The sequence below is a fragment of the Camarhynchus parvulus genome, chromosome 1 (assembly GCF_901933205.1).
Source record: "Camarhynchus parvulus chromosome 1, STF_HiC, whole genome shotgun sequence".
In the NCBI taxonomy this organism is placed as follows: domain Eukaryota; kingdom Metazoa; phylum Chordata; class Aves; order Passeriformes; family Thraupidae; genus Camarhynchus; species Camarhynchus parvulus.
This window is the reverse complement of record NC_044571.1, coordinates 104525597-104669775: the sequence shown is the minus strand read 5'-3', so window position 1 is coordinate 104669775 and position 144179 is coordinate 104525597. Positions and strand designations below refer to the sequence as shown.

The 144179-nt window shown below is 39.5% G+C and overlaps 1 protein-coding gene across 2 annotated transcripts; it reads left to right on the top strand.

Moving 5' to 3' along the window:
* The first annotated feature begins 44222 nt into the window (after positions 1-44222).
* On the top strand, positions 44223-132545 carry USP25 (ubiquitin specific peptidase 25). 2 transcript variants are annotated; one of them, XM_030958838.1, is made up of 26 exons: positions 44223-44336; positions 65571-65648; positions 66741-66885; positions 75823-75946; positions 81954-82116; positions 93733-93819; positions 98374-98511; positions 99371-99447; positions 100212-100285; positions 101756-101904; positions 104154-104281; positions 105037-105132; positions 105434-105595; positions 107994-108202; positions 108415-108485; positions 111912-112140; positions 113399-113596; positions 115065-115204; positions 117836-117949; positions 119715-119810; positions 123076-123254; positions 124020-124098; positions 125888-125967; positions 130498-130621; positions 131306-131501; positions 131949-132545. In XM_030958838.1, the coding sequence occupies exons 1-26, from the start codon at positions 44292-44294 to the stop codon at positions 132119-132121; spliced, it is 3354 nt and encodes a 1117-aa protein (XP_030814698.1). In that variant the 5' UTR covers positions 44223-44291; the 3' UTR covers positions 132122-132545. The 2 variants fall into 2 exon arrangements, with proteins under 2 accessions (XP_030814698.1, XP_030814611.1); XM_030958751.1 differs by lacking the exons at positions 117836-117949; positions 119715-119810.
* Positions 132546-144179: the final 11634 nt, after the last annotated feature.

Sequence of the window (144179 nt, the reverse complement as noted above, 5' to 3'; positions counted from 1 at the left end):
TCATGATGGAGTGGCAGAAAAAAATGACAGAACTAGTTTGGAGAGGCTGGATTTTCATTTACTAAGGCTCTGATTTTTTCAAATGAGAAAAATTCCAAAAAAAAGAAGCCATAATACTGTCAGTTGGATAGAAGATAGCACTGCAAACATAAATTGATAGACTGCCTATCCAAGTGAAGCATACAATTAGTTCTGAATACCTTTCTTTCAAAATTGTACTGATAATTGGCAATCTTATTCACCTGAGTTTGCATTTGGCTAAGTGACAGAGAATTCTATTAAGTGATGCATTTTTTTAAAGTTCATTTTCAAATAGCAGGATTTACTATTTGTGAGAGGCCAGTTTTCTTTCTATTAAAAATAGAGAAAATTATCAAAACTATTCTTAAGGCATGATTCTCATTCCTAGTACACAGAGTTTATCACAAGATTTAGGATTTTAGGACATGTTTAGGAGTCGCAACTCGAGCCATCTGAACAGCAATGTTTCCCTGTATTTTCTTAACCACCTTTTTTGTCTTAGTTCCTGCTTATTTCTTTTCCTACTCCCTGTATGCTGGCACCACTCTGCATCTGGTCATGTTGGGAAGCAGCCTTAAGAACTGACAGGGCTTAAAAACCCAACCTAAACTGAACAAACAATAAAACCCAAACAGTAAAAGAGGGGGGAAAAAAAAGCTTATTTCAAAACTTATTTTCCAGGATCTATTGTGGGGCAATGGATAGAGCCATTCTGGCAGAGCAGAGGAAGGTTACACATGGGGCAGGACTTCTTTGATCTGCTCCAATCATCACCTCTGCCTGGAAAGAAGGTGTCTGGACTGTCTTCAGGCCTCATGAGTGACTTAAGTAAGGAGATAATTTCAGCCTCTCTAGTTTTGCATGACAGGTATTCACCCTCTTTGCACTTCAGTAACTGGGCCGTTTTCTCCTTGCCCTTGCTATCCCATCACAGTTTGCCACGAGTAGATTCAGAATTTGATGGTCAAGTTATTCTTTGTAATGTACTTTATTGCCACTGATGAAAACCACAAAAAGTAGAATAGATCAGCACTGTGTACTAGATGCTACCTGCAGTGAAGGAGAGAATAAACCTCCAGTACAGGATAGAACTGGCTATTATCTCTCCAAGCTGTTCTCAATGTCTTCTGTTAGTCTGCAAAAGAACAGGATAATGGAAAGCTGTGGATTTAGCAAAATAACATTTCTGAGGAACAGTTTTTCAGATCAGAAGCCTGGCTTCTGTTTCCCCTCTTAGAACACACGGCCATATGATGACCTAGGCCAGGTACTTCTTGGGCAGATGTGTGTGGGGGGGGGAAGTTTTAGAGCCTATTTTAATCCTTCCCCTTGGTGACACCTCATTGTTTTAGACTTGTAGTGATAAATGTGATAATGAGTAATGACATCTACTCATGGAATGTGTGAAAGCAAGTCTGAAATGTCAGGATTTAGCGTGAGGAAAATGTGTCTCCAGCAAGGTCAGCTGCATTGACTTACTTCAGCCCATCCCTCATTAAAACACAGCCTGGATTTCTCGTAAGTCTGGGCAGAGCACATTCTCCGTCTCTCTGTCTCCTTCCCCCTGTGCCTGCAGTTTTTTTAGATGGTGCTCAAAGGCCAAATTATGGGAATTTTCAAACTCATTGTCCCCCATTAAAATGCTAATTCTGCCTGTGATTCCTATTGTTTAATCCCTTGAGTGCTCTCGGCCACACAAGACAGAGTGCACATTCTGTGAAAGAGCGCTCACCCCCCGTGTTTCCCGTCCCACTGCCAACAGCCAGCCAGGACAAATGGTGTGGCTTGGCGAGGGGACAAGAGGCTTCAGCGAGGTGCAGCAAACGAGCTGAGCCCACTTGTCACACTGACTGTGCTCCTGGCACACTGTGGATGCATCTCCTCTCCTCCACACTCATCACCAGAGTGCCCGAGTGCTTTCTGATACCGCAGCAGCCACAGCACCCAACTTCTGGCACATCCTTCTCCTCTCCCCCTGCCCCAAAGAAGAGAACCTGTGCAGAGAAAAACCTTTGGTAAAGGGGAGTTTCTTCCCTTCAAGAAAGGGAAGGAGCATGGCTTTTAAAGTCTTTATTAGTGTATATGTTGTTGTAAATTTATATGGAGCAGGGGCAGTGGTCAAAACATGTACTTGGAGCAGAAGGTTATGAAAGGATATGATGGGTCAGTCTCTGGGGTATTTGACTGTACAGGGTTGGTGGACTCTTGTCGCACTCCGTTTCTTCTCACCATACCTCCGGAAGAGCCTTGATCTGAACATCCTTGGGTCTTTTATGAAAGCAAGATAGGGAAGGAAGCTTTTAAAGTCTTTATTAGTGTATATGTTGTTGTAAATTATAGGAGCAGTCCTGGTATGTTGGAGTAAGACCAAGATTTTGAATCTGACACCCAAAATAATACCAGTGGTCAACTCCAACAGCAGCAAGCTGACCCTGTGTGGGTAACTACTGTTGGATGGCATAATTGTGCTTCTCCATTGGTTTTGGTTTAAATTTTGTACACCTTAAGGCAGGTGAGACTAGACACTGACCTTTGCTTCCAAAGGAAAATGAGGATGTGACATTTTCACCTAGAAAACAGAATCTTTCCACTTACCATGATCAGCAAAGGACCTCATTTTCCACCTATGCATGTGCCTGGCAGAAATAAAGATGCCTTTTTTTGCAAGAAGAGGAAAGGAATCACAGATAATGAACTAAAATCTCCATGACTGAACTATTTTCTGCAAGACTGTGTATTCTCATTTTCATTCTGATACCTATCACTGTAGAAGACATCTTCGTTCTACTGTATAATATTTTGCCATTTTGGTTACAACCATGATCTAAGGATACGAGTGAGGAAAGGGAGAGGATGCAACATTTATTAAGTCAGATAATATTCTGGGAATTGTGCTTTTGGATTTGGCCTTAAGAGATGACAAGTCCAAAAGCATCTTCATTTTATTCAACTTTATCAGTTTGTCTAGGAAAATATATACTTTATTCCAAAATACTGCCATTAAACTTTCCTTATATTTTTTGTGACTATACCTAGCTTTTAGGTCCCTGTTAAGCCACTGATAGTTCTTCCTGCTCTTCTGACTTCAGTAATTTCTTTATGCTTCCTGAACCATTTGGTTTTTATTCCATAATAAAATTATCATCCATGTTTGGCAGATACTGCCTGAGAAGACTGCAAAACTGCATACATGCTCACTAGCTAGTTTAAAACTGTATTCTGACAACACTGAATGGCTTATTGTGTCTTTTTTGTTTGCTTTATTTTAATTTGTTCTGATCATTGCTACCTTAAATTAACTGTCAAGAATTTTGGCTATATCCAGCTAAAATTATATTTGATCATATGCAAGTAGGCAGGTAACAGAGTTTAGTTCTCAGGTGTGAACCTAACTCAAGAAGCCTTGCAACTGGACTGTGCTGCTTTCTGGAAATGTGCATTTTTTTTTATTCTGTGACTTCCTGGAATTTATACATAGGAGAATCCCTTTCCATGTCATCCAGCATCAAGTAATTAACACTAAGGTGATCTGCCTTGGCTTTTAACAATTAAACATACCCTCTTCATAAGTTCATCAAGAAGAAAAGCAAGTTACTTAATTAGTAAATTGTACAGTCTGGGTAATAGTTTGCTTTCTCTAAGCTTAGGTCTGCCTTTTGAAGATCTCTTTGCTTTTTATCAGTATTTTTCAAAAGCAATTACAAGAAAAAAAGCCATACAATCATTTTTAGCAGTAAATAATTTACATATTTTTATGCTACTGAAAGAACAAACATCTGTAAAATTGTTGTGTAAAAATATAAAATATCACCCTTGAAAGACCAAAAAATATACAGAACATTAAACCATAATTTTGTTGTTGCTATTTCATATGTTTTATTGCAATAATTATCATTCCTTTCTCAGTAATTGCAGTTAGGACATGGAAAAAAAATCTGTTAGACACAGGAAAAATATCAAATCATCACACTGTGTTTGTGACTCTAATCCATATTAGTGTGATAGGATCTGGCTTTAACATAAATGTACCAGAAATGTAAGAATATGCTATAACTTGAATATATACAGTAGATGTTGCTCAGTCGAGTCTGTGCTATTTAAAAAGTGCTTAGAGACTGTTTGCACAAACTGATGGATTCACAATATATTGTCTTCATAATTTTCAGTAACTGCACCCCTTGAGTACAATCGTTTTTAGTGTCATAGGGAGCAGCCATGTGACTATAATGTCCACGAGGAGGAATAAAAAAAAAAAAAAGAAAGCAAACCTAAGTTTGCTAACACATCTTTTATTGGTCTAATTCTCTCAGGCCACCTGTTCTGTAGCTGCATAAAACCAAACAGCTGTGAACCCAGTGAACTCCAGGAAAGTGCACGAATCCAGCTCTGCAGATCAGGAGCCTGGATGTGACCTAACTCCAGTTTCAGAAACAAAACAAATAAAAAAACCAAAGTGGTGTTTGCGTGACATTTTTAGTGGCCTGAAAATCTGCCATATCATGTTGCACCTAATCTGCAGCTGACAGCATGTCCTGATCCTGCCTGCCCTCCCAGCCAGCCCCATGGTACCCCCAGGTCCCTGGCAGAGAACACAGCACCAGCTGCACAGGGTTTTGTTCGGGTCGAGCCAGGTGATTAATTCAGCTCACCTTGCAGCCACACAATCATTACACCTGCTGGAGGGAAGGAAGAGGGGACACACAGCCAGGCACAAGCAGATTGATGGGGGACATTAGCCCTTTCATTAGCATTTCCCCATTAAATGGGGCAGGTTAACATGAAAATGTATGCTGAGAAAAAGCAACACTTCATTTCCCTGGTGTTTCAATAATCTATATAAAGCACTAACAAATTCCCACACTCACTAAAGTCAAAATAAAACAATGTGGTCACAGGTGAGAATCATGTTTGGTAAACTTTTAAGTGTGAATGTATCAAAAGCAGGGCAGAATGACAGAAAAGGGTGAAGATATGTTGTAGAGTGCAACAGTATGTATAAAATATTACACATGCATCAAAACAGAGTGAGATTTTCCATGCACTTCAGTTCAATCTCACAGCTTGGTTAATTGATTTGGATGCTGCTTCAAAAATCTGCTTCCTATTTAAAGCTAAAGACGGAACATTTGAGACTTCACACGAGTCCCTCAGCATTGACCTCATTCACACATTTTATAAAGCAACCACTCTGACAGCAAGGACCAAAGGACAGGGTCCCAAAGTCTTTATGAGAGCTGAGCGTGTCATTTCCAAGAAAAGAGAGTCCTCTAGCGGTGAATTCCAAGTCTTACGCTCCAGCGTAGCATTTGAAGGATTTAACTTTTAACTGGGTTTCCAATGCAAAAAATACCCCGGCTTACAAGTCTGCACTGAAGGTACAGTCAACATTTTAATACCTACAAGTTCATGCTCATTGTCAGCTTCTTTGACAAAGCTTCTTGTCCTTTTTACTCTGGCTTTTTCTTTTGTTCTTTGCTTATCTGTTTTGGTTTGGTTTTAAGGAGATTACAGCTCTATCAGGAATCAACAAATATACATGCTTTAATAATCTTATTCTTTCTGCTATTAAAAAGAGCTGTCATCTGATAAAGAAGGGGACAGAATCACTTGATTTATGTGACTCTCCCAACAACATAAACCATCAAATGAAGCGTCGGCAAATTGCTCAAACACTCTTGCAAACAGCAAATATGCTTCCAGGAACAAGAATTGGTTCACAAGTAATGTACCAGTAGCAGAAAGTTAAATTAGCAGTGAATATCAATCACAATGAAGCACTCAACCAGCTCTCGATGTGACACAACTTGAAGGGACACAATGTACTTTGAAAGGGCACTGATGTAATAGGATGAGACACGGTGACCTTTGTATGGTTGCCTTATTTGCTACACAGGCAGCAATCAAGAAACTATAAACAGCCCTGAGATTTTGTTCCTGACCTCTCCTGAACATTTTTCATTTAATAACGTGTCAGTGGCTTTTACATTGTCCCTTCCTGTTTGGACTGCACAGAGGTGGGGAAAAGAGAGACCAAGACAGATGGCAAAAGCCTGATGTGGTGGAGAAAGGCTCTCCCCTGTGAAAGACCTCTGTGAGTTACAGGGTTTAGGAGGCAGAACCTGTGCTTGTGTCAAGAAGAGGAGCCAAAGCAGTTCACTTCATTTCTCTGATATATTTCATTTTAGTCTCGTATTACTGTTACCAGTCTTTTATCTATCTTACACCAGATAGTGAATTATCTGTGCAGGGTGCAGCCTTTATTGTACCAAATGTATTGACAACTCTACTCTTGCAAATTTATCCCCAGACCTGCAATTTCTGGAAATATTTGCAGAGACCAGCTGCCAGACCATAAAGTTTCAAAAGAATGTCAACTTTTATTTAAGGAAAAGGGGGAAGGAAATTAAAAAAAAAAAAAAGAAGAAGAAGAAAAAACAAAGTTGAAATCTCCATATCTAGACTGTAAATGCAAAAATACAGAATATATTCATCTGTTTCATACTTTTAAAAGCCCTGTGGCACTGCTCTGAGGCTTGAGCTGTGATTTCCGACTGTCTGGACCTGCCAGTCCTGTGCCTGTGATAATTTTTCATGTGGAGAGTTTATTCTCCACCACACAGCTCTGGCCACTTCTGAGTTGCAGGGCACAAAGTGAATTTGGCAGACAGCAAGATCTGTCTGTGTGCGTCAATCACGCTGACTAAAATGTCTCTCCTTATTCATTACATCCAAATGCTTTGTGAGTAAACCAAGAGTGAATGACAGAGCAGAGGATGTTCTCGTGGTTGGAGGGCACAGTTTGGCTAGAAAAATGGAGTAGGAACACCTAATTCTCACAGTATTTTTCTCCTCCTTGCCTCAAATGCTGAAGTACTGGGAAACATAATCTTCAGCAGTATTCCTGCACATTTGCTTTTTAGTATTGTACCTGTGCTGTCTCCTTTTTCATTTCCTTCCATGGCAGCAATATGCAGTTGCTCACCTGGGCAATTGAAAAATCTGAAAATGCAAAAACAAAATAAGTGTAAAACAGAATTTTTCCTCCTAAGTTCAATGATGATTAAATAATAAAATAAAAAAAAAATCAAAATAAAACATTATAACCTCAAAAAATAAAACACTATAAACACAGTCTTATATGATTTTTCTTCAACTGTATTCTTAGTATTTTTCACCCTTTTTCTTATATTCTAGCAGATGGCATCTCTGGGTGTATGTGCAGAGACCCAGGACTCTGGCAGTAACCTGTGTTCAGTCTCATTTGTTGTCATGAAAATTCTCATTAGGGCTAATTTCATCCAATAAGAAAATTGAAACCTACATTAGATTACATGAGATTCCTCAAGTAAATTTTAGCTGGCAACAGATTACACTGCCACTACCATGGTTTCTCTCTGAGTTTTCAGCTCATGAGTTTTCTGGGTCTCAGGCATTTCCAAAAATACCAACTTTACTCTAGCAGGCCTCATCTCCCCACTCAAAGCAGGAATAATAACAGCAATTCTTCATTGCCCCATCATTACCTTAATATGCTAAGCTTATGCCCAGCTCAATACTTCATTAGGAATGGAAGGCACACCTAACCTGTGGGGCAGAGAAGAAAAAGAAAAGGATCTAAAATGCTTTGAATAAATTTGTAGAAAATGTACTTTGAGTTTTTTGAAGCCTAATTGTGCTGTGCTTCTAAGAGACTTGGAGGGCTTTTCCCACGGATCCTCTGAAGACTTGATCACTAAAAAGAAGATAAATTAGATTACAGCATAAAGTGAAGTCTGCATTTGGTGCTTTGGGACTGCATGTTATATAGTGCCAGAGGTTTCCACAAGAGTGAGCAAGCTTTGAATGCAGCATTATCACAGAAACCAATATAAGCAGAGCAGACAGTGTCACTGAGACAGCAAAGCTGATTTCAGGTCTTTTTCTCAATTTCTTAATATGGTTTTCTCCAATGAAAGATAACCACTACCCCAGCTTTGATTGCTGGTGCCCTAGAAACACCAGAAACCTCTCCCTTGTACTCTGTTTTAATCCATTGGCTTGCTCTCACCACCAGGTCCTGGAATGACAGCTACAAGCACCCCTAGACTGAAGCACAGAAAGGGGAAAAATCAATTTTCAGTATGAAGGAGGGTTGTAGGCCTAAGTTTCAGTGGTGGACTGGTGTTGGGGAGTTAGGCTTTTTTTCCCTTTTCTCAGGGAATTTTCTTCCCATTTGTTGTCAGGGAGATGGTGGATGGACAATGATCTAGAGACTGGATGTGGCTGAGTGCCTTACTTTTGGAATGGTGCTGGGGGAGGGGGGAAAGCAGGGGGTTTTTGGCAGTTTCTTGGCAGGATGGGGAACAGTTTTTGTGTGGGTGGGACGGTGGTGCTTCTTCACCTTGGCCCTCTCCTGCGCAGCAGTTTTCAACACTGCCACGGGCTCTGCCTACCACCGGCTTGTGAGGTCATTGAAAGAGTGGAAGAGAGTCCTGGCTGCTCCATTGACTGAGATTTCATCAGCTGCCCCTGCTGGGAAACCATCCCAGCCCATGTGGGTACCTGGGAAAGTTGTCCCCTGCCCCACTGGAGCTGCAGTGTGGAAAGCTGCCTGGAGCCAGAGCAGCATCTCCGCCAGACCTCTTCTCTGAGATGAGGGAGAGGATCCATCAAGGGCTATCCCAGTGGAGCAGAAGGAAGATGATGATGATGACACTGAGAATGTGTAAGGAACCAATTTAATCTTTACTTATGTCTCAACATTGTCTGGGTTTTATGTTATAAATCCATTTTCTGACATGGGGTGAAAATTACTATTACTGTGCACTGTACACTTAACACGTGCAATGTGCAGGAGGCAGCTTGGCCGTGTGAGGAGGCAGAGACCACTTGTCACCATCATATTTTCTGAAAAATCCTTTCACTAGGATCTTTTCTCCTGAGAAGCTGGGAAGCTTCAGCTTCTCCATGTTTTGCTGCTTTGGAATGTGATTTGGAGAATTGGTTACCCAGCATGTGAATTATTTTTACTTGATGACCAATGACAGCCAGCTGTGTCGAGGCTGTGAGCAGTCACAAGATTTTATCATTCATTCCTTTCTTTTCTAGCCTTCTGATGTCTCCTTTCTTTAGTGTAGTTTTAGTATATAATATAATATAATATAATATAATATAATATAATATAATATAATATAATATAATATAATATAATATAATATAATATAATATAATATAATATAATATAATATAATATAATATAATATTACATAACATAACATCAGCCTTCTGAAACATGGAGTTAAGATTCTCATCTCTTCCCTTGTTGGGGTTGCCTGCAAATTCCACAGGCCACTTGTCACCGTCATATTTTCTGAAAAATCTCTTTGCCTGGGATTCATCTCCTGGGAAGCTGAGAAGCCTCAGAGGAAAAGGAAAACAATATTATCTCATTTGCTTCTCCTGTGTTTTGCTGCTTCAGAATGTGTTTGGAGATTGTTTATCCAACAGGTGAGTGTTTCATTGGTTTCTGGTGTGAGTGTTTTGACTTACTGGCCAATCACGGCCAAGCTGCATTGGGACTCTGTAAGGAGTCACGAGTTTTTCATTATTATCTCTTTAGCTTTCTGTAAGTATCCTTTCAGTATTCTTTAATATATTCTAGTATCATAAAATAATAAATTAGCCTTCTGAGAACATGGAGTCAGATTCATCATTCCTTCCTGCCACGGGGAACCCCGCTAATACAAGAGCCACTGACATTAGGGCCTCTAAGGGGACAGCCCATTTAGAAAATGGAGGGGAGCTCTGTCTCTGGTGTGACCTCGCCTGGCAGCCCATCAGGAGGAGAAAATTTCCACCACTGGGCTGCAAGTGACTCCCCTTAAAGGCAAGGAAACTCCTGTTGCCCGGGAAAAGTTTCCCATAAAAGCAGTTAACTGTGCCTCAGCTGGGTTCCTGCTGTTTGGCTAACACACTCTGCAAAGCAGGCGTTGTAAATGTGCACTGCAGCACTGTCCTGCTGGTGTTTCTGATGGAAGTGTAGGGTTCCTGACAAGGATCTTTCAGGCAGGTAAAAAGCTGCTTCTGATAATTGTGAATTTCAGCAAGTTCCATGAACAGAAGGTGAAAATTTGCATCTGTGCTTTATGCAGTGCTGCAATATTTTCAGAACTAATGTGGTTACTACTATCACTTAATATGCTTTTTTAACCTTTTTTAATAAAGAGAAAGCACAAGTGTGGGGAAAACCATATTAGATATTTTCATCTATTAATTCAACTAACTTCTAATCCACTTAAGAGTACCTGGAGTCACTAATGTGAGTTAAGGCCTTGATTCTACAAGCAGTGTGCAAAGGCACTACTGGTATCAAAGAAGCTAATTATACATAGATATTTTAAGTCTCTGCATGGATATTTTCAGAATGGTGGCTCATATGTATTGCTTCAGTTTCAAACTCAAAAAAAAAAAATCTCTGTAAGATACAGTTAGTTAAGACATGTCATATCTTACCAGTATCATTGTAGCTATCAAAATTAGCCTGGTTAGAAATGTAAAAGCTTCATTCCCTAATGAGAAAATGCACAACATGAAGTATTGCTCAGCTCTGAGCCACAGTTCCTTTTTGCAAGTTATTGTAGTTAGATTGAAGAGTTGTTTTATAATTTTTTATACAGTATTTAATTTTATTTTTGGCCATGTAGCATGTGTGGGACCAGATGCTGATGGAGTACTTTTCTGCTTCTAAGCCTTACTAGTTTAGAATATGGAATCTTTGCTTTATATCCTTTATGGAATCTTTTTGGTTTATATCCTTTATGGACCTCACTTTGCCATCAAAATGCTCCTGCTGAATTAGTTCTTGTGTGTTTTCAGACATCAAGTTTAATCCAGTAAATCAGCTCTTAAAGAAAGATGTTTTTTAGGGACTTGACAGGGTCATAAACATGTAAACTTCGGTAATAACAAAACTGAAACCTCTGTATGGTAGTGTGACATTGCAATAAAACCCTTTTTTGTTGTTATTGTTTGTCTTGTTAAATATAAACATATATAAATAAATATTTTTATATAAAATATATGTATAACATACATACATATATATATATATATATATAGTCTAGTAAAGAAGTGTTATTCCTTTTCCATATCTTTGCCTGGAAGCCCTGTCATTTCAAAGTTATAACCATTTGGAGGGAGGGGGTCATCTTTCCATCCAGGAAGGCCCCCACCTTCCTTGGCAGACTTCTATGTTTTAAACCAGGACAACTGACTAATGGGGACACCTTGTGCCTCATCATTCCTATTGCAGTCCATTTTCTCCTCAAAAACAGGACAAGCTGTTTCCATGACCTTCTTCACTTTAACTTTTGCAGATTCTTTAGATATCTGGTCTAGTATCCAAGAGTGAAAAAAAATCTTTTTTTTATCCCAATAAACCCATAAACTCAGAAAAAATACATGAAGAAAAAATACACAAAACTTCACATGTACTAATGTGTTTCTTGAAACTACATGGTGATTTACATCACTCCATTTGCAAAAATTGTACAGTGATACAGGTTGGTTTATTAGCAATGCAGAACCCTTAAGTAACACGTATCACCTTTTTATTTGAATTGCCCCTTTGACCACCTTAAACACTTAATACTGGCAGCCTATAATATATCTATACACAAGTAATTTTTGGTCAGTCATGCATTGGTCTTTCTCGGTTAAGACAGTTCTAGGTCAGTTGCTCAAGTGAAGTGCAGAAAATATTGAATGGTTTGAACATGTGTTTCTATACTTTCTGCTCAGAGGACTTGCTTTCTGGGGTGTCCCATCTGTATTTCATGCGCTTCTAAAGCAGAGCTGGATTATTCTCAACTATTATAGGCAGAATTGGGAGCAATATGGAAGATTCTCCCATGCCAGCTCTTACATTTTTGATTTGAAGCACCTGAGGAGAAGATTTATAAAGGTTATGGTTACAGGAAAATTTACTCTGGTTTTTAACAGGTAGAACAATGAGTTTTGTGTTTTGTAGACAGTCAAATCTGTTTGGGTTGAATCATCAGATCACTGGCAATCATGCTGACCTGCTTCATGCTCACTCCTTCCTCTTGCTAGTCTGACAGTTCATAAACATTTATCCTTTTTTTAATACTAAGGGGAAAGAAATGCTTTTTTACTTTTGGTTCTTTTTGCATTCTGGCCTTCATATACAACAGGGTCCTGACATAGTACAGTTGTATTATTAACAAATAATACAGTTTGACCAAGATAAAGTACATGAAATGAGAAAAAAATCATGTATCAGGCAATTCTGACAGATTATTAGCTCATAATGTACATCAACTACTTGCAATATGTAAAGAAAATGAGTACCTTATTAATGGTTTTCTGAAAACACATCATCAATCGTTCAATTCCTCAAATATATTATAAAGAAACCAGAATCACAATGTTTTAAGATCACTTGCTGGTAAAGGAAGTGACTCCAAAGTTTAGTCTCTGGCAACAAAGAAGGAAATGTGTCCTGTTCCTTCCATCCATCCATCTATCCATCCATCCATCCATCCCCATGCTTCTCCCTCCCTGTCCCCACCAGTTGGTGAAAACCAAACTTCTGTAGCAGGCAAAATGAATTTAATTAACTTATTTTCTGTCCTCTTCTTTTTCCCCTTACTTACAGGGATGCAGAAAACTTCTACAGTATGAGTGCTCTGGGCAAAATATAAATCCTTTGTAATAAAAAAAGAAATGCATAGGTAAGGAATCTGGGCTGGAAAAGTGTCACTGCAAAATGTTATGAGTCTTAAAACTCATGAGATACAAAGTAGAGGAGGTGAGGGGTTTACAAAAGAGGTAATCTCAGACAATCCTTTATGCAGGCAGTGTACAGGGGGGAATTTAATCACTTCAGAGGTGGCTCATTTTTATATAAACAACTAGTTTCCATCTCCAGGAGCTGAGTGCTCCTGCTGCTGGGCACTGAAGGAAGCTCAGCAAGGGCACAGATGTTGAGAACTGTGGTAAGGTAACTTCAAATGATTTAATGTCTGTACTGTAAGAGAAGTTAATTTATCATGTGAGAATGAATTCAGAAAAGAACTTATTTCTGCTAATAAAATATCTTCTTGCTAGAAACCTAGTTTCAGTTTTTCATGCAGGCAGCAATTTTTATTAATCTCTACCATTTGACTGACACATATTTCAATTTTCAGATGATTTTTCTGCAGTGCTGGAACAGTATATTAGCTGAAAAATACACTCTGGAATGTGAGTGTAAAGTATGCATCCATTATGCAGCAGCATCAAGGCAGAATTAGACTGCACTTTGAGACAAGATATAGTATCTGTCGCTCCTGTGAATGAGCCTTGATTAAATTAAATTCCCTACAGGGACAAAGGTTCAAAAGTTCCTGCTTTAATAAAACATACGGCAGAAAATGTGGGAAACAGTCAAGTATGTGAAGCGTTAGCACTGTAAATGGTTCTGTTTCCCAAGTACGTGCATTTCCTCTGTACACAGCTACAAACACTTTCTTCTTAAATAACTCAGTGTTTGCACTGCTCACAGAATGTGCGTGAAATATCCCTCAGTGGGCATAGGTACAGCTTTGTGTACGCTTGAATGAGGAACAGAAATTTCAAGATACCACTACAAACTGGAAATTCTGGGGCCTTTTATTTAACTGAAATATATTTAAAAATATAAAAGCCATATATTATTTATTTTGCTATTTAGTTCAACATAACTCTGGCCACATTTTCAGCCATTAGAGAGCCCTTTTATCTTCTCTGAAATCTTCAATAGATAATGCCTCAAAGAAAAGCTGAACTACTTGTAGCTTGGGAAGATGATGGGAGGTAATAATCAGTGTTCAGGGTATGGTTTTCACATAAGCATTTGATAGTCTTGAGCAAATATAAACCATTACATAAACCAAATTTTATAAATTATATTATTATGTAAACCAAAATACAAAATCATTCCAGGTCCTGGAATGGAGGATGACCTGCTCAGAGACAGCACTTATGCTGCAATAGTTGGATGCATAAATGGAAGGAGATGACAGAGGTTTGGGGGTTTAACCATCTTAACTGAAACTGTGGCCAACTGTAGAGCATGTTGTTGAACTTTTCCTGGTTTTCCCATATTAAGGATTCAAACTGTTTTGTAATGTCTTCTGGGAAAAAACCTAAATGTTTTGATAAAAGAAACGGCTCTTCAACTATTAATAATTTTAATAGACTGCTTTTCAAACTTGTTCATGTATCTGAATTTTGAGTCAAGTGGTTCAAGGAAAAAAAAAAAAGTTTATTTCTCATTCCTGCCAAGAGACAAAAATCCTACCCAGAACAACAACCACCACATAGAAATAAAATCCTTCCACAGGCTTGTATTGAGACACAGCACCATCAAACACAAGAACCAAGTGGATAATTTTATCCACCTTTTTAATGTGCATTTCCACATTTTATCCACCTTTTTAATGCGCATTTCCATTTTTTCCTTTCAATGAGTATAGGAGCGCACCTTCAGAGGGACGGATAAAACCAGCAGATTCATCTTCCACAGAAGAGCATAACTGATCACCACACCCACTGTGAATTCTGTCAGGACACTGTCAGCACTAACAGGTCTTAATTGTTCTAACCAGCTTCCCTGGAACCACCCCCTCTTCCCCCCAGATCTCCTCTGTCCCTGTTCTCTAACAGGGCTTCCCAGGTGGGTCCCAGGTTCATGTCATCACCTTGTCTCTAATCCTGCCTCATTCCTGCTGTCCCTGATGGCTCTGCCCCTGGGTCATGCCCTCTCCTGTGTCTGGGCTCCTGACAGATGCTGTCACAAGCCCCTGGCTCTGCTCACCCCAGCTGCTGAGGGCATTGCCTGTCCTGGAGTTACCCTTGGCCCCTGGCTCATCCTCCCTTGGGAGTAGCCCCACTGTCACTGTTCCCTGACAAACAGGACAAAAGTTTACTGAACTTACATCAAGGTAAATTCTGGATAACCATTAAGAAAATTTCCCAACTATGCCTTTTTTTTAAGGTCCCTTCCAGCCCTAATTTCCCAGAACCTGTGAGGTGCTTGCAACAGCCACAATTGAATCTAAATTCACTGGTTATAAAACTAAGGGATTTCAGGTTTTGTTGTTAGGTTGTGTTTTTTCCCCTTCCTGAGTGACTCCAGGGTGTATTTGCATGGCTCTTCACAATTAGAGCTGACACCTCCTCTTCAAAACTCTGTGGAATTGCTGCTCTGCAGCAGACCTGTAACTGATATTATAACAAAATTTCAGTTAGCTGACAGCTTTGGCTGACAGTGGTGGTCCCACTAACCCAGCAGCTCCTCTGAATGCAAGTGGATCTGCAGACAATCTGCTCTTGATGCCAGTAAGAAAAGTCTCAAGATGCACTATCTGCCACTAAGGTATATTCTGGCCATCTTCAGGGAAAAAAAAAAAAAGTAGACTAGATAGACCCATATGGGATTCTTAGAATATCTGTAACATTCCAGAGTAGCAGATTTTGCTGTTTTGCAAAATACCACTGCAAGCTTTCCTGCACAATGCATTTTGTATGAGGCATGAATAAATTTCCTTGGTACTGAGATCCCCAGCTGGGGTGTCTTAGGCCACAGCCTGTGTGACACAGCACCATGGCATCAACATGACGGCTGCCTCCGGACAAACACGTTAAATTAAAATAATCATGAGCACAAACTGGAAAATAAATGAGTAAGCTTTGTATTTGCAATGGAAATCAATCAGGGCACATGAGAGCTTTCACTTTGATGTTCTCCCAGATTTGTATAATAGCTGTTTTGATGTTTGCCTGAGACGTGCCTCCATATTTTTCCAGCCCTGTATCAGGAAGGTGAATACAAATGTAGGAGCTGACTCTCCCTTCTCCTTCACTTAAGTCTTACATTGTGTATCAACACAAGGAAAGCAGCCCAAAAGATATATTACTTCAATTAAAGAAGTCACGTACAGGCAATATGATGAAGTAGGAGATAAGTACTATGTGTACGGTCAGAGGAACTATTCTGGTTACAGCTGAGCTGAATCAATATTTTACTGCCACCACCCACACACAAACACCCCCTCACCTCCCCAGAGCTGCTTGTTTTCACCTTTAGCTGCTGCCTCGGCCAGAGATCCCTGCCATTCGGTTTGGGTTTCATTTGCTTGTTCCACTTTGAGCAGGTTGAGGTATGCAGGCTCTAAATCAGTTCTGGGAAATGACCCAACTGAAAAAGAAGAAGAAAGTTCTTTATAAGAAAAGGGTTGTTTCAAGCCAGCTCAATCTGTTGGTGAGGGATCAACCAGGAAAATACTTAAATGAATAGTATTGAGAGATGAAATCTTTGTTGGCCCTGAGATGTGGAAGGAGGAAAGGGTCAGGGAGCTAAAAGATTTCCCTGAATCTGACACCTGCAGCACAGCTTGTATCTCCATTCTGTAAGGTAAAAAGCATTACCTAAGAAGGAGATTCCCTTTATTCCCTCATTAGCTATCTTATTCTCAAATGACTGAAAGGACCGATTAAATCAGTTTTAAAACACCATAAAAGAAGTCAGCTCTACTATTAGCTCAGCTCTATCAGTGTGGGGTTTTACTGCAACCAAGAAGTAGAATCCGAGTGCTGTTAAATTAATATTTTAATGAAATTGCTTTAGGTTATGTTTATTATCAGGAATTTGGTATCTGCTGGTTTAGCCTCTCCTTTCTGAAGTGACATGCTTTTAAACTTGTCAAGAAAAATATTTGTCATTTTAAAAAAATCTCTAAGAACTAACCCATCTGTAATTATTAGAGTTCCATGCTCTTCATCTCACTGCCTGCCTCCCCTGTCTTCTTTGATGAAGTTTTCCCTACCATTCATAAATAATTGACACTGTTGATGATTTTTCTTAAAGTATGACATCTATCAAAGGCCTTAAGAGAATGGCAAAGATTAAATAGCATGGTATAGTTTCTTACCCGGAGGACAAATAAAAAATTCCAATTCCTGAAGATGCATGCCAGCTAGGATGGATTTTTCATTACTATTATTATTACTAGCTTCCTCCTTTGTCTGTCTTCCTTTCTGGTTTTGTTTATTTTTGGGTTGTTGGGGTTTTTTTAACAGTACTAAGGTTTGATCATTCCTGTTAATAAACAAGACAACACTTGAATTCTCCTGCACATTTGGGATTCTGGCTTTTGTAGAAATATAAAGTAAATTCTTCTCAGAAAGAATTCTTCTCAGTTTAAATTTCTTTGTGGAAAAAGTTGTGAAACATAGAAAGACTGCCCAAAAGTGGAGTCACCATCCCTGGAGGTGTTCAAGAAATGACTGGATATAGCACTCAGTGCCATGATCTAGACTTCAGGCTGCAGATCTATCAAAGGCTGGACTAAATGATCTTGGAAGTCTTTTCCAACATAAATGATTCTGTGATCCTGCCTGAAGGGGCTTCCTGCAAATTCTTTTGCCACTAAACTGAAAGGAAGAAGGGGCTGATTTTCCTGTCAAAGAAGAAAACTCACTCTTGTAGGTTATGACTTTGGCCTTCCAAAAAATGGGCCTGTTTTCCTAAGGTGAACATTTCCTTATCAGTGGTCTGAGACCCACAAACCCACAGGGTCACTTTCCAGTGCATCATGTGAATACCCAAATACTGCCCAAGAGTTTGGGTATGAATGGGGTTTCTTTCAGAACAAAGTAGAAATATTTCTAGCTTGACCTTTGAAGACAGTCGAGGTATTACAATCTTCTCTACATTTTATACTGAACCAGATCCTTTTCATTACTGACCCTGTCCCTGAAAGTGATGGGCTGACCTGTGTTAGTCCCAGCAAGAGATACACTGGCTGCCAAGTTTAATCACACAGGTCCAGGCACTGCACACTAAAAAAGGAGAACAAAAGTTACGAGATTCATACGCTCCAGAAGCTCACTGTGATCTTAGATTAGCCATGAAAATTTAATCTAGTCATCAAAACAATATGCAACTTCTTGAGAACATCACTGGCTTGGTTGGTAAAAGAAATGGTTAAAAATGGTCTTCTGCAAGGTGTTAATCTCAGATTTACACTGTGGTTTAACTTGCAAAAATTAAAAAGAAAATAGCACTGTCAGACTGAGGGTAGTATCTGGTAGTTGCTAACACCTTAGGGGAGAAAAGAATTAGGAAGCTATTCAAGAAGATTGGGCACACCTGCAAGATGCCTGTAATGCTGTAAGTCAGGAATAAAAACCTGAAATTAGGTGGAAGGCAGTATTTGCAGGTCTATGTCTGAAAAAGGACACAGACATTGCATGCTAAGACTGTAAGTAAGGTTTTAGCACTAAGGGCCCTCTTCTGGAATTAAACAGACCTAGATTATGAAGGCAATATTTTTTTCTGACTAGAAAGTGCTGTATTGACAGACAGTATAATTGTCCTAAGACAAGGAAGCCCCACTCCACTGTATTAAGAACGAGATATTACTCAGGAGGTGATGGGAGGGTTTTATTTGGTGCCTTGTTTTGTTTTCTCAGTATCAATGGTGAGATCACTGTCAAATGCTGTGTCCAATTCTGAAATTAGCACCTCTGAAAAATACAGAAAAATCTGGAATGGCCTCAGAGAGGTGCTCTGAGAATGACTGAATATGGAAAGGTTCAAGAAGGAAAGAAAGAAAAACTGTATATATCAGTAAGTATATAGTAGATTAGTGCAGCTGCATACAGATAAATGAAAGCAAAGGTTTGTTTTGTTTGTCTTAAAAAAAAAAATTAAAAAAAACCCCAAACCAACAAAACCAGCTTACTCAGGATTTCCCAAACCAAGCAAAAGTCCAGTTGTTTTCAGTCCCTGATGTTCCCTCCAATGGCAACCGTGGTTTTGTGAAGGAAGAGCTGGGGTGAGACCCAGAGGATCAAAGGCCAGGGCTGCCCAGCAGGGCAGGTGACAGACCCAGGACAGCTCCTGCGGTCACTGCCCGGACACAGCAGGACACACAGAGCCTGTCTGGCCATCCTGAACACAGAACAGCCGCTCCCAACACGTGTGGGCCACACCTGGGCACGGGGGTAGTAGATGGCTCCAGCCATAAGGGGTCAGCTCTGTCTTTGTTGCCTTTTCCTCAGCCTTCCTTGTGTGAAAAATGCATATTTTATGACTGGCTTTTCGCAAATATTAAAATGAATATTATGTGTGTTGTGTTAGAAAGTTATGCTGTATTAATTCTCTTAAGTAGTGTATTAGGTATAGTTTTAGGTTGTAACAAAATGTTAAAGTAGAAACTATGATATGTAAGATACTTTTTTTTAAAGAAAGGACTCCCACTGAGATAGCAGTCACAGGACACCTAAATCTTTCAGAGAAAGGGAATTTATTGCTCTCTTATCAGGAGAAATGAACTTCTTCCCGCCTCGCTTGGACAGGACAACGCTGTTAGGATTAAGAGGAAGAAGCTGACACTGACCAGACAGAATCCTGTATTTGAATGGAATTTATGCATCATGCATGAGATGTATGAATATACAACACGCTATTGCTTTTAAGGGTTAATCCTCTGTTAACGCGTGTCCTTTTCCAGGCTTATGCTGCCCAGAAAAAGGTACCCGGACCATCTGTAACGCTTTGTTTCTATTGTCTCACATTGTGCTAATTCAAATTGTCCAAATTATTAATATTCTAATTGTATTAATATTTTTATAACCATTTTATTACCATTAAACTTTTAAAGTTCTAAAAACAAGTGATTGGCGTTTTTCACACTTTCACAGGTGCTTGCACACGGCTTGTGCGCAGGTGCTGAGCTGGGATGAAGCAGCGGCATGGGAGGGCTTTGCCATGGCAGCCGTGACAGGGCACAGGGGCACGGCTGAACCGGGGCTCTCTTGTGTTCAGGGCGCTGTCACCCCAAACAAGCTGATCAGTGATCGTGTTCACCCTTACAGCCCAAAAGGCTGGCTGCAAATCGGCGAGCCACTGCCTAACCTGACTTATGAAAGCCTTAAACCTGTAGTAGGCAAGTATTTTCTTCGCCTCTGGAACAGGTGGATCCACTGGAACAGTGGATCGACTTAACGGCATTAACTACAAACATAGCTGCCTCTCAGGCGCCTCGGTAATCCCCTGGAAAACTCAGTGGGTGAGGCAGGCGTGTGCTCCTCGGAAATTACCAACCACGCCTCGGCGGAATCAGCAGCGAACCCCAAACTGTGCTGGCCCGATTGGAGCATGAGGGCACCAGCGCACCCCGCCACTGCCGCAGCTGGCTCAGAGATCGCCCAAAATCGGTGCAAAGCGGCTGCCCCGGATTTCCTCCGGGTGGGATTTCCCAAACGCGGCTCCTTCTCACGGCCCGTAGATGCTCCGCCACAAGGTGGCGGCGCGGGCCAGGGCTGTGGGGCCCGGACCGCCCCTCTCCGGCCGCCCTTTTCCTGCCGGGACCGCCCCTCTCCGGCCGCCCTTTTCCTGCCGGGACCGCCCTTCTCCGGTCGCCCTTTTCTTGCCAGGAGTGCCTTTTTGGTGGTCGTGGTTGTGTCGTGCCCGCGTTCGCCCTCACCACGCCGCAGCCCGCGGGAGGGGGAGCCGGGCCCGGCTCGCTGCGGGCCCCGTGCGGAGCTCGGAGCGGGAGCGCTGTTGTGGGCTGGGTGGTTGACAGGGCTGTGTGTTTCGGGAAACAGAATCACAGGGGGGTTCGGGTTAAAAAGGGCTTCTGAGATTACCCGCTCCAAACCTCCTGCCAGGGCAGAGTCACCTGAAGCGGGTCTCCCTCCAGAAAGGGAGACTCTGTGCCCTCCCTGGGCGGCTGCTCCAGTGCTCTGCGATCTTTAGTGCAAAGTTTTTCCTGCTGTTTAGATGGTTCTTCTTGTGTTTTAGTTTATAGCCACTGCTCCTTGTTCTGTTGCTGGGTACCACTGCAAAAAGCCTGGCTCCAACTTCTTGGCACCTCTTGGATATATTCGTATGTACCTATGAGCTCCCCTCTAGGCCTTCTACAGACTGAGCAGGCCCAGCTCCTGCAGTCTCTGCTCATAAGAGAGATGCTCCAGACCCATCATCAGCTTTAGTCAGATGGTTATTGACATATAATTAATTTTTTTAAAGCTATTTAGAGAATTGAAGATGTCAGATTTGTGAGGCAATAACACTCTTTTACTATGGTGCCATTAGAATACTGCCTCGGGGAGATGCAAATATAGAGAGCTAGCTTGTGTAAATTCCTCATGGTAGTGTATTTAGCTGGATTAGTTCCTTTAAACAAATCTCCTCAGGCTTAGGTTTTAAATTAAGATAATGAGCAGTCCTGCTGAAGTTGGACAAATAGAGAATTTGGTATGGAAATTCACTGAATCAGGACTAACCTCTATATTCAGCCTCTTTAAAACATCTTCTCTTTGGAATGTGGGCGGAAAACCTATTTTACCTTCTTTGGCTTTTTTCCAGTGTGCCTGTATCCATAGCACAACTGGTCAGCCTGCCAAAATGTGTGAGAAAAATAGTAAAGATGCTGCCACGAGATATGGCTCTGCCTCAGCATGACCTTAGATATTTGTTGGCTTTAGCAAAGTTGTGCTCAGTACAGATGAAGGTCTGAAAGGGATAGAGGTATTAATAATTTATTGTAAATCTGTTATTGATGGCAAGAAGAGCAAGCTCTCTAAAAATGAACACAAGCTGTGGTGTTTGTCTCAAGGATTCTATTACTCAAGCTGAGATAGCAACAAAACACTTTGAAGGTTAATTATGGACCACATGATGGAAGCAACAGGTGAGATGTGGTAATCATGTCATCACCAGAGATGCTTTAGAGACTTACATTTCCAAAGGTCTATATTTAAAAGATGAAGGGAGATACTGCAAAAGCTAGGAAGTGGTGAGAGAGAAAGCATGAAGAAAAACTCACCTAGTGAGCAGTTAGAAGTGACTCTTGAGTCAGTGAAATACCATTCTGCTTGTCTAGCATGGGGCATTTTAGCATATAAAGGAATTCAGGTGTCAGAACGAATTTACAAAATACAGATTAAACAACTAAACTTCATTCACACTTTTGGTTGTTAGGGAGAATATATGCTGAATTACAGTGACTATTAAAAATTATCTTATTATTTTGATGGCTTATATATGGTTCTAGCCCTTTATTGCTGACCAAAAATCTGAATTCTTAAGATAATTTTCAAGTCAGTTTCCTGTGCTGAAGGAAGTCTTGTCAGATGTTAGATGGAGCCTGACTAATTAAGAAACTGCTTTCAGGCTCTGCCAGAAGATCAGAGATTGTTCTTGATTTGCATCTTAATAAGAAATCATTGATGGCGTAAAGAGTTTCTTTGGTTATTAAAACATGACCTGAATGTTACAACGTGTTACAGGTGAGGGTATGTTGATATGGAAGTGGCACAGAGAAGAAAAATCCATCATACTTTTCTATTTTTTACTTGTTTCCCGTTCATACCCTCTCTGCAAATCAAATTAAGGGATTCTAACATTCTTATTAAGTTTACTGGTCAGGAGCTGAGGAACATTATTAAGTGCTTGCATTTGCTGCTTGAAATACAACAAGAAGCAAAGATGTGTAAGACACTAGTAAAGAGCAATTTTATGCCTGGTGCTTTCAAGCTCACCTCTTTAGGTACTATTTACATGTCATCACTAGTCCCTCTTCATGTTCTTCTTGTCACCTGCAGAAGAAGAGACACAGCACAGGCAGAGGGAATTAAATAATAAAAGGGATGAAATTCAAATGTAGGAAGAGACAGAGTAATGATGAGATTTTATATAATGCTCTTGAGTACTTCTTAAAGCTGAAGTGAAGGGTAACTGTAAATGAGGTGTTGCTTCCTTCCCTAGCTCAGAAATCCCCAAACTGTAGCACTGTTAGCTGTCAGTCAGGCTGTGCCATAAACCCCTAATCTGTCTCTGAGGCCCTGTGCATGTGTTAGGTACTGTGGGCAGTGTTACTAAGAGGTTACTCATACCCTTCTCTCACATGATGTAATTAATACAGAACAAGTGACTCCAGAACCTAAGAGCAGCCAGAGTGGAGTAATTGTGAATTGTCCTAGATCTCAAAGAATGTTTGAGTGGATGATGTTAATAGCCTGATTATGTAGCAGCAAGGGTTTAAACATAGATTATGAGGTATATAGTTTTATTCCTTAAGGGGCAGCTAATTTGACAGTGAGCACCCTTTGTGGGGCAAGATGGCTTTCTGGAGGAGCTGTGGGGCTGGCCAGCTTTTATTTCAGGGAGCATGTAAGTCCTGTTTGTGCTGCAAGTGTTCCTGCCTGATCTGTAGTGCTCTGAGAGCATTTACAGACCCCCTGACTCACCAGGATGTCTCCTGCTCTTACTCTTTTTTAGGGCTTAGTGTTTTACAAAGAAAGTTCTACCTTGTTTATACCACTTCTGCATCTGCAGCAAGATTTGTATCAGATGTCACAGGCTCACCCCTTAGAAATCTTGCATAGCAGACATTCATGTTTCAGAGGAATGGCACTTGGAAAAATCAGCTCCACAAACTTCGTTGACCTTCTGTGAGCTGTGTTAAATGACCAGAGAACCAGCAGTAACTGTGTGCTCAGTTTTACCTGCCCAAGAAAAGGTGCAATCATGCAGGTACACAGAAGGAGTCTAAGAAGACTGTTCCTATAAAGTTTTATGGTTTTTAAATTTTTCCTTTCCAGTTATTGATGAGATCTGCTTTAGAAGGTTGTAATTGTTTAAAACGTAATTTCTGTTCGGTAACACTGCCTCAATTCTCTCATTGTCAGAGGTTCCTAAAGCACAGCTGTGCCTAATACTATAAAAATGTAACTATGTGGCAATTTCAGAGGAAGTTCAGCTTTATTTGGGCTGAACAGCTGAAAAAATTTCAGATACTTCATGATTTGCAAAAATGTTTCTGAGTTCTCCTTGAGATTTCTTTAAAAAAATTCATGTGATAGCTGCACAATAAATAAATTATTATAACACCAGGAACCAGTCAGAAATAATTTCAAGATACAAGGAGACTGTATATATGCAAATATCATACAAGATATTTTGTAGCAACCCCTTCAAAATTGTAATTTGCAACTTGAAAGGCTAAATAATCTGATTTTCTTAGAAGTGTATTTCAAATGACTCTTGATTTGGAGCAACTGATACCTCCTAATTTGAGGGACCTTTTCAAGTCTGGACTAATCCCCATTTCCTTTTTAAAAACCAGAGAGAATGTGTAGGAGTTGCCACTGTGAAGATGCATTACCATCTCAAAAGCTCAAAAGCGGCTGTTAAGAAATTATTTAGAATAATAAACTGGAGTTATCAATACTTGAACTAGCTTTAATTTAGCCATTGAAGTAATGGAAGTGGCAATGCAAGAGTTTGATAGGAATAATTGGCTCTCAGCAGGTAAGCTGGGTAAAACTCTGTTCCTTCCTGCCATGGATGGTATTTAATATAAACTTCTCACACTCGACCAGCCAGTTTCAGGTTAATTTGGCTATCTGTACAGTGCAGCTTGCTCAAGCTAAGTTCTCTTTAGAGCAGTGTGAAAACTGCTCAAAGTTGCTGGCCTAAAATGGTTTCTGAATCCTCTTTTTTTCTTTCTTCTTCATCCCAAAATAATAGTAATACATGTTCATTCGTAAAGCAAGACATATTTTTCTTTTAGGAGCATGGCATTTAATTTCTTTAGTCCAAGCCTATCTTGTATAAAAGTTCAATTCCCATAGATTAAAACCCTGCCTTTTTTCAGCTGAAAGAAGGGATTCAGATGTTTGATCCTTGAGATCACCACCTCAAGCCTCAACATTGAAGATATCTAATAACAGCAGATGAATTCCTTACTGTACCAGCTGAAGCAGAATGAGTTAAGTATGGTGCCAAGGTAAATAACCTGTTTTAAGACATGTATTTTAAGTCAAACAATCCCTAACATTGTGCTCAAGTAATAGTCAATTACTGCTCTCGAGAGTGTTTACCATACTGCAGTGTGTAGTGGTTTCTTTTCCATATGCTTAGAAAATAGGTCCAAAGATAGAAATTCTTGTGAAAAATGTCCAGATTTTTATTGCTGTGCTGAATAGTTCTCTAGTTTCTGGTTTGCATTAATGACATCATGGAAACTTATGACAAAGAGGAGGGAAATAATCACAGGTGATTCAAAATTATTTCTGCAATAGCTGAATTCTGTAAATTTGTCAGATGATATGTATTTAAACATTTGTCTCAAGGAAAGTTAACATTTTTGAGCAGTGGCTTGAATGGAAGGGCAGGCCATAAATGTGGCTGAGAAGTGAATGGACCAATCTGAGCTGTACTGTTCAGGTAGTATGGTACCTAGCATATTCCCTCAGAGCCTGCTGATTTTAAATTCTTCAAACATAATTTTCCTTTTCTTCTATGTGAGAGTGAGGAAAAAACTCTATGTATGTATATTGTGTGTGTGTCTAGGACAGCTTAGTGGAAACTTTAGTTCAAGGAATGAGATTTTAGTAAGAAATTTTGTTGGTATGAGATGAGATTTAGTCATCCACTTCTGCAGAAAAGGCTTCCAAAGCCTTCTTGGAAAAGTTATTTTCCTTGCCATGATCATTTCTGTTAGGAGGATGTCATGATGTATTTGTAGCTTTCTTTGAATTCAAGAAAAATGTTTACATATACAGAATTGCAGTTATTTATAAAGATCCAAAATATTTTTGTATGGGTTTGGGAAGGGATGGCTAGATCTCAGAGTTTTGATGGCATCATCATTTCTTTTAGTTTCAGCAAAGTGGCAAGAAGGGGTTGTGTAAGCCTTAATTATACCTATTAATTTCATTTATCTTTCTCTTTTGTTTCTACTTAAATAACAGAAGTTAAGTACAGTTTTAGAAATTCTTGTGAAAGTTTGAAATGTTTGCCCTAGTGTCTGCGATGTTTTTTCTATAGGTGTAGTAGTGGAGAAATTACTTTTTAAAAAAGAATGCTTAAAAAGATCAATGCATTGGAACCAAGGGTGGGACAGACCCCAGCACAGAGAGAGAAGATTCTCCCACAGGAACTGCCTGATGTTGTTTAACAACCTGGAAAAGAATCTTGCTTGTTTGTGGGTCTTTTGCACTAAGAGTTTAGAATTTGGATTTCTAGGTTGTTAATGATAATGCTAATTACACAAAGAGGGCATGTAACAGGTAGATTTGTAGGTTTCAAGGGTTTTGACATGATTTTTTCCATAAATTCTGTGGTGTTATGTTGCTGAAAAAGCTCAGAGTATTTGGGCTATAAATTACTGTCTATATACTGCCTTAAAGAGTGTACAGTGAGCCACAGGTTGGTGGCAGAATGGCTGGAAAGCTGCCTGGCAGAAAAGGATCTGGGGGTGCTGGTCAGCAGTGGCTAAACATGAGCCAGCTGTGCCCAGGTGGCCAAGAGGGCCAATGGCACCTGGATCAGCAGTAGTGTGGCAGCAGGACCAGGGCAGTGATTGTACCCCTCTGCTGGCACTGCTGAAGCCACAACCTCAGATCCTGTGTTCATTCAGTTTTGGGCTCCTCACTACAAGATGGACATTGAAGTGTTGTATATAGATCCTTCTTGTAGGGAAGGTTTAGAGCAGCTGTGAGGAAACATTTCTTCACAGAATGGGTTGTTAAGCACTGGAGTAGGCTGCCCAGGGAAGTGTTGGAATCACCATCCCTGGAGGTATTTAAAAACTGTATAGATGTGGCACCGAGGGACATGGCTTAATGGTGGCCTTGGCAATGCTGGGTTCATGGTTGGGCTCAAAAATCTTAAAGTCTTTTCCAGCCTGAACAATACTATGGTTCTGTCTGGGGAAGAATTGACCAAAGGGAAGTCAAGCTAGAACCTCTAATACCAATTTTTATCCTGAAGTCAGGTACTTACTCCAGACAGTTCTAGACACCTGGTTTCAGTGCTGAAAACTACACTGCTAATCTCACACATTTGCTCAGTGTTCTGAACTAAAAAGCTTGGAGCTCCTGCAGGAGTCCCTCTCTTGTCGCTCTGTAGCAGGATATAACTGACTAGATACCATTTCTTGATCACAAGCAAGGTACAACCATCTTGAAAACCTTGAAATAACTCCACAATCAAAAAACCCCAAGGAGAATGCGTTTATAAAAAACCCCAAAAGTACTGCATTTGATATATTTCATTCTATGCTAAGCTGTATCTTTAAACAAAAAGGTTACAAAGGTAAACAATGTCTCAATTTTAACATCGTAGTTACAGAGAAACTTACCGACTGATTTTCTCTGCCCTCCCCCTTTCTAATTTTACAAATGCCTTCATTTTGGAAGGGGGAGGGGACAGAAGCAGTAATGAGAAAAGAGATGTATCTGCAGTGTCTGACTGCTGGGAAATAAATATATCCCATTGATTTCTCCATATGCCATATTTCAGCAAGGTGACTGCCTTTTTCCCTGCGTGTTGATTAAAAAGTTGTAGAGGAAGTGAAGGCCCAGCCTTGCCGTTGCCCCTCGTCTCACAGGGTTTCTGCAGTGAACAGGATCAGACGTGGCTGATCTCACATCTTGTCCTGCTCTGAGTTGTAACATCATCACAACTTCAGAGCACACAATGTGTGGGACCAGTGAGTGTCATTGCCTGACTTGGTCTGTGAGAAGCCTGGGAATATCAGTGTGTCCAGTTCTGTTCTTCCTTGTTTGGGCTTTCTCCAAAGTCATCTCTCCCAACCTTGAACGTTGCCGTGGTGTTTCAGAAAGCTGCTTCATGTGAAAATGGCCTGGCCTCTCCTAATTACAATAGCTCCTTGTTCTGCTGCCAAGAAAATAGCATCATCAGCTACTTTGATTATACAAAATATTACAGAATAAAGACAACAACAGAAATGCACTGTTATTTTTCCTTCCTTATATCCTGCCTTGTGACAGGAATCCCTCCCCCTGCTAAGTTAATTGGTTAACAATAAACAAAGGTGCTTTTAACAGCTGCCTCTGTCCTCTGTGAAGGGGATAATATGCTAGAGCCATGACAGTATTTAAAACTGGCTTACCATCATAGTCTTCTTTCTTTTTAGCAAACTTCATTTGATTTATAACCTCTCCTATACAGAGATGATACCCTTTTCTTGCATCTATGTACAATGGAACATCTACAACCCAACTAGTAAAGAATAGCTTAAATAATTTTTTAAACCATTTTATTAACATCAGCAGAGACAATTGTTCACTGAAGAGATACAGTGTCACCACAAAACTCCAGAAGTGACCAGAAGTTATAGTTTAACTTGGGGATTTGGGCTTGCTTCTGCCTTTCATTCCTAATAATAGAAGGTATTGTTTCTCAATGTTTTTGGAAATTATGTAAATGTATTTGGCTGAATATCAAATACTGATTTATTAGAAACCTTTCTATAAAAAACCTTGGGAAATTTTCTACTTTGCCCATGGGAAATGCTTTGAGGAAAGGCTAAGAACTTCACTTTCCCTAGCTGTAGGTCACTAATTTTGGTCAACAAAATAATGATTTTAATTTCCAAGGATTCCCTTAGTAGTCCACAAAGAGGAAGTGGGTCTCACAGGGAATTCTTGGCCAGAACTCTATTTCAGGTATTCTGTGCCATCCTTCAGGGGAGGAGAGAGAAAATTGTCTGACACCCTTTGCAGTATGCAAGGGGTGGATGTGCCTTGTTGGTCCCAGTTTTTCAGTGCTGGAGGCTGGCTGGGGGCTCTCCTGACAGGCTGCCATGCACAGATGGAGAGGGAGGTGCCAGTTTCCACCTGCTGTTGTCCCCTGTATCTTCCAGAGCTGCTGCAGAAAGCATGGTGAGTTCGAACATCTTCTGAGCCCAATACCTGAACTGGGGGCCACCAGTTCACAGGCACCTTTTCTTTGGGGTATCAGTCCATCCTGTCTCTTCTCTTACAGTTTCTCTGTTAACACCTGTCTTTTGTTTTTCAAAAATATTGTACATGAGGTATCTGCCATTTTGGGACGAGATCTTCTTGCTTATGCTTACAGCAAGCAAATTACATGACATTAAGTTCTGACTAATGCTTTGTTCCAATTGTGTTTGTCAGCTGTGGGTGTTAAGGTCTGCATTCAGAAAGCACTGACTCTGCCTGTGCACATGAAGAGTGTCTCAGGAACATGCTCCAGCACTGCAGCCCCTCTGCCCCGCCATGTGCTGTCCCCACAGCTGTCTCAGGCTGCCCTTGTGGAGCCTGGCCACTTGGATCTATGAGAATGGAGCTGCTCAGCTGTTTGAAGTCATGGGTGCATATTCACCCATATCCAGGATTCAGATATTCAAAATATCACAGTTTTGGATCTAACCAAAACTGGACTTCAGGGGAGTCACCAAGAGACTTGGAGATGCACTGACTGACTTAGACAATTCTCTAGGTGGGCACTGACCTCCTGCATCTTTGTGATGAAAGTCCTGCAGTTTGATGTTCTTTTGCACTGCACTGCTTCATCTTCTTAGCTTTTATTAAACTTTTATTCAAACAGGATGCTTTAAGTATCTGGATCTTGAAATTCATTGCCTGATTCTTTAGTAGTCATCATTCTCATCCGATAAAATTGCTCAGCTCTTCTGCAGCAATTGAGGCAAATAAAACTTCATTGATTCTGAAATTTTGGTGGTTCAGAAGTCAGAAAGATACTGTCTCTTCTGGCTGTAATGGCTGTGCTGTTGCTTTTGCTGTCAGCAGTGTTTATTTTTATTAATAGGTATTACTTTGGTTTGTTCTCATTTGGCTTGGTAGACTAACGTTTAAAGTAGTCGAGAATCAGATTTTACCTAAAGAACATTTCATTTATTGAAAGCTATTTGAAATTACTGGTTTAATTAATGTATTGCAACTTAGCCAATAACCAATAACCTCATCTTCTTTCTGTGCAATTCCAGTTCTGCATAACAAAGAGAGGGCCATATGTATCCAGGGGAAACTGAATCACTTAAGCAGAAAATAAAGTCTGTCAAAACACTACATAACTGCTGCACACGCATATTTTTTAATTGAGTTGGATAAGTTGAGAGATTTCTGGTGTATTCTCAATGTCTAATCCCTGGACCAAGTCAAAAAATGATCTGCCACTCCTCAAGCTAAAATACAAATCACAAGTCAAACAATTAGTCCTTTAAAAGAACAGTGAATATTTGTAAATTGGTGATGGTTTTAGAGTTCCTTGATTCAAGTCATCTCATGAATTTAGTTTATTGATTAAGAAATGCTGTGTCACGAGCTTCCCCACAGGGATGGAACCTAATGTGCTAAAGTAAAGGCAGACATGAAAAGGGTTTGAAGTCTACAGAGCTGAGCAGAGATGTGCCTGTATCCAAGAGTAGCACTTGTGGTACATTTGGCTTAGCACATGCAAAAGGCCTCCAGTATTTCTATCTTGTAATGACAGTTTTAAAAACCTCCTCTCATAAAGAAAACACTTGAAAGGAGGTGAAGAAGTTTCTTAGTGGTTCATTTCAGTGGGTCACTGCTCTGCAGTAGCTCTCTAAGCTGCTATGGATTTTAACATTTTCTTGAGCACAGCTGGGTTTTCTTTTATCCCTGGCATTTTTCATTCAGATATAAATAGTTACTAGAGCAATATTACCAAGAATATCTTTAAAGAAATAACTGATGAAGCCATAAAAAAAAATCCTGAATGAAAGCTTTTGAGAATGACTGCTGTAATTTTCATGCCTCTTTCCTGAGTGCTCATGAGTCTGTCTAGGAACTGTAAATTTAGGGAAAGAAATAGAAAGGTGTATGATGAGTACAGCAGATGGGATTCGTGTATCTTTTTAGAGATTCTTTTTCTTAATGCAGCATTATTTCTATCAAATTTGAAATGCTTTAAAACATATTCTAAGTTGATGTAAGTCTGTTCAAAGGAGAACTGATAAAGTATTAAAAAGTCCAGCAAAGAATATTTTTACTATTTTTACAAATCTTTAAAATGTGAAATGTGTTATTTAAAAGAAAAAAAGAAATCTAAATTCTAGGAAGTGTTTTGCAGTAACAGAACAAAAAAATATATTTGGTTTAAATGGGAAAAATTGAAATTGGGGGAAAAAAATTCTGTGAAACAGAAAATCCAGTTCCTGGCCAGGTCTGTTTAGAGAAAATTTCCTAAATCTGCAAATACTTTTGATTCATAGAATCATGAGTCATGATTCTGTAAATACTTTTGATTGATGGTTTTAAAGGGAGAGAAGATTCTTAAATGTCAACTCACAAATGCAAGTGGATTAAGATCTCCTGAGCCACCTGCTTATTTCAGTGGGGACAACTTGGTCACTGTGTGGAAGCCCTGTTCCACATGTTTCTGGGAATGGTGCTTCAGCACTGAAGCTTAGTTGTGTTCTTTTCTGAAAACTGGGTGAAGAGATTTTCCCAAGCTGTAAATATCAATAGCCTCAGACTAATTATGCTTTTGCAATAAGGCATAAGGCCTCAATTAGCTGAAGTGTAGGCTGCTGTTGCGCAGGGGGAAGGGGGAATGTTAGGACTGATGGGGTTTCTCTTCCCAAGTTACGTGTGATGGAGCCCAGCATTCCTGGGGATGGCTGGACACCTGTCCATGTGTAGTGGGGAGTGAATTCCTTGTTTTGCTTTGCTTGTGCATACAGCTTTTGCTTTCCCCATTAAACTTTCATATCAACCCACAAGTGTTCTCACTTTTACCCTTCTGATTCTCTCCCCCATCCCACTGAGGGGGAGTGAGCATGTGGCTGTGCAGTGCTTAGGTGCTGGCTGGGGTTAAATTTCTGTGTATTTTCAATTGGATATTACCTTTGAAGCCTAAAGAATACGTCAGATAAGCTGTTACCACATCTCACATGTCACCATGGAGTGCTGCAAGCCAGGTCTCACTGGGAGCTGGCCAGCGTTGGCAGGGAATCTGTTATTATAAAGACCAACTTCATAACTGGAAGAAGTGTTGGTGGAGGCAGAAGCTTTTAGTATGAAGGAAGCAGAGCCCATTCATTAGCTGTTCTTGCTATGTAGAAAGTCAAACATGAAATAAAAAGGGCTAGTTGTACTGTGCAACTCATCTCTGTGCGATGAGCATTGCACCATGCTTTGACTATAACACCCACCAAATGTAATAATCATCTACTGGCCAGATTATCTTTTTCCTCTGGGGAGTTTGACCTATTTCCTGTTGAAACAGATTTTTCTTGTGTCACATCCATGCATTTCCCATCACTCTGTAAGCTGAAGAAGAAATACAGTCTGACAAATTAATTAGCAAGAGTTCTCCTATGTAGGAGACCATGTAGGAGTGTGTAGACCTTAGAGGAGTATTTGTCACCAAATGAACATGTCTGTGCTAGTTTAAAATGCCCTTCAAGCTATGTCTGAATTATTTGTCTGTTCAAATGAGTTACTCCTTCTTGTGGGTGGGCTCAAGAATCTTGTCCTTCATCTTAATTTGTATACAGCAGATTCATGGCAGAGTAACTTAGTCATATGAAGGAATGCAGATAACACCTCCCTTGTACACCATGCAGAGCTGTTGTAAACCAAGGAGTTGTACAGGTAACAGACTAGTAAAACCAGGCCTGGGATGTCTACCAAAGCAATCGGGTTGCAAACTCTGCATAGTCAAGTTAAAAATCTAATTTAGCTATTTGTATGGGTTCTTAATCATACATGTAATGTGTACAAGTTCACATTAAAGTTAGAATTAATTACATCTTTCAACTCATGCATCTAAATGAACAATGCTTTGCTTAATGCAGCTTTGTTTTTATAAATATCCTCCCATTATGCAGCAACTGAATATTCCTGTTTTACCTTGGCTTTTGTGTGTGGGAGAGGCATTCTGGAAACTAAATATATCCAGTATTAATTAAACTATGCATCTCGGAAGGACAGCAGGATAATTCTTCTTTATAGTTTTATAATGAGTTTTGTCTGAACATGAAAAAAGCTGAGCCAATTCAACATTTTTAGTTCAATTTTAGATCTATCTTTACATCAGTGAGCGTGAGCAACAATTTGCTCCTGTATTTTACAACCTAGTACTTAGGAAAAAAGACCGTTTTTGAAACTGAGTTTAGCAAATACTCAGAAAACAGGAAGAAACAATGCACAGGGAAGGGGGGAACGGAGAACAAAACATGGAGGAAATGGTAGACATTTTTGGCAGCTAAAGAAATGGGAGGAAGAGAAATGCTCATGAAATATGAACCTGAACAGGAAAGTTGCTGAATTCTAAGAATGACTTGCAGTGTGTTAGATCATAACTTTCCTTCTCTGTTATGTTTCCTGTTAATGCCCCACATCTCCCACATTTGATGGACTTTGTGCTTACCTCCCTTCTTCGTGCCCCATATGAGCCAGCAAACTTACCCTGGCTCCCCTTGAAGGCCACAAAGCTGGCATATCCCATGTTTTGTGCCACGAGCTGTTTGCAGAGGGTTTCCATCATCCAGGATACAGCTGGTGGCTCTGATTCAGAAATGCTGAACACAAGGGCCAGTTTTTGCTCTCAGCTGTCTGTAGTAACCATGGAAAGGTTTCACTTCTACCTCGGATTCAACAGAATCCAGACTTAGAGGTATTGTGAACTGTATGATGTGAACTCAATAGAATTTTCCCACTGAATTACTCTACTTACAAATGGGAGAAGTTGCCAGTTTACTTCACCTGTCACACAGGTACCCTGTTATCCATAACTTGTGTTTATTCCTTGAACAAAGCAGTTTAGCCACCCTTGCAGCCCAGGGACAAGGAGGGGGACAGTCTTGCAAAATGTGCTGAGGTTGTTAAGAGGCAGAACCTCTTCAGCTGTTTTGTCTGTCCTGTCCCTTCCACAGCTGGCCTGCAGGGGTGGAGCACCTGCACGTGCCTCAGCACAGTGTCTTCTTTCTTGGCCCAAACCAGCTTTTGTCAGCACTTTAAAGAAAATTGCTGGACTTTGCATCTGAGTCATGTACACACAGCCCCAGCAGCTGCTTTTCTGCGGGGATGGTTTTCCCTGGCAAACATGTGATAGCAAATTGTGAAGGGCCTAGAAACAGGAGGAAATAAATAATGAATTTTCAAAGACTTCTGGACTTTTTTCTGTATTTCAGAAGTCAATTCTTAGCTCCATATAACAGACAACAGAGATCTATTACAAACATTCTGAACCAAATGAAAAAAATATGTGGCAAGCAAGTACCAAAGATTACAAATATATATTTTACAAAACTGCCTGTAATTATGCAAAGTAAATTTTATGCAGAAAGCGGCGCCACCTAAATGGCAACATAACATATGCACACATTCAAGAAAGACAGTCTTTTCAAACTATTGCAACAGTCGTGCAATAGCTTGAGTCTTTAATTACAAGTTAATCTATCCTAGTAAAATGAATTCTTTAATGTGGGGATTGGAGTTTTTATGTTTTTCACTACTAAGAGATTCTACTCTTCCAAGTTGAAACAGTACAGAGACATTATAGGAGAAGGCAGAGGTACCTCCATGTGTGACAACATGGCAGTAGTTTTGCTGCAGCTTTCCTCTTGGCAAGGTAAGAAATCCAGTTTTAGATGGCTCAGATGTTACCAAAGCAGGCCTATAGCTAAAGTCTGTTAATTTCTCACCTTAAACTCAGACACAAACAGTAACTTTTGCAACCTCAGTAGTTATGGTTTTCTCCAAATTATGCTCTTTTCTGTGTTTCCTGGCAAGTAGAACTGGTCTAATGACATTGTGCTGCAGTGCTTTGCTGCATACCAGAGAAAGCAGGACTGTTCCAGCCATGGCAGTTCATATGTGCTGCCTGATCTTGTACCACGATGCATTTTCTTCACACAGCCTCCCCGGAGAGCTGGGCTGAAGTTACAGCACTGTGGTTCAGAGTGAAACTGCCTTAAAGAAGAAGGAGATAGAAGTTTATATAGGTTGCAAACCCAGATGTCCATTATCTAGTTGGCGCAATGAGCTGGCTTTGTGTTGTGTTTTGAAACGTTCCAGAAAAGTCCGTGGAAGGCTTTTAGATGTGTTGGTGCAGGTGCAATGATAGCTGTGTCAGAACCAGAAGATGTTGCAACTTCCTCAGTAGTAATAATAGAAGGGTTGATGCCATCCACTTCCCTAGTTTGTCTTTTCCTGCTTTGTCATGAGGGTGTCAGTCTGGAAGGGCTAGAAAGCGGAAGACTCTTCAGTTTTGAAATATTTGCAATTATAAGCAGGCAAGAAGGAAATGAGTGCCTTGACAGAGGCAGAGTGCTTCCCTGCAGTCTGAGTGACAAGCTGGGGTCCAAGCTCCACTACACAGAAGGGGGGGTAGTGATTTTTTGAAAGTTAAGTCTCTGTTGGCCTTTATAAGATCTCCTGGTCATCTGTGGCAGTCTTAGGGATGTGACTGTCAGTAAAGACACAGCATTAATAAACCTGAGTTTAGATCACTTTAAAAAATATTGCAGGCATGAAGAATGGATCAAAATTGAATGTATCAGAAGAAGCGACATTGATTCTGAGAAAACAGATTCCTTCATCTAGGAATCAATACTGATTCTGAGAAAATAGATGCCTTCATCTAGGGTCTTTCTAGATGAGTCCTTAAATCTATGACCGCTTGAGTCAAACTGACTCTACAATCCATAAAACCTGGCCTTAAAGTAAAGATCCCAGAGCCAAAGTTTTCCTTTCACTGAATTCACCTAGTAAAGATCCAAACTCATGTCATTGTGTGAATTAGTCAATACATCTTTTGAACCTTACACAAAGATGTTGAATTTGTCTATTACATTGATCCACATGTCTCCTCTGTGGTGACCAGGGTTCACTAAAGACCATTTTGAATTATTTTTTATCATATAGCTGAAAGAAAAAAAACAACAACAACGAAACTCCCATATCATACAGATGTGTTTACCCGAACTTTTCACCTTACTGTAGATACACAGGTGGTGGGATGGGTAGTCCAGAGTCTCTTGTCCTGTTTCTCTTGCTCTGTCGCATGTGTGTGGAACTTGTATTTCCAGTGCAGCATTGTAACTTTTTGACAGGCCATGAAGGTGTGTTTGCAAAGGCTCCCAGAGTGGTGGAACACTATGCTGGCCATTCCCAGGCTGCATTCTGCACAGCTTCCACACCAGTCACCTGCCTAACCTGGTGCAGAGAGCTGTGTGCCCTCATAGTGTGGGGTTTTCCCACAGTCCCTCCTTGTGATTGTGTCCTTGTACAGTTAATGCTTTGCCATCCCTGAGCTCTGTTTAGCCATTCCACATCCCAGCCTTGGTTAAGAAAAGTAGAGCAAGCCCTCAGAATGAACAGCTTTGCCCAAATTTCTACGTGGACAACTAAATTAAGTGTATGATGTCACCTGCCTGTAATGCTGACCAGCTACTGATGATGAGCCTCTGTCTCTGCCTTCACACTTAGCTCATCAGTCTCCATCTTTTTCATGTGATGAACTATTTTATTGTGTCTCGATTTTGTCCGTTTTTATAAAGAACACTTCCATTTAGTTTCTACCTTTGGAGATTTTCTTGTTTCATTGACTCTCTGGAATACTATATTGAGCTTGTTTTAAATTGCAAAGTGTGCCCATGTGTAGTGTGCCTCAATGAAACATGCATGAACTGCTGTTCTGAGCAGCTCTTGCTGTCAGTCTGTATGCAGTGTTTCTGTGGAGGCCGCTGCTCCCAAGTTCCCCAAAAGCACTGCCTAATGTCACCACTTCAGTTCCTGTCTCCATTTTAAGCCATGGACTCTCCCTCTCCAAAGTTAACCCTTGCTGTAGCTGTTCAGCACGGAATCCTAGCTATTGTAGCACTCTGCCCATTCTGCATGTTCAGTTCTGTGGCAGGAAAGCTGAGCCTGAGGGATGGTTTTCTTTGGGAACATTTACCAAATGTGTAAGAAGCTGAATAGAGTTTTACCAGTGCATACTAAAGATCATCAATGGAAGTCCCCAGTGAGAAGCAAATGCCACTGGAGATCATTTCTCAAACAGTCTGACTAATGCAATTTATGACCCTGTCTCATCTCCTCAGGCTCCTGTTTAGCTAATGTGTCACCCTTTCAATCTTATGTTTCACCCCAGCTGTCCGTGTTTTTACATTTAAAGGCTTTGCATGAGCTGTGCCTGATACTGTAGTAGTAAAGGTCACGAGGCTGACTTTACTATTAGGTGGGTTTCATTTTTATATACCAAACGTGATGAGGAAGAGTCACAGTCAAATCTGTTGACAAGAGCAGCTTTAAATGTTGAACATATTAAATGACTTTGCTTTCAGTTGGTCTTCTCAGGACAAGGGGGACTGGAAAACTCATTAGAATATATAAAGTGACAGATTTTGTGGTGTCAAGTGTACTCTTGGAGCCCAATATTGTCCCTCATGTGAATACACAAAGAGTAAAGTTGCATATTTATTGGAGGCTGGCCTACAGCTGTGTCTAGAGCAGCCACTGACAACAGCCACAACTACCCTCAATGCATCTCTTAGAAGGTTAATAGCAATAAAGGGGTCTTAAAGGGCTATTTTATATATATATGTATCTCAATATTTTATATATATATATAAAATATCGATTAAATATATATATTTAATCAATACTTATATAATAACTAATTATATACATTGATTAAAAACTTATTCTTCCTTTCTTTCTAGTAGGTAACCTCCCCAGAATTAATTATTAAAATGAAAACTTTTTAATCACCCAAATGAACACTATGTTCAGATAAAGCAAGTCAGATATGTCAGGTGAAATGATCTGCAACTGTCAGCATTCTTCTGTAGCATTTAGGAAAAGTAGGCTTGCTGGTTAAAACCATGACAAGAAAACAAAACAGTTTTTTGTTTTCTCTTATGCCTTCTGACTTACAAAATTGTTATTGTTACAGTCAGTAAATTTGGTCGGACACCATGGATCATTGAAGTAACATGGAGAAGACATTATTTTCTGCCAAAAAATATATTTTAGAAAGCATTTCGTTTCTATATGCAGGTAAAAAATACAAGATGGTGTGAGCCTGACCATGCACAAGTCAATAATATTTAGTATCTATTCAATTTTTTTACGTATATCTTACAGTCAGTAGTAAGATACAAACCAAACTGACACCTATTTAAGAAAATTAAGGACATGTTGTCCCATATCTGGATATAAAAGAGAAGAAACCACTCAGGAAATGTAAAAATGCAAACATGCAGTTCCTTTTGAGGAAATTTCTACACCTTTTACTCAGTAGTTTCATGTGATCCAGACTGAGAGCTATTAAGTTAAATCTTTAAATAGGCTGAGGGCATGAAAATTTTAGGCTATAAAAATTCTACAAGATCCTATTAAAATCCTTTCTTGGAGAAAAAAAAACCCAGAAGCTGTAATTAAATCCTACTATGGAAGTCATAGTCATTTGTGATGGACTGCCTGATCTTTCCTTAACTTTTTTACAGGATGAATACAATGAAACTTGTGCTAATGCCCACCATGGTCTATAGAAACCTGCCTGTCTACAGCTGAGTAGATTGAAATTTAAGATTTATAAAGGAAAAAAAAACCCCAAAACCAAAAAACCCAAACAAAAAAAACCAAACAAAGAAAAAACCAACACAATAAAAACACACAACCCCCCAACAAAACCCAAACCAAACCAAACAAAAAACCAAAAACAAACAAACAAACAAAAAAAAACCAAAGAAACTTCAAACGCACACAAAAAAGCAAACTGCCATGCATATTTTTAGACAAACAAATAGTTTTCAGAAAAGTTTCCTATGTGCTGAGGAAGCTCTTTCTGTGTGTGTGCTTGTGTGCTTCTGGGCTGCCAGGGCTGAATACCTAGGAACATTCCCTAAATGGGAAGCAGTGGTATTCCCCAGTTCATCTACCCAGAGAGCACTTGATAGCTGAGCTCTGAGCATGCTGACAGGGTGAATCAACATGGCATGCAGAGCCTTGGGTTCTTCATTTAAAAATACAGCCACTGAGGGAGGCAGTAATGATGTTTGTTCCTTATTTAACATCCTTGTATTTAGAGTACTGCCCCAGTACATGGAGGATTTGAGTGCTGCTCCCTCCTACACTGTCAGAGGTTTGGTGTCCACATTCCCCTCATTCCAGAGGAGTGGCCAGGCAAGGAGGCTGCAGATCAGGCTGTGATAAGGACATAGGCTGGTAGGACCTGAGCAAGGATCATTAAGCTTTAGTTGTGAAACATGAATCCTTATGTAAAGCATCTTCCCACCCATTCAAAAGTATCTTCCCTGTCCATAGCAGGGCTGGGATATTGAGCACGTGCCTCCCCCAGCAATTTAGAAGGTTGTAGGTTGCTGGGAGTTGTACATCCCAGCTTGAAGCATCCAAGGCCATTCCATACCTAGGACAGGGAACTTGGGTAACTAGCAGAGGTATTTTAATATCATCCTAAGAACTCAATACCTGAAACCTTTGTGAAATTATGCACTACAGTCAGGGCCTTTTATTTCTTTATCTTTGATTGTGGGTGGCTAGAAAGAAGGGCATCCAAAATGCCAGAAGCAAAACATGGGAATTTTGTGCTAGTCCTGTCAGATTTGACTCCTAATTTTATGTGTGGATTACATGATCCTGATGGAGAACAACCCTGTTTGTCCACATAGACCATCAAATGTAAGGTCATTGTCTAAGAAAACAATTGTCTGTCAATATTTATTCAAGGAAGAGTGCAGCATGCGTTTACATGACTGCATGTATGGGAATCTTGTCCAGGAGTTGTGATAGGCTGTCATCATGGTCAATGAGCTTTTGCTTCAACAAAAAGCAAGAAATGACTGAGTAGTTGAATGGAAGAGACGAACAGGGAGTTTTCCACTTGAAAAAATACATGCAATGTAAGAATGGGGAAAAAAATATGTAGAACTGGCTTGATTACCTTTTAATCCAAAATAAATTGTTTAGGCCTTGAATATGAGTGTTACACACTTATGGTGCTAAAAGTAATAAATGTTTGAGCTGAAATAGTTTCAAAATAAACATTATAAGTAATCATTAGGTAAAGTCTAAATCAGGGGGAATACTAATTATTATTTTGCTTAAAATTAATTCAGTGTGATTTGTTGTGGAACATGCTTGTTTAAATGAGTTACCTTTTCAATGACAGAAAAAAGTATCTTGGGAACAGTTCTGTAAGTTTCTACTCCTTGAAAAACATGGGTAATGCCTATTGGAAGGACAAGTAGTCATTGCTGAGCTCTAAATTATTTTCAGCCACATACAAAAAAATATGTTATGACCTCTCAGGAAAACTGTGTAAAAGAATATGATCAATGTGCAAGGGTGGTGAAGAAAGTAAATAAAATGTGATGATAGCTAGGGTAAAAAGGGCACTTTAACCAGGTTATTGAAAAATCCATAATTTCTGTGGAATTCAGCTGCAATTACATGAACACAGGAGTCTAAATCTGAGAACTTTTATTTTGAATGTAGCACCTGACTTTAAGAAGGCACACGAACGGACATCTGCTGTCAGGAAGCAATTAGAAGGTAAGGAACCTTCAATTTAAGGTCAATAAAAAATAGAATATGAAGTTGCGTTTTGCATAGCAACAAAACCTACGTTCACCTCATTTTAATTTTACTTTTAGATTTTCAAAAGGTTTTCAGAAAATGATTGCTCTCTTTCCTGAGTTACAACTTTGATTAGTTTTTGTTTTGGTTGCCTTGGTTGATAACCACCAGGAGATTTTGCAGGTGCCAAAGCAATGCTTGAATGGTTACCAGTGACAGAGAGAGTAACTGCCAAATGATGATTTCAAAAGTGTCATGCTATAAAAGCTGCTTGAATGGCCCTGGTCTTGTCAGTTGGCTGAACTATTTACTGCAGAGCCAAAAGGCCTAAGTGAAAGTGCTCTGAGATGGGGTTTGTAAATGTGAATTCAGGGCAGCTCTTATTCAGGGTTAACTACAGAGCCTGTGTTTGCAGTGTTCACTGCGCTTTTTAAAGCAGTGCTTTCTCATCCCCAGTATAGCAGGTTACACATTTGGGAAAGGAAAACCAAGAAATCCTGACTCGTACTTCCCCAGCTGTAACTTATGCAGCCACAGTCTAATTAAAGCCCTAAATAAATGTTGCACATAATTAAGGACAAACCCAAGCCTATTGAAAATGGAGGGAAATAATGAGCTATTTCTTGTTGTACATGATGTTTGTATACAATAAAACATGTGCTAAAGTGTTTTGTGGTTGGCTGATGTTTGGCTGCTCTTTGCAAAAGTGGGAAACAAGGATTCCTGTGAGCAGGCACAGGCTTTCCCTCCAATGAGCAGTGTGCAGATCAGGAAGGCATGATCACTTACTGATTTGAGAAGTAGGTGAAATGAAACTTGATGGGTACCATCGCTGAGCCTGGGTCACCCTCTCTTCCGGGCCAGCACAGCTGTTCCTGCAGCCAGTCAGTGAACCATTTTGGGGAACTGATCTAGCAGAACAAAACAACCAGTTTAGGGGGGAGGGGAGTCTGTGCTTGTGTTTCAGGTGAATCACGTCTCCAGCCTTGCTGGTGAGGAGGAGGTGCAGATGAGGGGAGCCTTGCTCAGGGGACCAAGCAGCTGGAGGCAGAGGTTGTGCAATGTGTCACCAATTGTTTTACAACCAAGCCATGTTTGGTAACAGCCAAACCCTGTAATATTGTTAAAAGGTGAGGAGCAGCTGAGGGGAAACCTGACAAACTTCTGTGAAAACATGCACACACACATATATATATATATACACACATATATATTCTTCCTAAACTGTGGCCCTGAAAAAATCATTAGCGTTTTCTGATGAGGTACAAATTCCAGTCCTGTGCTCAATGTACTTCATAGAGAGCTTGAGCTGCAAACTGAACAGGGAACTCTGCTCCCTCTGGTTCCCAGCAACGCTGTAAGTATGACAGAATCCTCATTTGCATGGCTGTGGTTCAGATGATGTATTTCAATGGCAAATCCCTGTTTTGGGATTGGATTGCTCAGCCTTTTTTTATATTAAAGAAAGTTAGGAAGCCAGAGCCCTTAAAAGTGATAATTTTACTGGGGAGGGGAATTTAATGGATGGTGATTTTGTTATCCTATCCTGATTTAAAGAGAATTGAACAAAATGTACGATTTCTTTCTTTTTGGATACATTTTATTTTTGGACACGGGAAAGCTCTTAAATGAAACAGTGAAAACACTTGAAAAAAATATTGCAAGACAAATGTATTTCATTTAAATGCTAATTTGTTTATAATATGTTCAAATAATGTAAATAATTAATAGTTTTGATGAGAGTTATCTGACATTAGTACATGTCAAAAATACGGTGAAGAAGCTGTAAAAATGTACACGAAAAAGCATGATTATATATTGGAAGAGGACAGAGAAATTGGACTAGCACTCCCACACAGCTGCTGCAGAAAAGGTTTTTAAGAAGAGCCCCAAGCTGCTACTGTTGCCTTTCTTACATGTAGCCATCAGTTTGAGCTGAGAAAATTTCCACTCCTATCTCCAGTAAAGTAATTTGCAAGCCATTTCTGATCCCGTTATATTATCTGCATACTTTCTTGTCTTTTGCACAATAAATTCTTTGGGAACATTAATTTTAAAAATTGCCTTGCAGCATAAAAGGAAAAAAACATTAAAAATGATACAATCTATGGGCAACAAACCTGAGAAGTGCAAATATTGATTACATTGCAACATCTCCTTCATTGAAGCTAAAGTGAAATAAAGCCGTGGTTGCAGGTTGTCATGAGTTGTGCTTGTGTTTTACTTAAAGTCCAGGATCTTCCAGTGGTGTTATTACCTGATAACCTCAGTTTTAAAAAGATCCATACTTTACTGTGGGGAGAGGAGGGCCTTGAATTACAGAGTCATAAACAGTGTGTGACAGACAAGCAGTAGCTGCAATTCATTTTGTTGCATTAGGCTCCCAGCTCATGTTTTTTAGGTACTTGAGGCTCTCAGATCCGTGCTGCTCTCTGCAGCTTTTCCTACAGACTAAGCTTTGCTAGCCTTGGAAATGGAACTGGGACACAGGTACCATGCACTGGGCAGGCATTCAGAATGTGGGGTGGGCTTCTCTACTGCCCTTCACCTGCTTCTGGGCAAATGTGTTTTGGCCAGCTGAATCACTTTGCCCACAGCAGAGTCCTTTCTTGCCCTTTCCTTGACACCCCAGAGCAGGGTGACAGAGGGACAATCTCTTCCCTAATACTGTTTATCTGTGGTGCCAAAATTCACTGTGGGCTGCCAAGACTAGCTACCTCCTCCCATATGTTAATGACATTCCCGTACAATTTGAATGTTACACACCATCACCCCATGGCTCACCCAGTCAAACCTCAGGGAAAAGGGAAGACCTGCAACTTTTGGATGCACCATTACTGTGTCTGGTTCTGGGCTCCTCAAGGAGCTCCTGGAGAGGGTCCAGCAAAGGCTACAAAGGTGATCAGGGTCTGGAGCATCTCTTATGAGGAGAGCTGGGCCTGGTTAGTCTGGAGAACACTGAGAGGGGACCTCATTAATGCATACAAAGATCTCCAAAGTGGGTGCCAAGAGGATGGTGGGGCAACAGTGGGGCCCCGCAGCAGGGCAAGGAGAAATGGCCATAATCTAAAACACAAGAAGTGCCACATCAACACGAGGAAGAACGTTTTGGGTTTTTTTTTTTTTTTCCTGTTGAGGATGGCAGAGCACTGGAGCAGCTGCCCAGGGAAGGTGTGGAGTATCCTTCTCTGGAGACATTCCAAACCCACTTGGACACGTTCCTGTGCCACCTGCTCTGGGTGACCCTGCCTTGGCAGGGGGGTTGGGGCGGGTGATCTCCAGAGGTCCCTTTCCAACGCGAACCATCCTGTGATTCTGCGATTCATTTGGCGATACGGTTTGCTGTCGCTGCGACCAGCGACAGCGCTGGCTCAGAAATTCCCTGGCGATCCCCTGGAAGCGGCACCGGTCCGAGCTGCTCTCGCTTCCCCCGCAGCGGGGCAAACTCTGCCTTCCCCGGGGAAGGAGGCGGCGGGGCCGCCCCTGCAGCCGGCGAAGGACGCGGAGCCCTTCCCGAGGGTGGAGCGGGGCGGCCCCGCCGAGCCCCGCGGCCGCCGGGCGCTCCCAAGATGGAGGCGGGCGCTGTGACAGGGCGGGGAAGGGGCCGGGCGGGGGCTGCGCCCGGGGCAGGTGCGCGGGGCGGCGCCGCCGGGAGCCGCAGCCGGGCCGAGGGCGGCGCTCGGCGCTCCGGGAGTGGCGGCGGGGCCGGAGCGGGGCTGCGCTGCCCCCCGCCGGGCGGTGACTCGGGCTCCCCCTCCCGCCCCGCCTCCCGCCCCGCTCGCCCAGCCCGGGCCCGGCCCAGCTGCCGCCGCACGGCGCCGCCGCCACCCGCCGAGCCCGGGGCGCCGCCGGGAGCCGCGCGGGGGGCCATGACGGTGGAGCAGAACGTGCTGCAGCCCGGCGGCGCCGCCAAGGTGAGTCTCCGGCGGGGCCCGGCCCGGAGCGGCTCCGCGTCCCCGCCGCGCCCGGGCCTGGCCGCACCCGCTCCGGCTCCCGCCGTTCCTGCCCATGCTGAGCTTCTCCCGGGCCTTCGCCGTGCCGCGGCCTCGCCTGGGCCCCGCCGCTCCGGCGGCCGCGGAGCCGCAGCGGGGGCCGCTGCCGGCCCGGCCCCGGGTCATGCCGGCCCCGGGCTCGGCGCTGCCCTCGGGGGAGCCCCGGCGCGCTGCCCGCGGCCCCGGGCGGGCCTGTTGCGCTCGCAGGCTGCCGGGCAGAGCGGCGGGAGCGGGGCTGGGCAGGGAGAGCGCGGGGTGCCGGCCGAGCCCCCCGTGGGCCCGGGGGAGATGCTGCACATGCCCGGCGTGACCCTGCAGCGCCGGCATCCGCGCCTGCCAGAGGTGAACGCTATTTCCAGCGAGTGACGCGCTCCTGCTGGAGTGAAAAAGTGCCGGGTTTGGGGACTCGTGTTAACGTGCATCATGGAACGGGGTTAAGGGAATGACGGCGCTTCCCAGCCTTTTACTGTGCGCCAGGACTCGGCGGAGAATGTTTCTCTGTCAAAAGAAGAAAAAAAAAGGGATACCTTCTAAAGCTTTCATTCGCTTGAACTGAGCTGTCAAGAGAAATGTCTAAAATTAAATTGCAACGCTTTAAAAATAACGTGTTTTAAAGGTAATTTGTAGGTTAACGCAACTCTTGTGGTTAGTGGTATGACTGTTGCCTTTTCCCTGATTTTTATTAGTGTTTTAATGGCATATACTGCCTTCACAAGAGGATAAAGGTGTATATATATGTGCTTTGGTATAGCCGGGGTGGAAGTTAAATGGCTGCAGCCCTAAGAGTGGACAGTGGGAATGTGCTGATTAGGGTGTAATTGGTTAAAGTGGTACAGCTCGCGTTTAAGAAGCTTTTTTGGAGGGAGGGCGTGTCTGGCCGAGGACTGCTCTCATAGTTGGAAGTAGTTAGCAGTGATTTTGGCGGCTTCAGCAGGAAGGCAAGGGCTGAACGGTCTGGTTTTGTTCCTCTCAGTGTTTTCAGTTGGGGTGTGCTCGCAGGTTAATGTAGCACATTTGCTGCTATATGTGCCTGCTGTGTTTGAAAACTGATGTGGCTGCTGTGCATCTGACAACTTCTGTGAGCAAGTTTATCTTTTACAAAGCCTCTTGTCAGTGGTTTACTTAATATATCGTAATTATCACGTCAGATACATAGTGCCTTCTGGACCCTGATCAGTGCTGCCTATTTGTGCTTTTTGACAACAATTCTGAAGGAGTAATGTTAGTTTTCAGCTAAACTAGAAGTATCCTTACTTTTCAGCTAAACAACTGCTTGTGGGTCAGTAGTTCAGTTTCACTTGAGCCTCAAATCCAAAAGGAGGTTGAAGATTGATTGTGGTATATGCCAGGTAATCCATGCTGCAATAAAAAATACAGTTAGTAATAATTCTGAAGTTGTAATCAGCATCTGTGGGCGTTGGTCACTTTTTTAAGTGTCTAGAGAAACTGACTAAAATACCAAGGGTTTATTATTATTTTGGTTGAATCATGTGATTATTTTATTATCTGCAATTGCTTTTAACCTGTTTTATCCCTAATTGCATGCATTTAGGGAATGAGGGAAAGGCGTATCTTAAAAGTACTTTGTAAAAAAGCTTTATTTGACTCCAAAGTGAGTATCTCATTTTTAGTGAGAATAATGACTAGCTAATTGGATGACAAACTTTAACATTGATCAGGTATTTGCATGTAAGAAGGCAAGTGGTGAAGCTGCAGTGGCCTGATGGATGGATGAAAGGTGGAGAGGCTACCACAGCAATAACTTACTATTTTCCCTTGAAAGAGGAGAAACCCATTGTCCACAAATAAGGGAATTTGTTCTGGAGACCTCAAAGTTTGTTTCAATTGTTTTCTGTTAGTGTGAAGAAACCACACACAAGCAGAAATATATTGGGTTTACAAGAGATGCCTGAGTCATCAGCATACCTTATTCGGAGCCGTGGTTCCCAACATTGTTCATCAGATGTTTTCTTACTGTCATACAGGAAATGTGTGTCAAACTTCAGCAGCACTTGGAGATGTAGGTTTGTATTAATAAATGCTCTAACTACAAACAGCCTGTTTCCCACTGAAGCTATCTTTAGTTTATTGTGTAGTTAAAGCAGCTGCGTCAGGTCAAAAGAAGTTTTTTCTTTCATCTCTACTGGTCATCTTGACCCTTAGTTAAAACTTGTAAATTATGTCCTGAAGCAGATAATTAATCAAATTATTCTTGTTGCTCATGGCCCTTGTGTGCTTCTCTGACATTGCTCGGTGTCTGAAGGTTATAGGTAATGTTTACAGTAAGACTAAAGCATGTGAATAAAGGTAAACATGAGAAGTTAAAAAAGAAAGTACTTCTTGTTTTGTCCAGTCTGTATTTCTGTCCTGTCCAATCCATTTTTTTTTGGTCAGGCATTTTGCTGCTGAGGAAATAAGGCATGAATGTTGCAGGATTTCCCCTACTCCAGGCAGCCCTACGTGGCTGATGCCTGTGTACCTCAATTTTCCTCCTGGAGGAAGATCTTCCCAGGCTGCCCCATGTGCTGTGCAGACCCTTCCCTTGGCCAGTGTCCCCTACATAGCGAGTTCAGGGACTGGGTGAATGGGGATTCTCCTGGTAACTGGAAGTTGTGATGTGGGGAGGTTAAACGTGTTTCAGCATTGTCCCAGCTCTGATAATTACTGTGATGGTCATCTCGGAATGGCAGATTGAAGAAGCTGGGTTTTAATTGGTGGCACTTAGCTGGCCTCTCAGCAATGTGTGTTATCAAGTTCTACTGCTTCTGGAGAGAGCCTGACATTTGGTTGATACATGGATTTAAAGGCTGTTTTATCTGTCCTTTGGTTTCCCACACCCACTGTTATTTCAGAGTTGTGATTCAGCAGTGCATTGGCAGTGTAATCTCAGGAATAGTAGAATAATAGTAGAACAGAGCTATGTCAGCTCAGCTCATTTTTCTTTTTCAAAAAGAAGAACAAACTTTTAAGGATATTTACCACTTGAAATAATGCATGGCTTAAAGCAAGATCTGATACTTAATTCTTCTCTCCTGCTGTTTTTTGGGGTAAAATGGTGAAAATGGTGCTAGCTCGGGTGTGCTTCTGTTGTGCTTGTTCCCGTGGTTTTGATGTACTCATTATGTAAAGATTTAGCTAATAATATGGCGCTGAGTTGTTTTTTTTTCCTAAGAGCAATAGCCACTTCATGCAGAGGATGATAGAGTCATCTGTCTCCATCAATTGCCATGATGCAGTCCTAAATGACAGGAAGTGATTGCAAAGTATCTACTGAGCACCTGGTACACAAAGAAGGTATCTTGGGAGCTGCGTACTCTTTTTTTCTCTTTTCATCTTAATAGGTGGCAACCTTCCAAGGATTTAAAATACAGAGGTTTTAAAGATTTGGATCTTGAGAGCTGAGTTCAGGGCTGTCTGGTGGATCCAAGAGGCTGCAGGCTCCCTCTCTCATCACGAGGCCAGAGCTGCCCTTGCCTGTGCCCAATGTGCAGGTGTCCCTCTGCACCTGAGAAATGGTCCCTGGGTCATGGAATGAGGATGGTTTCTGCATTTCCCCATGAATGGGGAGCTGTTTGTGTTTGGACTGTGTGACAGGCAAGCTTGGAGGGCTTGAATATGGGGGTTTACAGCTGCCAATCCTGGTACCCTGAGCTTTAGTACCTCTTTGTCCAGAATGAGCAGAATAACAACACTGATTTAATGAAAGTGTTTGCACCAACTACTGAGTAATTTGCAAACATTACTTGAAGGACTGTAGATTTATGCTGTTAAATATATGCATCTTGTTCTGTACTTAAGAAGCTCATATGAAAAAACTTTGTAATAATTGTAGTTACACCTTTGACACAGATTCCTGTTGGTGTTTCTGAAAGCTAGAGCAAGGTGCAAAGGCCAATGATTCAAAGTAATTTTGAAAGCCCTTGTCAAACTGGTCTGCTGAATGCCTTCTGGTTTTGTGACTGTTTTGATGGATTTTGTTGGGAATGGGTGGAGGTGTGTGTGGTTAGTTTTGAGGGTTTTTTTGGTCTTTTTTTTTTGTTTAGTATCTATGCAAGCTTGCTAAATCTTGGAGGGTTGTGTTTATTGATGTATGCTATGAATCAGCAACTTTATGAAACCTTTAATAGCAGTTTAAAACTTTTTGCTTTCAGAAAACCTTTCACAGAAATTCAGTAACGATTTTAATCATGTTTGCAGGAGTTTAAGAGTATAGTACTATCATTAGAATTTGTCTGAAATAATGTCTTTAAATATGTTCAGTCCACACCTTGAAAGGAAAATACTGCTTCAGAATATGAAAGTTTATAGATTTTCCTGGTAACCTTTGGTAGTATTATTTTAAAATACCTGTAATAAATCCTTAACACACATTCCCCCATCCCTCCAATATTTTTAGGATAACCCTGTATTCACAGCTACTATGAGCAGCAGCTACAAAAGATAGTAAAACCCATCAGCTTCTATGAAAAGGTCAAAAAAACCCAAATTACCCATGTCTTAAAATAGAAAAGTATTTAACACTTTAAAAAGTGCTTCATAAAGATTAGTGGAAGGATAATTGAACAGTTGCCTTTCTTACACTCTTGTGCCTAAGAAGATATTTGTGGCCGGCATCTCCTTAATTCTGTGAGTTTAGCTGGTGTCTGTGGACTTGAGTAACTGAAGGGGAATGAAAGGTAGAACAAAAGATGGAATTTCTCTTCTGCTTCTGGCTAAATCTTCTCTACTTCCCTGCTGAAGGACCCATCCAAGAGTTGACAGCCCATTTTTTTCAGTCCCTGAGAAGCTGGCTCTGTAGCTCCAGTGATGTGAATGGTGAGGTTGAGGGATGTCACAGGTGCTGGGGACCAAGTGGCCAGGTGTGTAAATCAACCTGAGGCCCCAGAGGACTTGGAGAATGCCTTTTCAGGCTGGGCCCAGATTTTGCAGAACCAGCAGGGAGGTCTCTGACACTCACTGTGCCAGGAGTTGTCTGAGGGGCTGTATCAGCCACCCCCTTACAGCCATTGCTGGCAGTGCCAGTGACAGGGGGATTATTGAGGTGCCCAGAGGTGTCTAAAGGTATATTAAAATAGTATTGCACTTCACTTTCTCCAGTGGAGGTACTGATTTTCAGTTCCCAGCTGGTCAAGAGTCAAATGTGACATTCCTGGTATTCCATAGCATAAAAAATAAACAAAAAGCTTAAGAGCTGTGTCTTCACTTACATGTATTCATGTAGGAATAAATTCCTTTAAAGGCCTGAATTTTCAGTTTTGTTGAGTTGGTTGTGGGGTTTGTTTTTTTTTTTTTTTTTCTTTTTAAATTGACTTTCTGTTCTTGTTAGGGAACAGAACTCTTAAAAATCTGAGGGGGATGTGTTTGTGTGAGTTGCTGGGACCTGACTGAGAAAGAAAAGTGTTTTCTACTTTCTCTGAGTAGAAAAGCCACAGGTGTGGGAGCAGATTTTCTCGGAAATGAAAGTATCCCGATAGCTTTCACTTTCTAGTTCCCTTGTGCTAGTAACTGTGATTATTTTAAAGTGGGTGGAGTTTGCCTTTAGTCACAGTAAAGGGTTGTGTGTGTATCGGTGTTTGGGGGTATTTTGTTTGTTTTTGGACTTTTTTTTTTTCTTTTCCTTTCTTTGGGGTTTTTTTAGCTGGCTGTGTTATTGAAATTGCCCATCAAACCCTGGTGACTAAGTTACCAATGTGATGGTCCGCAATCAGCAAATGGACACCTTTAAATTGAAAGAATTCAGGTTCTCAGCAGGGTCCTGGGGTAGCAGTGTAGCATCACTATTCAAATCACAAGTTAAGAGCATTAGGTGGGTGACTTAGGAGAGGCTGTTGTGACAATGTATTTCAAAAGGATTTTGTGAATTCAGGGTAGAGTTCAGTCTTCTTTTCACATAATGAAATAAAAATGGCTTTTCTTAGCTGATGATTACACTTTATCAGTTGGGGTGCTGTTAAAGAAGTCAGCATCTGCCACGAGTGGAAAATATTTGGCTGGAGTGAAAATTCAGTTTCAGTAGTCAAGTGAATCTAATGTCTCTCACGTGTGATTTCTGCCGGGGAGCTGAGTGTGAGATACATGGGATAAAAGCTCCCTCTGTTCCCTTTGGGACTGTGATATGTTCAGTGTTCTGGTTAATGGCTGGTCAAGCATAATTAATAGGGAAAAGCTGATATTGTGAATCACAGGAGTTAGTTGCTTGCAAAACCATGCAAGTTGAAGGCTTTCTATAAGCTTATTCCTTTTATTATTTAAAAAGGGAGAGAATGCTAAAGCTGTGGGGCTGAAGGAAAGATGAGGAGGTGAGATGCCTTCCTGCAGAGCCTACCTTGCATGATAGTACAAACTCAGGCTTTGTGCCAAGTAAAGGTACAAACTCAGGCTTTGTGCCAAGCAAAAGGAAATACTTTTTCCTGTTTCCTCAGGCTGAGGTATGCCATCTCTTGCTGTTTTTTGTGAACACTTGTAACTCTTACCTTGGCAACACGGTGTGTTCTGAACAGCACGTGTCAGATTTTTCCATGTTACTTTACATTAATACTGGGCTGAATATAGATGTTATCATAAGCTGTATTGTGCCTGCACACCTCAGCCAAGCTTGCAGGTGAAGTTGGAGCAGTTATAGTGTGTGCTGTGGTAAAATGGTAAATCTAAAATGTTGCTTTCTTCCAGCATTGCAGTTTGCTCTCTCTCACTATATTGCAGAGTTTACAGTTTTTCATTGCGAAATTTCTGTAGGAGTTCAAAACTTGCAATTTACTAAGACCACTAGTGGAAAATTTTCATGAAAATTCTTTTTGAATGATCCTGTCCGTAGCACCTTTGTGCTCAGTTACCACCCCATTTTTCAGAAGTGGATAAAGTACCTCTTGGCTGCAGAGGGTTACACCTCCCTGCCTCAATATTTGAGGCTAGTACGCCAGTCTGTGTTCTGGGGTGGCTGTGGGGGTGTGCTGACTCCTGCTGACACTCACAGGGCTCTGGCTTCTGGTGGAAGGGTGATTTTAGCATACTGAGCTACACAGTAGTTTTCCTGGGGGTGTTGTGCAGAATCTGTGGGTTTGGGCTTTAATCTGAGTGAAATGTTAAGCAACATTGACTCAAAATGTTGAGGTTGCTGTGAAATGCTGTAAAGGAAGAACTGTGTTTCAAGATGGTGTAAAGGACAGATTGACACAAAATATCATGAGCTGGACACTTTGATGACTTCAGTTGTTGGTGACAGGCTTTCTGAGTTCTCCTTCGTTTAGTTATAGGGGGGCTTTCCCATGTATTTAGTAGCATCATTCATTCTAAGCATTTGAAAATCATAATGAAAATAATCTATTCAGACTAGACTTTGCAATTTAAGAAGGCACTGATTTTTTTTTTTCAGCCGGGTTTTGTAGTTTTCATTGTTTTGTAAATGTCATTAGCTTTTCTTTGCCATAAAGGATGAAATTCAGGAGCATGTTGAAAGCCATCAGCATGAGAGTTTCCCTGAAATCTGGTTTTACCTGGTGATGGGACTTCAACAGGGGCAGCATTGTTGTGAGCACAGTGAGCAACTGAGTGTTCACAGTTTTATAAAGTATCTCTCCTTCTAAGGGTGTTGGAGAGGTGGAATCCAAAGGACATGTGATGTGGAACAGCTTGGAGGCTGGAGTGCAACTAGGTTTTAACTTTGCAAACATTACCTGACACAGATTTGTGTGTGTAAACCACTTTTATTTAACGGCATTTAAAGAAATATTGGTATGCAAATTCAAATAAGTTTTATTCTAAGATGCCCAGCTTTGACTTGATGCTTTTGTTTATAGCTGGTTTCTGAATTATTTTACCTGGTGGATTCTTGCTGAAAAAAAAAATACTCTGCACAGTATTTATTTTAAAATGTTTCTGTTATCAACTAATTGGCAACAGACAAGCTAATCAAAGTTTAGGTGCCAAGAAAATGGAGATGGTGTTTAAAATATCCTTGACTACAGCTTTTTTAGCCATCAGGTGAAAGCATACTTTCAGCTTTATAGTAAGCAGAGATAGACAGAACAATGTATTTAATAAAAGCTTGTCAGAGGGGCATTAATGTTTGCAAGGCATGTTCTGAAGCTATTTAAATCTAACTGACCATTGTATCTTACCATACACAGAATTTTTGGACATAAATGCATGTGATATGATGGCATGGTATCTCCCTGTGGCTTCATCCTGCCAATTGTCATCATTTCACTGGTGTTGTACCCCAAAATCCAGAGGGCTCCCTTTAGAAGAGGATATTCACTTAACATTAGGGTCTGAGTCTGAGGTGTAAAACTTTTGGATTGTGATTTATGCAGCTGTATTTCATGGCAGTTTTTACTTTTGTTGAACAGTAAATGGTAGGCTTGAAGTCACACATGGTTTATGTGATAACTGTCCTTCTCACAGCTGAGTGACTCCAAGAAAAGTCAGATACCTGTCCTTGACATTGCTATCCTGTTCTCAAACCAGAAATGACACTTTCTGATTTTCAATCAAATTTCCATTAAAACATAAAGCCACTTTGAAAAGTTGAATTTAGCTGTGTTTCTACTGGGTTTAAGCTGGAGAACAAAAGGAGGGTGTCACATGGAAGTTGAAAATAATATTAATTTACATTCAGGTGTGTGCTGTGAGAGTGCTTTAAAGTAATCATCTGGAAAAGACTGGGTGTGCATTGGCACATGACGTTCTTCGTTCTCTTCAGAAGAGGAGATGGCAGGAACAGACTCCTACTCCACTTCCTTTTTGTTCTTGGTTTTATTTTATTCTGAAAGTTAGTTACTTTGAAACAGACATTTCTCCTGGGACCACAGTTGTTGGAAAAGTACTTTTCTTTTTTCCCCCAACACTTTACACTGCATAGGTATAAATGGCCTGGTTAGAGGACTGAATACTATATTGTATCCCAGAAATCTTAGGTTATGACTGAGAAAGCACTCCTATACTTTGCAGATTTTAACTTTTGCTTTGTTTTGATATAGAACTGTGGGAAAATATATCAGAACATTTTTAAGCTTGTAAATATTATTTTTTTTAAGCTAAATAGCTTTTGAGATGGCTTGCATAGGGATTTCCCTTCTTGATATTACCTATTTTCCCATCTGTCCGGTACTTTTCTTCAAATTGTACTTGTATCTCTTCTGTAATTTCCCACCTGTTTGAGGTTGTTTTTTTTTCTTATTTAGAGACTTTCCCTCTACTGTGTAGTTTTCTTACTTTAGAATCTTTTAATTATTTGGTGGTAGTAATTGACAAGTTTTATTTAATTCTAGCATCTAAGCTTATAACATTTTTTAATGGGGTATTAGAATTAAATCTTCTCTGTCTGTATCCCATTACTGGTTTGGAAATTAAAAAATAACTGACAGCTTACTGGCAACTTTTAAAAGGTCTCTCTGGTCTTGCATGTATTTTATGGGACTTAGTGCTGAAAGCCACAGAATGTCTCCTGTGACAGCCCTGTCTGGACCACAGTTGTCCCCTCGCCTGAAGCTGCCTGGGATGCCTTTTTGGTACACCCTGCAGATCTACAGGGTAAGATCTATTAATGGTGAAGACAGACAGATTTCCTCGTTGTCCATTTCCAGCTCTTGCTAAGTTGCTGTGCTGCCTTGAAGCTTTTTCTGGGGCTGATTTTAAGGTGAGTGCTGAGTGGAGGGTGTGCAGTGCACAGGCTCTGCTGAGTTGTTGGAGGCCAGGGAAGGTACTACATGCTTTATGACCTAACTGAATAGAAAAGGATTGAAGATTTCACTATCTGAGTTTGTCATCTCTGTGTTTTGATGGAGAATGTATTGGCATAATGCTGCTGCTAAGAAGTCAGTGCAGAATTTAAATTTTTGTTTCAAATAATTTTCCAAAAATGTGAACTCGTTAGAGGAGTATTTTGTACCCCTTTTATTCAAGTCAGCTTCTGAAGCTTCAGGTAGGTGTGTGGTGATGGCAGAAAGTCATTTTTGGTACGACACCACTGACACTGGGAAAACTGGCAGGGCTAAATTACAGCAAACACTGCTTACAAACCAAGGTGGTTGTAGATTTCTTGAGACCATGTCCGAATGTATTGGAGTATAGCACCTTCAGCTTTCTGTGGGAGGTGAGGCAAATGTGTGCTTCAATATAAATCCATTAAAAAGCACCCCCCAAACTTTAAGCAATATCTTTCTTTCTCCATGAAAGAAAATGGCCTAGAAAATTTCAGTTGCCCTCTGGAGTGGAGTGGAGTACAATGCTGAATTTACTATTTCTTTAGTAATAAAGAATTTATTCTTTCTTATTTATTCAATGCTGAATTTACTATTTCTTTAATTGTGAGGCAGTAAAATTGTGTGCTGATCCCTGGTATAGATCTCACCACATCTTTGAATGCTGTAGTGTTTCTGTTGTATTTGAGGTTCATTTCAATTCTACCATCACCTGCATCCATGGAGGTTATTACCCAATGCAAGTGAAAGCTGCTGGCTGCCCTTCACAGGCTGTGGTGTGGCAGTGACCTTTCCACAGGGACACAGCACGTGCCAGTGCCTGCCTGGTGCTTGACCCAGCCAGGAAAGGCTGTCTTGTTCTCTCCCAGAAGCTGGAACTGCTGTCAGAAGCCTGTCACCTTCCAGGCAACCTGTTAAACACTGCCCCAGATTTTGTGTGGCTTAATGTTATCTGTAGGCTCGTTCTTGTGCAGAGTTGTGCCTTGTGTCTGTGCCCACGTGCCCCTCCCCAGGCTAAAAACATGTCTCTTCACATGATTTCTTTGTAGGTGGTTTGTGGAGGGCAGGATAAACTATCAAATAATTTTGCTGAATGCTGCAAATAGGGCTGTGTGAATTTCCTGATGTAATTTTGTCTTATAATGCACAACAGTTGGGGGGATGAGTGAGTTCACCTCTGGCAGACCTCACTGCAGTGGAGTGGAGGTGCTCCCCCTCTGTTCTTCTTCCCAAACCCTCTGTGTTGTCTCCTCTAACTTCTTGTGGCCCAAGATGTGGGCAAGAGCAGGCAGTGTGATCAGGAGCTGCACACTGGCTGGCCAAGGTGCTGGGAAGCCTGGGGGTGCTGCTGAGGCTTTTGGGGATCCCTGAGGCCAGGCCAAGTTGCTGGAGGTGACCTTGAGCTGGAGAGGTAGGAGGGTAGACGTGCCTGGCTACATGCCCACTCTGTCATTACAAGGCTGTTTCTGTAGGAAATCATGTTACTGATTTTTTTTTAATTGGACCAAATGGAAGACCTTTATTGAAAGACTTTCTGTTAAGTTTGATTGTTGTTTTTTTTCCTTCCTATTCAAAACAGACAGCTGAACTCTTTCCCCAAATGTGTCCTTTCTGCTGAATACACTGGACTCTTTGTAATATAGACCTGTGTGTGAAAAAATGCAATTTAAATTTTATTTACAATTTCTCTGCTGTACTATGCTGAATTTTGTGTGGAAAAATTGTGAAATTTTCCTGGTATCACTTACCTAGGGCATGTAGCAGAGTTGTTTGAGGTGAAGTGGAAGCTTTGATCTTTGTGCCATTAACAGCTGCATTAAATGAAATCCTTCTGGATGTGCACAGCTAAAGCAGGTAGTGGAGAACAGTGTATGGCATTTCAGCCCATGCAGGAGCAGGTCTGATTGTGCATGTTCATTTGTGAGAAGTGAACACCAGGAGCACCACATCTCTGTCACTGTGAGATTTTTAATTCAGCTCCCATTGGTGTAAGTTTTCTGCTGTAGTCCCCATCTAAGTAGGATGGGGACTGCAGGAGGCTTTTCCCCCCATCAGTTTCTCTCACTAGATAAAAACAGGATTAAAATAATGGCAGAGAAACAACTTTTTTTAAGGCTGCTGCTCCACAACAGTTGAACTGGATGGAAATTGGTGCAATCTTTGTCTTATCCTCTCCCTTGTCCCAGCCCTGGCTCTCACTAAGTTGGCAGGAAATCAATGTATGCAGAGAGTGACTCTCTGATGGTTTATTGGGACCCTGGCCTGGCTTGCCAGAGGTTTGGATCAGTGGTGGTGCTGGCTCCTAGGGACGAGTGGCATCTGGCAACACCAGCCTGAGCTGGCCAGCACTGGCAGGAGCTACAGCCTGGGAAGAACAGCTGACTCCTCAGAAGCAGCTTGTGGTCTGACAGTCCCTGTGAGTGTTATTGTTTGTAAGTATTGCAGGGCCTGGGATCCCACTGATCTGAGGACACTTGGATGTCCAGAGTTGGTTTGTTTGTTCCTAGAATAGGAGCCCTTGTTATCATAAGGGCAGAGTGACAGTGAGGAGCTAGCTTGGTGTTTCCTTGGGAGCACTTTGGTATTGTGCAGAGCAGGGTAAGGCTATCATGATGTCTGTTTGGAGAAAAACAGCCCTATAAATATGCTGAATGTTTGAATGGGCTAGTAGGACTGCTTTTTCCACTTGAGAGTTAAGCCTCTGAAAGGTCTGTGAAGAGCATCAAACATGAGCCAGAAGTGCTTGTCTGTGGTGTGATGGGTTAAACTGTGATTGGGATGCAAAGGAAAATATCTCAAAGTATAAAAATGTGGATTTCATGGCAGTGTTGTTTTAGATCAGAAAGACAAGACTGAACATTTTTAATAGTGGCTACAGTAAAATTATACTCTAGGCAATAAACTTTCCTGTGAGGAGAAAGCTTAAGTCTTGATGGTGCTGCCTGGTCAGACACTGTAAAATGGGATGTTTATGCCTGATGGTAAATATCTGTGAACTGAAGAAAAAAATTAGGAAATAAACTTTTAGAACAGAAAGTAGCCAGGAGGTATTGGAAAAATATCATAGAATGATCTAGGTTGGAAGGAACCTCAAAGCTCATTTTATTCCACTCCCCTGCCATGGTCAGGGACACCTTCCACTAGACCAGGTTTTCCAGACTCCATCCAGCCTGGCCTTGAACAGTCCCAGGGATGGAGCATCCACAGCTTTTCTGGGCAGCCTGTGCCAATGCCTCACTGCCCTGACACTAAAGAATTTCTTACTGATATTAATCTAAAACCTACTCTCAGTTTGATGCCATTCCCCTTTGTCCTGTCACTCCAGGCCCTTATAAATAGTCTCCCTCCATCTTTCCTGTGGGCTCCCTTCAGCTACAATTGGGTCATCTTGAAGTCTTCCATTTTTCAGCCTGAACAGCCCCGTTTTTCTCAGCCTTTCCTCCTATGTGTGAATTTGTATCCTGCTTCAGCAGGGTGCTGATGATCCCCACAAGCCCCTTCCAACTGCTGCCCGTGTGGTTCTGTGTTTGTGTAGTTATGTACACACGGTTTGCTGTGTATCTGCCATCCTCCAGCCTCCTCCTCCTTTCTATCTGTATAGTGTTGCCTCTGGCTGACCCCAGTGGCTTCAGTTTGCCATGGCTTGTGCATGTTTTTGGCAGGTCACTTGGTGTTGAGGTGGGATGGGCTGTGAACCACTGGTACTGTGTCACTGCCCAGCTGTTGTCCATGGGGGGCTCTTGGAGGAATCCTCCTGAATTTATGTGCAGTTTGCAGATAATATGTGCTGCTGCTTTGAAAGACCCCTCCCACTGCTACCAGTAACTAATTACTCCACAAAATTGAACTGGAGCAGAGATTTTTGCTAATTACTGTCACAGTTACTGGAGTACATAAGAATCAAAGCAATTTTTGTAAAGCAAATTTTCCCGTGGTGGTTCCAGTGAATACAACCTGAAGTTTAACTTGTGTCTAGTTAAGTGAAACTGAAGAGCTCATTGGTTTTAGTGTAGTTAATTAATTTCAGAGCTGCTGTCATTAAAGCTCTCTGTTATGCTGAGCAGGGTATGGAGAAATCATGATGGTTTAAAACAAAAAGACCTCAAAAATCTTGGTAATTTTGCATTTCTGACACCTTTTTGTTTTCCGTAAGTACCAAGGCTGCTATCCTTTCTTGATTACCATCCTGTCACTGAGGCTTATTTAGGACTAGCGATCAGTAACAACTGGAAACACTCAAGCAACATTGTTTATAAATCAGTTCAAAGACTAATTTTAAAATTTACCCCTGTGAACTGAGCAGGTGGTTTTCCTGCTCACTGCAAGAGCATTCCCCATGCAGGTGATTACTTGGCACATAACTTCTGGCTGGTTTTATGTAAATAACTGTCAGAGGTGGGTTTTGCCTTATATTTAGTGTCAGAGAATACAAACCGAACTCCTCAAGCCTCTCCTTAAAATATTATCTCAAAATCTTTAACTATCAGCTTAAATAAAGACAAATGTATATGCTGAGAGTGAAAAAGATTTTTTTTTTTGGCCACATATGAGGTTCAGCATTGTGAGTGTTTATATGAATGCATGATCTCATGTTGTGTAGAAACCTTAACATCAGACATTGAAATTCATTGAGAAGTCACTAGTTAAAGCATGAAAAGCATGGAAATCTGGTGAGGATATTCTGTGTGTTGTCTAGGATCAATATAGGTTACATAAAACTATGATTAAGTAGAATCCTTAATTAGTTTTTTGTGAGAAGAGTGTACATGCCTAAGTAGTGCACTTAAGCCTTTTCCCCTTGCAAGTTTTATTTGGGCTAGGCTGTGGTTGGCTGAAAGTTCCTGCCATACACTGTGTCCTTTTGCTCCTTGAAGGAAGTTTTTGCTCTCAGTCCAGTTGCACTTTGTACAAGCTGCTGCTGTAATTGTCACATTTTGGCAGAGCAGTCCCAGACTGAAAATCTGCTGTCTTTATGCATGTCCTTTGCTCTCCACAGGTGATTTTTGTCTGAACCAAAGCTGAGGTGCATTTGGCATTACAGTGTGTGTAAAAATATATCTTTACCTACTTTCTTAGAGGGTACAATGTCATGTAAGAGGTTTCTCTTTTCATATCCTAACAAAAGGAAGCCCAGATAGCAGATGCTGGGCAAGGGGACCTAATTCTGTTGTACTTTAAGGAGCACCTTAGAGCTGGTGCAGAGATTTAACTTGGTCTTTGCATTAGCAAAATAGTGCTTTAAAAAAGTATGTATACATATAACCACTTTCTAATTTATGTATTTTTATAAATACATTTATTCTGCACATACATGGAGAAAAATCTTGAGGACAGAGCTGGGAAAAGCAAAGCCTTCTGGAGCTGACTGCATGTTTTTTCCTGTGTTTCAGCTCAATATTTTCATGGAAGGAGTTAGTTTTTATTTGCCTATTTGGAACTTGACCAACAGCATATTTAGGAAATGGTTAATATATCTGTGGTGCTGGAAGCTGTAATGTACAGCAGTGTCTGTGGGCCTTTTAACTATTCCTGGGAGATATGATTAATGTGGCAGAAAATTATATTCACAGTAGTAATTGAGGGTCTTTAGCATGCTTGTCCTTTGTATGTTAAACTATTTCTGTTTGTTTGTTTGTAGCAGAAACTTAAAGCCTCTTTATGGAGGATTACATTCCTCTAAGCTCTCAGTGTTCTTCTCATTACAGCAGCATCATATGAGGAAACCAGCTTATTAGCTACTTGTCTGCAAGCAATGCCATTAGCAGGTCCTCTGCAGCTCAGGCTTCATTAGAATTGTCTTTAATATAAAATATTTGTGCAGTGTCATTTGAGTTTTCCTCCAATAAATAGGTCTTATAAATCAGTGTTGCACTAGAAAGTAAAGAAAGTGGGATTTGTGTGGAGGGCCTGAGTCAAAATGCCATTCTCAGCATCTGCATTTTCCTCTTTCTTTCTTTTTATCTCTAATAAAAGTATTCATCCCTCAGGAATCAGAATCATGGCTTGGGCTGGAAGGCACCTTAAAGATCATCTGGTTCCAACCTCCCTGCCAGTGGCAGTGACACCTTACACTAGACCAGGGCGTGCAGAGCCCCATCCAGCAGCCTGGCCTTGAACACTTCTGGGGATGAGGCACCCACAACCTCCCAGGGCAACCTATTCCAGTGCCTCACCACCCTCACAGTAAAGATTTTTTTCCTGATAATACAATCTAAATGTACTCTGTGTCAGTTTGAAGCCATTGCTCCTTGTCCTGTCGCTCCAGGCTCTTGTAAATAATCTCCATTTTTCTTGTAGGCTCCTGTCATGTGGTGGAAGGCTGCAAGTTACCCTTAAGCCATCTCTGTTTGAGGCTGAACAATCCCAATTCTCTTAGCCTTTCCCCACTGGGGAAGTGTTCCACACTTCTAATCAGCTTGGTGCCCCTAGTGCATTTTCATTATGTAGTACATAATTGAAATGTGAACTGTGTAGTGAGGCCACAGATCCTGTTTTCTCCTCCTAATGGTTGGATCATCTCATTCGTTCCTGAACATACAACTTTATCTGTGCTTGGAAATGGAAAAGGGTTGTTTTATCTTCTGAGTTTTTAAGTGCTTGTGTTGCAAATGCAAATATTTGGATGTTGCCATGAATAAAGCTGAAGTTTACATGTGCCTCTTCAGAAGCTGCAGAGAGGAGAAAATAAACAGATCAAAAGGTGGCTAATTTTCCCCCCAAATTTATCTTCGCTGTAATTCAGTATTAGTCAGTTTATGAGATTTGCCTTGTTAAAAAAAACATTTGTGTAATTTAGCTTTTTGCTTTGATTGTAGGAAGTTATCAGAGTTTACAGTACTGTCGTGGAACTAATTTGGGTACAGTATCTCACTAAGCTGATAGTAGTGCAGATCCTTTTCTGCTTCACTGGTGCTGGCAGAGCTACTGAATATGCTATTGTGTGAGGTTATAAACCAGATAATCTTAATTGGCCATTTCCTGAGAGCAAGGGAGAGATGGCTGAAAAAGGAGAGACTTGGAAATAAGGGCATGCATTCCTAATACACAAATTTGGCTTCCATCCAGGAAAATGGGAGAATTTCCTGTTAGTTAAAATCTTCCAAGAGCTGAAAGCCTGAAGATAGAGCGCCTACATACCTCAGGGAACCAGAGGAAAGGGAAAGGCTGGGAATAGCTTGTGCATGAAAGCCCCAGGGGACAGACTGCTGCATGATGTGGTGGGACTGGGGGGTGTGAACAGCTGGATCCAGGGCAGCCATACCATCTCCTTTGTGTGGCCAAGGACTTGGGGCACCCTGCAGCAGCTGTACCAGCACAGGCTGGTGTTGGAGATCAGGTCCTGGGGGCTTTTTAGAGTTGAGATAAATGCTGTTCAGGCTTCATGGAGAATGTGTGTGTGTGACATGTGTGCACATACAGAACCACAGAATTTCTAGGTTGGAAGAGACCTTTTAAGATCATCGAGTCCAATCTATCTTCTAACACCTCAACTAGATCATGGCACCAAGTGCCAGATCCAGTCTTTTTTTAAACACATCGAGGGATGGTGACCCCACCACCTCTCTGGGAAGATGATTCCAGTATTTGACCACTCTTTCTGTGAAAAACCTCCTCCTTAATTCTAGCCTGTATCTTCCTTGGCGCAGCTTGAGACTGTGTCCTCTTGTTCTGTCTGTTGTTGCCTACATACATCCTAACACTGTAGATATTACTGGAGTCTTGACTCACTTAACTGGAGGATCTCTGCTAGAGAAAAGATATGGAATCAGTCATGTCAATTTGAGGATGGGATTGCAAACAGAAGTGGGTACAGGCAAACCTGAAAGAATGCAGGTGGATTTCTTAGCACCTGGTTCTGTTGGAATGATCTGGTTTGTGTGTCCATTTGAAAAGAGAGGCTGCTTATTAAACTGAATTAAAGTACAGTGAGGTATAATTCAGAATTTGAACCTCTGCTGAGGCAAGGCTGGAAAAAACAGGGAATCAGGAAAGAGCTGCATTTGAAAAGATACAACAGCTTTTTTATGTTAGAACAGGTAGTTGTGATCTGAAACTTCCCTCACTGTCCTGATTTCATGAGCATGCGTTGGTGTAGGTACTTCAGACACTTGTAAATACTTGTCTGCTGCCTTCTTCATTTCTTATCTTTGTTTTAGCATAGGGTGAGCTCTTTTGGGTATTTTTGGTTATAGCCTGTGAGTGAATTATTATTATAATTGTTTTATATATCTATGTAGTTTTAGACATATGAGGGTCTAGATGCTACAGTCACTTCAACTCAAGTTAGCCCAAGCTTCTTGAGCTTTTAGGGTAAATGTAATCAGAATGAGCATTAATAGGAGTAAGGAGGGTGGTTTGCTTCATATGTAGAAGTCTGTCTGTAGTATTAAATATTTCTTACCATACAGAAGAGACTTAATTGCTTAGCACTAGAAATTGATCTCTAAGCTTCAGTCATGGTTAATAGTAACATAAGTTTTCTGTATGCCACAGTAACCAGAGCTAAAGGAATAATTATTCAAAACAAATAAAATTTAGCCATTTTGACTTTGCAAAGTAGTACAGATGCACTAAATAAAGTCATATCAGGAATTCAGTAATACAAGCTCTCTGAATGTGGTTGCAATTGTTTCATAAGAGTCTTAAGTGAAAAGAAAAGGAAAAAGAAAATTGAATCTCATCCTCTGATAGTGAATGAGGAGAGGGTTTGACAGTTGCCTGCTCTGCCACTTGTAATGAAAAGAAATAGAATTACTTGTGTTGATACAGTTTCATGGGTAATAACATACTGCCATTATAACAGTGAAGGAGATAATGACAAGTTAAACATCCAGTTGCAAAAGAGATCAGTGCATATAGTAAAGATGATGGATGCAGTTACATCAGATCTGTGAGGATGAGGGCAGATGGTGAATTTGTGGAAGAGAAGGCTACCAGTTGGAGATTTCAGCTGCCTTATGCAGTTTTACAATTGTTTCTGAAGATTTGTTAGTCCATTAGCAAGTATTAAAAGAATATGTTGATCAGGTGAAAATAATGTCAATTACACTGCTCCTAGAAAGGGAATGTGTTCATTATTTAACTTCTGCATAATTTGAAGTAAGTCAATTAGAAATTAGTGGCAACTTGTCCACATCTAGCTGAAGAAACAGTCATGTCTAAACCAGACAAGTGCTCCAAAGCTCCATTTAAGGTGTTCAGGAGAACTGTTAATTTTCCTCTTAATTCCTGTCACTTCTATCAATGGTGCTTATGGATTCTCCATGTTGTTCTTTTAATTACCAGTTAGAAATTCTGGAGTTGAGTACCTTAAACTCTTGACCTTAAAAAAAGTATACTTAGATACTTAAATCATCTCTTGATGAGAAAGGAGCATCTCTGGGTGCAGTTCTGATCTGTTAAATGTGTATGTCCATGGGAATGGGGCCTTGAAACACAGTTTTTATGCTGGAATGCTGAAATGTGGATGGAAACTACAGATGTCTAAGTTTATAAGTCACAGCTGTGCTCATAAATTAACAGCCAATATTTTGAACTGCTAAGAGATTGTTTGTTGGTAAACTGTCTCTTCTGTCTTTTCCCAGTCTCTGTGAATGATGAATATCCTCCAATCAGCCTTCCCAAGTGTTGTGTATATTGTGGAAGATACAGAAATCTCTTATAACTTGTTTTTGTAATAATTTACACTGAAACTATTTTCTGTTTTGTTCACCATGGTGTTGGTGGCAAATAGAAAAAGAAATGCATTTTATTGCCTTGCCCTTGAATTGGTGCTGCCAATTTTAATGCTGTTGTAATTATTTTTCCCAAATACTCTATTTAATTTCTTTGGTTCTTGCCAGGCTTAGGGGCAGGAAAGCAACTTTATGGGGGAAACAAGTCATGGCTTTGTACAGTGCTATGAAATGCACAGAGTAAACAAATGAGGGGGTGAGGGATGGGGATAGAGTGGGAGTTTGTTTTCCTGCATCACTTCACTTTTCTTGTGCCAACAGAAGGGTTTTTAAAAGGAAAAGAAAAAAGAAAGAGGCAAATTGGATTGTTAGCAGTGTCTCTTAGGATCATAAATGAAGGGAAGATTGTGTATGTAATTCATAAACATCCTGAACTATACGCCTTCTATTTCAACTTATTAGGGCATGAAGAAGTGCCTGCCAGGTTAATTTCTCACTGGGGAATTCAGCATTCATGCAGATCTTAATTTCCTCCTCTATACAAAGCAGTGATAAAAGAAGAATAAGGGTATTTGAATATTTGATTCCAGATAATTCAGCTAAAAAATAAGTCTTTTAGAAGAAGTTGCAAGACAATTATAGTTGCTATTTTGAAATGAATTTGGAGACTAGCAGGAGAATGTTTATTTGTTCCTGATAGGAATTATGCTTTTTGTCATGCGAACAAAACCCTGTACTTTACAAAAATTTTCTCTTTCATAGACAAAATTACTGTTTTGAGTTCAGGATGTTGTGGGCAAAGAATAAAAAAGAAAAACCATTTGCAAATATTTTTTCTCCATTTCCCATCTGCCAAAGGAGCAATTGAATTTGTTAGTATGGAGCAATGGTCAATGCTCTGTTTTTTCATGGTTTTAATGGTTAAGATGCTTTTAATGGTTTACAGGAGTTCAAAGATTGTTCCAGCTTAGTGCCTGCTTTTTGCTTCTGTGATGGGATAGCTGAGCATGACCAGAGTGAATCATCTGTTGGCTCTAAACAGGGGTGGGACCAGATTTTTATTTAAGTAAAACAAAACCAAGCCTCAAAATTCTTATAGAGTGAATATTTAAGAGACCCAGAACTTGTTGTCTGTTTCTAATTCCAAGTGTTGCTTTAAACTCAGTCATGGGTGCTGACTTCTGTGATTTGGGAGAGTTGGATTCAACTGGTCTAGAAAGGCAGTTTGGATGGATTCCTTAAGTTCTGTTTCAGTATCAAGAAAGTTGTTTTGTTTGAAATTTTTATAGTATTTCTCTTAAAACCCCTTTAGTGGCCAGCAAAGTTGAATTTCTGGGTTTTGTGTTTGGAATGATTAGGAATTGTTTATGTTAAGGAAATAATGGGGTTGAGAATAACTGGGAGTTAAAGAAGTTGGTTTTAGTGGGTGTTCAGTCAGCTATTTCCACTACTTCCACTGGAAACCAAAGCTATGGAGTTTTATTTGTTTAGGAGGGCCAACTGTGGCTTTATATGGGCTTCTTAAACCCATGTTCCATAAGCTTACCAAGCAAACACACCAAAATGCAAAATCATTACATTTGGGAATTAATGATTCCCAAAAAAGTGCCCAAATTCCAGAAACTTAAGACAAACTCAAGTAATGTAGGTTCTACCCCTTTGTGGTGCATAAACCTCATATGGAGATGCCTTTAATGTTTGTAGAGGAGTGTACTCTGTTAAGACATGGTTTTGCTGTTTTTTGGCTTTAATCTTATTTCAATGATCTGTTTTCTTTTTAGCACCAGCAAACATTTTTAAATCAGCTGAGGGAGATCACCGGTATCAATGACATCCAGGTACTACAACAGGCACTGAAGGTAAGATAAGTGACTAGTAGCTGAATGAGCCTGAATGCATCTTAACTGCCTGTGAAAGCCATAAATCCAACCCTTTCTTACTCTGTCCCTCTCTTCCTTCCCTTCTTTCCCTTCCTTCCTTTTTCCCTTCCCCGCTTGAATTTATTTCAGGGGGAGAAAAAAGCTAATAGTGATTGTTTGTTCACTTTGCATAAAATCTTGTTCTCTTTTGGTACTGACCTGAAAATTAATCAAGTGTTCAAAAATGAAAAGACAGGACTGGTATGGCTTGCCTTTAACCTTTGTGTGAATTGTTTTGGGATGCATTGGTGCTGCTACAGATGATCAGCTCCTGAGGAACCAAGTGGTGTTTTCTTGCTCACTGTGTAGAATGAAGAACTGCTTGAACTTGCCAATCTTTGCTAATTTGGTATTGTTTCAATGTTTTTTCAACCATTGTAATTTATTTCACAGCACAGAAGAATTCTTTGATGCAAGTGAAAAATGACCGGTCTCTCTGTATTTTTTTTATATATATATATATATACAGAATATATATATATAAATATATATAAATATATAAAAAAATATATAAAAATTTTAAAAATGCTTTCTCTGCCTCAAGCAGAACTTTTTAGCCATTAATACATGGTAAATGAGGATTTAGTAATTTAAATTAAAAATACATATCTACACAAAAACAGGTAGTTGTTGTCATGTGCACAACTGCTTTTCAAAAGTTGGGATCTCTAGCTTTAAAAGTGAAACTGTATATTTTCAGAAGAATTCGTCTCACTCCTGTTAAGTCTGACTCCAGTGAATGTGCTGATTTGTTGGGAGATTGACCTAGACTAGAAGACTTTATTTTTCTTTCCTGAAATAAGTGAAACACCACCAAAACAATTTTTTTAAGATGTTTTATCTTAATTTTGGTTAAAAATAGTGAAATACGCAGACTTGGTTACATTTGCAAACTTTGTTTTTGAGTCAGTATTTTGCCTGACACTACAATGCCTATTGATTTGAAATTGCTAATTATGTCCTTTGCTTTTAGGAAAAATTAAAGAAAGGGTGAGGAGACTCTCACTTGTTTTGTTTTTTTTATGCTTAAAGGACAGCAATGGTAATCTGGAGCTGGCTGTGGCTTTTCTCACTGCGAAGAATGCCAAGGTTCCCCAGCTAGAGGAGGCAACTTACTACCAAACAGCCCTTCCTGGGAATGACAGATACATCAGTGTGGGCAGCCAGGCAGACACCAGTAGGTATCTTTTCTTTTCATAAGTTTAATTTAAAGGCATGGGAAATAAAACCTTGCCTGTGACATAACTATTAATCTGCAGAGAATTCTTACTTGTCAATTCTTAGATTATTATGTATTCTCTCTCTCCTTATTTCAGTGGGGTTTTTTTTTTTTTTTTTAATTTTTCATTTATTTGAGCTACCTTTAGGCATTACCTTTACATATATATATGATACTGATCAAAGGGTGAGTAACTGGGCTTTCCATCTTTTTTTACCTTTTTTTTCCCTCCCCCATATTACAGGTTTTATTTTGGGGTCATGCAGTAAATAATTTAAGGCAAAAGCTGGGTACTCCTCTGTCAAAACAAAATTGGAGAAGAGTCTGTCATTGTTTGTCTTGATATGTTAAAGCTTAATATTGTTAAGAGTAGCTCCTCCCTGACAGGAATGACTTTCCCAAAGGGAGATGTGGGAGGTTAAGTGTGACTTTTCCTACTAAAAGAGTAGGTATTTTATATATTAAATTAGCATTAAATATACCCAATTTTAAACAATTTCATTTAGTTGATATAGGAGGTCCCACCTGATTAGATTTCTCTAAGTCTTGCAGGTTCTAATCCTCTGCTTTAGTGTATAGTTATTTTTATGGGGAGAAAAAAATAAGTGTTCTGGAAATAAATATAGGAAATAACATAGAAGTAAAAATCAAAGTAAGTTTTGTAGTGGGATTGATATCTGTAAAATCTGAGCTTTTTGATGCTATAGTTACTTTACACCACTTCCAAATGCAGATAGAGAATACTTTAATTATATATCAGTTCTTTGGCCATATATCTCGTACAACTATACAGGTTTTATTAAACAAGTAGGATTATTAGTGCCTCCTGCAGTAGGATTTTTTCCTCCTTTGTTTTGCTCATGGTGTCTTCAATGTAAAAAAAGTTTAGTTAGATTTCCTTATCAATTGTACAATTATCTTTTGTCTATAGAACCTTGACATGAACTTTTTAAACTTTTTTCTTTAATTAGAGATGAATTTATTCTCAGCATGTCCAATCTGAAAACTGCATTTAAATCCTTGGTATTATTAGCAACCCTGTATAAAATGTCCTGAGTGCATTATAGATAGTTGTGTTATCCATGAAGTAAGTTGTGGTGAGTGGCTTGGGGTTTCTTGTGTATTTTTTCTTTTCACTCCTGTGGAAAGAAAACACACAACCTTCCCCATGTGTTTAATTTTCAGTGTCAGAAGATTGCCATTGAAGGAATGAAGTCTATTAAGAACACACTCAGCACTGTGTCATAGTTTCTAGTACTGACAACCTACTATGGCAGTGGGAATAGTAAGCTGGATTCTCTTGGAGTCTGTGTTTAATTAGATTTAATAGCAATCCCATTAATAGAAGTATTTAGTTTTGCTGTCACTTACTGTGCTGTACAACCTTACTGAAGAAATGAGGTGACAAGGGATACAAGAATCCACATTACCCATGGCAGATGGTCAAATTGAGAAGGGTAGGTCTTGAGTTGTACGTTCCAAGGTGAATTTCAGGATTCTCTTCTCTGGAGGGCTGAAGGCAGATTCCTTACAGTTAAACAGCACAACAAGTCAGTGATCAAGAAACACCAACTGCTATGGGAAAAGTAGGTTTTGAAATTTTTGTTAAACATCTTTAGTATCTGGTCAGGTCCTCACTGGCAACAAGATGAGAGCCCTTAACCAGTACTTGCTGGTTTAGTTAGACTGAAAACACGTTGAGATAAAGGCATCTTTGTGAACTTTTCATCATATTGGAGGACTTAAAAAGCAAGAACTGAACACCTACTGCAGAACAAAAGTCAAAACCAGTGTGACCATGGAACCCACCCCCCCCCCCCCCCCAAGCTCCTGTAGTGATTTAGTGAATGCTTCTGGAAGAAACCTTTCCTTGTAATGTGCTTGCCTGTAATTATTTGGATTCTAGATTTAAAAAATGCAGTGCACCAAAAAGGCCAAGTCTCAGGGCCCTGTGTTAGTTAATACTGTCACGTAAGGGGGTGTGAAAGGGCAGTGACTTGTGAGGAGAGAATGGGAGGGTGGGCACAGGATGGGAAATGTTCAGCAGATGGCTTTGACCGTCACTGCTCCCTTCTGCAAAAGAACACGTTAGCAGTTCTCAGTGGCTATGCTGAGTTAATGACAGGATCTTGTCTCTCAAATTTGACTCCCTTTATTACTCCACATAGGTATAATTACATTAATTAATTAAAACTCACCCTTACTGTTCCTTACTACTTAGGTACCTCTGTGTGTTTGGAACTTGGGATGTTAAGAGTCACTGAGCTTTGTGGTCCCGCCAAGTTAAAACATCCAAACTGGGAATGAGAGAGTCACAGATAAATACTAGAGCTGTCTTTTGTGCCACAGAAAACCTCCAGCCATTTACAAAGGCTGTTGAATGTATTCCTTGCATAAAGATGTATCAGATATGAGCTTGACTGACTGCATTTCTTTGATGTGGTTACCTAGTTAAAGGGGTAAAATGAAAATGTTACTGTGTCCCATAACAGCCAGAATTGTGCCGTGGCTCTTCCAAAAGCAACACTGGTCATAAATAGTTTGAGAGTTGCAGCCAGGATGGTAGGAGGTATAAGGAGACCTGGTTTGTTTTATTACCAAATGCAACATTTCAGCAGCTGCAAAAAAATAATAGGTTTTCATTAAACCTGCTCCATCTGTTGAATAAAGACTGACTTGCACAACCAGTGTTACTCATGATGCTTGCCTTTTTGTCTGTTCAAAATGGCATGTGCAAGCACCTACAAATGTAGTATTTTCACATCAGTTAATCTGATCCTTTTGCAAAGATGATTTTAACATTTTGACTTTCTTTTCCTTCTTGCACTCTGTGAAGAGAAAGTGCTTAAGCATTAGGTTTTCAATGTACAGATGTACACTTTTTAGTCCAAGGTAATTTCAACGTTTAACTTGGTAGAGGAAATCTTAGGCCTTGTACTTAAAGAAAAACAAAACAAGTTTAATAGTACTTCCAAATATTTTCACTTTATTTATTTCTCTAGGAACCTTTTTATTCCCATTTGAAGTAATTTTGTGTATTTTCATCTGTGGCCGCACAACAGAACTGTTGGATTGCTAAGAATGTATCCATTTTCTTCTTATTATTGAAGGAACTGGAAGAACCCAGGATTAAAGGAAGGAACAGAGTGAAGAGGTGTATTTTGGAAGTTGTGTTGTGTTCCAATGAAACAGCTGTCAGGACAAATTCTCTCCTTCCCTTCTTTTGAAAACACAGTTATTTTTCATTAGAATTGAATTATTAGTCTTTGCAAATGCACATTCCATAGCCAAAACAAAAGATTTCAAGCCCTTTTATAAGGGCATATTACAGTGTAACTATGAAATGCCACACAGCAATTTGAGGATTGTAGACTTCATGACTTCTGGCTTTTTATATCCTACTGTTCATACTTTGAGCCTTTGCATATGTCTCCAAAGTCACTCAGCCCTTTCCAGTCAGGTAGAGTTTAGGCTCAATGGTACCTACATCCTTCTGAAGTGGTGTTTATAAAACATTTCTTACTGTTCCATTCTAGAGGCTCTGAAAAGTTTATAGGGTAATTTCTTTTGGAGCTTCACTGCCCCTGCTTTCAGACTCCTAGTGTCTTGCCTAAACCTCTTTTGCTTCAGGTTAAGTCCTTTACTCCTTGTGTGCCCCTGTGGAAATTATAGCACGCTTCATTCCTTTTATCTCAGATGACATGTTGCATGCTTGAAGACACTGTATCAAAAGACTTCTCTCAGATCTAAATGAAACAGCCTAAATTCCTTTCAAGTATATGGATGCATTACCTATACCTATTGTAATTTTTTTTCTTCTCATCTAGGCCTTCTTTAGTATGCTTTTTTCCTGAGCTGTGGCACTCAAAACTATAATGAAGACATCAGCTTAGTTCTTAAGAAAAATAGGTGAATCTCTATAAATATCCACGTAGTACTCTGACAGAAGTGTAACACTTCCTATTTTCTTCAGTGCTGTGATGATGTGAATTGCAGATTGAACATGAGTCGGCTGTAGCTCCTGGATCCTTGTTGGCACAAGTCCTAGTCAGTCCTCATTCTCTAGCTGTTCATTTATTGTTTCTGTGAGTGGAATTTGACAGTGGCTTCTTCTGTCACATTGCCTAACTCAGCCATCTCTATATGTCTTCATGACATTTCCTTCTATTTCAAGGATTATTTGTGTCATCTCCATCCAGGTTCCAGGGAGTTTTGCCAGCTTGGTATGTCAAGGTCCCCGCTTCAAATGTCAGGAGTCTTGTACCTTGAGGTCCTCTTTTCATCCTACAGATTCACTTGTTGCTTTGTGTCATAATTGCCTCTCTCCTTCCCCATCAGAGTGGGAGTCTTCAGTTTAAGGTGTTATAATTACAAGATGTTGTAAATACATCTGAGATGAGGAAGCTGTGGGATAGTGGTGGCCAATATTTACAAGCTCTTGCACCAGTACAGCAGTTGGAGTTGGCTGAATTGCTGCAGGGGTGCTGGGTGCTCTCCCCACATGCAGTTTTAACCAAAATTGGCATATACACCTAAATTCCTTCAAATCTTCACCTTAGGAGACCATTGTGTGTGAATTTAAAATCACAGAATAGGTGGCAGTAAGTAGGATCTTGCTTAGCTCTGCTTGTAACAAATAAACCAGATGTAGTCTTAACTCCCTTTAAAACACTTTTATATTGTTTATGTGCTCAAATTGGAATGTTACTGCTGAATTTGCAGACTTGGCACTGCTCTGTTGAACCCATCAAGGCTGCCCCTTCCTTTTTCTCCCTGTTCCAGTGTTGTTACATCACTGTGGATGTTTGTTGCCTATCCCTGAATTCAATTGCTACTTCTGATCTGTCTCTCATGCTGAGTTTCCCAGCCTACTTAAGTTTGAAGTTCCTACTCTCTGCCTCCTCCTCGTATAAGTACCAAGTCAACAACACAATAATTATTTTAATGACCTAGGCAATAAACAAGTAAGAACCATTTATTTAAATGGTTAGAAATTTCCTAAGTAAACAGATTAATAAGCTGTTTTTATTTTAAAAGGAAGATCTAGGGGGATAGATATATTGTATATTATATATATATACACTAGTATTTGACCCAAATTTCAATACACAACTTAAAATTGTTTTGTAGAATTACAAACAATGTCAAACTCTCTGAATCTTATGTATCAGAAGGACACATTATTATATAATAATAATGTTGTAAACCAAGAATAAATTTCTTAGTAAAACAGATGATTAATTATGAATGTTAGTTTTCATTGAATAAACACACATGCACTAAACCAGACTGTGTTGATGAGAAGTTTCTTCACTTATGGAGAATTTTTTCATAAGCAAACTTTATTTCGTAGTCATGGCCTGGTTAAGAATGTTTGCATTTTCTAAGGCTATTTGACATTAAAGTAATAAGTACCTTTATGAGGATGAGCCAGTGAGAACTGAAGTCTTCTGTGGTCTAAATGAGAGGAGTATTACAAAGCTGACATGTGTAAGTTAAAGTCAGGTAACTAAATTTGGACAAGTGGCATTAGTCCCACACCTTTATGAAATGCATCCTTCAGCCTATCACAGAAAAAAAACTTGTATGTCTGATAAAAACTTTGAGGAAAAGTCATGTTTATTGTTTTTCTTCAAACTCATACTTTAAACAGTAATCTGTTGGTCAGATAGGAAACTTCAGGAGCTCAGTTTCATGAATGAGTTCTACTACTCCTAGCTGCATCATTAACATCCCCATGCAAGAATTTATCAAACATGAAGATATTTTAAAATAAAAATGAGAAAAAAGGAAAAGTACACTAATTTAATGTATTATGTACATTTGTATAATGTATAACCATCTGAAAGGAATGCAAAATGTGGAGACAAGGTAATATATATAATTTTTTTTTGTTTGTTTTTAGAACAAAGGAACAAAGAGTTTAGTCTCAGACTTACCCTTCTTTTGTGGCTTCTATTGAAGTCTTCTTTATTTTCTTATGATTTAGGATTCAAGTTGTATGTGAGGTGTTGCAGCTTAATGAATTACTGTGTGAGCTGTAAAGACATTAGCTTAAATGTCAAAAACATTTTTGTTGCATTTGCTCTGAACTAAAAGCTTTCATGAAATAGGTTACCATGGATGAGCTGATATTAATAAATGTATTTTTTGACATAAATTATGCTAGATAAGCCCTCTGTGACTTAAAGTGATTGCACCACTCACATGTAGTGGTAATATCTACGAGTGAGTCTTCACTCTATTGTCTTTTTTTCATGCAGAGCAGGAGCAATGTATGGATAGAACATTTCTAAAGAGAATCCTATAGTGTCTGCTCCAAAACCCTTGCATGCCAAAACAAACTCTTTTAGCTCATCTGCTTTTGGAAAGCAAATGGAAGTAAAAGATTTGGGGTTTTAATATTAAAATTATGCAACTTCTGGTAATACGAATGGTAATAAACTTTTAAACACATAAGGTGGTGGTATAGATTAATAAAAGTTAGAGAGCTAAGGAGTTACAAAGAAGTTGAATATTTTAATGGAAGTGAGAGTTGGAGTTGATCCAGTTAGATTTTTGTATAATGGGGGAGGTTTTATTAAATACATCATTTTCACCTACATTGAGTTCTTTTCTAAAAAATAGTCCCCATATAGAGAAGCTGACTTCTTAATCTTGCTTTCTTTATTGTCATGTAAAAATGTCATCACTCTTACCTGCCTAGAGACTTGCTCAAGGAACATTCCTCTCTGTAAGGAAGTGACCAGAGCAATCCCATCAACATGTGTGGCTGCTGGGTTGTGACCACTATTCCTTCTTACTTTGAGAAATACAGCTTGGCTCCAGGGAAGATGAGGTGCTGTGTGTGGGGCTCCTTGTAAATGTGCAGAAAATACAACACAAGCACCACATTTTAGAACAGAATAGGCAGTGTGTCTGTGTCTGTGTGGTGAGGGGATCCTCTCATTTGTCAACCTTTCTGGTCTCCTTCTGCTCTCAGGCAGTAGGACAGAGCCAGGTTTGCATGTGACCCAGGCTGAGGTGGTATTTTTGACCAAATTTTGTTATTCTCAGCATGGCAGCATATTTATCAAAACTTCTCTGGGGGAGACTTCTGCTGGTGGTGGTTGCAATTGCTTTAGTACTTCTGAAGGAGAATTTCAGGCATCTGAGTTGAAGTACCCTTCTGTTACACTGGAAGATCTAAGCTGAGTGTAGAAGGCCTAAGAATAAAATTAGGAAGTGCTGCTTTTATAGCAATAGTGTTTTTCCATACTTCTAGGTCAGGACAGATTGCCCAGTATACTCTGCAGGTAAGAGTGCTCCCTTTAAAGGCCCACTAAATAAAATAGAAGTTCAACCATTATTTGGAGAGAAAAGGGCTGAGTTTAAAACTAGGTTTGAAAATGCTGGTGTTAACAGGAATGTTTCTTTACAACTTCTTCCTGGTTTCAGCTTTTTGCACAGACAGGTCATCCCATTTTCTGTTTGTGTGTGACTATGGCAATGATTTTTGTATACTAAGTTTAGTGTTTTGTTCTGATCCGCTGAGAAACATCCCAAAAAAGAAAGCCCAGGGGAATAGGGGAAGCTACAGTCCCTACAGCAGGCCAGCCCATGCAGGAGGAAAGTCAGAACATAGACACACAAGCTTTTTGGAGTAATTGGGTTTGCCTGTGGAAGGAGTAATGCTGACAAACCTCTTGTCTCTCTTTGTGAGCAGTTGCCAGTTTCAAATCTCTTTCTCCCAGAGCTGTTCAGCTTCTAATGGCCAAACCCCAGGCTGGAGACAAGTCCCTTTCACAACTCCTTGGGTAAACTTGGCCTTGGAAGGGGGAGGCTCAAACCAGCTGGTGCTCCATGTGTGTGTGCAAATCTGATATTGCACACAAGTGTCTCTTTCGCACTATTCCTTTCTTTCTGTCTGACTTGGAAAATGAGACTTCTGACCCTGAATAACCAGTGACCTTGACTTTTTTCAAGGTCTTGTGCCTCTGATGGACATTTCTGTAGGCTCTAGCTGCTCTAAAAGCTTGGCTGTGCCTGATGGGGACATGATTCGTGTTGTGGTGTGTAGTAGGATCCCACCTGAATTAGGAGCAGGGGTGTTGTTGCCCTCAGGAAGTAAGGAAGTTTATGGGGCATGTCAGTCTTTGATCCTTTGTATAATAAGAGCTGATGAAGAAGGCAGAAGTAGAACTGTTTTCAGTCAGTAGTCCATCCAAAATTCCCCATTTATCCAAGTATGGATGCTCATTTTCTCTCCAGTATTTGTTTTTTTCATGCTGAGATGCGATAATTTCAGTAGATGAAATTGGATTTAAATATGTTCAGAAAAGGAATGCACAAACAGGATAGAAAATAATTAGGTTGAGTAAGGAACTGTTCCACTTGTTATGAAACTGTGTGAAAGTATTTGGCTTACCAGGGTACAAAAAATACTTGTAGAATTTGGGGCTGTGTTGGCAAAACACTGTTACATGTTTCTTCATGAGGAGGAAAAATCAGCTATGCTCAATTAAAGTATTCTTTTTAAATAAGGTCCTCTTCATCATGTGTTCCCTGAAGCAACTGATCTCGGTAGCTGAAGTAATGCATTTAAGTGTATTGCTTTAAGAGGGCTTTCAGAAAACATGTATTCCTAAATTTGTCCCTTAGCTTTGTGAAAGTTAAGAACGTTAGGAGCAAGGAGAACCACAGCCCATCGTGTCAGGAGTGAGCTGCTGAGGTTTTTATTTGGCTTGGAGGCAGAAGGGAGCTGTTAGCAGGGTTAGTGGTCACAAGAGTGTAGGGCACAGGAGGGATGGACTGGAATGGTGCTCAGCAATCCACGTGGGCTCTCTCCTCTACAGTAAGAATTACCTTTCATTCTGTTTCACTTTTAATTTTGAGAAAGATAGTTTTGCTTTTCAGATGTGATTGATCTCACTGGAGATGATAAAGATGATCTTCAGAGGGCAATTGCCTTGAGTTTGGAGGAATCAAACAGGGCATTCAGGGAGACTGGAATAACAGATGAGGAACAAGCCATTAGCAGGTAAACAACCAACTTATATAAAGCAGAAATTAAATTAAAGAGTTGGAGATTGGCCTGTATTGCTTTTTTAAACTTTTAACAAATAATAACTTGTTTACTTTTACTTATGCTACTGATATGCCTGGCTTCAGGATGCTGCTTTAATGTATTGTATGTTCTACACTGGAAAATAGTCTATTATGTGTGGACTAGGATTTAATAAAATGTTTCATATTTTTGTATTTCTTTAAATATGGAGGAAGTGGATGGAGATAGAGAATGTGTGGTCATATTTAAATAGGAACTAAACCCAGAAGTTTCTCTTGTGTATCAGGTAAAAAGCAACAAAACCAAAATATAAATTAAGAAGCCAATAAATAATTTGTCCTGTTTTTTGCAGTGTTCATTTTATAATAACATTTTCTTCCCTCTTTGCTAAGGATGAGATTGAGGGAGTGGGTATTAATATTGTGACTTGAGGACACTAAGAGCAGCTGCTCTATTTTAGATGAAGAATGTTATTAACCTATTTAACAAATAAGATTTTGAGTTTGGCTTTGAGTGAAGTTCTGGATTTCAAGTTTTATAAACATAACTCTCTCAGTTTGGGTGTGATAAGAGTCTTTGAGCTAACTTTTGGTCAGATTTTATGATAACTTTTTGTACACTGTATGTTCTTTGGTAATGTTGATACAATTATGAAATATTTGGGACTTGAACTAAGCTTGGGTGTAGGGTTGTGTGGGAGGGATGATGTTGGTTCTTTTTTTCCATCTGTCACTGGCCTTGGGAGGAATGTCGAGTTTTTCATTTGTGGCTGGCCTTGTTCTAAGGGAAACAGGCAATGATTTGATCCTTGATAGAAGGCAAAGTACTACCTCCTCATAAAAGACCGGTTTTATAAAAAAATAATTTAGATGGGAGAGATTAACCATGATAATTCTTTGCCTCAGTTCATTGTGTTTGACAGGCTAAATGACTTATTAGAAAATTCCTTCTCTGAGAATATGGATATTTTATTCCTTCATTTGTATTACTTTATCAACAATAATTTTCTTTTCCCTTTTGAAATATAAATATGCTAATTGTGAGAATAAACATACTCCTCTGCCTCCCCATTTGTGATAAAAGTCATCTTGTTATATGAATTTAAGATAGCATATTTTAGGAGGGAAAGGTGGGATGAAAGGGGTGTATATTCTCATTAACAACTAGAAGAAGGATTTGAGGGGTTGGTTTTTTCTAAAACCTCAGTATGTGCATGTATGCAAGAGGATGGTGGAAGTTCTGTCCAGTTTTTTTCAGAAGGTCAGCTCTTGCATGTTCCTTTTTGAAAGGCAGAATTGCTGTAATTACAGAGTTGTGATTTAAGCAGGCACTCAGAGAGATGGACCTATTTCTGGAGATGGAAAATTTTCTCCCTCTTTTTCTTTACCCAAGCCTTGACTGCTTCTGCTGTGCTCAATTCTTGGGAGCCTTGAAGATTTCGGATTTTTGCTGTAGACTTTGTTTTTCACTTTTGAAACTAAACCCCCCCCCTCATTTGGTCCTATCTGCTTAGCCCATACTATTATTAGTATTATAAATACTTAGTATTTAAGTATTATAAATACTTTAAACTTAAATTACAGTATATATCTTTCTGGCTGCAGAAAATAACAAAGGATGCCTTTTTTCTGTGTTTACAAAGGCATCTAGACAATCTGGTTATTTTCTGAGAAAATGTAGGTCTTATTAAACAGAGACTCACATCTAATGGCAAAATTGTACAGAGTAACATGTGCAATGTCAAATGAAGAGCTTGTTGCAGGTCATATCCTCCTTGGTGCACTGCACCACATTTTCTATGCTTGCTGGAGGGTTCTTTGGATCATTTATTGCACAAATTCATCTCACAAAGCCATGCAAAAATATTCACTGGAAGATCCATAGTATTTCATGACACAAGGAAGGGAATGGGACTTTGCTTGTGAATGGAGGCAGAGAAGAATGAGGATCTTGAAGATTTTGGCAGCATTGAGACATTAGATCAACTCAGTAATTTAGTAAGAAGCACCCTGAGCTGATGACAGATTATGTCAGTGTTGAACAAATATAGGAAGTTCAGAATTCTTGAATTCTTAATCCAAACTGTTCAATTAGTCTCCTTAAGGACAGAACTTAGACTGGTTTTATTACAAAAAAAAACAAAAGAAAAAAACCACCCCACTTTGTAGTTAACACCCCACAGAAGAATGTTGGCATTCCAACAGAAAGTGCATGATCTGTGCAGAACTTCACAAAACAAAAAATAGAACGCTGTGGTTGTAAACAAGTCAAACTACAGCCATTTATTTTTGATTTTCTAGATAAAACAAGAAGGAAAAATCAAATAGGAGGTCAATAATAACCAAATTTAAACTGTGGAAATGTTTAATTTTAAAAAATGTAGGCCATGTTCATATTTAAATGGTTTTTGCTCTGATGGATATTTTTTTCAAATATATTCGTAGTGGTTTGGAACCTAATTTGTGCAGATTTTGTTAGGGTTTCCAAGGGAGAATTAATGGAATGTCTTGACTTGTGTAATTAATGTTGTAATGCACGTAGAATTTGTCTTCCTGAATGTAATTGCTTTGGACTACCTAATGAGGACAGATGTGATTACTGTGTAGGTGTTAAGAGAGTGCATCTGAAATGTCCGAGTGTCCGAGCTGAGCATCTTGTACATGGCACGTTTCAATTTTCCTATTTCCTCTTTAAATCTCCTAGAGAAATGTGCTTGATCGGTGTATTTCCTGTTGTGAAGAAGTTTCTCCTGTTTATATTACTTTTTGTGGATTGAAGTCTGAAGCTGGTGAAAGAGGGCTTCGCTAGGGAAGCCAGTGAGATATTGCTGGAAGGAGAAATCAGCTGTGGCTGTGATACTGCCCCTATAAAAATGAGTCCATGCTGTCAGTGCATAAAGAATGTGCACAGCCCCTGGGCTTTTTTTAAAATCAGGGTCATCAAAACTGCTTGAGACTCTGCACTGTGGTTAGGCATTGTGTGTGTAGATCCAAGGTGGGGTTGTAGAATGTTGTAGAGTCAGGGGTATATTCGTGGATGTCCAGCTGTAAGACAGTCACAGTACAAATACCTTCCTATGCTCTTTAGCTGAGTAAACTGACTGAGTGAGCTTTTCTGCAGTGTGTTGAGTGGGCTTCCTTAGAGCGTGGTTTGACAGAATCTTTGTGCTGTGGACTTGCCTTGCTGCAGGGTTTTTGCTTTGTCTGGTGAACCCCCTGCAGTTCTGCAAAGATGCTTGACTGTGCCCAGCTTGTTACAGAGAAATAAAACACTGCTTTCAAGTGGCATGCCAAGCCTGTCATTAATTAACCCTTGCTACAGCATTTCCCTCCAAACAGGATTTCAGCCCTTGGAGGTGGGGAAGCTGTAGGTTCTGTGGGTCGGGGAGGTTGTCAAACTCTGCACACAGCTAGCTGATGGCTCTGTGCTGGGGACTGTGCTGTTGTCCCCAAGGATCACCAAGTGGGGCTTCTGCTCTGTCATCAAAATTGCTAAATCCTTGTCATAACTCTCTGGAAGGATGCTTGTTTTGTCAAGCAGTGTAAGATTGTTGATCCAGGTGATGTCCCACATTTGTGACACTATGAATGCAAGACGGTGAGCATTTTATATGAGAAATCCTCACTGTGCTAGTAAATACATCTATTTATGTAGCATTCTAGCTGATCATTAGGTTCCTATTTGCTGTGCTTACTGCACTTTATTTCAATTTTCATTTTTGATTTAACTGCATCACAGCTGTCCTAATGTTGGAAAATTAATCAGCAGATAGAATGTGCAGTTATTGCATGTGCTCTCTGAGGACAGATAATGTTATAGGTAGAATTAAGCATAATGGAAAAATACCATGTTGCCTTCAGAAACAAATACTTTATTAATACATGGAAACACATTTTAGGTCGAGCTAGAGGGGAGTAAATCCCTTACCTGCTAAAGAAGCACAAATTCAAATAAAAAATTTTAGTAGGTAATTAAGCTGATGAATGGTAATGCCTATTTCAGTTTGAGAGTATTTATTTTTCTGAACTTGAATCTTGAAATACCTTGAAATATTCTTGAACTTCTGGGGAGAGCAAAAAAAGAGAAGTTTGGGTTTTTTACCTGAAACACAAGTTGTGTGGAGTAGGTATTGTAATCCTCTTACAACATCATTTAAATTTATTCCAGTCTGTCAATCTTCCTGTCAGTTTTAAAGGTCCCTGCAATTTAGTTTAAACAAGATTTTAAGCAATTCTACCTGCATGACAAATTATTTGAACTATTTATGACATTTTTCTAATGTCCCCATTGACCAACTTTTGCTCTCAAACCAGAGATACATAGGTCATCCAAAAATTTTGAAGGACTGTATTAGTGAAAAGGAAAATTAATTTGATTGTTTCTTTATATTTTGTGGTTTTCTTAGTAGAAAAAACTATCAGAAAAGACTCCTAGAACAATCAGGGTCAGGTTCCATCCCTATGCAGCGTTTGAAGAGATGTCAGAACAGAAACTCTTAGTGGATTATATGCCTGTCCTTTCAGTGCTGTTTCCAGGGTGGCATAAAAAATAAATTGATTAATCCTTAGGAAATTACCAGATTTAGGTTCTTTCTGAGACAGATACAAAAGTGGTATTTGTATCAAATGGTGTCTCAAATTTAGAATGCCTCTCTTTTACTGTATTTTTTCTGAAATAAGTATCAATGACAAATTAGTATGTTCCCCAGAACAGTTATCTTCAGCAAATTCATATGATGCTTCATAGTTCTTGGTAAGATAGCTTTTCTTTCGTTGATAGGAACATAGCTTGAAATAAAGATGTAGGTAGGAAATGGAGAGATTGTGAGGAGGGGTGTTGTCTGTTTCTGTGTTTTTTCTAAGATGTTCAAACTTTATCCTTTAGGTTCTCCCTTTACAGACCAACCTAAATCTGCCTTTCTTTAGTGCTGGTGACTCTAGAACTGAGAGGGGACAACTCTTCCTGCTGCTCAGACTGCTTAGATGCTTATGATGCAGCCTGTGAAATCCTGTGCCTGGTGTTGGAGAGGAGCTTAGCCTTTTGTCTGAGAGTTGGACTGGATGGCTGGGGACAGTGGCTATTGTGTCAGTAGTGCCCAAGCCAGACTCTTGGCTTATGAGTTAGAGCCGCTGTTACATGACCTCAACGCATCCATCTCCATCTTTCTATTTAGAACACACCTCCCACAAATTATTTTAAGGTGTATTTTTTCACCAGGCTAAGCATACCTGTTGATACAGAAATAATGTATCAAATGAGGCTTGAGTTGGAGATTTTAACACCCATCAGATCCTGTTGTCATGTGAAATATGGATATTCAGCATAAATCACACAGGAACAGTTTCCAGCAAAGAAAGTGGTCATTGAAACATACAATTAAAATGTTGGGTGGCATTTGAAAAATTGCAGGGAGATGTCTTTCCATGGCTCATAAAGTAATTACTTGCCATGTAAAGTGATTAACACAGTTGCTTAAGTTGCAAAAAGGAAAACTGAGAAAACTGCCTTCGTTTTTGAAAGTTCCTTGCTAGCTTTGGCTTCCTGTCAGTAAACGAAAGATTGGTGACTTTGTGCTTCACATAGCAATAAAAGCATTTGAGGATGAAAGCACTGTACTATTAGTGCTGCCTAAAATTTGTCCATCCTGTTTGAATCTGGTTCTTAAATAATTGATGACTTGTAGACATGGCTCTTGTATCTAGAGCTCTCACAGGAGATTCACGCACTCACCAATATAATTTGACAAAAGGTAATGGAATTGCTGTAGCATAGCTAAAAGTAAAATAGCTTTTTGGGTACATGTTATTGCATAAAATATAATATATTGCATATATTGCTCAGCAACAATAAGTGAATGATGTCATTATGATGTCTGTATTGCTACCTGAATGTATTTTACTACTTGGTGGGGGTTTTTTTTGTTTTGTTTTTCTGGGGTCTTGGTTTTTTCTCACATTTTTCCCTCCCTTCTGTCTCAAAGAGTTCTAGAAGCCAGTATTGCAGAAAATAAAGCGAGTTTAAAGAGGACGCATCCAGAGGTATGGAGTGACTCTCCAAACCCTTATGATCGAAAGCGACAAGACAACTGCCCAGTAGGATTAAAGAATGTTGGCAACACGTGCTGGTTTAGTGCTGTCATTCAGGTAAGCACTCTTCAATCAGCTGTGGGCATTTTTCATTGTATCTGTTGGGAGGTGAGTCAGCTCATTTTAAGTGAATAATTTAAAATAATCTCTTTTCCTGGAAAGTTTAGGCCACTGCATGAGATGTTTTTGCGCATTATCTATTTATTGCATCTCTTAATATGTCTATCCCTAAGTCAGATTGAAGTGTAGAAGGTGCTGGTAGCATATGTTAGTGAAGCTTCAAAATGTTTCTTATTAAGAAGTTGTTGAAGACAAGGAGTTGACTTTCTGAAGATCCTGGGTGTATGCAGCTCGTGCTGACATCAGTGACAGTTGTGTCTGCTACAGATTACCCTCCTCAGGATGAGGATGTGCACACAGCCTTCCTGAAAGGCAAGGAAATCTCTGGATTACAGTCTGTGGTTCCCATGGGAAACTTCAATAAACATCCTGACCCTTGCTGGGTTCAACGCAGCAGGACACAAGCAAACTAGATTTCTGAAGGGCATGGGGAGCAGCTTCTTGGTATGAGTACTGATGGGCCAACTAGGGGTGATGCTCAGCTGAATTTGCTGTTCCCCAAAAATGGAAGAACTGAAGGTGGGGTAATGTGGGTACTCTTGACTGCAGCAACCATGAAATAATAGAGTTCAACCATGAAATAGTAGAGTTCTGCTGGGAGCCAGAAAGGAATAACAGGACCCAGATCTAGTTCTGGAGAACAGACTTTGTCTTCTAGAAGTTGGTGTCTGGGGTTCCACAGGTGGAAGTGCAGAGTTGCTTGGGAAAGCTAGCAGCATTCCCTGATTGTCAGAAGAGTCTGTGCTGCTCTCAGGGAGCTCGTAGGCAAGCTTCACTGCCAAGCAGGCAGTGTGCAGGATCTGGAAGCAGAGATGGGCTGTTGAGCAGACTGGAGATGTTGTCCAGGCACGAAGGAATGGTATTAGTAAAGTGAAAGCTGACCTGAGTTGGTGCCTAAAAGGTTGTCTAAGGTAACAAGAAAAGGTTTTGATGATATACTGGGCATAAAGGGCTGAGTGAAAAGAATGTGGCTGAATAGAATAGGTGAGGTACTCAGTGCCTTGCTTTGCCTCAGTTTTTTACCAGTGAGATCTATCTCAAAGACCTCAGACCTGTACATAGTTGAGGGAACTCTGAACAAGGATTTGAGTGTGCAAATTTGACCCATACAAGTCCACTGGACCCACTGAGCTATCCAGTGGTGATGAGAGACAATGGGAAGAAGTCTTAGCAAGACAGCTCTCTCTCATTTTTGCAAAGTCATGGAGAATAAAAGAGGTTTCTGATGTACTTGAACCAGGCTTTTTAGAGCAGTGCATACTGGGAGGATGAGAGGCAATAGGAGTCATTGAGATAAGGAAGATTAGCCTGAATATAAAGAAGCATTTTTCCCCATAAAGGCAGGCAGGCAGCAGAGGTTGCCCAGAGAAGGCTGTGCAGGGTTTGTCAAACCTTGGAAAGTTTTGAGATGCCTGAAAAAAAGCCTTGAGTAGCGTGGTCTGATCTCACAGGTCAATAATGTGAATAATGCTAGTTAGTTTAGTGCCCATCATCTTCTAAAATTCCAGAGTTGCTTTCCACCATGTACCTCACTACATAGCAGTTTTGAAAATAAGCTATTTTCTGACGTAGATACTCAGTCTCATGCGATGTTTCTGTCTGTTCATGCTTGCCAACTCTTGTTTCTACTACACTGCAAATCTCTTTACTGAACAAACATGGTCAAAACTTGCTGTCCTTTTTCAATCACTTCTGAATTTTACTTACTAGTTCAGAGTTGGTGAATTTACAGTAACCTTCCTTCAGGCTGGAACAGATGGTTGGCTCTTGTTCCTCTCTTAATTTTTGATTGCCTCTTTGTTTGTACCTGGACTTTCCATCTCACCTCACTGGTGCTTAATGAAAAGCTTTTGTTGAATGAATTCTTCCAAAGTTGCCCTGAAATCCCAGTAGACTGCATAAATTGAATTATTGTTATGCATGTTCTGCTTGACTTGGTGGTTTTTTGGTTTTGTTGGAGGTGGGTCATTTTGTGTGTTGGTTTGGTTTTGTTTTTTTAAATGGGAAAGATTTACTTACCTGCAGATTCTGTTTGGGTAATGCTGTAGATAATGAAATTGAAAGATTTATTTTATTGTTCTGTGACCTCCCCCCCACCACTTTCCACTGAATTTTTTATGTTCTTGGGCCTCTTTTCTTTCAGCATTTAGGAATCTAACAGGTTTTGAATTTTCTGTGTTCCTGGAGATCTTTTGATGTTTCCCTTGTTCCTCTCTCCTCCTTTCCTTATTCCATTGCATGCATAGCTCTTTTTGCAGTAGCAGAAACTTTGTCCTAACAGAAGCAAACATTTTATTTCCATTAAGATCTTTATGGAGCTAACGTGACTTGATATTTTACCCTCTTTGTTGCCTAATCAGATTTTATATTCCTAGCAGTCCCAAATTTAAAGGACTGATTTAATGTGCATTTCTGTTAAAGACTTTTTTAATATAGGAAGCTGAAAATCTTTAGAGAAATGTTTTTATGGAAACTTAGATTTTTAATTTGTTAATCACAGAGATAAGAGCAGAGGGCAGAGAATGTAAAAACCTATGCTAGACCTATGATCTCATGTTATTTATACCCAGTGTGCAACTTTATACCTTGAAAACAGATTAGAAAGAGACCTAGCTGGTTCTTATGGTCACCAGCCATACCATGTGAAAATCTGTGGTGTCTGGAATTATAATGGCTTGATCCTAAAAGATAGTGAAACTTCTGGAGTTAGGTCTATGGAATGTAATTTAAGCAAACCATTGAAAGATTTATAACTTCAGTTGGTTGAAAATATAGGTTATTAATATTATCTGTCAGCCAGGAAGATTTATGTTTCAAGCAACCATCCCAGGAAATTTAATGCATGTTAATTTAGAACATTAGCTAATACCGTACTTATGTATCCACAGGGCAGATTGACTACTTGGGTTGCATTGACTATGTAGAAGTATTTTTTTGCTTTCTTTGGGAGGCTTTTGTAACCTGACACATCACATAGCTCAACAATATCTAAATGTTAACTACTGTCAGTCACAATGATATATTGTGTAATATAATCTAAAACTAAATTGCAAAGAAAGAAAAGTCATCCTTCTATTTAAGGCATGCTTGTTAAGGAAAAAAGAGATTTTGACATTTTGATCCTTTCTTTTTGCAATGTATGTTTTTATAGGCACCAATTAAATGACTTAGTGAAATGCAGTCATGAATGGTTTGTGTATTTGCATTAAGAGTATGAAATTCCTGAAGAGACGTTCTTAGTGAGTGACAGCAAGGTTTAATAAGTTTCAAGCATCACTGGAAATGTTGCCTTTACCCTGTATTTATTTGTGCTGTAGAGAAATAGGCGCATGTGGAAGGCATCGTCTTCTGCATAGGAAGAGGGGAGTCTCTCTTCAGAAGGCTGCAAAACAAAATTTTGCTTTCCACAGTTACATTCAGCAGCATTAGTGACCAGTAATGTTTTTCCCACAGCCTGACTTGTAAAAATCTGCCTTGCTGTTGAGGACTTCTGACTTGATAATAATGTGAATTTAAAACTGAGTCCCCAAGACAGTATGTCAGAACAAAACTGCATTAAATCATGTTACCTGCCAAGAAATTAATCAAGTTCCTTAACCTTTTTTCTCCCTCTTCTTGAACTTTTAATAAACCTACATTTGGGACAGGAGTTCACCCATGCATGATTTTGCTACTGTTTAGTTAGATGAACATTTATAAAAGGACCCATACATCTTGAGGCTTTAGAATATTTCAGTGTTTGTTGTGCATTGTTTTTTTATTTATTAATTTTTAAAAATTCTCATTATTGTAACTACATATGTCTGCTCTTGAAATAAAATTTAAGACATCAAGTTCTTTAAGGAAACAAAACACAAATACACCACTGTATGTTTTTACTTTTCTGCAGTACATTTTAGTGGCCCCTTTGTGAAAAGGTAACATCACAGTTTTTCTTGGCTGTAAGAGTTTACAGCCTGCAAATGGCTTAGAAATAGTAAATTTATGGAGCCTGTGGAGTGGTTCCTTCATCCCATGCTGAGCACAAGTTAAGAGTTTTCAGGACATGGGATGCAGAAAGCAAGTAAGGACAGGACATGGATATGTTGTTGGAATCATGTCTTGGGTTTGCTGCCTGTGCAAGTTCTCCCCCAGATGTTTTGGTTTAAGACACTGCACCAGACAAACTTTATCTTTTGGAGTCCCAAGGGAGGTTCTGGTCATGTACAAGAAGAAATGTCCAGGCAGGACCTGCCCTGTGGAAAAGGTGCCATGGGAAATGCCCAAATGGTTGAGAGGATGTCACAGTGTGCCAAGGTAGATTTCTGTGGGAGAAGAAAAGTGTGTTTGGAAATCAGTGAAAATTGTACTGTAAATGCTGCTGTTTCCTCTTTCTCCAGTGTCATTCCTCATGTACCATGTGCACTCTCTCCCCCAGTCTCGTGACTTCCAGAGGGCCAGGTTGCTTCTCCCTTTACCAAATGAGGTATCCCAACAGGACAGCTGGGGCCTGGCATCCCCACACGCTTTTCCCTGTGACTCTGTCAGAGTTGGATGAGATTTTTTTTTCCCCCAAAAGTGCATAGCTTGCTGAATGAAGTCAGCAAGCATAAATCTCCTAGGGTGCTCTTTAACTTTTATTTTCAGGGTCCCTAACACCACTTCTGGCATTTTACTCTGTTGCATTGTGCTTGGGAGCAGCTTTCTTGTTTTCCTGATGTCAGTGTATTTGGGGTTAGGATCTCCTTTGATCCTAGGCTTCTAGTTCTGGGAAGAAATGAACCAACTTGATGGGTGAGAATCAAGCAAGTATTTTCTTCCCAGTTGGTAGCTCAGCTACTTGCCGATATTGTTCTCCTTTAAAGCAGCCTACCACAAGTATCTAACTTTCACATTATTTTATGTTTCTGATTTGTCATGACAGACAGAAAGGATTGTGATGGATCATGTGGTAGTGCATGATTACCAAAAAGTCTAGCATTATATTATTAAATGTGGACATTTATACATTGCACATGAGTCCCTTGCTTTGCTGGGCATGCAGTGCCAGGCTGTAGGCTGAAGAACATTCAGTGTTCAATCCCCATGTGACTTAAAATGGTCATTGATGGAATATTTTCTTTCCACTATTTTCACTGTGGAACAGCCTGAGGCAGGGGTTGGTGGGGGATATGATATAAGCTGCTCTGTAGAGTTTCATGGGCAGAGCAATAATGATGCTGGAAATCTAGTTTCTTGCTTTCCATTCCTCTGTCACTCCCTCTGTTTCTCTGAAAAGTGAACCTGTCCCTTCCAAATTCAGTCATCCTATGATATTTCCTGACAGGGTCTTCCTTTTCCTGCTTTTTGTGTTTCTGTAGTCTCTGGCTTCCTCAGGTTGCTTGTGTGATATTTCAGACTCTTACCCTACATTTCATGATTTGTAGTATTGCAAAATTTGTTGCCAAGGTATGGAAAGCTTTAATGGATCATGGCTTTCCTTTTGACTCATAAATAGTTGCTCATTTAATTAAAATAAAGGATACAGGACGCATTGTTTAGGTGTGTTATTTAAATTTATATCACTTAATTTGGGCAAGAAGCTGAAAACTTCTGTAACCATGTAAGGAAATGTTGGCTGTGATTTTTTCTTTGTCCTAACATTTTTTTTTCTTGCTTTGACCATGTAGTAGAGGAGTGGTTGGATGGCATTTCTTAGTATGTGCCAAGACACAAGCATAATGTGAATTCTTCTGGACACATATCATACTTAGCTGTCTTCTGAATTGTAGCAATGTTCTGAGTTTGTTGCTATAAACAAGTAAATGTTCTCTAAATGCAGGCTGGTAATTCCATGGTGAGCTGTTTGTTTAAAATGTTGACTTAACCCAAGCCTGCTAGAGGTCTTAGTTTGACTTTCAAGCTCAAACAGTATGCAAGCTGTTTTCCATCTTCTTCCATGTTGTACCTCAGCCTTCTGAAGATGAAAGACATGATAGCTTAAAAAAGCAATTTATACCTAGGTTTTCAGCATTTTGGAATGCTAATTGGTTGCTTGTTTATAAATAAAAATGTCCTTTTAGAGGTACTTTCCAAATCTTTTGAGACCTGGGATTGAATCTGTAGTTCTCAAATCTGTGATTCTTACTAGCACTGTACGTGTTCAGCCATCAGGCAGTGTCATATCTGTCTGTAAGAGTTTTTATTTCAGGGGGGAAGAGCAAAAGAAAACTCCTCTTCCTATGCTTTCACAGTGAAGTTTGAACAGGAACCTGCTCAAGTCCCAGCTTTGAAGCTGCTTTGCTCACTTCCCTTCTGTCTTCTTTACATGAAATTTTCTAAAGAATGCAAGAATTTGGACTGTGCCAAATTCTCAGTGTACATAAAGAAGCACAAAACTATGTTTTGGGTGACTTCCTAATTTTCTTAATGCTTTTTATTAGTCTCAGTTCTGGAAACAGGATTTACCACTTAACAGGAATAAGACAAACAAGTGAAGTGTGAGACAGCCCCAAAGTTATAAGGAGGAGCAAGGTAGAAGGGAGCATTGTGCCCAGCAGAGTAACTGGTGCAGTAGCAACAAGCAGCCACTTTATGGACTTTGAGAAAGTACTTTGAAGAATATGAACCAAAAAAGGAAAAAATAATCAATTAATAAGAAAAGTCTGGAAAGCCTTAAAGAGGGGAAGGAAGTGATTCTCCCAAATTAGAACCAAAGAATGACCTGGGTTAGAGGGGATCTTAAAGATTATCTGTTTCTAACCCCCTGCCATGGGCAGGGGCACCTTCCACTAGACCAGGTTGCTCAAAGCTTCATCCCACCAGGCCTTGAACACTTCCAGGGATGGGACCTGTGCCAGTGCATCATCATTTTCACAGTAAAGAATGTCTTCCTAATATCTGATCTAAACCTGCTCTGTGAGTGTGAATCCATTCCCTTTTTGTCCTATCACTCCAGGATAGTCTCTCTCCATCTTTCCTGTGGGCTCAATTCAGGTATTGGAAAGCCACAGTTTAGGTCACCCTGAAGCCTTCTGTTCTTCAGGCTGAACAATCCCAATTCTCTCAAGATATAGGGATATAGAGTCCAAAAGGCTTGCAAGTTGGTGAGAAGTGGACTCAGCTGTCAGCTGTTTATATTTTTGCAATATGGTGCTTTGGATGCAAATATTTAATCAGAGAGTATTAAATCACTAATTTGTACAATATTTAGGAGTACTTTTACTTTGAACCTTAGCCCTTCAAATATTGATAACTAGTAAATTTCAAATTCTTCATTCTATTGGAGGAAACATAGCAATGCATGCAGGTAGGACCATACATTCTATAGCTCTGTGTTTTTCTTTGATTTGAGTTATTAACAGGAATCAAATGTTAACCCTAATAATACTCAGTCTACCCTGCTAAAACTGGCTTTATATACCTTAAAACATCAAAATTGTTTATAAAGTGAAGTAAGAACATAAATCTAATTTTTCATGTTGGTAGAGGCAAACTATTCCAAATAATATACTTTATGACATAGGGCTATATTTTTCCTTTTTATTATTAGAACAGTAATGATATATTCACTATTTAAAATTGCTCTCTGCTTGTTACACAGAATGAAGGTAGATATGATCTTGGCTTTGTGGCTTTAAAGAAAAATTAAATAAATAAATAAATGTCAAACTGAAGTGCATAAAAGGCTGCAGATGACTAAATGAGGAAAATGGGTGTTGTGCTGTGCTAGTACACATAAATTTTCAACTCGTACAAGATCATGTTTTAGCTAAATGCCAGTACCTAAAGGAATTTGTTTAGGAGCTCTGTAGAAATGCATGCTTTTCTTTCCCCTTGCCAAGAGTTGCTCTTCAAGCTCTCCTAGTAAGATATATTTAGTTTTTGGGTTTCTTCTTTCTGTCCTGTCTTCCCTCTGTCTTTCCAAGCTTTTGCAAATTCAATGGGAAGCTGTCTGCCTGTTCATGCTCTTATACAAACTTGTTTAAAGGTGATGCATATTAAAAATGCACAGTTCTTGTGGACTTTTTTTGCCTTTTTCTTGGTTTTTTTTGTTCTCAGTGCTGCAAACAAATACAAAATTGGAAGTCAAAAGAGAACCAAATGTTTTCATTAATCTGTTAGTGAAACAGCTGGTTTTAGTTCCTGGTGCTTACAAACTTGCAAGAATCCACCAAAGAGCCTGTCTGAAGCTCTCTGCAGCAGCTTCTTGGGTCATCTTGTACCTAGACTCAGAAGCAGTGTTTTCCTATTCTCTAAGTGTTATTGGTGTCAGTAACTTTATTAATTTAGGACTCTGCTGGTGGCTTTTAACGATCTGTGTTGCATGCCTGGCATTTATAGATTTAATACACTGACTAATTTATATTCTTGCAGCACTAATTCTGTTTATATTCTTTATCACTGTTCTTGAATGTTAAGAATTAATTCTTTATTCAGTCAACCTAAATTTTGGCAAGGTCCTTATGTTTGATAATCCTAGATTTTACGGGGGGGGGGAAGGGATAAAGAGTGTTTTAAGGGAAACCCAGGCAACTTAGATTCTGAAATTGTGTTTGAACTGAATGTAAGTAAATATTACTCCTAAAAGTGAATGTTTTAGTATCTTACAGTATAGAAGCTACAACTCTACCTAGTTCTCTCTGGTATGACTGAAAATACATCATAACCACCTATAGCAGGGGAAAGCCACAATCTCTTGTGTTCACTATTCAGTATTGTTAGTGTGAATGCCTCAAACTGAGACTGGTTTTCTAGTCTTCTGTATTCTGTTCCGACAGGATATAAGGCAGTATTCTAAAACTCTGTTTATGTTCATGGCAATTGGAATTGGTATAACTTAGTTTGGCTCAATGAAGTTTCCGGATGACACCTTTTCAATGCTTTAAAGGCACTGGGGGAAAAAAAAGCCACAAACCCACCTTGTAGAGAGTTTTTCTTTCATGCATAGGTTTTGCATACTTTAGTCAGTTGTAAGGGTATTTGATCAAGGACAGTAGATGTGAAGTATCCACCTTTTAGATGCAGCCTCTATTCTTGCACTGGGACTCCTACACCTTCAGTGTAGCTGAAGCCAAGTGGGTAACAGGTGAGGTGCTGCTCCATGCAGTGTGTTTGGAAAGCAAATCTGTTTGGAGCTTTAGGCTAGGGCCAGTGTGTGGCACTTGGGCCAGGGACAGTCTCTGCTTTGTCTCTTGGTGGCTGCAGAAGAGCAGCTTCTGCCTCATGGGCCACTTACGCTGGGTGCAGGGAGCCTGGACAAAGTTGGCTCAGCAAACTAGAAAGTGTTTTGCTTTGCCTCTTTTTGGGCTCTGGGGTGATTGGTCTTGGGAGGTCTCTGCTGGGCTTAGGTGAGCTCCTTTTTATCTCCTTACCTCAGGAAGAGCTGCAGGTTCCTCACTGAGATACTTCAGGCACTAAAACAGTTGGTTTCAGGCACTTGTTTACACTTACACTGGGAAATTATCTTTTTTAAATGAAGGTAGAGGTTTTCTTAAGTTGATCAAGTTGACTTAGCTCACTGTAGGAGAGCTACAGCATGACACTGTCCTGTGTGCATTAGTGGTGTTGGCAGCACATAAACCGTGAGGGTTCTGCTGTATCTCACAACAGCCATGCACACTGTAAGCTTTTCTGGCAACAAGTTTAACAACTAAACATCTTGCATAAGAAATTTTGAATAGTACAAGGTTGAAGAAGAAAAGAGCAAATTGGACAATCCTCTTAGTTACTCGCAGGAGATGGCACAGATGGGTTTGTTCAGGTCAGTTGGAGAGCATGGAATGATGTTTGGTAGACTTCTGGATTTGAGAAACTGAATTTTTGTGAAAAACTTGTTGGATTGAATGCCAGGCAAAAATGCTAAACTTGAGTACAGTTTTCTGTACATAATTTGTGTGTTTGTATTATGAAATTGGCCTGCTCAGCTGCTTGGCATTTTGATGGCACTTGGATTAGTTATGGAGAGAATTCAGCCTTTGGACATTATATTTCAGCAGCTGGTTTATTTTGTACATAAAACATTGCTATGTTTTGCTTGCTGAAGAGCCCACCAGTGGAATGCTGTTACATCATGAGACATAACTTCAATTAGTATCAGCTTCTAGACTGACACTTAAATTAAATATTAACATTTTCTATGCTTTGAGTAAGTAAACAAAGGACTCTGTTTTAATCTCCCTTCTCTGCAAGGATGGATAAAAGGGGAACATGTATTTTGAACAGCAAAATAGGAAAAAAGTTTGTCTTGGTTGTCTACCTTGATTCAGCAAAGTCAGAGAGATCTTTTTTTGGCTGATGTTTTGGATACTTTTTAAATCTAAAAAGAAATGTGACAATGGAAGCCTCTTTGTTTTGTTGGGGATGCTGTATACTGTGGGGTATGGGAAAAGGTTAGATTCTGTATGGGCTCTTTCACAGGGAGAATCAGGAACATGGCAGTATTTTACAACTTTTTATTTTCCTACCACTATGTTCTAAATTACTGGAATAAGTGCAGAGCCTCTTCACAATTTGTGTTTTGCTTATTTGGCACTGTGGTGCTGAAAACCTGTTAAACTGATGTGATCTGTGACTTAATTCTTTACATGGGTAGGACAAGTTCTGGGATCAAAGTCTATTGCTGGGGTAAGCAAACTCTGCCTTTCCAAAACAAATAGCTAAGATATGTGATAGAGTGGGAGGAGAGTTAATTATAGATTGTAAACCAAATAAAATACAAATAGGAAGGCAGATCTTTCCTGTGCTTCTCTGATGAGCATATTTAAAGTACTTCAGACCTTTCTTCCTACTCTGCCATCATCAAAATGCTCTTCTGTAATGTAGTGATTTTTAGTTAAGATGCTTTTTGTCTGTACAGAAAAGCAGTGCTGCAGTTCCATAAGTTCTGAGGCCTCCAGTTCTCAGCTCAATGCATTGGACTTTTACTGTTTGCAGCCCAGTCACCTTGCTCTTGTACTCTCTTGGCTCCAGGCTCTGTGTTACACTGTGGAGTTCTTTGTGGGTATGCCTGCAGACACTGTTTTCATGTCCTAGACAGACACCTGTCTATTCATGTATCCATAAAATGGGAATGTTATCAGTCCCTTACCTGCAGAATTGTATAACCCAATTTCCTTACTCTGATGTGCATCCTTCAGATCTTGTGGGAATGGGAAGAGAGGACAGAATGCAAAATGTTCAGCTAATGCAAGTGGAATTAGGTTGCACATGCAGAGATGTAGTCTCTGTGCGCTGAGGAGTAGATGATAGAGGGCCTACAAGATAAATTTTAGATAGCTAAACTGTTTCATGTCATTTTGAAAACTCACAGTTATACAATTCATAAAATTCTTGTTGTGAAATGCAATTTGCCTATTATGTAAAATTATTGTTCCTTTTATGTGATTAAGTGCAGAGTTTTTTTTTATTACGCTGTTTTCTTGGCAAAAATAATTGTCTTCTGGTGAAAATATGTTTAGCAATATTCTGCCTTCTGAAACAAAACTTAGCATTGCATATGTTTGACACTTCATTTGTTTTGCTAAGGCTTATTTGGAAGAGTTTTGTATTGTTTGTAGAAGTGCTTACAGGTTTTCTTAATTTTTTTCTTTTCAGTCATTATTTAACCTACTGGAGTTTCGAAGACTAGTTCTGAATTTCAATCCTCCTGCAAATGCTCAAGATTTACCCCGAAACCAAAAGGTAAAAGAAGCTGGTTTCCTCTCATGGCTGATGAGGGCATTTCTGTCTTGTACATGAATTTTGCACTGTTCTCTAGCTCATATCAGCGTGGGTTTTAGAGGTGCCAGTTAATAGTTCTCTGAGCTTCCTGTGGTGGATCTTACATAAATGGCATCAGCCTGGCAGCACAGTATGGGGCAGGGTTCTGAGAGAGACAGAGCATTTCTCATGTGAGTGTAGCTTGTCTTAGCAAATGTATTTTATTCCAGTTCCCTCCCACTCATGATCTGACATTGAGCTTTCATTCATTAGCTTGTCTCTTCTGGCTTTTTCAGGAGGTGATTATAAGTATAAATTTTCTCGTGCTTATCCTGGTACTCAAATAGGATTGAGGAGGGGAAGGTCTTGGCTTAGGTTTCTTGTGGCTTCAGACTGGCAAGGGGGAATGGTCTTGGGATGGGGACAAGACAGATCAGTTTTTCTTCCTTCATGGGCCTCATTTGAGGACAGATGCAATGGAGACCCTGTGGTTTCTATGCTGTGAAATGGGAAGGAAGAAATGGAAAAGGAAGTGACTTTATGAAGATGCTTTGTTGCCTGATTTTTAGCAGGGACTTACAGAGCAATGAATTTTTGCATACCCAGAAATTAGAATTATTTAGGCCTTAAAGTTTAACTACTTCCAACCCCTGTGGCATGGACAGGTGCACCTTCCACTAGATCAGGTTGCTCAGAGCTCCATCCAAGCTGGCCTTGAACACTCCCAGGGATGGGGCATCCACAGCACTTCTGGACTACCTGTGCCAGGGTCTCACCACTCTCACAGTAAATTAGAGTATTGCCTGTCGCTCCTTTCTGTCTGATTTAAAGAAGCCAGTGTATTGTCAGCCTGTTCTTAGTTGGTTGTCCCTTCAGGATTCTCTGGAATGTTCACTATCAAAAGTAAGAGCTGTAATTAGAGAAGCAAAAGAAAACAAAGAGAAAGCAGTGTCCATTTTCTAAACCTCTGGGTATGTTCCATAAAAGGGAAGTTGAATGTTTAGTCAGGCCTGGATAATTTCTCTCCTGCCCCTACCCCCTTCTCTCCTCACCACATTCAAAGTGCAAGAGGTCACTTTTTTTGGTTGGAAAGCATATTTGCATTAGGTTGTGAGATGGTGTGAAAAGAAAACATGGGTAGTGTTCCCAACACAAGGTAGGGATGGGGCAGTGTATTTTAATAAGAAAGATAAGTCATGCCTTATGAATAGTTGTACTAAATTTTTTTATTTTTAGATTGACTTTCTGCTCTGTATTTAATTTTTCATTGTGTAATTTGTTTTAGTATATCCTTCAGTACTCAGAAATTCTATGTTCATTTTTCAGCATGGAAAAAGCAATTGGCATCTAAAAAGTGGTATGAAATAGCTGATAACAAGCTGTTGGCTTCATAAACATCTTGCCCAAGCATTCACACTTGCAGCCAAATGCCTTTAGCTGTTCCAAAGTGCTTTATTTTAGAAATTCTGACCATGACAGGCAATAAGTTCGTGAGAAATGGTGTGACACCAGGCAAGTGCATGGATTTGGGCAGAAACCTGCTAGAAAGAATCTCTGGCAGTAGTTTGTGTCCTCTCCTTTGTTAACTTACATTCCATAATGAAGTAACATTATTACTTGATGTACTCATCGGTCTTATCTACAGCTGAAAACGGATTGAGGAGAACTTAGGATAAGGGATCACTGCACTAGTTGGAATTTACATGGATAGAAGACATGAGCATGCATGCCCCCAAATATGGTGCCTTTATTTCTTTGTAAGTGAAGGCAATTAGAGGCAAATTGATTCAGAGTTGTAATATAAGTTACCAGTTGACAGTAGAAAAAAAAGTAAAGCCCTGGAATTTACTTCGGACTGCTTACTTATTTTAAAACTATTTTGCCTTAGTTTTGGTTTTGTTTCTATTTTTATTCCAATGTTAACTACCATATGTGACTGACATTCTCCAGGATCAAATTTCCTTGCTAATAGAGGATATGTTTTAATAATCCCAAATTTTGAATACTTGGGTTTACATCCTGTTGTTCTTCCAGTTGGTGGGAATTACAGTTTAATGCTGGGGTCATGACAATCTCTTGATTTAGAATTAAAGTATGTGGTTGTACTTCAGGGAATATTACAGAGCAGGATGTTTGTTTTTTTCCCATCAATATATTGAATCAAAATGCTATGAATAATTTGACACGTAAACTTTTTAATCCAGAAGCCATTGGTATAAATTTTTACTTCAAAAAACCTCAAACAAATAACAGCCGCACCCTATTTGTCTCAGCTAATTGGGCTTTGATTTTCTGGATGTGGGCATACACTTAAAATCTTCAATTTGATCTTACTCTTTTAAATTTGAAAAGAATTTTTCTTCCTTGGTTTCTTTCTATAGAACAAATGCAGTTCTCTGTAGTTACTGCAGCTTTGCTGTCCCAGTTCTCTTGCCTCTTGCTGTCACATGAACAGATATTTTTCCTGTACACACTGAGACCAGCTAAATATTTGGCCTCAGTGATATCTTCAGGAAACATTTTATTATCAGTGGAAAGGGGTTAGTGTACTCCAGGTTAGCACATCCTTCCACCTGTTCTGATATTAATGTAATATTATCATTATCTCACTCTCCTGGCAAGCTGATTGGCCATAGTGGATGTTTGCTATGTATTAAATATGTAGACTGCTTTAAAGGCATTTATAATAATAAGTTATTCTGACATGGATTAAGAAATTATTTATGCAGGCAGGATAGGTGATAAAATGGAGAATGTTTTAGATTATGAAATTTCCATGCAGTGTTTAGTTAAAAACTTATTTTAATCTTTTTTTGTGTTGGTGCATGTACAGGATTCTTTAGAGGTGAGGGCTGTATGCTGTGCTGTGTTCACTTTATCAGTTCTTTGTTTTGATGTGCAAGTCCTTTTGTGGAACTCAATACCTTGTCTTAGGGATTGGCTCACCTTATTTTGAAGATTTTAGGGTCAGTTCTGGTCAAGGGTCATGTCTATTGCATTAAACTGAGCTTTTTCAAAAGCAGCAAGGGTTTCCCTAGTTTTAGAGAACTTTAGTAGCCTTTGTAGATATTTGTCCTGAGTAATCCTACTTACATTGGTAAACAGTTGTTCAAGCTAAGGCTACAAGTACAGCTAAAACTCAGCCAAAGTTGTAGTGTAAATTTGAGTGATGCAGTAATATACCATGTACATTATAATAATGCCTATGTACTTCAGATTTAATGAAAAGAGTATTCTGTGGTTAATAATTTATTTTAAGCATATCACTGGTATTGAAGGATCTTTATAAAATGTATCTAAAAATTGAAATTCCATTTGTTTTAATAGAGCACTTTAAGGAAATAGCAAGAAAAATACAACTTTTGCAGTTTGTTTCTTTCTTCTGTTGTTATATTATGCTTTAAGTATCTAAATGGGAGACTGATTTTGTTCTTAAATTAGGATGATTTGATGCTGAATTAGGTTGGCATTTGAAGTGCAGCCTTTTCTGTGAGCAGTGTTAATAACTGGCAGGTATTTTGCAAGGTGGATTAGAGGAGCAAGTTAAATTGAGAGATTTACATGGCTATAAGTATTTCCTAGGTATTATGTGGAACACGTGGAATTCACTGTGCACTTTTGCAATCTGAAGTAAACCATATTTTACATATAAAAAGCTTTATGCCTCCTGGATTGACACAGGAGTGACTAAACAAGTCTGCTGTCTGATGAGCATGTGAAATAGTTTGTCATCAAGTAATTCCAGTCTGACCAGTATCAGACATCTGTGGTGCCTTTGAATGATACTTTGTTCTAAATACAAATGGATATTGCATGGGGTTTAATTTCACAAGTATTTGCCAACTATCTACTCAGGAGTAGATATCCAATCTCTGCAGCATTGGTAATCTGTGATTTAATCTATGGTATTTGTGTTTCAGTTTATTTGTTTTTCATCATGCAGGCAGAAAGTATTTCTTCTCTTCTGGAAAGCAGCAAATGAATGCCATAGTCACATGAACTGTACTTCAAAGTTGGGTAGGAAGGAGAGCAGGCTATTTTACTTGTGTCAAGAGAAAGAATAAAGGTTAATTTAGACTTTAGAAGTTTAGTCTTCAGGAAAAAATAAACTTAAAAAAGGTGCTGAGAATGTGTAGGCTCACAAGAAATTCTTCTAGAGGTACAGAGGAATACTGATTTTAATAAAATAGTGCATATTGTTGCAGGGTGTTACTTTAAGCTTTTTAAGTTTTGAGAGATACATTTCTGTCCTAAATGCAGCTCTGCTTGTGCAGTTGTCAATGCAGGCCCTCTTCAAGACCAGCAGTATCATCTAGATATGATTTCAGGGAACCTTTATTTTCTGAAATGGAATTTTCTTCCCAGAGAACTGCATTATTTTGTAACATTGACAAGTAAAAGGCATGCAGCATTACCTTGGTAGTACTACAAGTAACCTTATATATTATTATGGCATTACTCAGATTATTGGGTAACATTTCTGTTCAGTAGATTTCTGTTACCACTTTGTTAAATATTTTTATTCTTCACATACAGGAACATAGGAATCTGCCTTTCATGCGTGAATTGAGGTACCTGTTTGCACTTCTAGTTGGTTCAAAGAGAAAATACGTTGATCCATCAAGAGCAGTTGAAATCCTTAAAGATGCTTTTAAATCAAATGATTCCCAACAGGTAAATTCCGTGTATTTTCAATCAATTTTATGCATGTTTTTATATAATCATATTGTAATAGGAAATCCTTCTGACAACAGAATTTCAAAACATCTACAGAAAAGCAACTTCTAATTATCACAGTCTTTGAACTTTTGTGGTTTCTGGTTATGTTTGTTAGAAAGATGTAAAAAAAAAAATTCCAGACAACAGGACTATTTTATTCAATACACTTTCTTCCTATTATTTTAGAAATTGACTAATTGTTCAACATTCTTGCTTTTAGGATTTAGTTTAGCTTCTAAATCTGGGAATTTTTGAAGGAGAAATATTATTCTGATGTAACAGTACAGCCAGGGCTGTACTGTTAATGTACATTGCTATTATACTGCTTGTTTAGATACTGGTTTGGAGGATCTAAATATTAATATTCAGGATTATTACCCAAATCTTAATGTGCATATTGTGCTTTTTTTGGAGAAATATTCTATTTCTTCAGATGCTTTGTTTCATAACATGAAACAAATGTGGCTGAGGTGTTTAATTACAATAGCACACTGAATTTGGTGCTTGATGAAAGTAATATTAGTCACCACTTGCTAGATACCAGAGGGTTTGAACAATGGGATTCAAGAGATGCCTTTGGACTAGCGTGGTGTGAAAGCTGAGCCCAAGTAACAAGGATCACAGGACAGTGTCACTGCTGAGGAACACCAGAGCCACTCATAAAAAAAACAATCATGGCATACATAGTCTTAGACATTGTGTGATTCTGGAACACTGGTGGAGGGGGAAGGGAATTCTGCTAAACTGGTCTTGTAAGGTGACACTTTGTTTTGTTCTGTTACATATGTGTACTGATCACTTTATTTTTTAACAGCAAGACGTTAGTGAATTTACACACAAATTATTAGATTGGCTAGAAGATGCCTTCCAAATTAAAGCTGAAGAAGAGAGGTAAGATTTTTTTTTTCTAGCTCTGCATGTTGAACATTTTAGATGAGAGAAAAGCAAAAATGCAAATCTCCATATGGCTGAAAAAATTTTGACTCTTGTAGCTTGTTTTAGTTCAAGTATGATTTTTTTCCATACATATCAATATTTTCATGTTTTTTCCACGAGTTGTCTTTTTTCACCCTCTTATTTCATATTAGAAATCTAGCTCCATGAAGCCCAGAATATATAAAGAGTAAAATAAAGAGATGTGTTGTAGATAGTCAATTAGGCTTTTTTTATTTTAATGCCATTTTGCTTTTCAATCCTGTAGTTAAATTGCTTCAAAACCTCGCTCCTCTTTCTCGTCTCAGAAGAAAATACACATTGTTTGTATTAGTGAGCATCTGGAAACACTTTTGAATACATGATTTTTTCTATAATGTTTCAAGAAACAGTTTGTACAAGGGTTTTGTACAGTTTAAACACTCATTATTGAATCTGGTTTGCATAGATTGTCTTAAAATGAAACGCTTCTGAAAATTAGTTTTCAGAATATACTTTTCCCTGCAAATACCTGGATCATTGTTATTGCCATTAGAGGAAAGTACAAAAATAAATTAACAGTAAAATGGGCATCATTTCTATAATGAATTCAGAAGTTTTTAAACTTCTGAATTCATCATTCTGAACTCTGAATTTGAGAAGAATTCATTGTTTCATAAATCAAAGATTGTAGCTTTGACTTGGATTTTTTTTTTACACTAACACTGCTCCTGTTCTTTTAGGGATGGAGAGAAACCAAAGAACCCAATGGTGGAGTTGTTTTATGGACGATTTCTAGCAGTAGGTGTACTTGAAGGTATGAATCAGAATTTACTTGGGCTTCTCTGGTCATGTGTGATCTGTGCTTGTCCAAACACACAGGTGACTGATGCATTTTTAGGATTTTAGCTGCTTCTATAGAAGCAGGTATGGAGAACACACGTATATAAATTTGTCTGTGCCAAATGGTTGGTGAGGTATGAGACTGAGGAGAAATGCAGTGAGCTGCAGGGATCCATAAACACTGTTTTCATAGCCATCAGGAGCTGAGTGTATGTTCTCAGTGCAGCAGAAGTTGGGGTGAAATGCTGAGGGAAGATGCTTGGAAAAAATTATTGGGGCACTGTTACCACTTACCAGAAGGCAAGATACTATATTTCACTGAGCTGTTCTCTCGTGCTCCCTCTGATTCATTTAATGCAATTTAAAACTTGAGTTATAGCATTTCCTTATGCACAATTTCTCATATGGAAAACTCACCCTCCTACAAGTACAGTTTGTTGGAAAACAAGTCAGTGGAAACCTGCTCAAGGGCAGTGTTGGAGAGAGTGCTAAGGAGGAAGACACTGTACAACAAGCTTCCCTTTACCTTATTTGTATGTAATTACTAGTTCTGCAGAATTGTACTGTTCTCTATTTCCAAAAGGCTATGAAAGTATTTTTGAGTCATTTTAATGTTGGTGATTCTGCCTCTCATCCAAATGAATGACTTTTGCATTTGAATGAAGCAGGTGTAGTCTTTTAAGTGGCTTCCAGGTTATTCTGTGACCTTGAACATGTTTCTAATGAGTTGTTGTCAGATTTCAGAACCATTCCGCAGATTTCTTGCTAGTAGCATTCTTGCTTCTTTATATTTAACTACTTTCATCCCTTACATTCTTATTTTAACAGAGGAGATATGTAAAAATCAAACAAATGAAAAGAAACTAGGGGATGCAAGATTTGTTACTGATGTTAGGTTGAAATAAATTGAATTTCTAGGTTGAAATCACTTGTACCCAATATTTGTCCTTATTTTTGCACTTATATCTTTATACAGTGTTACCAAATTATAATCTTGTTTTCAGGACAGAAATGAATGTTCTCTTTTGTGGCTTATTTTTGCAAAATGTACTTGTACAAAGGGCTCTTTCATACCAGCAATTCCACTGACTTTGCTGATACAATATACATTTGTATTATGAAGCTCCTATTTGCAGGGGAGGACTTTGATTTATATGTGTAAAACTTCCCATATGTCTGTGGTGCCAAGTAATTTTCAGTTTTGCTTATTACCAAAAGATGCTAAAAAAATATAAAAGAAAGTGGGCTGAAGAGGAAAATGCAGTAATTTTCAATATTGCTTGAGCAACATTTTTGAATAAATTGTCTTTTGGCATATAATTAAATTCAACAAGAAAATGTGGATATTGTTTAGTAGACTAGATCAATTGACCTAGGATAGATAGGGTTTTTTTGAGGTAAATTTTTGTTCTAAAACATTAACTGTTTAATTTTTCATGTGAAGGTAAAAAATTTGAAAACACAGAAATGTTTGGCCAGTATCCACTACAGGTTAATGGCTTTAAAGATCTGCATGAGTGCCTAGAAGCTGCAATGATTGAAGGGGAAATTGAATCTCTCCATTCAGAAAACTCTGCAAAGTCTGGTCAGGAGGTGAGTTAAGTGCTCCTGTGGACTTCTCTTGGGATGTTATTGCAGTGCCCTTTATTTTTCTTTGGGTTTCATGTCTGGTTTTTATGGTTCATGGCACCTGCTGTATAGATGGGAATCCCCATTGCCTGTAAAGGCTCAGCTACTTTCTCTTTACACAGCTGTTCATGTTTCATCACAATTATTTTAAAGATGTGAAATCTTGGAGGTTTTTTCCTACTTATGTAAAAAGTTCAGGCGTAATTTCTTCCTTGATGTCAATCTTTTGCAGTAATGCAATTTTTGCTTCCTTTAATGTGAAGCCTGGTGATGCACACTAAAATCATCCTCCAGTCTGAAGTTCTGGTACCAATTCTGTTTTACAACAAATGTTTTATGGCATCTCTTCTGCAATGAGCATTTTCCTGAAATATAATTTGAAGAAAACAAAATCTCATCAATTTCTTGGTGCAATCCCAAGTTTAGTTTCTCCATGCAAGGTGAAACCTTGTATGTACCTACTACAAGAGCATAACTGTTCATCTTATGAACTAAAGGTTGTCATGCAGTTATAACTTGTGTGTATTCATGCATAAAATGCTTGTTCTGTTAGAAATGCTTGACTAGAAATGTCAGATTTGGGTGTTGTGGGCTTGTTTTGGTTTTGAGGCTATTTTAGCTTGTAATATTGGGAAACTGGGAAACAGCAGGATAGCAATTTACAGATCTATACTGTTATGCTTTGAGTTCTGTGAAATTGTCTGCTTTGCTTCTTAGCATGTGGTAATAAAAGTGAAATAGATATATGACAGATTGACAATGGTGGAAAATCAAGAAAAGTAATGTGTTAAGTCCTTCTCTAGAAACAAACTTTGCTTCATTATTACTAGAGCCAAGTAAATTGGTTATGTTTCCCTGAAATAATCCATAGTGATATTCCTTCTTTTAGTAGCTGTGTTTAAATATAATGCCTGAAAGATGTTACAGTGCATTGGAAGGTTTGGAAGTACTAAAGAACTTTGAATTTCTTGTAGCTTTAACATGGTCTGTCTCAACTGAACAAAGACTTCAAGTAACTTTTCTCTGAGTTGATTGATATCAAAGCTTAAAGAAAATAATTATGTGGTACTCAAATGTGTTGAAAGATCCTCCAAGTAACATTCTGGGTTTTTTTTCATTTTTCCTACCATTGACTGTAATGGGGTATTCAGCTTGACTGCTATTAGTATTAGTATTAATATTAGTATTGTTATCATGATACCTAAGAGCAGGGTGTCAGCTAGTGAGCTAATGTAGGAACAGAAAAAGGAGACATTCTCTGTCCTGAGGAACTTAAATCCTGCTTCAAAAGAATTTTAGCCATGAGCAGTGGAAGAAAGGGCTGTTTGCCAGTTATTATATGAAAAGACTATTTAAGACATTTGGCTGGATAGGAGAACTTGTAGTGAGCCCTGAGTCAAATGCCACATCTGGGCTATGGCACTGATGACAAATGTGTCAATGGTGTCTGCAGCAATCAGAGAAACTTCAGGTGGTGGTTAGACACCCAACACTTATTTAAATGGGTAGACTGTGGTTGTTTTGTGTGAGAATGGAGAGGAAAAAAAAGATCTTCAGTGCTGGAACTGGAGCTGGATTTGTATTGTAATTGAGAAACCACGTATGTATAAAAAGAAATGAGGACTATGGATAGATCTCTGCTGAGTAGTCAAAGACAAATGGGGTAAGATGATGATAGCAGAAGATAGTAAGATGATTAGAGGCATGAGTAGAAACTTTAAGCTGTTAGTATGCAGGAAATGTCAAACACTCACTGATCCTGTTTCAGAGGGGGTCATCAGAAGCTTTGAATTTTGCTAGGTGAATGAAAGGATCAGGAAGCTGTCTGAGAGAACTATAGCAGGAAGAGCACTTGATAACAGTGTAAACAACCCTTTCAATATCATTGAGGAGTTAAGGGAACAGAACACTTGGCAAGACAGGTAGGCTCAAGCATGAGGCAACTTCTGTATGAGCAAAATAAATGTGAGTGGAATAAGTATTTCTGCCTCCTCTGCTGGAACACAGATAGCAAAACTCTTATGCAGCATGGGCAGCAAATAGTCTGTGTTTACATTGAAGGGAGAGGGTGGTAGCATTGGAAAACTTATGCTGACCCACCCTAAAACCAGTTTCTGTCATAGCTGTGTCAGTCTTGCAGGTATTGTATCACTATTACTGAATTTTTTCTATTGGAAGGCATTAATTTTGGGGATTTCTGTTTCTTCATCCAGCACTGGTTCACAGAGCTTCCTCCTGTCTTAACGTTTGAGCTATCAAGATTTGAGTTTAATCAGGCTTTGGGGAGACCAGAGAAGATACACAACAAATTAGAATTTCCTCCAATTTTGTATCTAGACAGGTACAGTATAATATTATCAACAAAATTCTAGTGTGGATATAAAATAAATCTTGTAAGTTTGTTAAAGTTGATGATGTGTCTTATGCTCACTTGAATAATAGTAAATTTATGTTCTATTTACACAAGTTAGAGTTTTCAAGGGTTTCATCTGTTTCAGAAAATACACATAGATCACAATTTAAGACATACTGCTGCTTTGTGTCAAAAACCTGCTTCCACTTTCATTTATTGCTCGGTACTTGTGTGCACAGGCAAAATGCTCTGAAAAATCAGACCCATTTATGGGTCCCTTTGGGAAACAGGGTGACAAGTTGGATATTTTGTGGTGTTGCATCAAACATGCAGTCTGTTCTCAGCATGAATGCATGCAGTTTCTCTGTAGAGAAGAAATACCAGGATGGCTTTCAGTTAGCTGCTGAAAGTTATTTGTGAACCTAAATAATGAAACAGGAGTATTGCTCTGTGGTTGCCACTTAAACTACTTAATTTAGAATCTCTCTAATAGTGGCTTTCTAGTACATGTTTGTCATCCACAGTATCAACAGAGCTTTTGACACTGGGGAAAAAGCATCTTCTGAAAGTTGTGGAAGGGAAGGCTCATTTTCTTCTCAGTTCTGTTTCAGTGCTGAGTATGTTGTAGTTTCTAGAGGGTGTGAGTTTTTGTTAGTATTGAACTGCATGGTTGATAGAGACAGACCTCAGTTTTACTGTGGGATACTATAGGCTGACAATACTTTCTAAATTTTGTTTTACAGGTATATGCACAAAAACAGAGAAATAACAAGAATTAAACGAGATGAAATCAAGAGACTCAAAGAGTACCTCACAGTTTTACAACAGAGATTAGAACGGTACTATAGATAACTGTGTAAATGCAAATAGTATTGTGGGCTACATAGAATAACTGTGCAATTATACACTTTGTGTATAGTTATTTACCTGAGATTTCCTTTCTGTATCTCTTTTCTTCTACCCTTTCTTTGGAAGCTGTGTATAACTGTTGTAATTCTGATTCATGAAACATATTAGGAAAGATTTGCTTTAATTAATTGCAGTCAATCAGAAAAAATATATAATTTTTTTTCTTTTTTTAAATTTTTTTTTTTTTTTGTATCCGTGAGTCATGGCATTAATACGTTTTGTGGTTAACAGATATTTAAGCTATGGTTCTGGTCCTAAACGATTCCCCTTGGTAGATGTCCTGCAGTATGCCCTGGAGTTTGCCTCCAGCAAGCCGGTGTGCACGTCCCCCGTGGATGACCTGGGTGCCAGTGCCCCCGCCAGCGGCACACTGCCACCACAGCTGCCCCCCAGGTAAGGGCTGCCTCCTGCTCCCCAGGCAGAGACCAGAGCCAACCAGCCTCTGGGAGAGAGGGAGCACGTTCAGCTGCTTTCTTTACCAGACCAATAAAACCAAGTATCTCTGGCGGGGGGTAGCATAAAGTTTCTGCTCTTTTCTTTCAGCATGGCAGGCTTATGTAAATAAAAATGTTAATGACCTGGGTTTGTCTCATGCACTTAAAAAAATGTCTTCACAAGGAGATTACCATTTTCAAGCACAGCCCGATTTCATCTACAATTCTAAATAGACAGAAGATTCTGGTGAGGTCATTGATTCCCATGTGTATTCTTTAAGAATCTGAATTGGTCAGTGTGTATGTGCTGCATAGCATCAAGGTTTCTGGTGTGGAATTTATCTGTTATTTTTTGCCTAGGAGCTAAGCTCCTTTTTTGCCATGCAGTTTGCATATCTTACCAAATTTGTCAGGAACCTAAATAATCTGACTTCTTAAATGCAGAGTAACTAAAGTACCAGAGAGATCAATGTCCAATAATGTTGTTTGTCTCCTTGTTTAAGTTAGTAACTCAGTGTAAGGGATTGAGTGTATATGCTTAGTCAGTTTGCAGATGATGCCCAGTACTTAAGGACTGGGGGGGGGTGCTGGTCCACAGTGACTGAACGTGAACCAGCTGTGCCCAGGTGGCCAATGGCACCTGGCCTGGATCAGCAGTGGAGTGGCAGCAGGACCAGAGCAGTGACTGTCCCCTGTGCTGGGCACTGCTGAGGCCACACCTCAGTCCTGTGCTCAGTTTTGGGTCCCTCACTGCAAGAAAAATGTTGAGGGGCTGGAGTGTGTCCAGAGAAGGGCAGTGGACTGGGGAATAGTCTGGACCACAAGTCTGGTGAGGGGGAGCTGGGGGGACTGAGCCTGGAGGAGGCTCAGGGGGGAGCTGATCAGTCTCTACAACTCCCTGACAGGAGGGTGCAGCCAGGTGGGAGCCAGCCTCTTCTCCCAGGTAACAAGTGACAGGACACAGGGAAACAGCCTCAAGTTGCACTAGAGGAGATTTAGATTGGATACTAAGAAATATTTGTTCACAGAAAGGGTTGTCAAATGTTGGAACAGACTTCCCAGGGCAGCGGTGAAGTCATCCCTGGGGGTATTTAAAATGTGTAGATGTGGCACTGAGGGACATGGCTTAGTGGTGGAATTGGCAGTGCTGGGTTAATGGTTGGACTTCATCATCTTAGAAGTTTTCTCCAACCTAAATAATTCTTTGGTAATAGAGTACAGTTTTGGATAAGTGGACATTTAACAGTTTGTAACATAGCTTTGTATGATGTATTTGGGCAGTAGGGTTCTGTCTTCTGGGTCAGTCAAGGTTGTTAAATTTGTCATTCAGAGACGTCAAGTACATGAATCTAACAAGGCTTTAAAAAGATGTCCAATACCTTACTGGTATAATGCCAGCAGAAATTGTGATGATTGATAAGAGAAGACAAACTTTTAAAAGTTGCATGAAATATCAAAAGTAATAAACTGGTCAAACTCCTGTACAGGAAGTTTGTTCTGTAGAAATGTAAGTATTGTGGCTTTTTTGTCCATCTCTAGAAACACCATAGCATGTTATACGGAGTGACATTTTCAGCTCTTAACGTTCTCACAACTTTCTAAACTCCTGAAGAATACCAGTTCCTCGGGCTGTATCATGATGCTGTACACAAAGTAAAAATTCCGTGGCATGCCAGAAAGATCTTCAGATTCCTCTTATTGCAGTGTAATTATATAGAGGTGATCTTGTTGTTGGGAAGAGAAATATCTGTAACAAGTCTTCATTTTTATTACCCTGCTGCTCTTGCAGAATTCTCCTAAGGTGGCTGCTTTGCAGTTTGTGTTAGAGTGGTTTGGAACAAATTTAGGTGGGTTGGTAGTGCATTTCCAGTGTGGCGTAAATATCAGAGGTCCCTTCATTATTGCTGTTCAGCTAACATAAGTTGTAGGTAGGATGTTAGAAAAAGTCTGCTAGGCATAAGACACGTGAAGGAAGTTATTAAACTGAGCATTTGTGCTTATTGGATTTTATGGTCATTGGCAATGGGACAGACTACTGTGATTTCTCTCTCTGCCATTTGGCTGTAAATGTTTCAAACCACAGTTATTTACATGTATGACATGATTTGAAATTGTTCAGTAGTGTTTCAAATAAAGCAAACTTTGTTTTTGTGCTAATATAAAATGCACCACAAAGCTTTCAGAATTTAAATACTAATTCTATATTTCGTTGTAGTTATGTGTTCTGGATTGCACTTTAGGAAATTATTACCATTAAAATGCCCGTTTTCAGATGAAAAGCTTATTTTTATGGTATAACTTTTAGTCTGTCTACGTGATGATTCAATTTTTATATTTCATGTTTTGAATGAATGCAGCACAATAGAGCAGCAGGGGCCTTCATCATCAGATGTCCCAAGCACATCTCCTGTACAGAGATCAGTAATACATAAACCATTCACACAATCACGAATTCCCCCTGACCTGCCCATGCATCCAGCACCAAGGCACATCACGGAGGAGGAGCTGTCTGTCCTGGAGGGCTGTTTGCACCGCTGGAGGACTGAAGTTGAGAATGACACAAGAGGTAATGCCACACTGGGGAATGTGTTTGCTGTAGGAAAGGATTTGTGCAAAAATGGGGGAAATCTTTCATCCGAGAAGATTTAGCATTTGGCTTTTAGATAGATGTACCACCTGTGAAATGCATCCCTGTTTGGCTTTTCATGAGTTTAAGATGTAGTCTTGTGCAATTATACAGCCTTGTGAAAGAAAAGTTCTTTCTTCTTTGTCTTTTAGATTTACAAGAAAGTATATCTCGAATACATCGGACAATTGAGTTGATGTACTCTGACAAAACAATGGTCCAGGTAAGTAAAGTTTTGGCATAACTGAAAATAGATATTTTTTGGCACTTTAAAAAATTCTTAGATGCTTGAAAACAGAGCAAGTATACAATTATGTAGTGTTTTGAGAGCAAGTATACAATTATGTAGTCTTTTGAGAAATTTCATTGCAAGGTCATAATGGGTTTTGTAAGCCCTTTAGTTGTGCACAGTCAAATGAAAGACAGCATTACAGTATTTTACAGGTGACATGCTTAAATTCAGGCAATTATAATGAAAAGCCCAGATATGGTCTATCTCCGATCCCCATTTTTTACCTGAATGCAAATTTGCACAACAAAATTTTGTTGCCCTGATTTGCCCATTTTTATTCAGTAACCTCATGGCTTTACCATGGTGAAGCATTAGACACAGGAAAGTACTATTTACTTTGCTGCTTAGTGCCACTGGATATTGCAACTTTCTTGCTAATACAATGAAATTCAAGGCTCCTGATTTTGATTTGTAGTTAATTCCAGTGAGTGGTTTTGTTGCTCCTGGCTTGTTTTTTGTTTTGTTTTTTTTTTTTTTTTTTGCTTTGTCTAGATTTTGCATCACAACTTTGATTATTAGTCTAAGATATCTTCTAGCAAATTCTTATTCTGTGTAACCTGAACAGTGTTTTTAGAATCTTTTGCTGTGGAGTTGTGGTTCCTCTGCTGTTTCTTGTGTTCACATACTCATCTTCTCTCACTCTGAGAGGTTTTAAGGCTAAGGATCACTTCTCTGTTACTTTCTGTTAGTAAAAAGAGCTATTTTCATTCCAAGTAATATCTGTTGAGCTTACAGTTTTTTCTTGAGGTATGTTTTGATTTTGTACATCGCTCCTAATAGTTACTGGCAGCTGAACTCTGATGTGAAGGATTTCAGGCAGATTTGCCTAGATGACTTTCTTTAAGCTTGCTGCTAGCAGGCACGTTTTTCCCTTAATACTTGTGTTCTAAGAAGAAGACCCCAGGCTACATGTCATCTAACAGTAAAATGAATTAATTTGGTAACTTGCATCTGAATAATCTACCTGTGTTGGCTTAGGTGTTGCAGGAAGAAATACCTCTGGATAGCAAAGATAGTCAGCTGTCATTACAAAAGAAAAAAGAGATTACTTAGTAAAACACCAAGTAGGTGCTGAACCCATCTGAAATCACAGGCTGGAAGGGAAGCTGCCCTCCTGCAGCTGACCTGTTTTGTCCCTGTTGCTGTTTTGGCACAATAGGAAGGAGGCAGGTACACAGAGCTGTCTGCTTTTCCCTGCTTCCTCTGTCTCTGGGTGATTTGGTTGCTGGGTATTGCCCCATTCCCTGGGAACAGTTTCCCTCTGCAAAATACAACTGCAGGATTGCAGTCTTGAAGTCAGGTTCTATGCATATAAAACTAGACACATTTTTAAGACAAACATATACTAGGAAGCATCCTGCAAATGTTATATTTATGAACTATTTGATAAGCTCTTTGTTTTCTCATTTTGTCCTTTTGGATTCTAAGGAGATATAGTAGTCTATAAAACCTTTGTCAAATTGTCATATGAGATACATTCCCGAAATTTTTATTGTTTCATTCTCCTGAATGAATGTTTTATCAACTGCTTATTTATTTCCTTCTTCTGTGAACTTGCTGTTGGGGAAGAGACACAATTGTTTTTTCTGTGGGAGTTCATCTTGGTTATAGCAGCTTTGACATGTCTGTTCTCTAGCTACATGTGATGGGGTTGGTGAAGCTCCATTCCTGGTTTACAAGTAGTGAGTGTAAACTGAGAAGTTTAATGCCACCCATGTTTGTGTTGCTTTGTACTATTAATTACTGTTGATATAATGGCTTATCACAAGAGATGCTTGTTGGCACTGAACTCACCTGTCCCCTGGTCACAGACCTCTGTGAGGAACCTTCCTCAAAGCTCATTGTGGGTGACTGACAGCTGCTTCTCCTGGCTTGGAAAAAAGGGTGGGGACCCTCAAGCTGACCCAGTTTGCATGGTTTTAAGTAAAACAATTTAAATTCAATGGGGATTTTTAGTTCCTGATTATTAGGGTAAGAAAATTTTGTTTTGACAAAGTCTTAAGAGACACCTTTTTTATTAAATCAGGATCTGCATACATTGCATACATTTTTGTGCATATACAGAGGCTTGCAGTCATGTTAAGGAGGCTTTCACACTGGTTTAATAACAGATGTTAAAAACCTCAGAGCATTCAGATTTAAGGACTTGTCAGGATTTCTTCTTGTGTTTGGGAGATTTAGAGTGTGGTCTGGTCTCTGGAAAGACAGGCTGTTTGATTCCAGCTGCTGTGCAGTCACTCTGCTGTACAGTTCAGGAGGAGTTGCAAAATCTCCAGCACTTGCATGTAGCCTGGAAGAGAATGATCAAGTTAAAAATAGCTTCAAGGAGTTTCTCCAGTCACACATATGTGTGTGTTTATGATTGTTGCAGTACTCGAATGATATTTGCAAAAAATACTGAGTACACCTTGAGTTAAAGAGACTATTTATCTTCAGTCCAGACTGTGGCACAAGCTGGTTTTGGGGTTTTTCATCCCAGCTGAGCTGTTGTCATTGAGACACACTGTGCATAGCAGAGAAGCTCAGCTTTCTCTTTTATGTTGCATGTACAACAGCAGGTTAAAATGAGACAATCACCAAGATGTTCTCAAAGGACTTATAAGTAAGAAAGAACTCATTCATTCTGCTTCTCTCTCTCCTTCAGACTCCCAATTACTTAAGTAGAAACTAAGTTTGTCATTGTTCTTGTTGGTTTACCGATGTACCCTGGAATTGATTTTCCACTGATCCTAGAAACTGCTATGGTCCTTTGCCTCAGGAGGAGGAAGGGACCTTTTCAGGTCTTCCATGCTTTTTTTTAGCTTTTCCTGATACAGTTAAAACAGTGGAAAACAGGTGTATTCATATTCTACTATGGGAATTCTATTTTTGGGTAACTGAAGCAGATACTAATTTAAATAAATTCTTTTACTGTCACACAAAAACCACTGAGTTTATTACCTTGAATTTACATGTGCTTTTCCAGACTTTTTGACAGGTTTGCCAGGTTGGAACTGAAGCAAATCAGAGACAGTCTAAGCTGTCTTATTTGAGGGTTTTTTTGATAGATACAATGAAGATAGGAATATTAAGGAATTAAGAAGAAAGAATGAGTGGCAGCAAAGGCAGCAGAGTAGACATATATGTCATATACTAATATTTTTAAGATTTCCTGTAACTAGGAGTGGTAAGCAACATAGTTCCAAGTCCTTATGCTTAGTGGTTGCTAGTTTTACTTGTTTTTCCTCTGTGTTGTGTTTTGATTTTGATTAACTTTATTTCAGTTACTTTTATTTCATGTAGCAATTATTGGTGGCATACAGTAGGAATCCAGGGAGGATTTGACATTTGTTTTATTTCCTGTTTTGTTTTTTTAAGGTTCCTTATAGGTTGCATGCTGTTCTAGTTCATGAGGGTCAAGCGAATGCAGGACACTACTGGGCATATATTTATGACCACCACCAGAACAGATGGATGAAATACAATGATATTTCTGTGACAAAGTCAACTTGGGAAGAGTTGGAACGGGACTCTTTTGGTGGCTACAGGAATGCCAGTGCATATTGTTTAATGTATATCAATGACAAGGAGCAGTACTTGATACAAGGTAATGTTATCTACACAGATTCTACATGATAAAGAGTAGCTGAATGCATTGGTTAAACAAACTTCTTTCAGATGGATTTCCAGATTTTTGAAATGTTTTTAATAGTTATTGAAAGTTATATTCCTGCTGCTGTTAGATTGTGTTTTTGTGGGTGGAGCAATTGCTGTTCAGCTTATGGATCAATAAAAAGAATGCCTGTGTTTCAGAATTATTAAGATTTAAAAAACCCACGGTTTGCTAATTTGTAAATATTTTTGAGAAGGGATTGCAGAATTTTGGAGGGTTTATCTCAAGATTAGGAGAGAAATATGGAAATGAAGAAATGAGCCTTTTGACATTAAAATCCTTGTGTGGCTGCTTTTTTCCCCATAAGCTTCAGAGCCCTGATACACTCTACTGGAGCATGGAAACTTGAAAGCTTATGCAGTAAATTGAAATGTGAATAACTCAGACCTAACAACCACACATCAAACCTAAGAAATACATGGGTTGGGAAATTTTTTTCAGGTCATATAGGAGTATGCAGCTATAAGGCTTTGTATGGAAGTGCTTAAAGAGAGAGGACAGCAATCCCTTAACACAGAGTTTTGGATAATAGTAGACAGAGAGCTGTCTGTGAAAAGTGTCCAGATATTCAGTAGAAGGTAATGGAAAATGGTCAGGTTCCTGTTTTTTCATAGGGCAGAAGGCTCAAGTGCTCATTTGTTCAGTTTTTAAAGGAGAGCCAATATTATCCTTAGCATTCCTAGGTTGCCACGTTGGTGGTGCACTTGCAGCCATAGGGTGTTTGAGCTGAAGGCTGCCTGTGCCATTCCAGTTAAATCAGAGGTTTGCTCACTGCAGGGCAAGTACTGCAGGTGGATCCCCTGGGATGTAGGATACCCCTGCAGAGACCATTCTCAAAGCAAAAGGAAGATTACTCAATTTAGCTAGTATTCTTACCAGCTAGATTTCTGAATTCCTGTAGGTCCACTCTCCTACTCTCCTTCCCCTTTTCTCTTGGGAAGTTTAGTTGTGTCCAGCTCTCTGTGGCAGTAACACAGTCAAGCAGTGGTGGGGATTTTGTGAGTATTCTCTGAATGGTCACATAGAGTGCTCAACAGATAGTAAAACCAGTTAAAACTAATATAGTTTTGGGGGTTTGGTGCTACACTGTACATTTCTGGTAATTCACTTAAGGATATCTGTTGAACAAACTTTTAACTTTCTTTTGTCCTGTTCTTTCTTTTTCTGAAACTTATATTTCATGTTACCACAGAGGAGTTCAACAAAGAAACAGGGCAGATGCTTGTTGGAATGGACACGCTGCCTTCTGATCTAAGGGATTATGTCAAGGAAGACAATAAACGTTTTGAAAAAGAACTTGAAGAGTGGGATGCAGAACTTGCTCAGAAAGCACAGCAGGAGAAATTGTTATCTCAGATACCCAGGGCACCAGCACCCTCACCTGCTCCAGGTTAGCTGCTTCTACCTGTTTGGAAAGGGAGTAGGACCAAAAATCACTGAGACTTGTATATATATTTTAAAAAATAAGGAAGGAAGAAAAGGCTAATTTGTGTAATCTTGAATTACAGCTATTTACTTGGCCAAGGTAATTATACTTCAAGTTTAGCCTGTTGGGGTGGGTTTTTGCATTTCATTTTTTATTTAAAAAAATAATTATTCATTGGTTCTTCTGCCTTTTCCCTCCCAGTTACCCTGAGCTTTTTTCTTTTTTTTTTCCCCCATGGAAACTGAGTCTTTTTAAGATAGGTCTCACCAGTCTGTGTTGAGGACTTGTTAGTCTGTAAATGATGTATTTCTTCTATTCAGGATGATTTAGTGTGAGACCTACATTCACATTTTAAATTAGAATAGCATTTAGATCTGAAGAGCAGAATAATGTGCTTGGTGCAGTGCATTGAATAGATTTAATGATAATGAGAGTAGGCCCTCCTTATGAAATTACTGTGTGGCAATTAGGGTGTTAAAATTGTGGAAAAGATTCTGACCAGCAGCTGTGAGGCCAATGCTTGTTGGAACCCAGCTAATAAGGACCACTGGCAATCTGATTATAAACCAGAGCTGCCAGGTTTTTGGTAACATTCACCTTTTGCTCCATTGCAGTAGGCTGTGTATATTATGTGAAAGATGACATGATGAATTTTCTGTCCAGATGTTCTTAGTGCTGTATTTGAGTCCTAAAGATTGAGCATACATAGTTATGTATGACTGCAAAATGAGTGTAAGAAGTGCAGTGATTTGTTTTGCAAACTCTGTGGAGAGTTCCTTCATCTTTTGTTATGTTTTGAGTTCACAAACACTTTGAGATTCATGCTCTTTCCTTTGTTAGTAATGGAAAGTACAAAATGAATGTTTAGTCTGCCAAAACTTGGTTTTATCCTGTAAGGAATATGAGACACTATTTATACTAATCAATTTATTGCTCTCAAGTGGAGGAGACTGAGATCTCCCTTAAGGCTGAAAAATAGAATGTCTTTATTATTTTACAAAGCAAAAATAGATCTAGCACTCAAGTGGCTGGAGGTAATTCCATATGTTGAGTCTGTATCCCACAGAAACTCCAGCTGGAATCTCACCTTTGTTCTCAGTCATCCCTGTTGATTGGTTGATGAATACCCCTCACTCAAGAGCTTTAATGAGTCTATAGGCAGGACAGGTCTAATATAAAATTTCTAATATAATATATTCGTAATATAAAATATTAGTTCCTAATAAAAAATCAGGGATCCATTTGTAGGGAAGTGTTTAAAATTACCTGAGACACAGACTGGTGTAAAGTGGTATTTGTGAATTATGTTGCTTACCCTGCACTTTCTGTGTGCTTACCTTATCTATGAGACAGTGATCTAAATAAAATGAATCAATTTAAAATTTATGCTTGTGTTAACACACAAAATTGTTGTTTTATTTCTGTCACTAAGTTCAAGCAGGAGAACCAGAGTATTTAGAGCAGCCATCAAGAACTGATATTTCAAAGCACTTAAAAGAAGATTCTGTACAAGCAATCAATAAAGCTTTAGCTGAACAAGAAGATAGAGGTCCAGAAGCTATAATGGATACGGTGAGGACATTTTGAAGCTTGAAATACTTCTTTTGCTTTTATTTTTCAAGTGAAAATGATACAAAAACTGATAAAAGGGTGTGAGTCTGAAAACTCTGAGCTGACAATTGCTTTTTCTTCAGGGACTGTCCAACACAAAGTCCATCCAGAAACTGTGTACAATGGTAATGGGTGTAATGCAAAAATAAAAATACTAAGATAGGTGTTCTCTATGGGATTAAAGTGCTTGTCAGGAGTACAGTATATTGTTCAAATGACAATCAGCTGTTTGTGCCCACCATCTTTTAAAAATGTTAGATGATTCCATGTATTTTTGAGGAGTAAACATTGATAGTCCATGTGAAAGACTTGAAAAATATTGCTTTAGACATTCAGGTTTTTATCTGGGAAATGTAAGAACATAATTGAGTTCCTTTGACAGACCTGTGGAAGCTAATGTAGCTTTCAAAAATAAGGAGTTTTTCAACAGTATTCTGTAGCTTTAATGCAGATTTACAACTTGATGAAAATAATTTTTTGTGATTCATAGGATGCCTATATTAATTTAAAATGTCTATTACAATCAGTGTTGGGTGTTTGTTTTTGCTTTGCACAAAGTATACTAAGAGGAATGGGGCATTAACTATTTTATAAACTAATATTTGACATTTTCTTCTTTCAGCAAATACTTTCTTCCTTCCCTATAAGTATGTAGATAAATGACAAATGTGTTTGCCACAAAACTACGTGCCATTAAAACAATATATGCATCTGTCTTGGAACTATATCCATAAATGTACAGTATAGCTTCCTTAGGCATCCCTAGTAACCACTATGGGTATGAACAGTTTAGATCTGTGCAAAATGCTTCCTAAGATCAGGTGTGAATCCTCATTAAACAGAAGCAGTCTGGCCCCAGATAACCTTACAATCTTTCAAAATTATGTGACAGCTTGTTGGCACCCTGTTGACCTGCTGTGTTTTCCACCCCTCCTGTGGTGTCAGGAAGGCAGGGAAGCACACTTCCTCTGCTAAACTGAAATTGAAGCTAACAGGGAAACTCACCTAACTCTGGATGAGAAGATGCTCTGCCACCAAAGCCTTAGGCTGCTGCATATTGCCTTTTTTGAGTTCTCAGAACAGCTTAGTGGGAGTCTGTTTAATACATGTTACTCCAGCTGGAAAGGTGGCTGTGAAGATACCAAAATGCATGATAAAGTGTCTTTCATAAGGCTGTCCTCCTTCCAAGGTTTGTGGACATCATCCCAGTGGGATGTGAAAGAATCTTAGACTTTTTTCAGTGGATCAAGTGTTGTAGTTCAGGATAATGGCACTGGGCACAGTGGTCAGCCTTAGGACTTCACAAGACTGTGGTTGGGGAACACCATGATCTGTTTAATGAGACAAAAGAAAAAAAAAACAAACCATGCAAACATTATTTAGAAACAAATGTAGTTCAATTTCTAGTTAATCTGAAGATACTCTGTTAACATTTAAAAGCTGTTCTCTGTATCCCCAGATTTCACTTAGGCAGATTTGTGCTTCCTTCTCAGTGTATCAGTATGCTTTTTAATTATTCTGCTTCCACATGCAGGCATAAATTCCATTACTTCCCTTTTTGTTTGTCCGTTTATAAAAGAAGGAAAGCCAACATCAGCGCCTATAACAGGATTGTAGGTTACTCACCACATGTTCATTTTTTCCATTTTGTGCCTTTTGTCCATTTTTTCTGTCTTCTGATTGCCCAGCCTTCCTTTGTATTTATACAGTGTTGGGTATAAATAGATACTGTGTTTATGTTAAAAAGTGAGATTATTGTTATAGTTGCAGAACAAGCAGCGTAGCACTTGGCCATTGCTTGGATTAGAGTCAAGGTTTAAGTTCTACAAATGTTGCAAACTGCCTATTATTCAGTGATGGACCATAGATCAAGAATTTTAGTGACTAGGATAGTCTCCTGATTTTCTGTTTAATTACTCTTCTAAAAAATAATCCAGTTAAATGTAATGCTCCTTAAATGTTCTTTAAAAGGAGTTTTTGTATTTTTTTTGCTCCCAGAGCATTGGGAAATGTTAGCTTTCAGTGTTTTTCTATCCTCTAGTATGACTTTATCAGGTATTTCAGATATGAAGTATCTGACCTGGCCTTCTTCAAGGCCAGACTGGATGGGTCCCTGAGCAACCTGATCTAGTGGGTGGCATCTTTAGGACTAGATGATCTTTGAGGTTCCTTTCTAAACTATTCTGATATTTTATAATATACTTAGTAATTTTGGGTTGAAATGTACAAAAAATGGTGATTCACAGACTCATCCTTTGCCAAGTGACTTAAATTTGTAATGGATATTAGAGTTGTGATACTGGTATACTAACCTGTAAAGATAGAATTAGTGAATGAAGAACAAATGAAATAATTTTAGTAATTACAGCTTAATTTTAAAATGTACTGCTTAAAAAATTATAAATATCATTTAAATTCTCTAACTAGATACAGCTTCTGAATTTTTCCAGAATTTAAGCAGTGGACATCATTGTACTAGATCAGCCTGTCAGTTTCCATCTCTCCATAATTTTATTGTATTTTCTGATAATGATTATGATTATTCTTTTTTTTTTCCCCCAAGCATGTACTGATAATGGTTTTCTTCTGCAGAGCTCTGATAATGCCCCAGCTCAAGCAGCTCCCACCCAGCGAGTGGTGGAGGTGGCGATCCCCGATGTGGGGACGTTTGTGATTGAGTCAGAGGAGGGGGGTTATGACGATGAGGTACCTTGTGTGCACCGCTCCTCCTCGGGGCTTCCTCGTGCTGCCTGATGAGAAGTTTTGGCATGTCTGCACACTGTGACACCTAACAGACTTCTGCAAAACTAGATGCCTAGCGATTTGTGATCTTTAACAATGTCATAGTTTGTCGTGGAATACGGAAGGAAAGCACTACAAACTCTTAATTGGGCACGGTTTGCATGCTGCCTTTTACACTGGAGGTGTATCTGTCTCTTCAGCTGTGGAGGTTGGATGTTTGTGTTAGGCCAGGTAGCCTTCAAAATGCTGGTGATAAGACTGCACACTGCTGCATTATTTAAAAGGGGACAGGACACTGAGAAATGTTCTTAATGTTTGTGCTTTCTTGTCAGTCCAGTAAAGTCTGAACTCTTATTTGCCAAGGTTAAGCTTTTCAGGCTTTGGGGATTAAATTAGCCATGGAAATAACCTGAAACTGATGTGGCTGGTAGAACTGAATCTTGCAAATCTTAAAAATAATTCAGACTCATGGTGGTACATGTACCTGCTACTACTTGAGGAATAATTGAGGGGCCCATTGTTTTTCTGAGGAACATTGTTTTTTGCTGCCCAGTTTCAGCAGTAGAAAGCAACACTGCTGGTCATCAAACTGGCCTGCCTTGTCACTGCTTACTCCATGTTTGTTTTGGGTGGGAATAGAGTTGGTGCAGCTCATATTCTCAGGGCTCTGAACATGTGTTCTTGGGGAGTTTTAGCTTCCCTAGGCAAATGGATGTTTCAGGTCATTCTGCCCTGGAAGTGTGATCATTTATAACTGGGCAGATGGGGTGGGGAGGGAATAAAATGGTTTAATTGACACCGTCACACTGAGTTTCGCTTCTCACAGTTGTGTAGTCTCCACCTTGAAAGAAATGCAGATTTAACCTCATATAATGACCTGCTTGTTTGTTTTTACTTTTGTCTCCATGCCCCTGTCTTTCTAGAGGATAACTTTCTTGCCTATTTCCCTATTCATTTTGTGAGTGTATTCACTTTTTAGAAATGTTTTTCTGTGTGGGAGACTCTCAGGGAGTTTAAGATCCTTCATCGTGTGTTGCTGCACCAGCAATACCTTGGGCAGGGAGGGAGTGTTTTCCTTTGCTTGCAGATTAGAAAGGAGAAAGGCTTTTCTGAGTAGCTTGGATGGATCAAATTGTGTGAAACTGATGTGAATAGCAGTGAGAGATGTCTTGTGTTTGGCTTGGTTTTTGTTAATTGTTTTGGGTATGATGTTTAAGAAGAGATTGTCTACAGATGTTTCAGGGATTGATTGCATTTGCAGCAGTGAGTCTCTTATTTTGACCTTGAAATATGCATAAAACACAGGTGGCTTTAGTGCAGTATATCTCAAGTGTGACTGGATGATTTTTCTACTTGAAGCTTTTTTTTAATCCTTTCATGGCCATGGGTAGCACTCATTCAGTGTGCAGTTTCTGCTTGGTACTAATGCTGAACTATGCATGTTCCTTTCCTGAGAAGTTTGGTCCATGTAACTTTTTTGACACAGATTTGTTTTCCTTTTTTTTTTCTTTTTGTAAGATTCCTTTAATGTTGTTACAGTAAAACTATACATACACATGCCATGATTTGATTTGCAGAATATGCTCACCAGATCTGTATTGAAGTGTGCCATATCAATGTATGCATGCATTAAGTTGCTTTTTCATTTTGCATGAGACTAAAGGCATATTGAATTTAGTCATTAAAATATTAATCATTCAAAACTTTTACCTTAAATCCCTTGTGGCAGGTCATGCTGACCCCGAACATGCAAGGTATTATCATGGCTATAGGTAAAGCCAGGAATGTTTATGACAGGTGTGGGCCAGAAGCAGGGTTCTTTAAGGTACAACTAACATTTTCAACTTTTTCTCCTCTGACTTTTCCTATTAGATATGCTACTCCCTCTACCCCTTTCTGTATATATAGTCTTTTCCAGCATTTATACATGCTTGTCTATATCAGTCCCTCATTTAGATGTTTATCCTGTGAAATATACAGATATTTGCCCTGTTGATGTCAGCAGCTCATATACCTTTCTGCATTTTAGCTTTTTAGTAATAGTACTGAGTAACATATTAGTAATATGAAACCTAGATGTGTAATCAATAAAAGTATATGGGTTTTTTCTCCTGTTAGTAATAAAACAGGTTTTTTTTACCCTGGGACTTTTAAGTCATTTGTTGTTTATTTCAAAGAGATATTCTTGGTTTGTACTCCTTAGAAGATTTTTAATAACTTTAAATTGCTTGCTTTTGGGTAACTGCATGGGTGTCAATACTATTTATTTAAGCAGAGGTTTGTTAGACATCAGGCTTTTTATGGTGATTAGTCTTCACTGTGCCACCAGATTTAGCAATGTGTTCATTTTCTCAAATACACAAACTTCTGAGCACCTTTAGCTCATGGCCTTTTGAATTTTCAGGGTATTAGAAAGGGAGTTGCTTTAACATGATATAAAGTGTAAAATGCTCTCAACTGTGATTTGGAGAGGAGAAAGAAGTTTCTTGCTTGTCATTGAGTAGCAGTCTGTTTTCTTCTTAATTGTTATGATGTAGAAGAAATTCTAAAAGCCACAAAACCCCCAAACAAGCAACAAACAAACAAAAAACCCTAACATCACCACCAAAAAGCTCTGCAACCCCTTGGTAAGGAAACTGAACCTCATGGATTGGTTGCTTGGTTTGTCTGTGTGGGTGTTTGACATGGATACTTAGAGAAGGGCTATAAACATAATGTGTGTGCAGGGCTGTCTCTGTTAACTGTGCCTGGTCTCAGGGAAGGGAGAGACATCTGCCACAGCCTCTGTTCAGTGAAGCTGGGTTTGTTTGGGATTCAGTGTTGGTCGCTTTTTTTTTTAAATTTATTAATGAAAATATGTGGAGTGTTTTTCAAATTGAAAAAAAAATCGTCATTTGATCAAATCACTCCTTGATTTGAACCAGAAAGTTCAATTATATCTGATTATATTTTTTAATATGAAGGGTGTTTTGATAATTTTAAAGCAGAAAATTACTTCACAATAAAATTCTATTTAATGCTTTAGAGTTATCAAAACAATGCTCAGTTGAAATGATTTTCAGTCTTTAATTTTCAGTCCTTAAACATTAGACTTCATGGGGGCAGAATGTCTTTGAGTGAGAAAATGTTTTGACATAAAGTAGAAAACTTTCCTTACTCATTTTCTGCTGAATTGTATTTGTAATAGATTAGAAGAGGTGAAATGTGGTTCATTATGAAGGAATACATTAGTCTGAATGGATGCAGATGAAGTGGGGCTGTTTTGGGAGCAAAATTTTTGATTTGGGACACGTCAGATGAAATCTCACTTTTTCCTGTAACTTATTATAAAAGCTTCTATGATGCCTTTTAAAACTGTTACTGTGTTCCTTTCTGTGTTTGTTTTTGATGAAATTAGTGTTTTCAAAAAACTGGGGGGGTTCTGTATCTTTATTTTAATGTAACTCAGGTGAAACTCAATATATTGGTGTGGGTCATTGTTACAGCCAAGGTTCCACTCCCTCCCCAGACCTCAGGTTTAAGACATGACTAGCATTCAGATATTTCTTGGTCGTGATCTCTTCCAGTCATTGTTCTTTAACTTTTATAGACAAGTCCTTGCAGAATGTTTCCTTTAAGATCTTTGTTATCCTTAGTGAGAAAATGAAAGCATATAATACTTTTTTCTACTGTCCCTTTTTTGTGTAGAGAAATAGTGTTCTTTTCATTCTGTTAAAGATTTCTGAATCTGTAGAATACCACATAATTTTAAAATTATTATAAAAATATAGGGGTTTTGTTGCATTTTTCCTACTTCTAAGTAATTATATGAAAAATTAAATGTCTAAAGCAGTTTATTTTTGCTTCCTCAATAAACAAGGTTTAATTGTTAGCTATGTTGACTTTCTAATGGTGGAACTTCTGATGTAAGATAATCAAAACTGTGTGGCTTTTGGCATTTATAATGTTGTCCTAAACATCCTTTTTAATGGTAATGCAAATCATGAGCATTTAAAGATACTGATGCAGAACATTCTCCTAATTTTTAAAGGTCTCCACATGCTCTATGTTTAAATCTGTATGATTATTACCCTACATGTTTAGTGCTGAAACAAAAAAAGTGTTATTAGCAGAGGATAGGAACCCAAATTTCTCATAGTTAAATGTCAGGTATTACAGCATAAAGACGCTTGAAATACTGAGCAGGGTGGTTTTGTTTTGGTTTTTTTTTTTGGTGACTGCTTTGATGCTTTATTTTGTGCATACGTTGTATTGAAACTTCGCAAATGTGTTAGGAAACCATCTGATAACTTCCCTGTTTTCAGAGGGAATTTATGGAATGTGTGTTAACATTTGTCACCATTTTTCTAATTATTTTTCTTGTTGCTCCTGTTCATTCTCTATAGTGTCAGCGAATAAAATTTAATGAACGTATCAAATTATGTTCATTAAAACCTAACGTGCTGGCAAAGCTGGAAAAGTAAATTACTCTGATGACCTCTAAAATTTCTCTAAAAATTCAGGGGGGGGCTGCATCCTCCCCTATAGGGCAGTACTGTTCATATGGAGTTATTCTTTTTTTTTCAGAAATCCTATCAATTGTTTTTCATTGAAGGACATATTTCATTCTCACTTAGTATTTTCCAAATCATGTATGTTTACTAAACTTTCTGTAGAGTATTTTTTATTCATGTCTTTGCATTTAACCATGTATTAGAGGTACTTTTTTACCTAATGAGACTTCAAAAAATTTCTTAAAGTCAAGTGTCTGAAATCTTATACTTGTCTTGGGCTTAAAGAAACCTCTCTAAGGATTGGATGAATCTCCTCTCAGGGAGACAGCACAGGATTGGAACTACTTTTGAAGGGAAGGTTTACTTGGGATTTTGTCTGGCTTAACTGGTGAGAGAGAGTACCAACTTGACAAGTTATCTGTGGTTTTGGTTTTTTTTCCTTTTAAAAATATAGTTTAGACTTCTTAGAAGGGTAGTCTGTGGAACTATTAAAAAAATTTGTAGGCAAAATGCTGTGGTACATAAAGTATCTTGTGTCTGTGATGTCTGAGCTGAAAGCCAGAAGGAATAATGTCGATTTTTTTTTAAATTATCTAGGCAATTAAGTTGGAATACACACGTCTGCTAAAATTAGCCCAGGAAGATCCGCCACCTGAATGTGATTATCGTTTGCGTCATGCAATTGTTTACTTCATCCAAAACCAGGCACCAAAGAAGATAATTGAGAGGACATTACTGGAGCAGTTTGGAGATCACAATCTCAGCTTTGATGAAAGGTAATAAGATCTGCATATCTCATTTCCTGTGTTCATGAATGTTCTCTGATGTGTGGAAACGCCCCATCATATTTGGCTGGTGTGTTTGGCTTTATCTCCTAGTTAAGAGCGTGCACGCTTACTTTGTAAAACAAATTATCTTTATAAAAATCCCTGCTAAAAGACTAATCAAGAAGTTGAGTTTCTACTTATCTAAAATAAGGAGAAATGCTCAGTGTTGTTCATAATCTTCCACATAGTTTTCTGTACCTTCTTTCACTGTTTTCTCACTGCCCTGAAAGCCAGTAGTAGAGAGCAAAGCCTTTCCAACTGGGTGAGTGACTGACTCGAGAGCAAGACTATGTCTCTCTTCCACTCAAAATTTCATCTACTTACTTGTATAAATAGGTAAATCAAAAGTTAGAAAACAGCCTGATTTCTGTGTAGGGAATAATCTTCTAAACTTCTGCAAAGTAATTGTCAGGGAGTTTCAAACGATCTGAAATTTAAAATTAAAAGAAAGACTGAGCAATGTGGCAATTTAGAGAAATAAAAGAAATAATCCTTTAAATAGCACAGGCCTTCATCACACATACTTCAAAAGTGTGCCTTCTCCTGCTGATTATACCATGCATAATAAAATGTACATTTTCTAAGGCATTTTCATACTGGTTTGCATAAGGCTGTAGCTCATACTGTTTGAGGCTCCTGTCTTTGGAAGGATAATACCCTCTGTGAATTTCCAGTAATATTTAATGATTTTTTTTTTTTTTTGCTTTTTGTAAGGTGCCGTAACATAATGAAGGTTGCTCAAGCCAAACTTGAAATGATAAAGCCAGATGAAGTAAACATGGAAGAATATGAGGTCAGTATTTCTTATGCTTTAAATTAAGTTGTAATGTGAAATAGTTATCAGTAAAGCTGAATTTTTTCTTTACAAATTTCTTCTTGTCTCAGATTGAGAAGTTAAAACTGGCTATTTATTTAAAGCCCTTCTTTGTCTAAAGGCTGCTCTTGAGCTAAAGCTGTTTTTTCCACATCTGTAATTCCAGTGTTTGAGCCATTAATAAGTGTCAGGTTGGAATCTGTCCTTACTTTTTTAATGAGTCTTGACGTCACTAACAATATTTTGTAATTTATCACCACATGAGCCACATGGCTTTTTCTAGGCAGCTGGCAAGGAAGGAGGAGAGTGGTCTGTGCTCAGCCTGTTTCATCTTGAGAGCTGCATAGCAGGCACAGTCCCATTTGTGCTTCTCCTCCAGCTATCTCTGCAGCTATTCCCATTTTCTTATGAGCAGTCGATTCTTTTCTTTGCTGAGACCATGCATAACCAGCTTGTGCATTTAATTTTTCCTCCTGTGTTGTTTAGAAAAACTTGGAGGGAAAGTGAGAGTGAACATTGGACATTAAATAATTGTGACCAATAATTGCTAAAATAATTCATCTCACATTTAAAGCTAAGCCTGTAGCTGATTTTCCAGCATCAGTTTCAAGTCTGAGTAATACTGTTCATTAAGACCTCTTAACAGTGGGTATTTATGTCTGGGCAGATTGCAGTGCACCACCTGTACCTCCTTGTTGTGTTGGTAGGTCCAAACAACTTGATCAGGAGGGTAATGGAAGTAATCTTTCCCTCACAAATCCAATGAAAAACATTTTAATTTCCACTTCTCATTACCAGGTTTAGGACCTACAGTAGCTACTACTGCATTACAGTGTGCCTCCATAGTCACTGAGAGGGAGGGACCCTCAGAGTGGCATTTTAATTGCATTTTCTTGGCTGTGCAGGACTCAGCGTTTTACCATTCTCTGAATGATGCTGCGCAGAGAGAAAAAACAATTCTGGACTTAGCTCTAAGAGGAGTGGGGAGTGGGGTTCTCTTCTGTTCCTCTGCAGAAAAGTGCCCCTTTTTTAGCTCCTGCAATAGGTGGTAGTTGGGGGTTTCACCATAGGTTTTGTCAGTCCAGTATAGTGAGCTGGCATTTTATGGCTGTTTTCTCAAGCTCTTTCTGTTGAATCAGCTAGCAGCTGTGTCTTACAGTGTGCTGTCCCCTATTTTATCTTTAATGCACAATTGAAAGTCAGCATTTAACCCTCTGTAGAAAAAATGCCTTTCTCACCTGGAGCATTTACCTGTAAAGTGAAGCAGGAGTCACTTGGTGTAAATGGTGAGGCAGTAAGATAAACATTCTGCTTCAGCACCAGCATCTCATCAGAGCAGCATTTGGGTTTTTTTAGCACTTCCCATCTAAAGTGTTCAGGCTTTTTCTATGTCATTCTTGTACTGAAAATTAAGCTTAATATCTGGCATATGAAAAAGCTTTCCAACACTTCCTGGGTAATGTAGGGAAGAAAAAAAAAGATCTTGTATAATTTTACCTGTGGTTCTCCAAAGATGCTTTGTGTTCCTTTCAAACTGTAATACGTTCTGTAAGAATAATCTCGTCTAGAAATGTTTAAGGCATTTAAGAACTTTCTTTTAATTGAGGGAAGGGTGGATTCTGGACTTCCCTCATATGCAAGCCTACTGGCATCTTTAGTACTTACTGTGACTGGACACTAAATTTAACTAGAGGGGGGTTTGTGTTTAAAAAAAAAATTATATTTCATTTTTATGGATGAAGTTCTATTTACCCTTTTTTACTTGCAGAGATGGCATCAAGACTATAGACATTTCAGGGAAACAACCATGTTTCTCATGGTAGGATTGGAGTTTTTCCAAAAAAAGAGGTAAGTGGTAGTATAGAACTCAAATGTAGTGGAACAATGTGAAAGCAAAATGTAATATTGATAAGTAAAGCTGTTTTCTAAATTCTAAATTCTAAAGAAATGTTTAATGTATTCTTCATTTCAGGTAAGTATTTATTCAGTGTACTGTTGTCTTCAGTCTTGCATCTTCCTATTCTTAATTTCCATTTCCAATCTCATATCAAGCCATGGGTTCTTTTCAGAGCACCCTCCACATGCACCCCTATTCTTCCTTCTCTCCTATTCTTAAGTGTTCTGGGTGTCACTCAGCTGTGAAAATCCTCCTTCTCTGGCACCACCTGTGCACATACATTTATCTGCTTTCATCAGCAGGCACAATTAGTCAAGTCTCTGTCTTTCCTGCTTTTTGGCTGGGACTTTCCACTGAAGCAGTTTTACCTTCTGCATTAGTCTGAGCCAAAACTCCATCTATGCTGGCCTTTAAAGGTCAGGAAAACAGAACATATTTGAGAAAAACTGTCATGCATAGCTGTCATAGTTGTAGCTGATTGTCCTTAACTCTATGGTGATTCATTCCCTTCTCTTTTTGAACCAAGTCAGAAATTGTGGCTGTATAAAATGGGTGATATTTATGTCCTTAATTCAGAACAGCTCATATTTATTCTGATCTACACATGCAACAAGAATGGTGATTACAGTATAAATGTAGTCAATCACTTTTCGTGTATAAAACAACAGATAGGGAAATTTGTAGCGGGAGTCAAATTTAATTCTTTGTCTCTTTGTTGAGTAGTAAATTGCTCCATATTTCTCATCTTATATCTTTCCAAAAAAAGAAAGGCCCCAAACAATACAGGAAAATTGATTGCAAATGACACAGCCTTGCCTTTGTGACATGATACCTCTTTTTATACTGGCTAAGACCACGAGCCCAGAGTCTTGGGTTGTCTTCGGGTTACCACCATGTAATAAACAGTACATTTACTAATAATCTGAATTGAAATATGCTACACTATTGGTCTTAAACAGTTTGTGTACAAAGGTTAGTCAGAAGATTGCCTGGCTTATTTGAAGTCTGGTGTTGCTTCATTCCTTAAAGAGGCAAAAATGTTACAGGCATTGGTGGGGTTTATAGGAACCCCTTCATGCATTCTCTAAGATTACAGGTGGGGTGAAACATCTTCAAGTTCTTTGGCACTGGGACTCCAGAGTGGTACCTTCAATTATAAAATACCAATGTTTTCAACAAATTCCTTCTTGCCATAACATATTCTGGTTGTGCCATGGAGGAGAGAGGGAAGGTTTCTGCTATGTGCTAAACAATGTTCTCCACTATTTACAATAACTTGCAGAATTAGGGTGAGGTGTTTGTTAGAAAGCACCTTCATAATTTAAAAAACAAGCCTATTATCACCAATGTGATAATACTTACACTCTAATGTGGGTCAGAAATAAAAGGTACAATTTCAGACGTGCTTCATGAAGTTTCTGATACAAAGATAGTAGGACTACAGTATAGTTAGTGGATGAGTGAGATCTGGCCATCCAGTGACCTGCTCCAAAGGCATCTTGTGCAAATACATACCTGTGATTTCAGCTTCAGGTTCCCAAAGGTTTCAGAGATGTACAGAGATTTACAGAGATTCCCATCTTGCACACTTGAGAGAGCAATGGTACCATCCTTATGCTGGAAACAAGACTAAACTGTCAGCTCATTCAACACTAAAATCATAAAAACGTAACTTCAAAAATATTCATGAAGGTTGATTTTCATGATAGAAATATGATCTTCATTACTAGGACTGTTTTGAGGCTTTTTCCCCCACAAACCCACCTCTCTGTTGACAAACTTTTCTTAGCTTCAAACCACTAAATGATAACCTAGCAGCACTCGATGTCTTGATGGAGCCAAAAGTCAACCTTTATTCAAGCAGTATTTATTTCTTTAATTGTAATGTGTTGAACAAACACAGAAATCAGCATTAGTTTGGTGCATCTTTTTCATGCCTACTTTCAGGGGTCACTTGTCATCCCTGATGGTGGGTGACAAGGCCCACTTTTCACTGCAGGTGGAGAATTAAGGGGTCTTTCAGGCAGATCTCCTCTGACTTGAGTGTGGAGTAGTAACCTGTTCTGGCTGAAATGAACTCAGGCAGCTAATGAGCCTTGGAAGGAGTTTTGCCTGCAGCTCACTCTTGTGGCAGCAACTTAAAAGTGAACATACTGTATGCTTTACTAGTTGCCTTTTAAGTTTCTTGGAAAGCCAGTATAACTTTTCAGTTTTGACTGAAATGCCTTTTTCAAAGCAGTGCTAAAATTTTGGCATTCTGTGCTTGCTGTGTCTTTTCCAATGCCCCAACCTAGTGAGCTCCAGAATTTTGAGAGCAGCTTCATTGATTTTAGGTTTAGGCTGCACATACTTGAACTTATGTGCAGTTCAGCTGTGAAAAGGCAGAAGGCCAACCATGTCCTGGGCTCATCCAGAGCCCCGTGGGCAGCAGGGCAGGGAGGGGATTCTGCCCCTCTGCCCCCTCTGCTGAGACCCCACCTGCAGGGCTGCATCCAGCTCTGGGCTCCCAGCACAGCAAGGACAGGGACCTGCTGGAGCCAGGCCAGAGCAGGCACCAAAGGGATCAGAGGGATGAAGCACCTGCCCAGTCAAGACAGGATGAGAAAATTGGGACTGTTCAGCCTGAAGGAAGAGAAGCTTGAATGGAAGGAAACCTGAAAGCAACCTTTGAGTATCTGAAAGGAGCCTACAAGAAAGATGGAGACATTTTACAAAACCATGGAGTGACAGGACAAGGGGGAATGGCTTCAAACTGACAGAGAGGAGGTTTGGATTAGTTATCAGGAAGAAATTCCTTACACTCAGGGTGGTGAGGCACTGCAGCAGGATGTCTGGAGAAGCTGTGGCTGCCCTGTGCCTAGAAATGTTCAAGGCCAGGTTGGATGGGGCTTTGTGCAACCTAGTCTAGTGGAAGGTGTCCCCCTGCCCATGGCCTGCAACCCAGGCCACCCTATGATTCTATGGATCTGTTTGCTAATTTTACTGTAGTCCCACTCCTCAGACCCGAGGTATTTAAGGAGTCTGAGCTTGGATATACAGTCATGATAATCTAAAATAACTTACCTTGGTGTTAAATGGCACCACAGTTGTTTCAGGAAAGGGTCACACATAGGTGAGGGAAGGAGCAAGAAGAGGGTGACTGGAAATAACTACTGCCAGTGAGTTTTAATTTGCATCAACAGAGCTATTGACACTGTAGCTCCAACCTGCAGTTTTACTAATAACTGAACAAAGAACGGGAGAAGGTCCTCCTCCTCTGGCTTTAAAACCAGCAGTTTCAGTTCTAGTAATCATCTTTTCTTCCCTTTCCTCCTACACTAAATTTGCAGCTGTCTGGTCAGTTTTATTGGCAACCAGTGGTATGAAGAGTTTTCATGGCTAGGAAAAATGGACTTCAAGTAGCCTTTTCCCTTATTTTTATATTGTCTCATTGGGAGCTATTACCTTACGTCTTGAGTTATTTACTTTGGAAAACTCTTGACTTGTATCCAGATATGCTTTGTATTTCCACATAATTTTTAGCCTTTTTCAGTAGCTTGGTAGTTGGTTTTGGTAGTTTCAACTTGACACGAGCTCATACTCTCATCAGGAAGGAGTCGACAATTTCATGTTCCTTTAACCACTCCCTTAGGAAGTTTCTCTTCCTAGATTTTATTTTTTATTATTTGAGTAAAAATGAGATATCTAACTGCCTGTTTTTAGGGTAGCTATCGGAACTGCTTTCAGTGGTTGTCTGTCATAACTGGGTCTTTGTAAATCAGAGAATTAACCATTTCAGGTGTTTGCAGGAGATGATGTGCAGCAGCATGAGGAGAGATTGGTCATCTGTGCATGAAGGGATGTCTGTCAATTACTAACTGACAGGTTCTTGGGTGCTCTCTTATTTCTTCTCTACCAATTAGCCTTGCATTTATCTTCTGCATTCAGATTAAAGACAGAAATATCAACAGTCTGACAGCACTTCTGCTGTTGAAATGCTGTGATGGCTTCTTGCATCACATTAGATTTCAAGTAACTTGAAAGAACTTTCAATTAGTGAAGCTTAAAAATTCACAGTTTTTGTTTTAGAAATAAGGTGACAGCTTTAAATCTTATTTGCTGAGGTGTAGAATGCTATCAAGATATTCATGGCAATGGAAATTCAAACCCAATGTGACATAACTTAATTTTTCCTGACTGAATTTTTCATGGATACTCAAGGCCAATCTAAAGTTGTTCTTGAAGTGAGTGAAATGATAACTCTTGGTTTCAGTGAGCTTTGGATCAGACATGGTTTTTAATGATTTAAACCTAACAATAAAATAATTTGTTCTAGTGTGTGTAAAAGACAAAATTGTATGGTTTAAAAAAAATTATGAAGAGATTGGTGGGAAGGGGTGGACTTGCCATCCAGCAAGTGGAGTTATCTGTCCTTGGAATAGTTACCTTGGGGCAGGTGGTGTGTGGATGTTGCACCTAATGCTTTTGTTTCTTCACTTCAGTTACATGGAAGCCTTGCTCTACCTTATCTATGCTTACCAGAATAACAAAGAACTCTTGTCCAAAGGCCCCTACAGAGGGCACGACGAGGAGCTGATATCTCACTACAGACGAGAGTGTTTGCTAGTAAGTGAAGGGGGAACTACATGTCTCAAAATGTTGAGTTTGCTGCGTAGCTCTAATAAAATTAATTAATAGAAAAATGTTGCCATCATATACAACAAACCTCAAGCCTCCCTGCATTAGCAATTTAATAGTGAGGCTGTAAGAGGAAAAAAAGCAAAAGTAAAAAAGAAAACATTATTCCTCCCATTTATTGTGAGTAGCCAATAATTTTCTTTATGATTATAGTGGGCTCACTGTGGTCATGTCTGGGCTGGGTGGGAGCAGTGGTTGACAGAGCTGGTGAGCAGACTCACACTGCTGCCATGGTTTGATGGGGAGACAAATATTGGCAAAGGCATCAGCAATGATGCCTTGCCTGAAACAAGGGATTTTTTCCTTGTTATGTCACTTTTAACAATAGTGAAAAAATAAAAGCCGGTGATAGAATCTCAGTCTTAACAAAACAGCTGCAAAATTGGAGTTGGCAGGTATGAAATGAAGTGGCTTGAGGAACAGCACAAGTTCAAATGGATTAGTACAGCATATGCATCATGGAGTAAATGTTAAAATACAGCTGTGGTTAGTACAAACTGCCAGGTAATTCTCTAGGAAGACTGTGCTTTAAAACAAAGTGATAATGATGCATGGTAGACAGTGAAATGCTGTGTACTTAAAGGCTTTCCTTTTTTGTGGTGGTTTCTGAAGAAACTAAACGAACATGCTGCAGCGCTGTTTGAATCAGGAGATGATCAGGAAGTAAATAATGGCCTGATCATAATGAACGAGCTTATTGTCCCGTGTTTGCCATTACTACTGGTGGATGAAATGGAAGAGAAAGATATTGTTGCTGTCGAAGATATGAGGAACCGCTGGTGTTCCTATCTTGGACAAGAAATGGAACGTAAGTCATTTATTATTAAGGTAAAAGGCCCTTGTGCACCTTTTTTATAAGTATGATGTTTTCAATATCTGGAATTAAACCTGTATCTTTTTTGCCTTGGTAGTGTTTTTTTGAGCTAACTTGACTTTTGAATAATTCTGTACACATTTAAATGAAAGTTTTTTCCATATGTTGCACTGGGGTATCAGGCTGTAAAGGAAACATGCTTTTTGAATGGGAAAACATTTGTGTTGTTAGACTATCTAAAGGGGAGTTTATATCTACATCTTACTAGGAATTGGTATGTCCTAGTTATTGCTTGGTAGGTCTAAAGAATCTGAATTATTCCAAGTGAAACTCCTCCTCTTCTACCCACTAATTTTAAAAAAAGTCAACATTGGACAGAAAAAGGACAATTCTACATGTGGACATAAATGCTTAAGTTTGTTTTTCTGGTTTGATTTGCAGCCAACTTGCAAGAAAAACTGACAGATTTCCTGCCAAAACTGCTAGATTGTTCTACAGAGATTAAAGGTTTCAATGACCCGCCAAAGTTACCCTCCTACTCCACACATGAACTGTGTGAAAGATACGCCCGAATCATGTTGTCACTCAGTCGAACTCCAGCCGATGGAAGATAAATTCTGCAGACCTTCCTAAGCACATTGTATAAACTTTTTTAGTTCTTAAACCTTGCCTTCCTGTCACAGGGTTTGCTTGTTGCTGCTATAGTTTTTAACTTTTTTATTTTAATAACTGCAAAAGAGAAATGACTGTACAAACTTTAGCCAGACTGCAAACGATTAAAGCTGAGAATCGCATGGCGCTCAGTCGTTTCAACCAGAATTGATGCAACATGCAAGTCTGATCATTATGGCAAAACTGCTTTTTTGCCATTTATCTGTTACAGTATTACTTTGCTTTTATCTTAAGATCCTTTACTTTATCAACAGCTGTCTGGATCATTTTGTGACTGCAACTACTTTAAGTGTCCAGTGCTGTGTAAATACATGGTACTTGGTAGCTTGTAAATGAAAAGAAAGAATAAAGTTTTATTTATGGCTACTTCTGTGTTTGCAAGCAGATACCTTGTATATTATTGTAAAATACGGGTATTTTTAGAAGAGATACAGTATATTGATGGGTTACTGAATTTTATAGACAAGGTTCTTTAGGATTTATGGCCAGTTTCCTTTCAGGTACTCAGAGATTACTGTATGTGAATATACTGAAAATCTGTCACAGTATTATACGCAATGGTGTTTTGTATATTCTTCACTGGTCTGTTTGATACTGCACCTGAGCACTTTAGTGTGCGTGTGAATGGCCATGCCAAGTCTTTTCTAATGGTAGGGACTGGCTTCTGAAGCAAAACAATAATGGCACCTTCCTTCTCTTAGAAAAAAATTGAAGTAGAAAAATTAAAGTATTTTCAGGATAAATATATTACACCCTCTAAGCAAAACTTCTTAAAATTGGTGTAAGTGGAGAAAATAAAGATTTTTAAAAAATTGAATTTATGAAGCTTAAGGATCAATCAATTTTTAATTGGTATTTGAGTCATGTAAATGACCAGAAATAAAATCTTAATTTTAATTCTTTACTTGAAATGGGTTGCTATTGTTGCAACAAAATATCTCAAAAATCTTTTATCTGTCCTAATTAAATTTCTGTTGGAAGTAAAAGAACTTATCTATCGGGCTTGTTTTGTAGAACTGAAATACTGTCTGGTTTTAATGAAGAAACTTAATTATTTTGTGGAAAAAGAGATTTAATGCGTCCTTAGGTAATTCTGTTACCTGACACTATTTTGATTCCTTCTCTTTTTAGAGAACTTTTTGTGTTAGATCAGTAAAATATGTGAATATTTATTTGTACGTTTTTATTGGAGCGACACAACTTTTCCTTACAGGTTTTCAAGTGGTGTTTGAATATCTGCTAATAAAAACCACATAGGGAAGGGAAGGCAAGGAGTGATGAAGTTCAGACCACCTAGAAGTGCAGTGGGCAGAAATGTGGGCGTCTCAAATGCAAGAGGCAGCAGAGTTCAGTCTTAGCACGTATCATTCTGAGAACTTGTTCTCTCTGGAGAGACCCTGGATCACAATGTACAGGGAATGGAATGTGGCCTTCAATTCCAAATCTGTTCAGGGCTGTTCTCCACTCTTCTTTTCAGTATTGCAGTGCTTCATGCTTTTTCAAACCACCCATTTATTTTATCAAATTTCTTTTTTTAAAAAAGAATATTGACCTTTTAGAAGTAAAATACTGCAAGGGAACATTATTTTAGGTCTGAGACTGTTGATGTGTGAAATATCCCTCTTAAAGAAAAAGGTATGCTTATTATGAAGTGGGAGAGGATACATTTTAAAAGCTTTTACATTTTGCACCTGTTCCACTTTGATTTGAAACTCAAGAATATGCTTACTTAGCACTGTATTTTTAAACAAGGTTTTGAACAGATCAGACTTCCTACTTTTTTAATAATAAAAAAAAAAGAATTAGATGTGAAAGAGCAACTTTATTTCATTATGGCTAACAGGTTTCAAGCTTGAGTGTTTGTGGAAGCTTTTCAGGAAGGCTCCCCTCTTACCCCAAAGGAGCCAGTAACTATCACCTGCTTAATCCTTCACAGCAAACACATGGGGAAACACATGGGGAAAGGCACTCTTTCTAAGGTAAAAAATAAATTATTTCCTCTGGAAAGAATATCTAAGATTTTTAAATTAAAAGGAAGACAGGAAGGATGAGACTTGGGTTTTGTTTGGGATTTATTTTTTATTCAGTTTCTGATGGTATGAAAATAATCCATTGAAGTTCACAGTAGTGAAGATAAATGTGTATTCCTCTGCAAAGACAAATTTTTGAGTTGAATTGAGAAGGTAGATAAGCGGAAATAAATATATACGTATTTTGCTGTTTTAATGTATTTTTAATATCTGAGTTTAAACCTTCAGTGAAATCATTAATGATTACATTAATGTGAAATCATTAGTGGTTCCATTAACTTTGTCTTAAAAGCCTTGCTTTTCTCACTGCAGTAAGGCAGTTGATAGCTTAGATTCACAATGCCCAGCACAAAACCTCTACAAGTATCTGTAAGGTAGTGAAGCACACAGTCCATGTGGCTACCTAGTAATCTGGGGCTGAATTATGTAAGGAGGTATGGTCTTTTCAGCATGGGGATTATGAAGGGTTTTATCAGGGTTTTTTCTCAGTTATTAGAACACGGAAGGATTAAGGAAATTTAACCAAAATTCATTTACAAAATCACCTCTATGTAGCATCAAGTGAAACGTGGGGGTTTTTCCAGATGTTCCTTCATCATAAGAAAAAGCTTGAGTTTACCCTTTTTCAGTAAATTGCCTTCTTTTTAATCTCTCCCAAACATGTGTTTTCATTTTAGCTGCCCAATCCTATTGCTTTACTTGAAGTGACATTTTGGTAGTATCAAGAATCCTGTTGTTTCTAGTTCAAGCTACCACAGTGGGTCTGTCAGTCTCAGCCTAGCAGAAAACCATGAGCAGCAGGAGAATTGAGCTGAACAAACGAAGAGGATGGGTGGATGGGAGTCAGTTTGTACTTCTTAGATGTGGGACATTTGGAATCACACCAGACATGAAGAACTTGACCTTCTTTAGTGAGTCAGTGTTGCCTTGTGGGCAGTCTGTGCTGTACTGCAGGGAATAGGGTTGCTCAAGAAAACCTGAAGTATGAGCAGCCCCAAAATGCTTTGTGTTCAAGCATTAACATACCACAATTTCATAATATCTGCATTAAGTATCTTTCAGGTTCTTTTTAGGCTACTCCTGTGAAGATTGCAGCTCCTGAAAGGAACTGGACACCACCAGTAGCACACAGGAGACAGCTGGATATTGTCCAACAAATGTAAAGGTTCATAAAGGGAGACAGTGGTTGCTGCCCATATTCTTCATTTTGTCACGTTTCCTCCTCTCAATCTCCAGTGACTCCAGATGTCTGTGGGAGGCCTTATATAAGCACAAGGTAAAGAATTTTGATGGAACAATGCACCACTCTAGGTCTGCAATGAGTCACCTCATCTGTGCAGCATTTTCAACATAAATGTATGTTTTTAAAAAAGCATATTTTAGTTGTGAGCCTGTAAGAATGCAAGAAAAGTGAGTAACAGTCTTCACAGTGAAAGTGGTTGCATCTTTCAATTTTTCTTTTCTGGAGAGGACAATAATATGGATATGAAAATGCTCTTACCTAAAGAGGTCTTTTAGCCAAATGCCGTAGGTAGAATTCCAGAGGGGAGTGATTCAAGTGAAACAATTATTTTTCATGTGCTTGGGACCCAGTTGTTCTGTGTCCTTGAAGATCTTTTGAGGTCCCGGTCTTAGTGGATAAGTTATTGACTGGAAACACTTTTAACTCCTAAAGAGTATCTTTCTTTGTAGGCAGAATCAGCAGAACATTCCTGCTTGGTTCAGCATTTCTAGTTTGGTTCTGATCCATATAGGAGCAAAGTCTCTGAACTTCTGTAGACATGTCTGTTGCTGCCATACACATGTGTGCTCCAGCTTTATTGTCATGTCCTTTAAGTCTTGGCCTTGGCCATGGAATGTTCTCAATTATGAATTTTAGATCTTTTCTGTAAATAGCAGCAAAGGACTTGTACTTCACAAAAACTAGCACTTTCAAAGAACAGCTTGGCTTCCTTTCTGGTGGTTGGGATCAACCCAAATCCCCTTCCCACAGGCTGGGAAATGCAAAGTGGGAAAAGCTTGTTTTCAGGATGATGGTCACAGGATGGATTAATCATGAATGTCAGGATAGGGTCATATGGTCATTCTTCATTGCTCTCTTCATATCTAAACCTCGTAAAGTTTGGGCTCCATGGTTCATTCTTTCACTTGTTATTTCTCCCTCCCCTGTTGTTCCCCAGTGAAGACCATGTAAATACTGACTTTTCAGGCTTTGTAGTTGATCGAGTCTTTGATTCACCATCAGCTTGAACTGTACCTTCACCACCAGGATACAGAACCAGGATTCCTCTGCTTCCATCTGATTAGTGTGGGCTTCAGTTTCTGTCTTGCTTTTCCTGGAAATGCCTGTGCAGGTCATATAACACCATCCACATGCATACTGTCTGGCAGCTCAGCATTTGAGAGCCTGAAAGAGGGAAGTTATGAATAGTTAGCCAAAGCTAACTAAACTGCAGAGTTTTTCTGTAGCATGTCTTAGCATACCAAGGAAAAAAAAAAGAAAGAAGGAAATAATTTGTTGGAGCCTAACTGAGCCTAACTCATTTGTTAACTGAGCACTTAAGGAGCATAGGGGGTGTCTTGTGCATTATATCTCAGTACTATCCTGGTTTATGAAGGTCATAGAGGCTGTTCCTCTCATGTAAAGACTTTTCAGTCTACCCTGATCTTTATACTTTGTCTTGAATTATTAAAACTGCATTCAAACAACTTCTGGCAAAAAGTAACTTTTCCTGCTATGCTGATTTCAGTTGGCACTCTGCAGTCCTTACCCATGTCTGTGTTCTGTGTCTGGGTGTTGCCTATCAGTGCTCAGGGCTGTATCTACTTTGTTGTCTGTGTTGGAGTTCCCTGGACCCATTTGTACTATACAGACAAAAGGGGAAGGGCACTAATTGTGTAGATATTCTTCAAGAAACAAACTGCATTTTGTCTGTGACCTTTAATCTATAACAGTAAAACTTCCAGTTGAATGTGGACTGAGGGCTTGAGAAATCTGTGGGAGTTTGGGGAGGGGTTGCTTTTTTAAAAAATTATTGATAATACAGGATCATGAGATGGAGGAAATGACTGTGTAAACATAGTAAACTTTTATGCTGATTAGAAAAAAAATCCTTAGTTGAAATAAATTTTAAGCAAAGAAGTCAGTGTTACATAATGCAATTTGAAGAAAACCTCCTGTGTTCTTAGGCAAGAGGGTGGAGTGTTTGGCTTCTGTAAGGATCCTTGATTGGTGAAACTGAAAACCTTGTAACTTTTAATAGCTCAAGGTAATACATTCTTGTAATCTGTTTATGAAACTCTTCTGTCTGGAAAGTAGAGAAAACAACAGAAAACAAACTGTCTCCATGAAAGCAAATAACCTCCCCCCATTCCTCCAGGAAGATAACACTGTTCTGTGAAGTCCAAGTTTAGTTTGGATATTTAAAAAAAACTACTTATTTCCTCCCTCCCTTGCTCAGTCTGTTTGAACAAGTCCATTATGTTTTGAAATGCATATAATTTCTCTTTGAATTTCTGAAGGAAAATTTGTCATCTGTGATAATTTTCAATGTGAGATTAAGACCTGTCATTGTATTTGGCACTACTGGCACTTGTTCTACTCTCAACTGATGGTGATTTTTAATTAGGTAGTTGTTGCAAGAAGCTTGAACAGACAATTTGTTACTTCAGCTTCCTTCTGTAGGATGTAATCCTCAACATTCTTTGCATACTAAAGTTTATACTGGTATATTTTAGGAATTTACTCCCCTTCCCTCTTATCTTGGTTCAGTTTAAGGCTGTTATTCAAATGCTTTGCATTGAGCAAGTGAAACAGCACTGATTCTGTTTGTCAGTGTTCTACTCCACTGGAGACTGTGCAGACACATCTCTGTGCTACTTGGACTTCTTAAGAGATTTTATGGTGCTGTGTGCTCTGTGAATTTATTTGAAGTGGAAGGTAATGGAGTTAATTACCTGTTGATTGCAGTTGACAGAGGAGAGCAATAATGTTGTTTTCTATTTAATAAGAAAGTAAAATGAAATAATTTCTCCCTTGACATATATTCCCACAAGAAAAGTAGAAGTTTCTGGATAAGAGCTGGTAAGTGTTCAAACTGGTCACAGTCCCTCCAGGAGGGCACTTGCAAGGATAGTGTGTTTGTCCTCCTGTCTTTATTCTAAACATACTGATTTAAAAGTATTTATGATGGACTTTCATTTGGTCTGTAGTAATTTTATATATTTTCTTTGGATGGGCTTGTTTTGTAAATGCCTAATGTCAGTTCTTGGTGTTAAGCAAGAAAGTATGATGCATTCCAATGGGAATTTTTTGTCAGTTCAGTGAAGCTGTGAAACTTTGCAGTAATTATTTCAGTTATGTCTATGCTATTACGTGGTTAACTCCCTACTGTCCCCAACAAAGCCACTTCTAAAACTAAGTAGTGGGCTCAGGGCAAACTATGATTTTGTTGATTGTTAGGGGTCTTTTTTTGTTTCTTTTTTTTTTTCCAAGGAAAAGACCAGTTGTGTGGCAAAGAGCTACAAGAGGTTTAACCTAGATACCAAATACTGGTAAGCTCTGGCTAAGAGAGGAAGAAACACAGCCAGGTAGCACAACCAGGTTTAAACTTACCTATCTTGAGTTATTTCTGCTATTAAGACTGAATATTTTGGAGTGGTTGCAAATGCTGTTCACAAGCCATCTATAAAAGGGTGCTGTGCAAACAATGTCTACTGAGACCTGCTGGATGATGAGTAAATGTTGAGGGCTTCTAAGTACTGTAGTCTAACACCTCTTTCCAGAGGGAGAGTATTGTGGAGTTCGATCCCTGCACAGTTCAGAAAAGACATGACAGGTGGTGTCAACTACAGAAACACTCAGAGGTGTGAGTGGACAGAGATATCTGTCAGGATTTCTGCAGGTGGCTTCATTCCTTCTTCCTGTGTTTGATTAACCACAGGCCCTTTGCCCAGAGAAGACTCAGTGCTTCTCAATAATGTAGGCAAAGGTGGGTTTGTTGTGAGAAATGATGGAGTGGGGCTCCCTGGTGTAGAAGAGAGGAAACAAGTGTATTTTGGACAGTAACCTTAAGGGGACAGGCTTGCCTTTTTTTGGAATAGGGACAGCTGAAAACAGCTGGGCAAAACCCCATCTTTTCCACCAGAGTCACTGTCTGCACACTGGCTGCTCCCCTCCTTGTCACCAGCTGAGTCTCCCAGCTGTCTGCTTCCTCAGCTGAGTGCCAGCTTTGCCACACTCCTGTTTAGTGTCACACCTGTGAGCTCATTTTTACTCAAGTCCCTCCTGAGCCTCTCCTTTCTAGGGTACAAGCCCTGTTGGATAGGGAAAGGATGGCCTTACTTTCTAAATAGTGAAGGGGCATATCCTGTTTTAAACCTGCAGTCAACTGAATTCAGCTCACTAAGTACTCAGCTACATTTTGTGATTGACTGACTCATGGCAAAATGTATCCTTCAGGTTTTTCAGATCTCTGTAGTCATTGCTGATATTTCAGCTCCCTGATGAAGAGGTCTGCAGGATGTGACTCCTTCCCTTCACTAGTAGTGCTTCCTCTGGAAAGAAGTTCTTAGTAAGAAGAAACCCCTCCTGTCATGACATCACAAAAATGTCTATGGAATAAACAAAAAAGTTGTGTGCTCTGTGGCCAAGAAGGCAAATGGCATCCTGGGATACATTAGGAAGAGCACTGCCAGCAGGTTAGGGAGTGATCCTGCCCCTCTGCTCAGCCCTGGTGAGGCACATCTGGAGTGCTGTGTCCAGTTCTGAGCTCCTCAGGACAAGAGAGACACAGAGCTCCTGGAGCAGCTCCAGTGGAGGTTACAGAGATGATGAAGGGATGGAACTTCTCTCTTATGGGGAAATGCTGAAGGAGCTGGGATTGTTCAGTCTCAAGATGTGATGACTGAGAGGGGACCTCATCAGTGTCTGTCAGTGCCTGCAGGGAGGGGTCAGAGCATGGACCAGGCTCTGCTCAGTGCTGCCCAGCAATGGGACAAGGGGCAACAGGCAGGAATTGATGCACAAGAAGTTTCACCTGAACAGGAGGAAGAAATTCTTCACTGTGCAATGACCAAACACTGGGACACATCACCCAGAGAGGCTGTGGAGTCTCCTTCACTGGAGATATTCCAGAATCATCTGGATGCAATTGTGTGCTATGAGCTCTAGTTTGATCCTGCTTGAGCAAATGAGCCACTGTGGTCCCTTCCAACCCTACCCAGTCTGTGATTCTGCAATAAATCATAAATTTTGGTCTTGTAGCCATCTCAGGCAGCATTAAAAGACGTGAGATTGTAATGGGAAAGTTCCTCTGGTGACTAGTGGTTTCCCTGCAGGAAATGATGGAGCACCTGGTAGAGTTGGTCTTCGCTCTAGGCTTTCTTTGACACTAGCACAGTGTGCACAGGTCTGCAGTGACAGCAGAAGTTCTGACAGCATGTGCAGCAGGACTGCATGTGGGAATCTACTTTTACACGTTAAGCCTCAGAGTTACAAATTTCAGCATCAGTCCTACTGATTCAGGCCTCCTTCACTGGAGAAGGACAAAAATGTTGAAATGACATCAGACACACTGCAAATGAACACAGATGTGATGAAGCTGAAACCTTTGCTGTCCTACATGGTGAAAATTTTCTTACATGCAAATATTGCATGGTGACAGCCTAATGATTAGGAATGCAGCTAAAATACCCGATTTTCAGTTTTGACCTGAAGTTCAGTTTGTATTTTGATATTTTAAAAGTTTCTATTTCCTATATGGCCCATCTAGTTAAACTAAAAATCCGGACGTTTTCAATGGAGTGCTCAGTGGCAATGTACATACTTTTCGATCTTTTTTTAAAACTTGTTGACCTTTTCCTCTGACCTGCATAGGAAATAGTTTAAAATTAATGCATTAATTTGGACAGCGTTTTTTTTGTAAATGTATAGAATACGTGTGCTATTGACAATGCTTTTATACTGCAGCTTTTTCAGAACCTGGGGATTTGTCTGGGTTGGGGTTAGTTTGCTTTTATGCCTTTTTATGTTTTCTGAAGAGCCTAATGCTGACAGTGATTCCTTCAGATCCTCTGATGCTGCACTGTCCCAGGGAATAAGGGCTGCTGAAGGCTGAAGTTTATCTCTGCCATGCTCCATGAAAAACATAAATGCTGCCCTCAGCCACGGACACAGCTGCCATCTGGGAAGGCTGTGGCGACCTCCAGGGTGAAAGGAATCTGGAACACTCTGAATTTCTTCCATCTGTATGTATTTACTGAGAGTATTGAAGCCTGGATTTGGGTGGTGAGAACTGTGGGCTGCCCAGGCAGCTCGTGCACTCCCCATTGGCAGCACTCGGGGCCAGCCTGGAGGGGGCTCTGGGCACCTTGGTATGGCGGGAGGTGTCCCTGGCCGTGGCAGGGGATGGAATTGAGCTCAGTTCCAGCCCAGGCCGTTCCAGTTCTGTGCCCATGGCAGGGGTTGGAGCCGGGTGCAGTTCCAGGTACCTTCCAGTCCAGGCTGCTCCCATTCCCTGGCCGTGGCATGGGCTGGAACTGGGTGCAATTCCAGGTCCCTTCCAGCCCAGGCCATTCTGGTTCCATGCCCGTGGCAGCGGTTGGATCTGGGTGCATTTCCAGATCCCTTCCACCTCAGGCCGTTCCCTGTCCCTGCCCGTGTCAGGGTTTGGAACAGGGTTCAGTTCCAGGTCCCTTCCAGCCTAGGTCGTTCCCGTTCCCTGGCCGTGGCAGAGGTTAGAACCGGGTTCCGTTCCAGGTCCCTTCCAGCCCAGGCCGCTCCCGGTCCCTGGCAGCCGGTCCCTGGGCCCTCCCGCGGGGCCGCAGCGGCCCCTGCCGGGCCTTGGCCGGCACTGCGGGCGGGATGCCGCGCTCCGTGAGGGGCCGCGCTCCGTGAGCTCCGGGGTGGAGCTGCGGGAACACCAGAACGCGGCCGGGCTGTGTAAATAAACTCGGACCCTTGGTGTTTCCCGCAGTGAAAGCTGGGCTGAGGGCTCCGGGGAGGTCCCGTGGGAGCTGTTCTTGCTCTCTCGGCACTTCAGACCTTTGCGCTTTTAAAGGTGTTTTCGCGTGAATGTGAACAATTCCTTTCTTCTCTTGGGCTGGAAATGAGGTGTAGATTTTATCAGGGAAAGCCTGAAGTGATTAGGGACTATTTTAGGATAGGCAGCATTTTTCAGTAGTTTGTTCTAATGGCTGCAATTCCTGTGGCAGATTCATACTAATCTGCTTTCTGAATTTAAAACAGCCTGGGGTGGTGCTCTTAGCAACTGGTCTTTTTCCTCTGAAATTCACTTTGTCATTGGTACCACTGCCATGGCTCTGGCAGCGTGTGCCACCTCCCAGGAAGCACTCCTAGGAAAATCAGTAGGGCTTTTTGAGATTCAGGTGTGCCTGTGAACAAGAAAATTTAGAATTGTTTATTAGCAGACGTTTTAAAAAATACAACATTGTGAATTTAGCCTTTCTACCTTTAAGGTTGTGTATAAATGGGAGGTTCAGAACAGCCATACGCTGGAAATTTTCAGGAGCTTGTGTTGTCATTTTGGTTTGGTTTGTCTTAAATGTCTATGAAAACAGTACTTACTTTTTATATTCACTTTATATATTATGTGTATTTACTTTTTATGTCTGCTAATGATGTCTAGCAGGAAAGAGAAAGCATAGCTTGTGAAATAATGAAATAAGGTTTCATTTGCATGCCTAGAGTAGGTTAACTAGTAATTAGTGATTTAGTAACTAACTGATGGGTTTCTTGCCTATTTGGAAGTGTGTACATGTGCAGAAGCAACACTGCATACAAGATAATCTGTCATTGTTGATGTTACAAAGGAAAAGTTCCACAGAGATACTTGAGTGAGAAATAAAATTGCTGATTTTTTTTTTCTGCTACTCTTCCTAGCAAATCAGATAATTTTGACCTTATGTGCTCAAGAATGGCAAAAATAGCATGTGTGGCAATGCTTGTCACAATCAAAGTATCAGCATCATGATGTCATGACAAGGGAACACAAAGTTTGTGGCTTGAGCTTTTCTGCTGGGTTTGAACTTGCTCTGAAGTTCAGACCTGAACTTGCTCAGGTCATTCCGGTGCACACCTGAAAACTGAGGCATTCAGGAGCTCCAGCATCCTCTTTGCTGCCTGCAAAAGAACGAAGAACAGATTAATCTTTATTGTGCTTACCTAGTTTGAGATTCAGTAGGCAGACCAAAGATTGCTTTAGCTAATTAGGCCCTCTAATTGGATTTTAAAAGTTATTAACCTTTCAAATAGGCTCTCCAGAGTGGCATGTCAGCATGTTCTGAGCTAATGTGCAGCCAGCTATTGGTTCCACTTGCAGGGATGACAAGCAGAGGGCAGGCAGGGTTCAGTTGCTCCTTGGGGAAGGGAGGGCAGGGAAAACTCTGTGTCCCCGTTCTGCAGTGGCAGGGGTGCAGGAGAGGAAGGTGGTGATGCAGGTTCTCAGTGTGCCCAAGTAGCTGCTGCCTTACATTCTCCATCACTTTCTGCTTATGGAACCAGCTGAGGTTTTACAAGGAAAATCTTTCTCACAAAGAAAGTGCTTCTTTTTTTCTCCTTTGATGCTGTCTTGCCTTTGTGTTTTCCCCTCTTGTGGCATATAGTGCATTTCTTCATCCCACAGACTGTAAGGAGTTCCTCCTGAGATGCACATTACAGAGTACTGAGAATGGCTGGCCAGACTGGAGGGGTGTGTGTCCGTGTAAAAAGCTAAAAAACAAAATAATATTTTTTTCTGGGCATACTGGAAGGTATGATTTGTCTTCTACAATTTTTGGACCAGCTCTATGACGAACTTTTTAATTCTTGATGAATTTAAGTGGCCTTCAGTGTTTGTGATTCTGTGCCACTCAGTCCCACGTGTGCAAGACGAAAATAACCCTACATGAACATGTCAGAGATAACCTGAGATGTTTAGATATCATGACTCGTGGTCAAAGTTATAGAGAT

Coding starts and splice junctions, on each gene's coding strand:
- USP25 (XM_030958838.1), top strand. CDS start 44,292: ATGACGGTGGAGCAGAACGTGCTGCAGCCCGGCGGCGCCGCCAAG. Junction 44,337..65,570: donor AGCCCGGCGGCGCCGCCAAG/GTGAGTCTCCGG, acceptor TTTTCTTTTTAG/CACCAGCAAACATTTTTAAA. Junction 115,205..117,835: donor CAGAAGCTATAATGGATACG/GTGAGGACATTT, acceptor TTTCTTCTGCAG/AGCTCTGATAATGCCCCAGC.